The sequence below is a fragment of the Triticum dicoccoides genome, chromosome 3A (assembly GCF_002162155.2).
Source record: "Triticum dicoccoides isolate Atlit2015 ecotype Zavitan chromosome 3A, WEW_v2.0, whole genome shotgun sequence".
NCBI lineage: Eukaryota > Viridiplantae > Streptophyta > Magnoliopsida > Poales > Poaceae > Triticum > Triticum dicoccoides.
Window position 1 is genome coordinate 137,999,306 of NC_041384.1, and position 144,179 is coordinate 138,143,484.

Consider the following 144,179-nt stretch of genomic DNA (forward strand, 5'->3'; position numbering starts at 1 on the left):
GGATAGATTGGTAGGAAAAGACCATCGCTCGTCCCCGACCGCCACTCATAAGGAAGACAATCAATAAATAAATCATGCTCCAACTTCATCACATAACGGTTCACCATACGTGCATGCTACTGGAATCACAAACCTCAACACAAGTATTTCTCAAATTCATAACCACTCAACTAGCATGACTCTAATATCACCATCTCCATATCTCAAAACAATTATCAAGTATCAAACTTCTCATAGTATTCAACACACTCATAAGAGAATTTTATTATTCTTGAATACCTAGTGTATTAGGATTTTAAGATAATTACCATGTTATTTAAGACTCTCAAAATAATATAAGTGAAGAATGAGAGTTCATCTATTTCTTCAAAATAAAACTACCACCATGCTCTAAAATATATAAGTGAAGCACTAGAGCAAACGACAAACTACTCCAAAAGATATAAGTGAAGATCAATGAGTAGTCGAATAATTATGCAACTATGTGAAGACTCTCTAACATTTAGTAATTTCATATCTTGGTATTCTATTCAAACAGCAAGCAAACCAAAATAAAATGACGCTCCAAGCAAAACACATATCATGTGGTGAATAAAAATATAGCTCCAAGTAAAGTTACCGATGGACGAAGACGAAAGAGAGGATGCCTTCCGGGGCATCCCCAAGCTTAGGCTCTTGGTTGTCCTTGAATATTACCTTGGGGTGCCTTGGGCATCCCCAAGCTTAGGCTCTTTCCACTCCTTATTCCGTAGTCCATCGAATCCTTACCCAAAACTTGAAAACTTCACAACACAAAACTTAACAGAAAACTCGTAAGCTCCGTTAGCGAAATAAAACAAAACACCACTTCAAGGTACTGTAATGAACTCATCCTTTATTTATATTGGTGTTAAACCTACTGTATTCCAACTTCTCTATGGTTTATAAACTATTTTACTAGCCATAGATTCATCAAAATAAGAAAACAACACAGTGAAAACAGAATCTGTCAAAAACAGAACAGTCTGTAGTAATATGAATCAAACGTATACTTCTGGAACTCATAAAATTCTCAAATAAATTTCTGGACCTGAGGAATTTATCTATTAATCATCTGCAAAAGGAATTAACTAAATAGCGCTCTCCAAATAAAGATGGCAGCAATTCTCGTGAGCGCTAAAGTTTCTGTTTTTTACAGCATGATCAACAAGACTTTCCCAAAGTCTTCCCAAAGGTTCTACTTGGCACAAACACTACTTAAAAGCATAAAAACACATCTAAACAGAGGCTAGATGAATTATTTATTACTAAACAGGCGCAAAAATCAAGTAACAAAAGTAAAGTTGGGTTGCCTCCCAACAAGCGCTATCGTTTAACGCCCCTAGCTAGGCATGATGATTTCAACGATGCTCACATAAAAGATAAGAATTGAAATATAAAGAGAGCATCATGAAGAATATGACTAGCACATTTAAGTCTAACCCACTTCCTATGCATAGGTATTTTGTGATCAAACAACTTATGGGAACAAGAATCAACTTGCATAGGAAGGTAAAACAAGCATAACTTCAAAATTTTAAGCACATAGAGAGGAAGCTTGATATTATTGCAATTCCTACAAGCATATATTCCTCCCTCATAATAATTTTCAGTAGCATCATGAATGAATTTAACAATATAACCATCACATAAAGCATTCTTTTCATGATCTACGAGCATAGAAAATTTACTACTCTCCACATAGGCCAAATTCTTCTCATTCGGAATAGTGGGAGTATCATAGGAAACTCGAATACTATAAATTGTTTCCACATTAAAAGAGTAATGTTCAGAGAAGGGGTAATCATAATCATGACAAGTTTTATAAATATAATCACTACTTTTTATAGCATAAGTATCATCACAATAATCATCATAAGTAGGAGGCATGCTATCATCATTATAAACTTGCATATCAAAACTTGGGAGACTAAAAATATCATCTTCATTAATCATAGCTTCCCCAAGCTTGGGAAAAACATTAATTGCAGCAAATATATTCTCAAAAACATCATCTTCATCAAACGTTGCATCCCCAAGCTTGGTCCTTTTCATATCATAAGCATAATCACTCTCATCATTAATAGTATGGATAGCACCAATAGTATAGCAATTATTATATTCTTCCAAGCAAGTGCCAAAAAGATTTTCAAGATCATAAGGGGTATCATTATCTTCCCAATCATAATCATCGCAATAAGCAATAGGCATAACGAGATCATCATCAAGTGTATCATTTTCATGAGGCACATCAATAATAGAAGCAACTTTATTTGGGAGAGATACCTTTTTACCTCTCTTCCTTTTTCTTTTCTTCTTCTTCACCACATCATGTGTGGGTTCAATCCTCTTTTTGAAGCTCCTTATTAATGAGATTGGTTGAATAAGAGGCTCCTCCTCGTTACCTGATTCATCATAAGATATAATAGGAGGATATTGGGAAGTCTCTTCCCTTTCATTAGTATTCTCTTCATCCTCTATTTGTTTTCTTTTCTTTATGTAATTGGCAATATAAGGATTTTCAATGCAATTCACCGCACAATACATATAAATATTCTCTAGATCAAAAATAAGAACTCTATCAAGATTAAACTTTGGAATACCCTCAGTTATACATTTCATTTCTTCATAACCCAAAAGAAGGCTAAGATCTTTATGATGCTCAAGGGTAATCAAATTATCACAATGTTTGGACACGACTTGATCATGAAACAAATAGCATTGGAGCTTTAAATGACCGTGTTCATTGCAAAGTTCACAAGGGGTACGAAAAATATTGAATCTTTCAGCACATTCATCTAGCTCTTCTTGCAACAATTTGGTTTCTAAGTACTTATGCCCCTTGCAATATCTATCTTCCCTATTTGGTGTGTTCTTGCAAACATGCACTCCACAAAAATTGAAATGTTTATAGGAGGCATTTTCATCATAACTAGTGCAACCATCATTATCATCATGGGTATTCAAAGAATTCATACTAACAACATTGCAATCATGCTCATCATTCAAAGATTTAGTGCCAAACATTTTATAGATTTCTTCTTCTAGTACTTGAGCACAATTTTCCTTTCCATCATACTCACGAAAGATATTAAAAAGGTGAAGCATATGAGACAAACTCAACTCCATTTTGTTGTAATTTTCTTTTATAAACAAAACTAGTGATAAAACAAGAAACTAAAAGACTCAATTGCAAGATCTAAAGATATACCTTCAAGCACTCACCTCCCCGGCAACGGCGCCAGAAAAGAGCTTGATGTCTACTACACAACCTTCTTGTTGTAGACGTTGTTGGGCCTCCAAGTGCAGAGGTTTGTAGGACAGTAGCAAATTTCCCTCCAGTGGATGACCTAAGGTTTATCAATCCGTAGGAGGCGTAGGATGAAGATGGTCTCTCTCAAGCAACCTTGCAACCAAATAACAAAGAGTCTCTTGTGTCCCCAACACACCCAATACAATGGTAAATTGCATAGGTGCACTAGTTTGGCGAAGAGATGGTGATACAAGTGGTATATGGATAGTAGATAAAGGCTTTTGTAATCTGAAATAATAAAAACAGAAAGGTAGCAAGTGATAAAAGTGAGCGTAAACGGTATTGCAATGCGTTGAAACAAGGCCTAGGGTTCATACTTTCACTAGTGTAAGTTCCCTCAACAATACTAACATAATTGGATCACATAACTATCCCTCAACATGCAACAAAGAGTCACTCCAAAGTCACTAATAGCGGAGAACGAACGAAGAGATTATGGTAGGGTACGAAACCACCTCAAAGTTATTCTTTCCAATCAATACGTTGGGCTATTCCTATAGGTGTCACAAACAGCCCTAGAGTTTGTACTAGAATAACACCTTAAGACACAAATCAACCAAAACCCTAATGTCACCTAGATACTCCAATGTCACCTCAAGTATCCATGGGTATGATTGTACGATATGCGTCACACAATCTCAGATTCATCTATTCAACCAACACAAAGGACCTCAAAGAGTGCCCCAAAGTTTCTATTGGAGAATCACGACAAGAATGTGTGCCAACCCCTATGCATATGTTCCCAATGTCACGAAACCCGCAAGTTGATCACCAAGACATACATCAAGTGTTCTCAATCTTTAAAGACTCAATCCAATAAGATTACTTCAAAGGGGAAACTCAATTCATTACAAGAGAGTAGAGGGGGGAAGAAACATCATAGGATCCAAATATAATAGCAAAGCTCGCGATACATCAAGATTGTATCACCTCAAGAACACGAGAGAGAGAGAGAGATCAAACACATAGCTACTGGTACATACCCTAAGCCCTGAGGGAGAACTACTCCATCCTCGTCATGGAGAGCATCGAGATGATGAAGATGGCCACGGGAGAAGGATTGCCCCCTCCGGCAGGGTGCCGGAACGGGTCTAGATTGGTTTTTGGTGGCTACGGAGGCTTCTGGCGGCGGAACTCCCGATCTAATCTCTGTTCTGGAAGTTTTAGGGTATATGGAGTTATATAGGCAGAAGAAGCACGTCAGGGGAGCCACGGGGGCCCCATGAGGCAGGGGGCGCGCCCTAGTTGGGTGGGCGCGCCCCCCACCCTCATGGGCAGCTCCCGTATCTTCTGACGTGGGGTCCAAGTCCATCAGGTGTGTTTCCTTCCAAAAATAACTTCTCCAGTTGATTTCGTTCCGTTTCGACTCCGTGTGATATTCCTTTTCTTTAAAACACTGAAATAGGCATAAAACAACAAATCTGGGTTGGGCCTCCGGTTAATAGGTTAGTCCCAAAAATAATATAAAAGTGGATAATAAAGCCCAATATTGGCCAAAACAGTAGATAATACAACATGGAGCAATCAAAAATTATAGATACGTTGGAGACATATCAAAGGTATACCAAACAGTTTCTCCGATTTGGGTTCGAGCTTATCAGGTTGAAGCTTTTTCACATAAGTATCGCAGCCCCAAACTTTAAGAAACGACAGCTTAGGTTTCTTGTTAAACCATAGTTCATTTGGTGTCGTCTCAACGGATTTAGATGGTGCCCTATTTAACGTGAATGCATCCGTCTCTAAAGCATAACCCCAAAACGATAGTGGTAAATCGGTAAGAGACATCATAGATCGCACCATATCTAATAAAGTATTGATACATCTCCAACGTTTCTATAATTTTTGATTGCTCCATGCTATTATATTATCTATTTTGGATGTCAATGGGCTTTTTTACACTTTTATATCATTTTTGGGACTAACCTACTAACCGGAGGCCCAGCCCAAATTGCTGTTTTTTGCCTATTTTAGGGTTTCGCCGAAAAGGTATATCAAACGGAGTCCAAACGAAATGAAACCTTCGGGAACGTGATTTTCTCAACAAACGTGATCCAGGAGACTTGGAGTGGGCGTCAAGAAACAACGGAGGAAGCCACGAGGCAGGGGGTTCACCTACCCCCCTAGACGCGCCCTCCACCCTCGTGGGCCCCCCGTTGCTCCACCGACGTACTTTGTCGTCCTATATATATCCATGTACCCCCCAAACATCCAGGAGCACCACGAAAACCTAATTCCACCACCGCAACCTTCTGTACCCGAGAGAACCCATCTCGGGGCCTTTTTCAGAGCTTCGCTGGAGGGGGCATTGATCACGGAGGGCCTTTACATCAACTCCATGGCCTCTCCTGTGTTGTGTGATTAGTTTACTTCAGACCTACGGGTCCATAGTTATTAGCTAGATGGCTTCTTCTCTCTCTTTGGATCTCAATACAAAGTTCTCCTCGATCTTCTTGGAGATCTATTCGACGTAATCTTCTTTTGCGGTGTGTTTCTCGAGATCCGATGAATTGTGGGTTTATGATCATGTTTATCTATGAACAATATTTGAATCTCCTCTGAATTCTTTTATGTATGATTGGTTTATCTTTGCAAGTCTCTTCAAATTATCAGTTTAGTTTGGCCTACTAGATTGATCTTTCTTGCAATGGGAGAAGTGTTTAGCTTTGGGTTCAATCTTGCGGTGCTCGATCCCAGTGACAGAAAGGGAAACAACACGTATTGTATTGTTGCCATCGAGGATAAAAAGATGGGGTTTATATCATATTGCATGAGTTTATCCCTCTACATCATGTCATCTTCCTCAAAGCATTACTCTGTTCTTATGAACTTAATACTCTAGATGCATGCTGGATAGCGGTCCATGTCTGGAGTAATAGTAGTAGATGTAGAATCGTTTCGGTCTACTTGTCGTGGACGTGATGCCTATATACATGATCATACCTAGATATTCTCACAACTATGCTCAATTCTGTCAATTGCTCGATAGTAATTCGTTTACCCACCGTAATACTTATGCTCTTGAGAGAAGCCACTAGTGAAACCTATGGCCCTTGTGTCTATCTTTCATCATATTAATCTTCCAATACTTAGTTATTTCTATTGCTTTTATTTTACTTTGCATATTTATTTCTTTTTATCATAAAAATACCAAAAATATTATCTTATCATATCTATCAGATCTCACTCTCGTAAGTGACCGTGAAGGGATTGACAACCCCTTTATCGCGTTGGTTGCGAGGTTCTTATTTGTTTGTGTAGGTGCGTGGGACTTGAGCGTGATCTCCTACTGGATTGATACCTTGGTTCTCAAAAACTGAGGGAAATACTTATGCTACTTTGCTACATCACCCTTTCCTCTTTAAGGGAAAACCAATGCAGTGCTCAAGAGGTAGCAAGAAGGATTTCTGGCGCCGTTGCCGGGGAGATACGCGCCAAGTCAAGTCAAGATTTGACTCCCAACAATGAGTCATTTCTGGTGCCGTTGCCAAGTCAAGACATACCAAGTACCCATCACAAACTCTTATCACTCGCATTATATTATTGGCCATTTGCCTCTCATTTTCCTCTCGCCCACTTCACCCTTGCCGTTTTATTCGCCCTCTCTCTCCGTTCCCCTTCTCTTTCCCTATTTGCCTTTCTTTTGCCGGTTTCTTGTTTGCTTGTGTGTTGGATTGCTTGCTTGTCATGATGAATCTACCTAGATTTGGTGATCTTCACCTTAAAAGGTTAGAAGAGATCGAAAGCAACATCAGGAGTTTTATGGCTATACAATTTGAGCATAATAATTTCTTTAGGAACGAGCTTAAGGAACAAAAAAGCTTTATGGGTTATTTGAATAAAGAGCTCGATGATATGTCTAAAGAATTTTATGGTTTGAAATCTCAGATTGCTCATCTCGAAAAACTAATTGCCGAAGTTTCGGAAAAGCAGGCCACCTTAGTTAATAATATGGCCGCTAAGCCAGAATTTTTATATGAAAATAAAGATGAAGATCTAAAAGTTATTGATGTGTCTCCTATTAAATCTTTGTTTTGCAATATGAATCTTGATAATGATGGGAGTGAAGACGAGCCACCTTTACCTAGAAGGCGTTCCAAAAATTCAGAGTTTTTAGATCTTGATGCAAAAATTGGTAAAAGTAGGATTGAAGAGGTCAAAACTTTAAATATCAATGAACCCACTATTTTGGATTTCAAGGAATTTAATTATGATAATTTCTCTTTGATAGATTGTATATCCTTGTTGCAATCCGTGCTAAATTCTCCTCGTGCTTATAGTCAAAATAAAGCTTTTACTAAACATATCATTGATGCTTTGATGCAATATTATGAAGAAAAACTTGAGTTGGAATTTTCTATCCCTAGAAAACTTTATGATGAGTGGGAACCTACAATAAAAATTAAAATTAAAGATCATGAGTGCTATGCTTTGTGTGATTTGGGTGCTAGTGTTTCCACGATTCCAAAAACTTTGTGTGATTTGCTAGGTTTCCGTGATTTTGATGATTGTTCTTTAAACTTGCACCTTGCGGATTCCACTATTAAGAAACCTATGGGAAGAATTAATGATGTTCTTATTGTTGCAAATAGGAACTATGTGCCCGTAGATTTCATTGTTCTTGATATAGATTGCAATCCTTCATGTCCTATTATTCTTGGTAGACCGTTCCTTAGAACGATTGGTGCAATTATTGATATGAAGGAAGGGAATATTAAATTCCAATTTACATTAAGGAAGGAAATGGAACACTTTCCTAGAAATAAAATTAAATTACCATACGAATCTATTATGAGAGCCACTTATGGATTGCATACCAAAAATGGCAATACCTAGATCTACCTTCGCTTTTATGCCTAGCTAGGGGCGTTAAACGATAGCGCTTGTTGGGAGGCAACCCAATTTTATTTTTATTCCTTGGTTTTTGATACTGTTTAGTAATAAATGATTTATCTATCCTCTGTTTTGGTTGTTTTTTTTGTGTTTAATTAGTGTTTGTGCCAAGTAGAACTGTTGGGAGGACTTGGGGAAAGTCTTTTGGATCTTGCTGTAAAAAACAGAAACTTTAGCGCTCACGAGAATCGCTGCCATTTTTATTTGGAAGGTGATGTTTAGTTAATTATTTTTGAATATGATTAATAGATAAATTCCTCACGTCCATAAATTTATTTTGGAATCTTTGGGGTTCCAGAAGTTGCGTTAGCTACAGATTACTACAGACTGTTCTGTTTTTGGAAGATTCTGTTTTTGTGTGTTGTTTGCTTATTTTGATGAATCTATGGCTAGTAAAAGAGTTTATAAACCATAGAGAAGTTGGAATACAGTAGGTTTAACACCAATATAAATAAAGAATGAGTTCATTACAATACCTCTAAGTGGTGTTTTCTTTTCTTTCTCTAACGGAGCTCACGAGATTTTCTATTTTGAGTTTTGTGTTGTGAGGTTTTCAAGTTTTGGGTAAAGATTTGCTGGATTATGGAACAAGGAGTGGCAAGAGCCTAAGCTTGGGGATGCCCATGGCACCCCAAGGTAAAATTCAAGGACACCAAAAAGCCTAAGCTTGGGGATGCCCCGGAAGGCATCCCCTCTTTCATATTCATCTATCGGTAACTTTACTTGGGGCTATATTTTTATTCACCACATGATATGTGTTTTACTTGGAGCGTCTTGTATGATTTGAGTCTTTGCTTTTTAGTTTACCACAATAATCCTTGCTGTACACACCTTTTGAGAGAGACTCACATGATTTGAAATTTATTAGAATACTCTATGTGCTTCGCTTATATATTTTGAGCTATATAGTTTTTGCTCTAGTGCTTCACTTATATCTTTTAGAGCACGGTGGTGGATTTGTTTTATAGAAACTATTGTTCTCTCATGCTTCACTTATATTATTTTGAGAGTCCTTTAGAACAACATAGAAATTTTCTATAATATAAAAACTTTCATAGAAGTGCATTGAATATTATGAGAAGTTTGATACTTGATAATTGTTTTGAGATATGGAGATGGTGATATTAGAGTCATGCTAGTTGAGTAGTTGTGAATTTGAGAAATACATGTGTTGAAGTTTTTGATTCCCGTAGCATGCACGTATGGTGAACCGTTATGTGATGAAGTCGGAGCATGATTTATTTATTGATTGTCTTCCTTACAAGTGGCGGTCGGGGACGGGCGATGGTCTTCTCCTACCAATCTATCCCCCTAGGAGCATGCGCGTAATACTTTGTTTCGATAACTAATAGATTTTTGCAATAAGTATGTGAGTTCTTTATGAATAATGTTGAGTCCATGGATTATACGCACTCTCACCCTTCAACCATTGCTAGCCTCTCTCGTATTGCATAACTTTTGCCGGTACTATAAACCCACCATATACCTTCCTCAAAACAGCCAGCATGCCTACCTATTATGGCATTTCCATAGCCATTCCGAGATATATTGCCATGCAACTTTCCACCGTTCCATTATTATGACACACTTCATCATTGTCATATTGCTTGCATGATCATGTAGTTGACATTGTATTTGTGGCAAAGCCACCATTCATAATTCTTCATACATGTCACTCATGCATCATTGCACATCCTGGTACACCGCCGGAGGCATTCACATAAAGTCATATTTTGTTCTAAATATCGAGTTGTAATTCTTGAGTTGTAAGTAAATAAAGTGTGATGATCGTCATTATTAGAGCATTGTCCCAAGTGAGGAAAGGATGACGGAGACTATGATTCCCCCACAAGTCGGGATGAGACTCCGGACGAAAAAAAAGAGGCCAAAAGAAAAAGGAAAAAAAGAAAGAATGCCCAAATAAAAAAATGAGAGAAAAAGAGAGAAGGGACAATGCTACTATCCTTTTTCCACACTTGTGCTTCAAAGTAGCACCATGATCTTCATAATAGAGAGTCTCCTACGATATCACTTTCATATACTAGTGGGAACTTTTCATTATAGAACTTGGCTTGTATATTCCAATGATGGGCTTCCTCAAAATGCCCTAGGTCTTCGTGAGCAAGCAAGTTGGATGCACACCCACTTAGTTTCTTTTGTTGAGCTTTCATATACTTATAGCTCTAGTGCATCCATTGCATGGCAATCCCTACCCACTCACACTGATATCTATTGATGGGAATTTCCATAGCCGTTGATACGCCTAGTTGATGTGAGACTATCTTCTCCTTTTTGTCTTCTCCACAACCACCATTCTATTCCACCATAGTGCTATATCCATGGCTCACGCTCATATATTGCATGAAGATTGAAAAAGTTTGAGAACATAAACAGTATGAAACAATTGCTTGGCTTGTCATCGGGGTTGTGCATGATTTAAATATTTTGTGTGGTGAAGATAGAGCATAGCCAGACTATATGATTTTGTAGGGATAACTTTCTTTGGCCATGTTATTTTGAGAAGACATGATTGCTTAGTTAGTATGCTTGAAGTATTATTATTTTTATGTCAATATTAAACTTTTATCTTGAATCTTCGGATCTGAACATTCATTCCACAATAAAGAAAAATTACGTTGAGAAATATGTTAGAAAGCATTCCACATAAAAAAATTCTTTTATCATTTACCTACTCAAGGACGAGCAGGAATTAAGCTTGGGAATGCTTGATACGTCTCCAACGTATCTATATTTTTTGATTGATCCATGCTATTATATTATCTATTTTGGATGTCAATGGGCTTTATTTTACACTTATATATCATTTTTGGGACTAACCTACTAACTGGAGGCCCAACCCAAATTGCTATTCTTTGCCTATTTTAGGGTTTCGCCGAAAAGGAATATCAAACGGAGTCCAAACGGAATGAAATCTTCGGGAACGTGATTTTCTCAACAAACATGATCCAGGAGACTTGGAGTGGGCGTCAAGAAACAATGGAGGAAGCCACGAGGCAGGGGGGAGCGCCTACCCCCTGGGCGCGCCCTCCACCCTCGTGGGCCCCCCGTTGCTCCACTGGCGTACTTCTTCCTCCTATATATATCCACGTACCCCCAAACATCCAGGAGCACCATGAAAACCTAATTCCACCGCCGCAACCTTTTGTACTCGAGAGATCCCATCTCGGGGCCTTTTCCGGAGCTCCGCCGGAGGGGGCATTGATCATGGAGGGCCTCTACATCAACTCCATGGCCTCTCCGGTGATGTGTGAGTAGTTTACTTCAGACCTACGGGTCCATAGTTATTAGCAAGATCGCTTCTTCTCTCTCTTTGGATCTCAATAAAAAGTTCTCCTCGAACTCCTTGGAGATCTATTCGATGTAATCTTCTTTTGCGGTGTGTTTGTCGAGATCCGATGAATTGTGGATTTATGATCAGGTTTATCTATGAACAATATTTGAATCTCCTCTGAATTCTTTTATGTATGATTGGTTTATCTTTGCAAGTCTCTTCAAATTATTAGTTTAGTTTGGCCTACTAGATTGATCTTTCTTGCAATGGGAGAAGTGTTTAGCTTTGGGTTCAATCTTGCGGTGCTCGATCCCAGTGACAGAAAGGGAAACAACACGTATTGTATTGTTGCCATCGAGGATAAAAAGATGGGGTTTATATCGTATTGCATGAGTTTATCCCTCTACATCATGTCATCTTCCTTAAAGCATTACTCTGTTCTTATGAACTTAATACTCTAGATGCATGCTGGATAGTGGTTGATGTCTGGAGTAATAGTAGTAGATGTAGAATCGTTTCGGTCTACTTGTCGCGGACGTGATGCCTATATACATGATCATACCTAGATATTCTCATAACTATGCTCAATTATGTCAATTGCTCGACAGTAATTCGTTTACCCACTGTAATACTTATGCTCTTGAGAGAAGCCACTAGTGAAACCTATGGCCCCCGGGTCTATCTTTCATCATATTAATCTTCCAATATTTAGTTATTTCTATTGCTTTTATTTTACTTTGCATATTTATTTCTCTTTATCATAAAAATACCAAAAATATTATCTTATCATATCTATCAGATCTCACTCTCGTAAGTGACCGTGAAGGGATTGACAACCCCTTTATCGCGTTGGTTGCGAGGTTCTTATTTGTTTGTGTAGGTGTGTGGGACTTGAGTGTGATCTCCTACTGGATTGATACATTGGTTCTCAAAAACTGATGGAAATACTTACACTACTTTGCTGCATCACCCTTTCGTCTTCAAGGGAAAACCAACGTAGTGCTCAAGAGGTAGCAAGTATGGTTACGACGTTCGGACACACCATTACGCTGTGGTGTCCCAGGTAGCATGAGTTGCGAAACTATTCCACATTGTTTCAAATGAAGACCAAACTCGTAACTCAGATATTCGCCTCTACAATCAGATTGTAAAAACTTTATTTTCTTGTTACGATGGTTTTCCACTTGACTCTGAAATTCTTTGAACTTTTGAAACGTTTCAAACTTATGTTTCATTAAGTAGGTATACCCATATCTTCTCAAATCATCTGTGAAGGTCAGAAAATAACGATACCCGCCGCGAGCCTCAACACTCATCGGAACACATACATCGGTATGTATTATTTCCAATAAGTCAGTGACTCCCTCCATTGTTCCGGAGAATGGAGTCTTAGTCATATTGCACATGAGGCATTTCGCAAGCATCAAGTGGTTCATAATCAAGTGATTCCAAAAGCCCATCAGCATGGAGTTTCTTCATGCGTTTTACACCAATATGACCTAAACGGCAGTGCCACAAATAAGTTGTACTATCATTATAAACTTTGCATCTTTTGGCTTCAATATTATGAGTATGTGTATCACTATGATCGAGATTCAACAAAAATAGACCACTCATTAAGGTGCATGACCATAAAAGATATTACTCGTATAAATAGAACAACACTTATTCTCTGATTTAAATGAATAACTTCCTCGCATCAAACAAGATCCAGATTTAATGTCCATGCTCAAAACTGGCACCAAATAACAATTATTCAGGTCTAAAACTAGTCCCGAAGGTAGATGTCGAGGTAGCGTGCCGACGGCGATCACGTTGACCTCAGAACCATTTCCGACGTGCATCGTCACCTCGTCCTTAGCCAATCTTTGTTTAATCCATAGCCCCTGTTTCGAGTTGCAAATCTGAGCAACAGAACCAGTATCAAATACCCAGACGCTACTACGAGCATTAGTAAGGTACACATCAATAACATGTATATCAAATATACCTTTCACTTTGCCATCCTTCTTATCCGCCAAATACTTGGGACAGTTCCATTTCCAGTGACCAGTCCCTTTGCAATAGAAGCACCCAGTTTCAGGCTTAGGTCCAGACTTGGGATTCTTCCCTTGAGCAGCAACTTGCTTGCTATTCTTCTTGAAGTTCCCCTTCTTCCCTTTGCCCTCTTTCTTGAAACTAGCGGTCTTGTTAACCATCAACACTTGGGATTCTTCCCTTGAGCCTTTAGCATTGCGAAGAGCATTGCAAAGAGCTCGGGAATCGTCTTGTTCATATAGTTCATTACGAAGCCTTTATAGCTTGGTGGCAGTGATTGAAGAACTCTGTCAATGACACTATCACTGCTGCAGGATGCTGCTAACGCGACACTGCGATCAGAGACCCTTCGACAAAAATGTGTGTGATGCAATAATTGCAAACAGTGCTGTGAAAGAACCATCAAAAAAGGTTCAAAACATTTGCGATGGTAGAGCCATCAAACATGGTTCAGATTTTAGTTGCATGTGCGATGCAGGGCATACGGTTCCGTTCAATGAACTATTTGCGATGAGGCGGAACAAAAGCAATGGGCAGCCAGATGAAGGCATGTGCTATATACAGTATATGGTTCACTCGGATGAACTGTTTGTGATGAGGAGAAAAAATAGAAACGGGAAGCTAGATAAAGGTGTGTGCGATTGAGGGCACACGCTTTAGAAGGATTAACTGTTTGTGATTAGGCAACAAAACAGAAACGGGTCAGCCAGATCAAAGTGTCTTCAATTGATGGCATACCCTTCACATGGATGAACTGTTTGCGATTAGCCACAACAAACTGAAACAGTTAGATAGATCACCATGTGTGTGCTAGACGGGCACACACATTCTAATTAAAAGAAGCGTGCGCGATGGTAATATCAAGCGCACACAGTTGTTGGAACAAGACGTGTGCTGCCATTGCCTATTGCGGTGCAGCCTATGGTGTAAACGCCACGTACGCGGCTGAGAAGGCATATGTGCCCATGTTACGCCTTTCGGGAATAGTGCTACACTTATAACCGTCAATAAATTTTGAGCCTGCGTCCCGTCACATTCCAAATTGCAAACCTGTTCACACTGATCAAAACATAAGCGGTTTCCCACTTAGGAGTGTATTAGTACTCGGTTATAAATACTACTACTCCGAGATGACTGCACATTCCTCCTCAACTCCTCATCCCCAAAAACAAACAAGTCATTCATCATCGTTCCCTTCCGTCTGCCATGGACAGCGTGAGTTCTGGGTCAAGAGAAATCCACCAGGAAGAAGCAAGCATGGAAGCGGAAGCATGAGAGATGTCCCGCCTCGCCGCGAACGCAACCGGCATGTCCTGCTACGCGGCCGTAGCAGCACAGAGGTCCCGCCGCACCGTCGATGCAGCAGACTGGTCCGGCCACACCACGGAAGCAGAAGAGATGTCCCGCCGCACCGCGAATGCAGCAAAGATGTCCTCCTGTGCCACGGCGGCCAAGGAAAATGTCTCGCGGGCAGGCGAGGACTCTTACTGGCGCATGCATGCGATCGTCCATAGCTAGATGGATCAGATCTCCGGCTGGGCGAGGTTGCAAGATGACATGAAAGCCTCTTTTGAACAGGCTACCGACATCATCCGACAACTAAATGAGAGCAATTTGAAGCTCCTGGCTAAGCGCGACCTACTGAGGGCAAAGATCGTCGGAAGTGTGGACCAGCAGGAGGAGACCACTGCCTTGTTGAAGAGGACTGAAATCATCGTCGAGAAACTTATGGACGAGAATGCCATCCTGCGCATCGAGCGTAGAAGGCTGGTGGAGGAATCCATGGATACTCTCAAGCAACATCTTGAGGACAAGAAAGAGCTCATTGCCGCTCACTGCGGAGACCAGTTCCCATGGCCTGCACCAACACATCAAGAAATTAGAGATCAGCCAGCCAAATCGTTGTCTTCCTTCTTATTTTGCCCTTGTGTATTTCAGGCGTTTCCGCATGTGACTTTTTTTAATTATGTTCCTAAATATGTAAGACACTTATTATCCACTGTCATCGTCCTAATATTCATCATGCTTGCTATAGGTCGTAGTTGATGCTATATAGGTCCGTCAGATCTTACATCAAGATCCGTGCAAAACTTTCTTTTCAAATTTTCATTTTTCTCTCTTAAATCTCAGTCCAGTGAAACATATAGGCACGCCGTAGAACGGGGGCGCGAGCATCATTAATGGAGACGTTGGGAGGGAGGTGCACGGTGGGTAGAGGTCAAAGCGCTCTCCTCCCGATGAGCATGCGCAGGGGTCTGACGCATGCTTCCCGTACTCAAATAGCTACCCCACACGACACCTCCTAGCCAATAAAAAAGGGGACATGTGGCGACACGTAATTTGTAAGTAGAATGCCCATGGTTTCAATAATACTTGTGTTTCTGATTTGTAACGTGAGAGCACTTGTTCCGAAATGACTTTGTTGAATGTAATGTGTGCATTTTCGCAAATCGGACATACAAATTACAACAACATGTTGGTGCCATGTCATGACACCATGCCAAGTTTCATGATTTTCAGGCGTGTTTTGGATTTACAGGAATTAAAAAACCAAGTTTCTCAATCTTTCCGACCGCGCCACTATGCCCAGATGTTTGAATTTCATTCCCATTTCTTGCATGGGACCTGGAAATTCACCCAAGGACACACATGTGATTTTTCAACCAACTTTGGTGCACTGGTGCATGTGCTTGTAGTTCAAATTTGAATTATGCACATTAAATGCCTAGAAACTCAATTAATGTATAAAAAAGGCCAAACGAACCCGAAATAATTCCAAAATTTAGCATGATACTTCTATTTGGTCTAATCAACCTGTGTAAAAAAATTAAGGTGGGAGAAGGCAGTGTACGTATGTCGTTTCGCACACGGAGGTGACACGTTCCCTCTCGGAACCACGAGCCTTCTTGAGGGAAGCTCCGGTTTGCAAGAAGCTTCCACCAAAGCTTTCCCAATTTGGCCAAAAAATTTACCGTAGCATGTTGGTGCCATGTCCTGACACCGTGCCTAGTTTCAAGATTTTCAGGCGTGTTTTGGATTTACAGGAATTAAAAAACCAAGTTTCTCAATCTTTACGGCCGAGGCACGATGCCCAGATGTTTGAATTTCATTCCTATTTCTTGCATGGGACCTATAACTTCACCCCAAGGACACACATGTGATTTTTTAACCAACTTTGGTGCACTGGAGCATGTCCTTGTAGTTCAAATTTGAATTATGCACATTAAATGCCCAGAAACTCAACTAATGTATAAAAAGGCCAATCGAACCCAGAATAATTCCAAAAATTAGCACGATACTTCTATTTGGTCTAATTTGCCTGTGTAAAAAAATTAAGGCGGGAGAAGGCAGTGTACGTATGTTGTTTGGCACCCGGAGGTGGCACGTTCCCTCTCGGAACCTGATAACCGACAAGTATAAGGGATCGCAACAGTTTTCGAGGGTAGAGTATTCAACCCAAATTTATTGATTCGGCACAAGGGGAGCCAAAGAATATTCTCAAGTATTAAAAGTTGAGTTGTCAATTCAATCGCACCTGAAAGACTTAATATCTGCAGCAAAGTATTTAGTAGCAAAGTAATATGGAACTAAAACGGTGGCAGAAGTAATAGTATTGGTTTTGTAGTGATTGTAAGAGTGGCAACGGAAAAGTAACTAAGCAAAGATCAATATGTGAAAAGCTCGTAGGCAATGGATCAGTGATGGATAATTATGTCGGATGCGATTCCTCATGCGATAGTTATAACATAGGGTGACACAGAACTAGCTCTAGTTCATCAATGTAATGTAGGCATGTATTCCAAATATAGTCATACGTGCTTATGGAAAAGAACTTGCATGACATCTTTTGTCCTACCCTCCCGTGGCAGCGGGGTCCTATTGGAAACTAAGGGATATTAAGGCCTCCTTTTAATAGAGTACCGGACCAAAGCATTAACACTTAGTGAATACATGAACTCCTCAAATTATAGTCATCACTGGGAGTGGTCCCGATTATTGTCACTTCGGGGTTACCGGACCATAACACATAGTAGGTGACTATTGACTTGCATGATAGGATCAAGAACTCACATATATTCATGAAAACTTAATAGGTTCAGATCTGAAATCATGGCACTCGGGCCCTAGTGACAAGCATTAAGCACAGCAAAGTCATAACAACATCAATGTCAGAACATGATGGATACTAGGGATCAAACCCTAGAAAAACTAACTCGATTACATGATAAATCTCATCCAACCAATCACCGTCCAGCAACCTACGATGGAATCACTCATGCATGGTGGTGAGCATCATGAATTGGTGATGGAGTAAGGTTGATGATGATGACGGTGATGGATCCCCCTCTTCGGAGCCCCGAACAGACTCCAGATCATCCGTCCCGAGAGAGATTAGGGCTTGGCGGCGGGTCCTTATCATAAAACGCGACGAATCCTTCTCTCTAAATTTTTTCTCCCCGAACGTCAATATATAGAGTTGGAGTTGAGGTCGGTGGAGCCTCAGGGGGCCCACGAGATAGGGGCGCACCCAAGGGGGTGGGCGCATCCCCACCCTCATGGATAGGGTGTGGGCCCCCTGACATTGATTCTTTTGCCAGTATTTTTTATATATTCCAAAAATATTCTCTGTGAAGTTTCAGGTCATTCCGAGAACTTTTATTTCTACACAAAAATAACACCATGGCAATTCTGCTGAAAACAGCGTGAGTCCGGGTTAGTTCCATTCAAATCATGCAAGTTAGAGTCCAAAACAAGGTCAAAAATGTTTGGAAAAGTAGATACGATGGAGATGTATCAACTCCCTCAAGCTTAAACCTTTGCTTGTCCTCAAGCAGTTCAGTTGACAAACTGAAAGTGATAAAGAAAAACTTTTACAAACTCTGTTTGATCTTGTTGTTGTAAATATGTAGAGCCAGCATTCAAGTTCTCAGCAAAGATTATGAACTAACCATATTCACAATAATATTTAGGTCTCATGTTTATCATATCAATAGCATAATCAACTAGCGAGCAATAATAGTAAATCTCGGATGACACCACTTTCTCAAAACAATCATAATATGATATAACAAGATGGTATCTCGCTAGCCCTTTCTAAGACCACAAAACATAAATGCGGAGCACCTCTAAAGATCAAGGACTGACTAAAAATTGTAATTCATGGTAAAAGAGATCCAGTCACAGTCATACTCAATGTAAACTAATAGTAATGCATACAAATGACAACGTTGCTCTCGAACCGGTGCTTTTCAATAAGAGGGTGATGATTCAACATAAAAGTAAATAGATAGGCCCTTCTCAGAGAGAAGCGGGGATTTGTAGAGGTGCCAGAGCTCGATTTTGAAATAGAGATAAATAATATTTTGAGTGGTATACTTTCATTGTCAACATAACAACCAAGAGATCTCGATATCTTCCATGCTACACACATTATAGGCGGTTCCCAAACAGAATGGTAAATTTTATACTCCCCCTACCACCAACAAACATCAATCCATGGCTAGTCTGAAACAACGGGTGCCTCCAACTAACAACAATCCTGGGGGAGTTTTGTTTGCAATTATTTTAATGTAAGCATGGGACTAGACATCCCGGTTACCAGCCATTTTCTCGTGAGTGAGGAGAGGAGTCCACTCCTCTTGAGAATAACCCGCCTAGCATGGAAGATATAGACAACCCTAGTTGATACATGAGCTATTCGAGCATACAAACCAGAATTTCATTTGAAGGTTTAGAGTTTGGCACATACAAATCTACTTCGAACGGCATGTAGATACCACATATAGGAAGGTATGGTGGACTCATATGGAATAACTTTTGGGTTTATGGAAGTGGATGCACAAGAAGTATTCCCACTTAGTACAAGTGAAGGCTAGAAATAGATTGGGAAGCGACCAGCTAGAGAGTGACAACAGTCATGAACATGCATTAAAATTAATCAACACTGAATGCAAGCATGAGTAGGATATAATTCGCCATGAACATAAATATCGTGGATGCTATGTTGATTTTGTTTCAACTACATGCGTGAACATGTGCCAAGTCAAGCCACTCGAATCGTTCAAAGGAGGATACCACCCTATCATACCACATCACAACCATTTTAATAGCATGTTGGCATGCAAGGTAAACCATTATAAACTCGTAGGTAATTAAGCTTGGCATGAGCAACTATAATCTATAATTTTCATTGCAAACATGTTTCATTCATAATAGGCTGAATCAGGAACGATGAACTAATCATATTTACAAAAACAAGATAGATCGAGTTCATACCAGCTTCTCTAGCTCATCTCAATCAGTACATCATATATCGTCATTATTGCCTTTCACTTGCACGACCTAACGGTGTGGATAATAATAATAGTGCACCTGCATCGGACTAAGCTGGAATCTACAAGCATTCAATACAAGGGAGAAGACAAGGTAATTTGGTCTCTTTGTTAGATCAACAATAATGTATATGAGAGCCACTCAACATTTTCATCAAGGTCTTCTCCTCACGACTCCCAAAGAAAAGAAAAGAAAAGAAACTATTTACACGGGAAAGCTCCCAACAAGCAAAAGAAGAATGAGAAATCTTTTTGGTTTCCTTCTTAATTACTACTACTACAAGCATGGAAGGTAAACTAGCAAAAAAGCTACAACTAATTTGTTTGGTTTTTATTAAGGTTTTACAAACACACAAGAAGAAGCCTTAAAAAGAAAATAAACTAGCATGGATAGTACAATGAAAAAGTGTGAGCACCGACAACTAGAATGAGTGTGTGAACACGAATGTAATGTAGGTGAGAAATACGTACTCCCCCAAGCTTAGGCTTTTGGACTAAGTTGGTCTAGGGCCACGGCTGGCCTGGTGGATATCCAAAGTTGTAACTGGGGTCGTACTAAGATGGATCAGTGTAACACCCACAATGCGGCTATATCTCCCACGTGTCGGGGCACGACTTAGAGGCATAGCCGCATGGTAGGCTTGTCGCATGAGGGGTAATCTTCACACATCTCATGTACTGTATAAGGAAGGGATAAAGAGTTGGCTTACAATTGCCACTTCACATAATACATGAATAATCCATACATCATCCAAAATAAAATCAAAGGTCCGACTACTGAACCAAAATAAAAGAAGACAACCCCAAATTCTAGATCCCCGATCGTCCCAACTAGGCTCCTCTACTGATCATCCGAAAAAGAAACATAGTAATAGCCCAAATCCTCGTCGAACTCCCACTTGAGTTCGGTAGCGTCCCCTGCACTGGCACCATCAGCACCTGCAACTGTTTGGAAGTATTTGTGAGTCACGAGGACTCAGCAATCTCACACCCGCGAGGTCAAGACTATTTAAGCTTGTGGGTAGGAAAGGGTAGTGAGGTGGAGCTGCAGCAAGCACTAGCATATATGGTGGCTAACATATGCAAAAGAGAGCAAGAAGAGAAGCAACGCATAGTCGAGAGCTATAAGTGATCAAGAAGTGATCCTGAAGCTACTTATGTTCAAGCATAACACAAGGTCGTGTTCACTTCCCGGACTCCGCCGAAAAGAGACCATCACGACTACACACGCGGTTGATTCATTTTAATTAAGTTAAGTGTCAAGTTCTCTACAACCGGATATTAACAAATTACCATCTGCCCATAATCACGGGCACGGCTTTCGAAAGTTCAAAACCTTGCAGGGGTGTCCCAACTTAGCCCATCACAAGCTCTCACGGTCAACGAAGGATATTCCTTCTCCCAGGAAGACCCGATCAGACTTGGAATCCTGGTTACAAGACATTTTGACAATGGTAAAACAAGACCAGCAAATCCACCCGAATGTCCCGACAAATCCCGATAGGAGCGGCACATATCTCATTCTCAGGGCACAATGGATAAGCAATCCGTACAACTAAAATCAACCCTCAAGTTTCCCCGAGGTGGCGCTGCAAGGGGATCTAGTTTGAGCCAGCACTCAGAGGAGCACTGACCCGGGGGTTTAAAATAAAGATGACCCTTGAGTCCGCGGAACCCAAGGGAAAAGGCTTAGGTAGCAAATGGTAAAACCAAGGTTGGGCCTTGCTGGAGGAGTTTTATTCAAGGCGAACTGTCAAGGGGTTCCCATAACACCCAACCACGTAAGGCGAACATAACACCGGTATGACGGAAACTAGGGCGGCAAGAGTGGAACAAAACACCAGGCATAAGGCCGAGCCTTCCACCCTTTACCAAGTATATACATGCAATAAAGTAAATAAGAGATAATAATGATATCCCAACAATATCCATGTTCCAACATGGAGCACACTTCAACTTCACCTGCAACTAGCAACGCTATAAGAGGGGCTGAGCAAAGCGGTAACATAGCCAAACAACGGTTTGCTAGGAAAGGTGGGTTAGACGCTTGACATGGCAATATGGGAGGCATGATATAGCAAGTGGTAGGTAGCGCGACATAGCAATAGAGCGAGCAACTAGCAAAGCAAAGATATAAGTGATTTCGAGGGAATGGTCATCTTGCCTGCAAAGTTTTCAGAGTTGACGAAAGCTTGATCCTCGTTAGTGTGCTCAATAGGTTCCTCGATCACGTACTCCTCTCCCAGCTCTACCCAAAGCAAGAACACAAGCAAAGGGCCAACAATCAAATCACCGTGCAATGCACACGCAACATGATGCAATACATGGCATGATATGCAAGACATGATATGCAATGCATATGCATGCTCCTAAAGGGAAAGAATGATCAAGGCATCAACTTGGCAAACCAAGCGTGCCGCTGGAAAGATTAGATGATTTCGGGTGAAATCGATATAAAGATCACCGGAAAAAGATGCACGGTTTGCAAATGGCAAGCAAAACAAGAATGGCACAATTCTGCGGTTAATAGCACGATGTCATCTAGAATGCAACAAGAAACTAAGCTACAGCACTCCAACATAACAACAAAGCATATGGCAGTGATGTACAAGAGATGCTTGACAAAACATTAACACTGAGCTACGGCTAAATCACATAAGAGCAGGTTCAAACAAGCATGGCAAAAGTGCAAAAGATATCAGCATCACAGACTTAGAGAAAAAACTAACATATCAAAAACAACATCAGGAAGCCATGTTTAGAGCAAGCAAACAACATGCTATAGGAACATATCATAGCAAACCAAGGCATGGAATGAATTTACTAAATGCATAGAACAAAAGTCCCTTACTGATCATGAGCCAAAAAGGCAAAGAAGATATGATGGAACCCATGTAAACATAGCATGCTTGGATCACTAGCAACAACCATGACAATATTGATTAACATGTTAACATTCTGCCAGGAATATTTTATAGCAAAAGTAGAGCAAGAACAAGACATTCTAGAGCACTCCATAATTGCAAACAGGGGCATGGATGGATAGAGCATAACCATATGTTCAAAACATCCTTACTAAAGTATCTCAACACAAGCATATATCTCAGTGTAGCATCAAGTTTACATGGCATAAAAATAACAGCAGGAAAAGGACTTAGCAAAATCCTAAGTCCCTGAAAACAGCAATATCACGAAGCCTAGTTTGCATGCTTGTGCTAGTCACCACATTGATCACAAAAATACAAGGCAAACACCTCTCTAAAGATGGCATGTTGTAGATCAAAACACATGTAGATCTCATGCTCATATGATGCACACATCAAATGCAACAAAAATGACAAAACCTCATAATCTGATAAGTACCAGCTCCTAACATTTATAGCACTCTTGGATCAATGAAAATGGCATCAAGACGGACTCAAACAAGCATGGCACAATGGAATGAATTGAAGATAATCACATGATGAATATTTTGATATAACATATGCATGAATCGGAGCATCAAGCACCGAGATGTGGCATCACAAAGGGAGCAATAAAATGTTACAGATTCGGGACTTTGTGAAAATTACCCAGCATGAAAATGGGATCCAGGTTGCTGGAGGAATAAGCAAGCCATGGTAGCGGTAGTTCTGGCGGAATGGGGGCAAGGGGACAGCCTGATCCGGCGGGGCCCGGCTGGATTCCGACGGAGTTGGCCACGACGGATCTATTTTTGGCAGAGAGGAGGCTTGGGGCGGCACGAGCGTGGAGATCCGTGTTTGCCATCATGCTCCTGTGAGGTTCCACTAAGAGAGGTCGTAGGTGAGGGAGAGAGCGAGAAGAATGGGACGAGGAGAGGCGCGAGGGCCTAGCCTGGTGGTCGTGGTGGCCGGCGGCGGCGCCGGTCACCGGTGGGGAGGCGCGCGACGGAGGTCGGGGAGGAGACGAGGCGGCGGCGCTCTCCCGATCTCGAACGGGAACGAGCGAGGGAGGCTCGGGCGTGCTCAGGCGGCGGTGCGCGGGCTGCCTCCAGGCCCAGAACTGACCGGCGCGGGCCATGGGCGGGCTTCGGCGGGCCCGGGTGGCGCACGGTGGAGGGCGACGGCGAGGCGACACGCGGAGGCATGGGATTGGGCGCGGGGCGGCCATTGCTGAGGCAGTGGTACGCGATTGGCCAGGCGACGTGGCCGGCAGACATGTCCGGCATGGACGGATGTGTCCGGCGGCGCAAGGAGGAAGACGCTAGGGTTAGACCGCAAATTCGGATGGGGAGGACTAATTTATAGGTAGAGGGAGCTAGGAGTGTCCAAATGGGGAGCGGTTTTCGCCCACACGATCGTGATCCAAGGCGTAGAACATGGAGATGGTTTAGATGAGTTATTGGGCCGTTTTGGAGGGGTGTTGGGCAGCACCACAAAAGAGTCCTTTGCGGCTACCCAGTTAACCGTTGGAGCATCAAACGGGCTCCAAATGGAACAAAATTTGACAGGCGGTCTACCGGTGGTGTACCAAGGCCACTCGGAAAATATTGGTCCATTCCGAGAACATTTAACACCCGCTCACGAAAAGAGACAAGAGGGGTGTGCCGGTGCATGTGGGAGTGTCGGATTGCGAAACGGACAACGGGGAAAATGCTTGGATGCATGAGACAAATACGTATGCAAATGCAATGCACAAGATGACATGATATGAAATGCATGACATGAACAAAATGCAAAACAAAGACAAAAACCCAACCACGAAGGGAATCTCATAACTTAAAGCCGAAAATGGCAAGAGTCGGAGTTACAAATATGGAAAGTTACATCCGGGACGTTACAAGCAGCTACTGCCCAATGAGCTGCAGCTTGGAGGCGAGCTGCCTCCGTCCTCCTCTCATACGCATTCACCTCCTCCCTGGTTATAACATATCTCCCTTTTTCCTGAAAGTCAAAGAAAGCAGGAGCAGGGAGAGCAATATGGACAGTGCGACGTCTGTCAAAGATTAGTCGGTATTGGAGGAACTATTCATTCCTCTCAACAAACTGATGACGAGCCATAGCATTATAATCTAGAGAAGCAGGGGAAATTCCATATCATTTTCATGTATGGGTATCTCAAGATAATTAGCTACATGAGTTGCATAAATTCCACCAAACAAGTCTCCACTTAAACTATTAAGATGCAACCTTCGTGCAACGATGGCCCCCCAAGTTATATTGTTTATCACCTAGTACCGCACTCTTGAGGACACTAAGATCTGGAACACACATGTGACAAGCCTCATCTTTACCATTAATGCAACTACCAACGAAGAGAGCAAAATAATTTATGGAAGGGAAATGAATGCTTCCTATGGTAGCTTGTGTGATCTCCCTAGATTCCCCCATAGTAATACTAGCAAGAAAGTATTTATATTCAGATTTGCGAGGTTCACTGGCATTGCCCCACTGCGGGAGTTTATAAGCAATATTAAAATCTTATAGGTCCATGGTATATGATTTATCATACAGATCAAATAAAACAATGTGAGTATTGCACGAGGATGTAAATTTAAACCTTCTCACAAATGAATCAGTTAGATAGAGGTATTGCCAGCACTTATCTGACACGAAGCCCTCATGATCCGCGTTACGCACATATGCGTCAAATTCCTCCTTAATGCCTGCTTGGACCATAAAATCTTCTGACGGACATTCACAAGGCCGCACTTGAGCTTCTCTTGGTAGTTCATAGTCCGGCTCACGTATCGCGAGCCTCGGTGCCTGCTTCCTTGAGGAACCGCCTTGGTACATTTTCCTAAACATATTTCTTACTCTAAAAAATTTCTGAAATTTTTAGTAACTCAAAATAAAAGTGAACCGAACTGAACAAGATTGATAGCAACTACCCCCATAAGTGTCTAGAGGCCATATCATGTATTAAAACTACTTTTGACCACATTAATTTGACATGCAAGCTCAAGAACAGGGTCACCTAAGAAACAAAAAATTGCAATAAATAAAGCACTAGAACAAAAACTGATTGGACCATTGGAGGAGTCAGATACCAAAGAGCAATCCCTCAAAGCAGTTTTGTGAATGGAGCTTTGAGCAAGGAGATCAAAAATGGCAGCAAGATGAGCTAGAGCACGGGTTTGAGATGGTGGAGGATTTTTTTGGAGGAAGACGAAGTGTGTGGGTGCAAGAATAAGTGGAGGGGGCCATGTGGGGTCCACGAGGCAGGGGGCGCACCCTGGACCCTCGTGGCCAGGTGGTGAGGGCCCCTTGTGTGTTCTTAGTGCCAATAATTTTTAAATATTCTACAAAAAATCATCTAAAACTTTCACGACATTTGGAGAACTTTTATTTTCGGAGTATTTTTTAATGCAAGGATAATTCAAAAAACAGACAGAAAATACTATTTTTGCTTTAGTTAAACTAAATTATAGAAAGTAAAAAGAGGGTACAGAGAGTTGTGCTTTCTAACTTCATCCATCTCATGCTCATCAAAAGGAATCCACTAACAAGGTTGATCAAGTCTTGTTAACAAACTCTTTTCGAATAACATGAAGACGGAGAATTTTCGAATAACACTAGGTTACCTTAACGGGGATATGCACGTCCCCATCAATAAGAATATCATATTTCTTCCTGATAGTAGGAAGAGGGAATTCAAAACCTCCAATAGTAATTTTTGAAAATTTTCTAATAGAATTGATACTATGGACTTGAGGTTGTTTCCTCGGAAAGTGTACGGTATGCTCATTACCATTAACATGAAAAGTGACATTGCCTTTGTTGCAGTCAATAACAGCCCCTGCTTATTCAAAAAGGGTCTATCAAGAATAATAGACATACTATCGTCCTTAGGAATATAAGGATAACAAAGTCCGTTAAAATAGTAATGTTTGCAACCACAACAGGCATATCCTCACAAATACCGACAGGGATAGCAGTTGATTTATCAGCCATTTGCAAAGATATTTCAGTAGGTGTCAACTTATTGAAATAAAGTTTACCATATAAAGAGAGAGGCATAACACTAACACCGGCTCCAAGATCACATAAAGCAGTTTTAACATAGTTTCTTTTAATGGACCATGGTATAGTTGGTACTCCTGGATCTCCAAGTTTCTTTGGTATTCCACTTTTAAAAGTATAATTAGCAAGCATGGTGGAAATTTCAGCTTCTGGTATTTTTCTTTTATTTGTGACAATATCTTTCATATATTTAGCATAAGGATTCATTTTAAGCATATTAGTCAAACGCATACGCAAAAAGATAGGTCTAATGATTTCTGCAAAGCGCTCAAAATCCTCATCATCCTTTTTCTTGGATGGTTTAGGAGGAAAAGGCATGGGTTTCTGAACCCATGGTTCTCTTTCTTTACCGTGCTTCCTAGCAACGAAGTCATTGTCACTGCTAGGTTGAGCATAAACATCAACATCATCATTAATATTATCACTAGGTTCATGTTCATTACCAGATTGTGTTTCAGCATCAGAAATAGAAATATCATTGGGATTCTCACGTGTGTCAACAACAGGTTGACTAGAAGCATGCAAAGTCCTATCATTTTTCTTTTTCTTCTTCTTAGAAGAACTAGGTGCATCAACATTAGATATCTGAGAATCTTGCTCGATTCTCTTAGGGTGGCCCTCAGGATACAAAGGTTCCTGAGTCATTTTACCCCCTCTGGTCACAACTCTAACAACATTTTCATTTTTCTTATTATTTAATTCATTGAGCAAATCATTCCGAGCTTTAAGCACTTGTTCTACTCGAGTGGTAACTATAGAAGCATGTTTACTAATAAGTTTAAGTTCACCTTTAACTCTATACATATAATCACTCAAGTGTTCAATCATATAGGCATTACATTTCAATTGTCCACCAACATAAGCATTGAAGTCTTCTTGTTTAACCATAAAATTATCAAACTCATCCAAGCATTGGCTAGCAAACTAAGTAGATTGGATTTCACCCTTATCAAATCTATAGAGAGAATTTACCTATACTACCTATGTCAGGTTATCAAGACCATGTATTTCTTCAATAGGTGGTAAACTCTTAACATCTTCAGCTTTAATACCTTTTTCTTTCATAGATTTCTTTGTCTCTTGCATATCTTTAGGATTGAGAAATAGAATACCCATTTTCTTCAGAGTTGGCTTAGGAGTTGGTTCAGGAAGTGTCCAATCATTTTCATTACTCAACATATTATTCAATAGCAATTCAGCTAGATCAACAGTTCTTTCCCTGAAAACACAACCAGTACAACTATCCAGGTGGTCTCTGGAAGCATCGGTTAGTCCATTATAAAAGATATCAAGTATTTCATTTTTCTTGAGAGGATGATTAGGCAAAGCATTAAGCAATCAGAGAAGCCTTCCCCAAGCTTGTGGGAGACTATCTTCTCCAATTTGCACAAGTTATATATTTCCCTTAAGGTAGCTTGTTTCTTATGAGCGGGGAAATATTTATCAGAGAACTAATAAATCATATCCTGGGGACTACGCATACAACCAAGATCAAGAGAATTAAACCATGTTTTAGCATCACCTTTAATGAGAACTGAAATAACTTAAGGATAAAGTAATAGCGAGTTTTCTCATCATTAGTGAACAAGGTGGCTATATCATTTAACTTAGTTAGATGTGCCACAACAGTTTCAAATTCATAGTCATAAAAAGGATCAGACTCAACCAAAGTAACTAACTCAGGATCGACAGAGAAATAATAATCCTTATTAGAGATACAGATAGGTGAAGTACCAAAAGCAAGGTCATATTTCATTCTAGCATTCAAGGATTTTTCTTTCAGCTTAGCTAATAGTTTCTTAGGATCATATCTATAATTGCAAGCTAAAAAGTCTCTAGCATCTTCTTCATTCATAACAAAACCCTCAAGCACAACAGGCAATTCATATTTAGGGGAGAATCTTCATCATCACTTTCATCAATATTATCAGTTTTAATAATTTCATTCTCTCTAACCCTATCAAGTTGTTCATCAAGAAATTCACCTAATGGCACAGTATTATCAAGCATAGAAGTAGTTTCATCATAAGTATCATGCAAAGAAGAAGTGGCATCATCAATAACATGCGACATATCAGAATAAATAGCAGGAGTAGGTGTCGCAAGTTTACTCAAAACAGAAGGTGAATCAAGTGCAGAGCTAGATGGCAGTTCCTTACCTCCCCTTGTAGTTGAGGGATAAATCTTTGTTCTTTCATCTTTCAAGTTCTTCATAGTGATCAACAGATATAAATCCCAAGTGACTCAAAGAATAGAGCTATGCTCCCTAGCAACAGCGCCAGAAAATAGTCTTGATAATCCACAAGTATAGGGGATTGAAACAGTTTTCGAGGGTAGAGTATTCAACCCAAATTTATTGATTCGACACAAGGGGAGCCAAAGAATATTCTCAAGTATTAACAGTTGAGTTGTCAATTCAACCGCACCTGAAAGACTTAATATCTGTAGCAAAGTATTTAGTAGCAAAGTAATATGGAAGTAACGGTAATGGTGGCAAAACTTATAGTATTGGTTTTGTAGTGATTATAAGAGTGGCAACGGAAAAGTAACTAAGAAAAGATCAATATGTGAAAAGCTCATAGGCAATGGATCAGTGATGGATAATTATGTCGAATGCAATTCCTCATGCAATAGTTATAATATAGGGTGACACGAAACTAGCTCTAGTTCATCAATGTAATGTAGGCATGTATTCTGAATATAGTCATACGTGCTTATGGAAAAGAACTTGCATGACATCTTTTGTCCTACCCTCCCGCGGCAGCGGGGTCCTATTGGAAACTAAGGGATATTAGGGCCTCCTTTTAATAGAGTACCGGACCAAAGCATTAACACTTAGTGAATACATGAACTCCTCAAACTATAGTCATCACCCGGAGTGGTCCGATTATTGTCACTTCGGGGTTACGGGATCTTAACACATAGTAGGTGACTATTGACTTGCAACATAGGATCAAGAACTCACATATATTCATGAAAACATAATAGGTTCACATCTGAAATCATGGCACTCGGGCCCTAGTGACAAGCATTAAGCATAGCAAAGTCATAGAAACAACAATCTCAGAACATGATGGATACTAGGGATCAAACCCTAACAAAACTAACTCGATTACATGATAAATCTCATCCAACCCATCACCGTCCAGCAAGCCTATGATGGAATTACTCACGCACAACGATGAGCATCATGAAATTGGTGATGGAGGAAGGTTGATGATGACGATGGCGATGGATTCCCCTCTCCGGAGCCCCGAACGGACTCCAGATCAGCCCTCCCGAGAGAGATTAGGGTTTGGAGGCGGCTCCTTATCGTAAAATGCGACGAATCATTCTCTCTAATTTTTTTCTCCCCGAACGTGAATATATAGAGTTGGAGTTGAGGTCGGTGGAGCCTAAGGGGGCCCACGAGATATAGGGGCGCGCCCCCCACCCTCGTGGACAGGGTGTGGGCCCCCTGACATTGATTCTTTCACTAATATTTTCTATATATTCCAAAAATATTCTCCATGAAGTTTCAGGTCATTCGGAGAACTTTTATTTCTGCATAAAAATAACACCATGGCAATTCTGCTGAAAACATCGTCAGTCCGGGTTAGTTCCATTCAAATCATGCAAGTTAGAGTCAAAAACAAGGTCAAAAGTGTTTGGAAAATTAGATACGATGGAGACGTATCAGAACCACGAGCCTTCTTGAGGGAAGCTCCGGTTTGCAAGAAGCTTACACCAAAGCTTGTCCCAATTCGGCCAAAAACTTTACTGCACCATGTTGGTCCCATGTCATGAGACCATGCCAACTTTCATGATTTCCAGGCATGTTTTGGATTTACAAGAATTAAAAAACCAAGTTTCTCACATTTCTTGCATGGGACCCAGAAATTCACCCAAGGACACACATGTGATTTTTCAACCAACTTTGGTGCACTGGACCATGTGCTTGTAGTTAAAATTTGAATTATGCACATTAAATGCCCCAAAACTCAATTAATGTATAAAAAGGCCAAATGAACCCGAAAAAATTCCAAAATTTAGCACGATACTTCTATTTGGTCTAATCTGCCTGTGTAAAAAATTAAGGTAGGAGAAGGCAGTGTACGTATGTCATTTCACACACAGAGGTTACACATTCCCCTTAGGAACCATGAGCCTTCTTGAGGGAAGCTCCGGTTTGCAAGAAGGTTACACCAAAGCTTGTCCCAATTCAGCCAAAAAAATTACCGCAACATGTTGGTGCCATGTGATACGTCCATTTTGCATCATGCTTTTATATCGATATTAATTGCATTATGGGCTGTTATTACACATTATGTCACAATACTTATGCCTATTCTCTCTTATTTTACAAGGTTTACATGAAGAGGGAGAATGCTGGCAGCTGGGATTCTAGGCTGGAAAAGGAGCAAATATTAGAGACCTATTCTGCACAGCTCCAAAAGTCCTGAAACTTCACGGAAGACGTTTTCAGAATATATAAAAAATACTTAGCAAAAGAGATTCACCACGGGGGCCACACCCTGCCCACGAGGGTGGGGGCGCGCCCCCTACCTCGTGGGCCCCCTGGTGGCCCTCCGGTGGCCATCTTCTGCTATATGAAGTCTTTCGATGGAAAAAAATAAGAAGCCATCCTCTCGGACGAAACTCCGCCGCCACGAGGCGGAACCTTGGCGGAACCAATCTAGGGCTCCGGCGGAGCTGTTCTACTGGGGAAACTTCCCTCCCGGAGGGGGAAATCATCATTGTCGGTGTCAAAATATGTGGATCTCGGGTAGGGGGTCCCAAACTGTGCATCTAGGCCGTATGGTAACACGAGACAAGGGACACGAAGTTTTACCCAGGTTCGGGCCCTCTCGATGGAGGTAAAACCCTATGTCCTGCTTGATTAATACTGATGATATGGGTAGTACAAGAGTAGATCTACCACAAGATCGAGGAGGCGAAACCCTAGAAGCTAGCCTATGGTATGATTGTTGATGTGTATGTTGTCCTGCGGACTAAAACCCTTCGGTTTATGTAGACACCGGATAGGGTTAGGGTTACATAGAGTCGGTTACAATGGTACAAGATCTAAATATCCGTATTGCCAAGCTTGCCTTCCACGCCAAGGAAAGTCCCTTCCGGACACGGGACGAAGTCTTCAATCTTGTATCTTCATAGTCCAGGAGTCCGGCTGAAGGTATAGTCTGGCTATCCGAACACCCCCTAATCCAGGACTCCCTCAGTATCCTCTGAACCAGGCTTCAATGATGACGAGTCCGGCGCACATATTGTCTTCGGCATTGCAAGGCGGGTTCCGCCTCCAAGTACTTCATAGAAGATTTTGAACACGAAGATAGTGTCCGGCTCTGCAAAACAAGTTTCCACATATTGCCATAGAGAGAATAATATTTACACAAATCTAATCTACTGACGTTTTCCGTAGTCTGACACACCACGGCCAAGCCTTTCTCTGAGTCGTTCCATTATCCCACCTCAGCGCGTCATGCGAGGCGGTTTCCTTGGCATGTCTTGTTAAAGCAGAGATCGTGTCCCCTTATTCCGGGATTCTCATCAATACGGGCGTGTGTAACCCAACCGCGCCATTGATTACGACACTTGGGAGATAAGCAAGTTTTACCAGGCTGGTGGGGACACGTAGTTGCGTCCACCTATATAAGGGCATAAGGATCCACCTTTTCACCTACGCCTTCTTCCTCCCTTGCTTATCCATTCTCGCGCACTCGAGCTCCAGCGCCCAAGTCCACACTCCCCACCTCAACCTTCTCCAGCCATGTCCGGAGCGGGAGGCAAGTGGATGGTCTCCTCCGTCACGGAGGGGCACATCAAAAGACTGAGGAAGGCCGGATACTTGTCTAACGACATTGCGCACCGGCTTCCCGAAAAGGGGCAGCTCATCCCCACCCCTAGGCCCCATGAGAGGGTGGTGTTCCTCCCCCATTTCCTCCACGGACTAGGTTTCCCTCTCCATCCATTTGTCCGGGAGCTCATGTTCTACTATGGCCTGGATTTCCATGATCTAGCCCCGAATTTTATCCTCAACATCTCGGTGTTTATCGTCGTGTGCGAGGCTTTCCTCCGCATCCGCCCCCATTTCGGCCTATGGCTCAAGACTTTCAACGTTAAGCCGAAGGTGGTGCGCGGCAACTAGGCGGAGTGCGAAGGCGCCATGGTGGGCAAGATGGCCAACGTCTTATGGATTGAGGGCTCCTTCGTGGAGACCCTGAAGGGGTGGCAATCGGGGTGGTTTTACATCACCGAGCCGCGTGACCCCGAATGGGTCGCAGCCCTCGAGTTTCGGTCCGGACCCCCTACGTGGCTCACCTCCTTGAAGGACACCGGCCTGTCGTGGGGTAAAAAAGGAGAGCTGACCGGACTCCAAACATGTGTCCAAACCCTGGTGGACAAGAAGCTCAAACTTGTCAAAGTAGTCCAGGTTATGCTCATCCGCCGGATCCTCCCGTGTCAACAACGGGCTTTCAACCTGTGGGAGTTCGACCCGGCGCGGCACCAAACTCTGAGCAGGCTCTTTGACACGACGTATGAAGATGCCTGGAAGGTGCTTTTCAAGGGCGCCGAGGCCCCCGCGTCCGCTACCGAGGATCGCGGATTCAGTACACAGCGTCACACTCATGCGGTAAGCTATTTGTTCCTTTTACAGTGTATCGGTTTTTCATAGTTTGACTCCATGCGGGATCTAAACTCCCTTACCTTTGACAGGATTGGTAGGAGACGTCCGGATAGATCAACTGTCCGGCTCCTTTGCCGGAAGGCCCAGCGGACGCTCACTTGACGAAGCTGCTGGTTCTGGCACCCCATGTGGTGCCGGAGAAGAGGGCCAAGAAGAAGGCCACGGGGACTCGAAAGAGTGCCTGGCGCCTGGAGGTGTCGGATTCACCATCCGACGAATCCAGGACGCACTCCTCCCATGAAGACGAGGAGGAGGAAGAAGAGACCCCTCCCCCTCCAGCTGGGGAAGGGAAGAAAAGGAAGGCCGCCCCAACTGGGGAGGCCGAAGGTTCCAAGAAGGGAAAAACCCTTCCTCCGGACTACTCCACCGACACCGATGACGGCGGAGAGGAGTGGCACCCAGGGCCAAGCCCCTGGCCAAATCGTAAGTATCCGGATACCAGAGTAATTCAGAGTATTCGTTTATTGCACAGCTTTCCCTTATGTCGAATATGTTTATGGAGCCCCCCCCAAAGACCAGCTCGACGCGTCGTCGAGCGGCTCACTGGACTCGTCGGAGGTGAACTCGCTTCCGACGGCTTCCTCCCCCGCCCTATGGACGACACCGAAGTGTTGTCCCAACAGGTTCCAATCCAGGAGGAGGTAGTCCTGGAGGCGCCGCGAGGCGACCTCCCGGACTCCAGGAGTAAAGGGGATGAAACCCCCTAGGGCTCCAAGTCCGGCCCTAGGCCGGACACCGCTCCGGAACCTTCAAAGGTTCCAGAGTCCGGCGGGGGACCTCCTTCCAAGGGGAGCAAGCCCACCGTGCCGGTGACCTCCGTCCAACCGGAGGCGCCAGACAATCTGCTGGAGGCGCTCCAAGGCGCCTCCATCGACGAGGGGCACTGCACCATTATGAGTGTGGTGGTCCAGAAGGTTCAGTTCGCCAAGAGCAGACTGACAGAAGCTTGTACTCGCCTTTTAACAGGCTTTGAGGTAAGTAAAGAATGTGTAAATAATATTACCGCATAGAAAGTAGCCCCTGATGCTCTGTTTGGCGTTCGGGAAGAAAAGCCAAACAATATGCGTGTGCAGGCTTCCCTGCTGGCGCCCGCAGCACTGACTGTGGAAGTGGACACGCTAAAGCAGAACCTCAAGCGGTCCGAGCAAGATCTCGGGCATGCCAAGAAGCAGCTCGGGGACAATGAAGGTAAGAAATACCTTGTTTAAATATATATAAAAAGGTGCAATTGCCAAAAAATGACAGGATTATCGTGGCTATTGTAGGGGCTACGTCTGAGGTGGCGACCCTTAAGCAAGCGCTGCTCGAGGCCGAGAAGACGGCGGCCACGGAGCGCACCGAGCGGGAGAAGTATGAGGCCAAGGTTGGCAAGGTACGGCAAGAGCTCCAGGCTCTCATGGAAAACATGAGAATTTGGAGCTTGACTCAAAGACGCGAGCATCCGAGCTCGCGGTGGCTATTGAAAATGCCAAGTCTGCCAAGGCCGAATCCTAGAAGACAATCCAGGAGTTGGATGAGGTGAAGAAGATAGCGGCGGGTAAGGCATTCTTTATGCAAAGCAAACACATAAACGTGAGTTACTTGTTACTTACCCGAATCCGGAGCTCTCCAGGAGCGTTCGCAGATCTTCCCTGGAGTGTGTCTGATGCCGCCGCATTCTATTGAGCCGAGGAGGGCAGCTCGACAGAGAAGGTGTTCTGGTCTCTGTATGCTGAGGCCGGACACCCCGTGCGCCTGAGCGACCAGCTGAAGCAACTGGTCGAGCTCCACAAGGCGGCCGAACAGGCCATGAGGGGCCTCATAGTTCGGCTGTGGCCTGGAGAGGCTCTGCCTGGGAGCTATTTTGGGCTGGTGCGGCAGCTGGTGGAGGCCTCTCCAAGGCTCAAAGTCATCAAGTGCTCCTTCTGCATTGAAGGTGCCCATAGGGCCCTTGCGCGTGCTAAGGTGCACTGGGGCAAGCTGGATGCTGAGAAGCTTGTGAAGGACGGGACACCGCCGGGGAAAGAGCATCGCAAGCCCGTGAATTATTATAAGGATGTTCTGAAGGGTGCCCGCCTTGTGGCGGATGAATGTACTATGGATGTAATTTTTTAGTAAAACTCGCTCGTTTTGTCCTGTGCGCTGAAAACTTGTTCATATGCGCTAAGCAATGCTGTTTGAATTTAAAATATTACCTTTTGTGCGACTGTTTATCAATTCTGAGAGATGGTGAGTTGTCGCTTCTGCCCCCGTGCCGCTAGTGCTGGGGTGTTCGGGGATAAACCTGAGCGCTCCTTTTCCCATGTTTGGGTCCTTCGAGGGAGGCGCTCAGCCCAATGAACAAGGCAATCAGACTATAATGCGTGAACACTCTCACTTAGCCATAGAATTCTATAATTTTAAATTTCGGCGAAGCCCCTGGTATTCGGAAGACCGAGTTCGGGGCACTATCCACGCCTTGGCCGGACAGAGCCGGCTCCTCGCCCTAAGCGGCATAAGTCTTTAAGGACTCGAAAAAACCTCTTGAACAGCAACCAGATCTCGCTTCATCATGACGGTGAGTTTTAGCTTTCTCCACTGAGGTGCTCGACCCAGCTCAATTGGGGCACAATCGCAGTGGTTCTCCTAGTGCTACCTTAGCCGATATAGCGGAATGTAAGGCACCAAAACATAGGAGCCGGGCAAACCCAACTATTGACCCAAGACATGATTCGGAGCCGATGCATATAATGCTATAAGTTCGGGGTGCCGCACTTGTTAAAGTGTTCGGACTTCTCACACCATGTTGAGGGGTACTGAAGCCCGTGGCGTATTTTGGCCGTACCAAAGTGTACGGGTGCAACATGTCGTTAAGGAACATATAAATGAAAGAGTAATGCAAAAATAGATAAAAGCTATGCATTGTTTATTAAAAAGGGGTGCGATCAAGGCAGAATGATACAAGTAATGCGATAAGTGGAAGGTTGGACTAGTTAACATGTCCGCTCTAGGGGCAACCTGCGGAATAATATGCGAAACACGTATACTGCTCGTGATAGAGACCACCTGAGAGTTCCGTAATACGGCGTGGCTTGTCTGCTTCCCTGGTTCTTGCATTGTTTGTGCGGCAATTGAACTACCGAACATGCCTTCCAAAGAGTGGAATCCTAAAAGTAAGAGAAGATTAAAAAATCGGCAGCCCCTGGTGCGATTGAAGCTGTGTTTCGGGCGTGCCGTGATAGTGCCCCTCCCCTATACCCATGGTATCTCTAGAGCAAAGTTATGTACGCGAAGTACTAGCGTCGCCTTTTTGCGAGGGTTGGGGTTGGGGCTGCCTTGCTACGCCTTCTCGGATCGTGCCACGCGGTCTTGTTGTAGGTTGCTCCGGGCGCGCTTGACGGTGTCCGGTCGTTTAGTGGCCGGACTGGAGAACTGCCTGGAGAGGCTGCTTTGTACTTCTGCTGCAAGGGCCGCCGTGTGCTCCTCTGTTCGGAGGGAGCGTTCGGTGTTTCCATTGACCGTAATTACTCCTCGAGAGCCTGGCATCTTGAGCTTAAGGTATGCGTAATGCGGTACCGCATTGAACTTAGCAAATGTGGTTCGCCCGAGCAGTGCGTGATAACCACTGCGAAACAGGACTATGTCGAAGATTAACTCCTCGCTTCGGAAATTATCCGGAGATCCGAAGACCACTTCAAGTGTGACTGAGCCTGTACAGTTGGCCTCTACACCTGGTATTACGCCTTTAAAGGTCGTTTTGGTGGGCTTAATCCTCGACGGATCTATGCCCATTTTCCGCACTGTATCCTGGTAAAGCAGGTTCAGGCTGCTGCCGCCGTCCATAAGGACTCTAGTGAGATGAAATCCGTCAATAATTGGGTCTATAACCAATGCGGCGAATCCGCCATGACGGATGCTAGTGGGATGGTCCCTTCGATCAAAGGTGATCGGGCAGGAGGACCATGGGTTGAACTTTGGGGCGACTGGCTCTACCACGTATACGTCCCTTAACGCGCGCTTCCGCTCCCTTTTGGGGACATGGGTTGCGTATATCATGTTCACCGTCCGCACTTGCGGGGGAAAATCCTTCTGTCCACTATTGTTCGGCGACCGGGGCTCCTCGTCGTCATTGCTATGCAGCCCCTTGTCTTCATTTTCGGTGTTTAACTTGCCTGCCTGCTTGAACACCCAACAATCCCTGTTGGTGTGATTGGCCGGCTTCTCGGTGGTGCCATGTATCTGGCACGAGCGGTCGAGTATTCGGTCCAAACTGGATGGGCCCCTAGGATTCCTTTTGAATGGCTTTTTCCGCTGACCGGATTTAGAGCCTCTGAATCCGGCATTAACTACCGTATCCTCTGCATTGTCGTCGTTAATGCGGCGCTTCTGCTTGTTGCGACGCGACTTGCCACTACTGTCCCTGGTGTCCGAATTACCAGGGTTCTTGGTCATATTGTTGCTACGAGAAAGCCAGTTGTCTTCTCCCGCGCAAAAGTGGGTCATGAGTGTCGTGAGTGCTGCCATAGATTTCGGCTTTTCCTGTCCAAGGTGCCGAGCCAGCCACTCATCACGGATATTGTGCTTGAAGGCTTCTAGGGCCTCAGCGTACGGACAATCGACTATTTGATTTTTCTTTGTTAGGAACCGTGTCCAGAATTGCCTGGCCGATTCCTCTGGCTGCTGGATTACGTGACTTAGGTCATCGGCCTCTGGGGGTCGCACATAAGTGCCCTGGAAATTGTCGAGGAATGCGGCTTCCAGGTCCTCCCAACAACTGATTGATCCTGTTGGCAAGCTGTTAAGCCAATGCCGAGCTGGTCCTTTAAGCTTGAGTGGTAGGTATTTGATGGCGTGGAAATCATCGCCGCGGGCCATGTGGATATGAAGGAGATAATCCTCGATCCATACCACAGGATCTGTTGTGCCATCATATGATTCGATGTTTACAGGTTTGAACCCCTCAGGGATTTGATGATCCATTATTTCGTCTGTAAAGCAGAGTGGGTGTGCGGCGCCTCTGTACTTGGCGATATCATGACGTAGCTCCAATGAGCTTTGTCTACTGTGTTCGGCCCTGCCGAATTTGTGGCCGGCGTGACGGTTACCGTCTTGAGCCGTGGGGCGCCCACGTGATTCGTAGATCGATCTTGTTTGCCTTGCCTTATCCTCCAACATATCTCGTAAGTCCGGCGCATATTCCCGTGCCTTGGTACGGGGTGAGGCTTGAGTGGAGGGTCGAAAGGCCTCTCTGTCGTGGCCACGAGGTGGCTGGTCGGCCGCATCAAGTGCTTCTTCCTCTAATTGTGGTAGCAACCTGCGCTTTGGGTAGCTCTTGGAGGGGCGTTCGAGTTTATGCTCTTCGGCCGCAAGGACGTCAGTCCATCTGTCAACTAGCAAATCTTGATCAGCTTTAAGTTGTTGCTGTTTTTTCTTGAGGCTTCTTGCCGTGGCCATAAGCCTGCGTTGAAAACGCTCTTGCTCGACGGGATCCTCTGGCACGACGAATTCGTCGTCGTCGAGGCTTGCCTCGTCTTGGGAGGGAGGCATATAATTATCGGCCTCGACCTCTCTGTCTGCCGCTCTCTCATGAGGGCTGGTTTTCTTCGGTGCTTTTCGGAGTATTATTATCTCCCGTGCTGGAATCACCGTGTTTGTTTTGGCGGGATTTTGAGCGGCGCCACTGACGCCGACGCTTAGGCTGTTTCTTGGAGGGGTCATCCTCCGCTGTTCCATTGCCATCTCCCTCTTTTGGGATGTCCACCATGTATATGTCATACGACGAGGTGGCTTTCCAGGGCCTAGTAGGCGCTGGTTCTTCATCATCTCCTTCATCGGCGTCCATACCATTGATGTCTTCGGAGTCGAAGTGAAGCATGTCGGTTAAGTCGTCGACAGTGGCTACAAAGTGGGTGGTGGGTGGGCTTTGAATTTCTTCATCGTCCGTACCCCAACCTTGCTGGCCGTAGTCCGTCCAGGGCTCTCCTGATAAAGAGAGAGACTTCAGTGACTTCAGGATATTGCCGAGAGGCGAGTGCTGAAAGATTTTCGCGGCAGTGAACTGCATGATCGGTGCCCAATCGGATTCGATCGGCAGGGGCGCGGAGGGTTCGGAGTCTGGAGAGGAGTCCGGCTCCTTGGAGTCACGAGTCTCGCAGAGTACGGGGCTGGTGTTCGGCTCAATCGCTGTTGGGGTCGTAGCCCCCAAGGTGGCATCCAACCGCCCATCCTCGATCGGCGCAGTTGGCTCCGAATTAAGGGTCGGAGCTGACGCGGCTGCGGCCTCCAGGGCACTGTTTGGTGGCAGAGATAAATCATGCTCGTCGTGACAGTGCGGCGCGCTCGGCAGTGGCTCGAATCCGTCGAAGATCAAGTCCCCGCGGATGTCAGCCGTGTAGCTTAAACTTCCAAATCTGACCTGACGGCCGGGGGCGTAGCTTTCGATCTGCTCCAGACGGCCAAGCGAATTAGCCCGCAGTGCGAAGCCGCCGAAGACGAAGATCTGTCCGAGGAGGAAGGTCTCACCCTAGACTGTATCGCTATTGATGATCGTAGGAGCCATCGAGCCTGATGGCGACGACACAGAGGAACTCTCAATGAAAGCACCAATGTCGGTGTCTAAACCGGCGGATCTCGGGTAGGGGGTCCCGAACTGTGCGTCTAGGCCGGATGGTAACAGGAGACAAGGGACACAAAGTTTTACCCAGGTTCAGGCCCTCTCGATGGAGGTAAAACCCTACGTCCTTCTTGATTAATATTGATGATATGGGTAGTACAAGAGTATATCTACCAAGAGATCGAGGAGGCTAAACCCTAGAAGCTAGCCTATGGTATGATTGTTGATGTGTATGTTGTCCTACGGACTAAAACCCTCCGGTTTATATAGACACCGGATAGGGTTAGGGTTACATAGAGTCAGTTACAATGGTAGGAGATCTAAATATCCGTATTGCCAAGCTTGCCTTCCACGCCAAGGAAAGTCCCTTCCGGACACGGGACGAAGTCTTCAATCTTGTATCTTCATAGTCTAGGAGTCCGGCTAAAGGTATAGTCCGGCTATCCGAACACCCCCTAATCCAGGACTCCCTCAATCGCCATCGTCATCACCAACGCTCCTCTCATCGGCAGAGGGAAATCTCCATCAACATCTTCATCAACACCATCTCCTCTCAAAACCATAGTTTATCTCTTCTATCCAATTCTTGTCTCCAAGTCCGGGATTGGTGCTAGTAGGTTGCTAGTAGTGTTAATTACTCCTTGTAGTTGATGCTAGTTGGTTTATTTGGTGGAAGATCATATGTTCAGATCCTATATGCATATTGAAAGATTGTGGATGTCGCCTAGAGGGGGGGAATAGGCGTTTTAAAATAATTACGATTTCGGCTTGAACAAATGCGGAATAAACCTAGCGGTTAATTTGTCAAGCACAAAACCTAAAACAACTAGTCTCACCTATGTGCACCAACAACTTGTGCTAATCAAGATAAGAAACTATGTGATAGCAAGATATATGACAAGAAACAATATGTCTATCACAAAGTAAAGTGCATAAGTAAAGAGCTCGGGTAAGAGATAACCGAGGCACACGGAGACGATGATGTATCCCGAAGTTCACACCATTGCGGATGCTAATCTCCGTTTGGAGCGACGTGGAGGCACAATGCTCCCCAAGAAGCCACTAGGGCCACAGTAATCTCCTCACGCCCTCGCACAATACAAGATGCCGTGATTCCACTAAGGGACCCTTGAGGGCGGTCACCGAACCCGTACAAATGCCACCCCTTGGGGGCGGTCACCGAACCCGTACACTTTGGCAACCCTTGGGGGCGGTCACCGGTACCCGTCAAATTGCTCGAGGCGATCTCCATAACCTAATTGGAGACCCCGACGCTTGCCCGGAGCTTTACACCACAATGATTGAGCTCTGAACAACACCAACCGTCTAGGGCGCCAAGGCACCTAAGAGGAACAAGCTCTAGGGTGCCCAAACACCCAAGAGTAATAAGCTTCTCAAACTTCACTTCCATGTATCACCGTGGAGAACTCAAACCGATGCACCGAATGCAATGCCAAGGGCACACGGAGTGCCCAAGTCCTTCTCTCTCAAATCCCACCGGAGCAACTAATGCTAGGGAGGAAAATGAGAGGAAGAACAAGAAGGAGAACACCAAGAACTCCAAGATCTAGATCCAAGGGGTTCCCCTCACATAGAGGAGAAAGTGATTGGTGGAAATGTGGATCTAGATCTCCTCTCTCTTTTCCCTCAAAAACTAGCAAGAATCCATGGAGGGATTGAGAGTTAGCAAGCTCAAAGAAGCTCAACAATGGGGGCAAAAACGAGCTCAAGAGATAGAGAACCATTGGGGAAGAAAACCCCCTTAAATAGGTCCCCACGAATCTACCCGTTATGTACAGAACAACATAGGAGCGGTACAACCTCTATGAGCACCAGTACAACCGGTAACAGACAATAAGCGGTACAACCGGCCCACAACCGCCCAACAACCGCACTACAACAGAGACCAGTCCGGTGGTAGAGCGGTACATGACCGGTACAACCTCCGGACCAATTCTGGAGCGGTACAACCGCTATCGGTCAAGGGGTACAACCTCCGGACCAATTCTGGAGCGGTACAACCGCTACCGGTCAAGCGGTACAACCTCTCCACGGGGCGGTACAACCTCTCTGTGTAAAACAAGTAATATCAAAACAGCCACAACTTTCGCATACGAGCTCCGAATTCAACGAAACCAAGTTTGTTGGAAAGCTAACGACAAGGGCTAAGACAATCTTGAGAGAAATATCAACAAGAAGAAAATGAGAAAATGACCATGATAAAATGGTGAGAACTCTTCCTCGGATAAGACCGGTAAAACCTCCAACACCGAAAACATCATAGAAGATGCATGCAAACTCCGTTTTCGATGAACTCAAGCTTGTCATCAAGATGCCATAAGCTCTAAGACACACAAATGGAACCAAACAAGAACCAAAAAAGATGATGCAAGGATGCAATGGTTTGAGCTTTCGACGAATGATACGATCAAGCTACTCCCTAGAGAGCCCCCCTTGATAGTACGGCAATCGATCCTACAGCCCGGTCTCCCAACTACCACTATGAGACCGATAAAATAGAAAACCTATCAAGGGCAACCCTTTGCCTTGCACATAGTCCACTTGAGCTAGATGATGATGATCTTGACTTCCTCAAGTTGGACCACCTTTCTTGATTGTGTTCGCTCGATGAAGACTAGTTGATTGCTCCCCCATACTCCACTATGGGTGAGCCACTCTTTGGCACATCTTCACAATTCCATTGACACCACAATGGACGGAAAGCTTCAAGCTTGATTGCTCCCCTATACTCCATTATGGGTGAGCCACTCTTCGAGTTGCTCCACTTGAACTTGCACACTGCAAACTTGATGACGATCACCACTTGATGTCATCCTTCATGGGTTGTATGTGATCTTCCTCTTGACGCAAGACCATGGAAACATACCTAACCCCACAAAGAACTCTCACGTAGACCATGGGTTAGTACACAAAGCGTAATGGACAATGCTTACCATACCATGGGATCACTTGATCCCTCTCGGTACTTCTTCTACGCTTTGTGAGTTGATCAACTTGATTCACTCTTGACTTAGTCTTGATCAACATTGAATATTTACAACCCTCTTCATTTGGATGATGTCTTGAAGGTAAACATGAATGATCACACAATCTTCTTCTTCAAGACATGCTTGCAATAAGCTCAACTCACACATGACCAATCTTTGGATAATTCCTTGAAAAGCACTTTGGCCATCTCAACTCACACATGACCAATCTTTGGATAATTCCTTGAAAAGCACTTTGGCCATCTCATAAACTCCTTGAAACCAACACATGGCCTTCAAGACGATCCTATGGACAAATCCTTCAAATATAACTCAAGGCAACCGTTAGTCCATAGAGATTGTCATCAATTACCAAAACCACACATGGGGGCACCGCATGTCCTTTCAATCTCCCCATTTTGGTAATTGACGACAATCACTTTCAAGAGAGTTTATATAAGGAATTATTTATCACCATGCAATGCAACAACCAATAATGCATGTGTATGAGATGCAAATTCTTAGGTACAAAACCAAAGCAAGAAGAAAAAAACTCTCTAAACTTATCCACAAAACTCTCTAAAACTTCTCCCCCATTGGCATCGATTGCCAAAATGGGAGAAAAGCTTAGAAGGCCAATAAAAATTGTGTTCCTCCATAAGTTGTGTATTTTTCAACAAGAGAGTGGAATGCAATAGACATATCCAACGGTAATACTTGGAGGAATACAAACTATATTGAGGCACCAAGATTGCTAAAGGAATGATATGCCACAAGGACATAACAAAGAGAGACACAAGCAATCAAGCAATCAAAAGGTACCAATTGAAGCAAGCAATCAACGGGTATCAATTGAACCAACTAGACCAAAGATCCTACGAGCTACATGAATAAATGATATTATGATATGAGCAAGGGAGTGTTCTAAAGAAACTAGAGAATCTCCCCATGATTTGTGCACACATAAGAATTTTTGTATTTGGATACAAAGTGCATAAAATAGGATCACAGCTCCCCCGAAATAAATAGAAACTTACAACAAGTGCAAGTGAGCATATAGGAAACAAAACCTAGTACTTGCAACAAACACATGGTTGAGCAACAAGTAAAAGAGGAAACTTAAGAAAGGGCTCAACCAAAATGATGTGTGTGAGTCAAGGCAAAACACTTGAGAAGACTAAAGTACGTATGAGCATTAAGCATCAATAAAGTCTTGAAAGAATGAGGCACATGGTGCAAGGCCTATCATTCCCACACACAACTACCAAATGGGTTCACAAGCTTACTAAAAAGCATATAAAGAACATATGCTTGTGACAACCCGTGGTGAAGACAGAGGATGAAAGCCTCATCAAGACGAGGGATACCAACTAAGATGGCAAAAGCCTCATAAATATAAGCATGATGAATATAATCTTCACCACACAAGAGTACATCAAGATGCAACGGTATAAGACACACACTCAAGGCAAAAGCTTTCACGGAGCCACCAAAGAAATAACAAGAGAAAGACAAGGTGGACGTGAAAGAAAGGATATCAACTAGATATGCAACTTCTCTCAAGTGTATAAGATTCTAGATAGAAGAAATCGTGATGATATATATCTACAAAGAAGGATGTACACCCGAAATAGTTACAACACGAGGAACAAGATATCCAAAGGGAGGTCATACATATACCAATAAGATATTTGCTTGGGAGCATAGCACATGGCTAGATATGGTCTTATTGTATATAAATGAAGTCCACACACGAACAACAAAGACATCACAACTAGCAACAAGAGATCATTGTTGGGATGCTTTGAGAAAGGAAACAAGTATCACAAGAATGAATGAATAACATGCCATGATACAACCTACACAAGGTTGATGCAAGAAATGTGTGCATGGAGAATATGAAGACACTTGTTACCGAGTTAACATTGGAAGGATGTAGTAGATACCAATTGAAGGTAGATAGTAGTTCATTGATCATCCTAGCTCGACTCCAATAAGCACATGATGACAACACCTTCCTTGTGAGTGAGCCGAGCATCCAATGTATCTCCAATTGTTCCTAGAACAACAACACACAAAAATGGTACCCAAACTCATTGGGACCAAAGAGTTAGAAACACCAACAATACATAGGACAAACTCCACATAAATATGTGCATAAAGAAAAGGATAAGAAATTCATGCACATCTCATCCAATTTGAGACTTGGTGGAGTTTCCCCTATATATTGGGTCGAAGAAAGAAAGCATGCCAAAGATACTACATGAAGTTAATATGCATGCTCAAGACTTTCAAGAACCGATATCAAATGACAAAGAAAAACCAAGTGAAGAAAAGATACCAAATGAATAAAACATCACTTGGAGGATATCCATAAAAGATACATCAAGGAATGAGATATCCATTGATACACTCAAAAAAAGGTATCAAACTCCCAAAAGAGAGGATGGTTCCAAACAAACCAAGCTCTCTACAAAGTTCCATGATGGCACAAAGTACCAAAATGAAAACGTCTTGCCTTCCACCAACACACACTTGATAAGGATCGCAGGACGAGTGTTTTATAGAAAATAGGATAGCTCCCTCAAGACTAGTGCATTGAGAGAATTTGCATTTGAATACAAAATGCACAAGGTGGGATCACCACTTTCACTATATCTAGAAAACACTAAACAAGATCAAGAAATAAACAAGATCCACAAGTGGTATGGTAGACAAAGGGAGATGATACAATCCTTGGCAAGAGAAAAGGCAAATAAAAAACAAAAGCCAATGTAAAGATGATCAATAAATTCTACCACAAAAGTGAGTACCAATTGTCAAAAGATAAGAAGTAAATGGAAATAATTCCCGGTGGTAGATAGCAAGGATATCCGACATCATCTTCACACCAAACAAAAATCAAATTGCAACTTGTAGAGCTAACATGCCACCTAGGAACAAGATAATTTACAATATCAACTCTAGGTGACAATATCTCAAATGTACACATTTTGTAGGCTAGTCATATACACATAGCATATTACTCCCCCATAATGTGATACCAATAAGGATAAACAAGAGGCAAATAAAAGGATCCAACAAGAGATAATTAATGGACTATTTAGAATTTGAATTTCTCATGAGAAGACATACCACATAGCGACTAGATAATCTTGAAATATCAAAACTAGATGGTATTACTCATGTACACACATTTATAGGATTGTGAGGTGCACAAAGCACATCACTCCCCCATAATGGGATATTTCATTAATCTCTCACAAGAGCCAACTAAGAAATAAACAAGATGCAAAAGGCTCAACGCATGACACACACATACATGATGTGCAAACCAACACACACATACTTGATTGCTCAAGATAATCAAGTTGGAAGCACAACATATACAAACACATGCAAGGAACGAAACCAAACATGCAAAGGGGAAAGTAACTATCAATGTAAACACTTTAAGCACGAGTTACCGCAAGGAGGAACATTGGATATAAGATAGAAACTTGACAATCCGAATGACTTGGCTTGAGACAATAAGAATGATGAAGTCCCCTTAATTCTTCATAATGTAGCCAAGTCTCCAATGACCTCCATCAACACCTATTGATCAAGTATGAGCTAGTTGGTCCCCAACCAAGTTGGGTCCTAAGAGGTTAGTCACAATAGGCTTGGCTACCCAAATGGTTCTTTTCTTGACACCACTTTGAGTACCAACAAATTTGGCAAACACATTGCCGACCTTATCCTTCCCAAGAGAATAGATATCATCAATTAGAACAGGGTTGGATAAGGTACCATTCGTGCATGAAGAAGCGACATGACCTTTTTCACGACATAGGTAGCAACGTCTACTCTTCACTTTCTTCTCACTTGATTTCTCAACTTGAGAAGCATTAGCTCGAGTCTTCTTGGGAAGAGGCCTTTCTTCAACTTGAGGTTGAGCATGAGAATGCACTTGTAGCCGCTTCCCTTGTTGCTTGTCACTAATGGCCTTCTTCTTCAATGGGCAAGATCTAACATGGTGCCCTTCAATTTTGCACTTGAAGCAAATAATCTTGGCCAAATTCTTGACGTGTTCTTGGCCCTTCTTCTTGTTCATCTTGGACTTCTTCTTCTTGTTGGAGTTGAATCCAAGTCCACCTTTGTCATTGGGGGATTTTTGCACACTCAAGATATTGTTGAGTGTGGATTTCCCTTCATGACACTTTTCCAAGTCTTTCTTCAAAGAAGTGACTTGGGCCTTGAGCTCTTTGATTTCCTCTACATGGTTAGTCTCAACACAAGTACTAGAGGAAGTATAAGCTTAATCATTGGAGCAACAAGGCAAGGAAAGCAATTCATCACAAGATGTACCAATGTTATGCATAGACGAATTACGAGGACTAGCACAAGGCAATATAGCATTTTGACTAAAAGTAGTGCTAATGTCCACATGAGGCTCACTAGATGTTACCTTAGCAATCATAGCCTCATGAGCTATTTTTAGCACATTATGGGATACAAGAAGATCATCCTGAGACCTAGAAAGCTTTTCATGACTTTCTTCCAATTTCCCATAATTGCTAGATATCAACTCAAGTTGAGCCCTTAGCTCAACATTCTCCTTTAAAATGGATGCTTCACAAGAAATAGAGTTAGTAGCACAAGCATCATCATTAACAACAAGAGGAGACGGAAACTTGGCAAGATCTCTTAAATAAGAAGCTTCAAGTTGAGCATGAGACTCAGTGAGTTTGATGAGCTCACCCTTGATGACCCTTGAGCCATTTTCGAGGTGCTCAAAATCCTCAAGGAGTCCAGCATGAGCAACTTCAAGCTTAGCATTTTTAGTTTGAAAAACATTGGCCACCTCAAGAGCTCTATCATGAGATTCCTTCACTCTAGATAACTCTAGAGCAAAAGTCTCCTCAAGAGATTCCTTGGTGGTTTGTTCAAGTTCAAGAGCTTGAGAGAGGTCCGCAATCTCATTAGCGTAATCACGCTCATGACCTTCCATTTTATCAATGGTGACCTCATGCTCCTCAAGACGAGATTCCAACTCATCAATATATTTCTTGCCCTCAATAGCAATAGACATGATTTCCATGAAGTTGGAACGAGCAATTTTATTCTTAAGAAGAGCTTTAAAAATTATTTCCCCCTTAACTTTTAAGGAGGCAACATCATCGTTGTCTTTATCATAATCGACATCATCATCACTCTTGCCATCATCAATATTATCACAAGATATATTGGGATTCAAAGTGGGAGATACCTTTGAAGCCTTGGCCATAAGGCAAAAAGCAATCGATGATGATGTAGGATCCCTTGAAGCACCGTTCAAGACCACATCTTGTTCCATGGAGTGTTGGGTTTCCTCTACATTGTTAGCAAAACAACTCGAGGAAATAGATACATTTTTATCATGGCAACAAGACGTAGCAAGCATATCATCATGAGATTTGAGCAAGAAATTTCTACAAGATATGCAAGAACTTTTAACACAAGCATGTGGAACATTTAGAGTGCTCGAAGTGTTAAAGTCCAAAGGTGAAGCATTGCAATAATAAAGTGATGAAGGATCATCAATAATAAGCTCACTATAATCATTGCAATGAACACCACTACTCACCATATCATTACCTTGTGGCAAACCACATGTAGGTGAAGTAGAAGAAGTTGAGAAAACTATACGACCAGAGGTGGAAGGAGGACAATCATCTCCACAAATCTCGGACACACCATATTTGTCTTGAAGCTTTGTCCACAAGTCATGAGCATCCCGAAACGACATGAGTTGAAATATAACTACATTGCTCAAAGCATCAAAAAGCACATTAGAAGCTTGAGCATTGAGATAAGAGTTTTTCTCATCCTCTAAAGATAATCTTTGTGGATCCTTTGGAGGAGAAAAACCCATATCTACAATTTGCTCTAAATTTGGGTCCATGACCCTAAAGAGATTAAGCATGCGAATTACCCAAACATCAAAATTTGTGCCATCGAAACTAAGAGTGTCAGAGAATCCTAAACCCCTAGTTGACATCCTTACTCTCTAGGCGGTTAAGCCCTATAAAGAGAGACGAGGCTCTGATACCAACTGAAAGATCGTGGATGTCGCCTAGAGGGGGATAGGCGTTTTAAAATAATTACGATTTCGGCTTGGACAAATGCAGAATAAACCTAGCGGTTAATTTGTCAAGCACAAAACCTAAAACAACTAGGCTCACCTATGTGCACCAACAACTTGTGCTAATCAAGATAAGCAACTATGTGATAGCAAGATATATGACAAGAAACAATATGGCTATCACAAAGTAAAGTGCATAAGTGAAGAGCTCGGGTAAGAGATAACCGAGGCACGCGGAGACGATGATGTATCCCGAAGTTCACACCCTTGCGGATGCTAATCTCCGTTTGGAGCGGCGTGGAGGCACAATGCTCCCCAAGAAGCCACTAGGGCCACCGTAATCTCCTCATGCCCTCGCACAATGCAAGATGCCGTGATTCCACTAAGGGACCCTTGAGGGCGGTCACCGAACCCGTACAAATGGCAACCCTTGGGGCGGTCACCGAACCCGTACACTTTGGCAACCCTTGGGGGCGGTCACCGGTACCCGTCAAATTGCTCGGGGCGATCTCCACAACCTAATTGGAGACCCCGACGCTTGCCCGGAGCTTTACAACACAATGATTGAGCTCCGAACAACACCAACCGTCTAGGGCGCCAAGGCACCCAAGAGGAACAAGCTCTAGGGTGCCCAAACACCCAAGAGTAATAAGCTTCTCAAACTTCACTTCCACGTATCACCATGGAGAACTCAAACCGATGCACCGAATGCAATGCCAAGGGCACACGGAGTGCCCAAGTCCTTCTCTCTCAAATCCCACCGGAGCAACTAATGCTAGGGAGGAAAATGAGAGGAAGAACAAGAAGGAGAACACCAAGAACTCCAAGATCTAGATCCAAGGGGTTCCCCTCACATAGAGGAGGAAGTGATTGGTGGAAATGTGGATCTAGATCTCCTCTCTCTTTTCCCTCAAAAACTAGCAAGAATCCATGGAGGGATTGAGAGTTAGCAAGCTCAAAGAAGGTCAACGATGGGGGCAAAAACGAGCTCAAGAGATAGAGAACCATTGGGGAAGAAGACCCCCTTAAATAGGTCCCCACGAATCTGCCCATTATGTACAGAACAACATAGGAGCGGTACAACCTCTATGAGCACCGGTACAACCGGTAACAGGCAATAAGCGGTACAACCGGCCCACAACCACCCAACAACCGCACCACAACAGAGACCAGTCCGGTGGTAGAGCGTACATGACCGGTACAACCTCCGGACCAATTCTGGAGCGGTACAACCGCTCCAAACACCGGTTGTACCGGTCAAGCAGTACGACCTCTCGATGGGGCGGTACAACCTCTCTGTGTAAAACAGGTAATATCAAAACAGCCACAACTTTCGCATACGAGCTCCGAATTCAACGAAACCAAGTTTGTTGGAAAGCTAACGACAAGGGCTAAGACAATCTTGAGAGAAATATCAATAATAAGAAAATGAGAAAATTACCATAATAAAATGGTGAGAACTCTTCCTCGGATAAGACCGGTAAAACTTCCAACACCGAAAACATCATAGAAGATGCATGCGAACTCCGTTTTCGATGAACTCAAGCTTGTCATCAAGATGACCATAATATATAAGAATCACAAATGGAACCAAACAAGAACCAAGAAAGATGATGCAAGGATGCAATGGTTTTAGCTCTCGATGAGTGATACGATCAAGCTACTCCCTAGAGAGCCCCCCTTGATAGTACGGCAATCGATCCTATAACCCGGTCTCCCAACTACCACTATGAGACCGGTAAAATACAAAACCTATCAAGGGCAAACCTTTGCCTTGCATATAGTCCACTTGAGCTAGATGATGACGATCTTGACTTCCTCAAGTTGGACCACCTTTCTTGATTGTGTTGGCTCGATGAAGACTAGTTGATTGCTCCCCCATACTCCACTATGGGTGAGCCACTCTTTGGCACATCTTCACAATTCCATTGACACCACAATGGACGGAAATCTTCAAGCTTGATTGCTCCCCTATACTCCATTATGGGTGAGCCACTCTTCGAGTTGCTCCACTTGAACTTGCACACTGCAAACTTGATGACGATCACCACTTGATGTCATCCTTCATGGGTTGTATGAGATCTTCCTCTTAACGCAAGACCATGGAAACATACCTAACCCTACAAAGAACTCTCACGTAGACCATGGGTTAGTACACAAAGCGTAATGGACAATGCTTACCATACCATGGGATCACTTGATCCCTCTTGGCACTTCTTCTATGCTTTGTGAGTTGATTAACTTGATTCACTCTTGACATAGTCTTGATCAACACTGAATCTTTACAACTCTCTTCATTTGGATGATGTCTTGAAGGTAAACATGAATGATCACACAATCTTCTTCTTCAAGACATGCTTGCAAATAAGCTCAACTCACACATGACCAATCTTTGGATAATTCCTCGAAAAGCACTTTGGCCATCTCAACTCACACATGAACAATCTTTGGATAATTCCTTGAAAAGCACTTTGGCCATCTCATAAACTCCTTGAAACCAACACATGGCCTTCAAGACAATCCTATGGACAAATCCTTCAAATATAACTCAAGGCAACCGTTAGTCCATAGAGATTGTCATCAATTACCAAAACCACACATGGGGGCACCGCATGTCCTTTCACATATTAATACCCCTCTGATTATGAACATGTTTATGCTTTGTGAGTAGTTACGTTTGTTCCTGAGGACATGGGAGAAGTCTTGCTATTAGTAGTCATGTGAATTTGGTGTTCGTTCGATATTTTGATGAGATGTATGTTGTCATCCCTCTAGTGGTGTCATGTGAACGTCGACTACATGACACTTCACCATTATTTGGGCCTAGAGGAAGGCATTGGGAAGCAATAAGTAGATGATGGGTTGCTAGTGTGACAGAAGCTTAAACCCTAGTTTATGCGTTGCTTCGTAAGGGGCTGATTTGGATCCATATGTTTCATGCTATGGTTAGGTTTACCTTAATACTTTTGTTGTAGTTGCGGATGCTTCCAATAGAGGTTAACCATAAGTGGGATGCTTGTCCAAGTAAGGACAGTACCCAAGCACCGGTCCACCCACATACCAAATTATCAAAGTACCGAACGTGAATCATATGAGCGTCATGAAAACTAGCTTATGATATTCCCATGTGTCCTTGGGAGCGCTTTTCTCTATATAAGAGTTTGTCCAGGCTTGTCCTTTGATACGAAAAGGATTGGGTCACCTTGCTGCACCTTATTTACTTTTGTTACTTTTTGCTCGTTACAAATTATTCTATCACAAAACTATTTGTTACCACTTGTTTCAGTACTTGCAGAGAATACCTTGCTGGAAACCTCTTATCATTTCCTTCTATTCCTCGTTGGGTTCGACACTCTTACTTATCAAAAGGACTACGATAGATCCCCTATACTTGTGGGTCATCACCATGTCATGACACCGTGCCAAGTTCATGACTTTCAGGCGTGTTTTGGATTTACATGAAGTAAAAAACCAAGTTTATCAATCTTTCTGGCCGAGCCACGGCGCCCAGATGTTTGAACTTTATTCCCATTTCTTTTCTTGCATGGGACCTAGAACTTCACCAAAGGACACACATGTGATTATTCAACCTACTTTCGTGCACTGGAGCATGTGCTTGTAGTTCAAATTTGAATTATGCATATTAAATGCCTAGAAACTCAATTAATGTATAAAAAAGGCCAAACGAACCCGGAATAATTCCAAAATTTAGCATGATACTTCTATTTGGTCTAATCTGCATGTGTAAAAAATTAAGGCAGGGGAAGGGAGTGTACGTATGTCGTTTCACACACGGAGGCTACACATTCCCTTTAGGAACCATGAGCCTTCTTGAGGGAAGCTCCGGTTTGCTAGAAGGTTACACCAAAGCTTGTCCCAATTCGGCCAAAAAAATTACCATAGCATGTTGGTGCCATGTCATGACACCGTGCCAAGTTTATGACTTTCAGGCGTGTTTTGGATTTACTGGAATTAAAAACCAAGATTCTCAATCTTTCCGGCCGAGCCATGACGCCCAGATGTTTGAATTTCATTCACATTTCTTGCATGGGACCTAGAAATTCACCCAAGGACACACATGTGATTTTTCAACTAACTTTGGTGCACTGGACCATGTGCTTGTAGTTCAAATTTTAATTATGCACATTAAATACCCAGAAACTCAATTAATGTATAAAAATGCCAAACGAACCCAGAATAATTCCAAAATTTAGGATGATACTTCTATTTGGTCTAATCTACATGTGTAAAACATTAAGGCAGGAGATGGCAGTGTACGTATGTCGTTTCACACATGGAGGTTACAAATTCCCTTTAGGAACCATCAGCCTTCTTGAGGGAAGCTCCGGTTTGCAAGAAGGTTACACCAACTCTTGTACCAATTCGGCCAAAAAATTACCGCAACATGTTGGTGCCATGTCATGACACCGTGCCAAGCTCATGACTTTCATGCGTGTTTTGGATTTACAGGAATTAAAAAACCACGTTTCTCAATCTTTTCGGCCAAGCCACGATGCCCAGATGTTTGAATTTCATTCCTATTTCTTGCATGGGACCTAGAAATTCACCCAAGGACACAAATGTGATTTTTCAACCAACTTTGGTGCACTGGAGCATGTGCTTGTAGTTCAAATTTGAATTATGCACATTAAATGCCCAAAAACTCAATTAATGTATAAAAAGGCCAATCGAACCCGGAATAATTCCAAAATTTAGCACGATACTTCTATTTGGTCTAATTTGCCTGTGTAAAAAAATTAAGGTGGGAGAAGGCAGTGTACGTATGTCGTTTCGCACACGGAGGTGACACGTTCCCTTTCGGAACCACGAGCCTTCTTGAGGGAAGCTTCGGTTTTCAAGAAGATTACACCAAAGCTTGTCCCAATTCAGGAAAAAAAGTTCCGTAGCATGTTGGTGCCATGTCATGACACCATGCCAAGTTTCATGATTTTCAGGCGTGTTTTGGATTTACAGAAATTAAAAAACCAAGTTTCTCAATCTTTCCGACCGAGCCACGACACCCAGATATTTGAATTTCATTCCCATTTCTTGCATGGGACCTATAAATTCACCCAAACACACACATGTGATTTTTCAACAAACTTTGATGCACTAGAGCATGTGCTTGTAGTTCAAATTTGAATTATGCACATTAAATGCCCAGAAACTCAATTAATGCATAAAAATGTAAACGAACCCGGAATAATTCCAAATTTAAACACGACACTCATGTACTAGTTGCATGTTCACTGTACGTAAATGTTCTAGAAATTCAAACACCATCCTTTCCCTCCGTAACACCATTTTGTCTTTCAAAACATAATGAAAAAATCAGGTATACCACAAATAGTTTCCTAGAAAGAATCGTGTGGGATGTGATATAAAATATCTTAGCGCACCGTCTTGTCTGGCTTATGCAGGAAGCTTCTTCGTCTACAGTCTACCACCCCTGCTTGAACCACACTTGCGTGCCAGTTTCTCGCGCCACTGAGCGAAAAAAATTTGCCACCGCAGAAATATCTATCTCCCTGCCCCCTTCCTCCCACCAAAAGCCACATTTCCACTGTTCCTCCTTGGTTTCCAAGTTCAAACCTTCACTGCTACTTACTGGCAGCTCCGCCTCCTCGCCGGCAGCTAGAATTATGGGCTGTTATTACACATTATGTCACAATACTTATGCCTATTCTCTCTTATTTTACAAGGTTTACATGAAGAGGGAGAATGTCGGCAGCTGGGATTCTGGGCTAGAAAAGGAGCAAATATTAGAGACCTATTCTACACAGCTCCAAAAGTCATGAAACTTCACGGAAGATGTTTTCAGAATATATTAAAAAAACTCAGCGGAAGAGATTCACCAGGGGGCCACACCCTGCCCATGAGGGTGGGGGCGCGCCCTACCCCCTGGGCGCGCCCCCCTACCTCGTGGGCCCCCTGGTGGCCCTTCGGTGGCCATCTTCTGCTATATGAATTCTTTCGATGGAAAAAAATAAGAAGCCATCTTCTCGGACGAAACTCCGCCACCACGAGGCGGAACCTTGGCGTAACCAATCTAGGGCTCCGGCAAAGCTGTTCTGCCGGGGAAACTTCCCTCCCGGAGGGGGAAATCATCGCCATCGTCATCACCAACGCTCCTCTCATCGGGAGAGGGAAATCTCCATCAACATCTTCATCAGCACCATCTCCTCTCAAAACCCTAGTTTATCTCTTGTATCCAATTCTTGTCTCCAAGTCCGGGATTGGTGCTAGTAGGTTGCTAGTAGTGTTAATTACTCCTTGTAGTTGATGCTAGTTGGTTTATTTGGTGGAAGATCATATGTTCAGATCCTATATGCATATCAATACCCCTCTGATTATGAACATGTTTATGCTTTGTGAGTAGTTACGTTTGTTCCTGAGGACATGGGAGAAGTCTTGCTATTAGTAGTCATGTGAATTTGGTATTCGTTCGATATTTTGAAGAGATGTATGTTGTCATCCCTCTAGTGGTGTCATGTGAACGTCTACTACATGACACTTCACCATTATTTGGGCCTAGAGGAAGGCATTGGGAAGCAATAAGTAGATGATGGGTTGCTAGAGTGACAGAAGCTTAAACCCTAGTTTATGCGTTGCTTCATAAGGGGCTCATTTGGATCCATATGTTTCATGCTATGGTTAGGTTTACCTTAATACTTTTGTTGTAGTTGTAGATGCTTGCAATAGAGGTTAATCATAAGTGGGATGCTTGTCCAAGTAAGGACAGTACCCAAGCACCGGTCCACCCACATACCAAATTATCAAAGTACCGAACGCGAATCATATGAGCGTGATGAAAACTAGCTTGATGATATTCCCATGTGTCCTCGGGAGCGCTTTTCTCTATATAAGAGTTTGTCCAAGCTTGTCCTTTGCTACCAAAAGGATTGGGCCACCTTGCTGCACCTTATTTACTTTTGTTACTTGTTGCTCGTTACAAATTATTCTATCACAAAACTATCTGTTACCACTTGTTTCAGTACTTGTAGAGAATACCTTGCAGGAAACCGCTTATCATTTCCTTCTACTCCTCGTTGGGTTCGACACTCTTACTCGATCCCCTATACTTGTGGGTCATCAAGACTCTTTTCTAGCGCCGTTGCCGGGGAGTGAAGCGCCTTTCGTAGGTGGAATTTGGTACGGAAAAATTTATATAGTGTGCTGAAATTTACTGTCACTTGTTACTATGGAAAGTAATCCTCTGAGGGGCTTGTTCGGGGTATCTTCACCCCGACCAGTAGAGCAAAGAGTTGCTCCTCAACCTACTGAACCTACTGAAAATGAAAATGTCTGCTTTGAAATTCCTTCGGGTATGATAGAAAAACTGCTTGCTAATCCCTTTTTCGGAGATGGAACAAGACATCGTGATGAGCATCTAATATATGTGGATGAAGTTTGTGGATTATTTAAGCTTGCAGGTGTACCCGGAGATGTTGTTAAGAAGAAGGTCTTCCCTTTATCTTTGAAGGGATATGCATCGACATGGTATAGACTATGTGATGATATGCGGTCTTGGAATTACAAACAATTGAAATTGGAATTTCATCAGAAGTTATATCCTATGCATCTTGTTCATCGTGATCGCAATTATATATATAATTTTTGGCCTCGCGAAGGAGAAATCATCGCTCAAGCTTGGGGGAGGCTTAAATCAATGTTATATTCATGCCCCAACCATGAGCTTTCAAGAGAAATGATTATTCAAAAATTTTATGCTTGGCTTTCTGATAGCAACCGCACCATGCTTGATACTTCTTGTGATGGCTCTTTTATGATGAAGACTATTGAATTCAAATGGGATTTATTGGAAAGAATTAAATGCAACTCTGAAGATTGGGACCTCGATAAAGGTAAGGAGTCAGGTATGACACCTAGGTTTGATTGTGTTAAATCTTTTATGGATACCGATGTTTTCCGTAAATTTAGCACTAAATATGGACTTGACTCTAAGATAGTAGCTTCTTTCTGTGAATCTTTTGCTACTTATGTTGATCTCCCCAAGGAGAAGTGGTTTAAATATCATCCTCCCATAGAAGTAAAAGTAGTTGCACCTATTAAAGTTGTAGAAAAGATTGTCACTTATAATGATCCTATTGTTCCTACTTCTTATGTTGAGAAACCACCTTTTCCTGTTAGGATAAAGGATCATGCTAAAGCTTCAACTGTGGTTCATAAAAGCAATATTAAAAATTATACACCTCATGAGAAAATTAAAGTTGAACCTGATATTGCTATTGTTAAAGATCTCTTGTCTGGTAATATTGATGGGCATGTTATTTATTTCTGTGATGAAACTGCTAGAATTGCTAAAGCTTGTGCTAAAGATAAACCTAGACCTGTGGTAGGAATGCTTGTTATTTCTGTTAAAATAGGAGATCACTGTTATCATGGCTTATGTGATATGGGTGCCAGTGCTAGTGCAATACTAATTAGCCTATATAGAGAAATTATGCATGATATTGCACCTGTTGAATTAGAAGATATTGATGTCACAATTAAACTTTCCAATAGAGATACTATTTCACCAATGGGAATTGTTAGAGATATTTTCTTGTTCTTGGTTCCCCACAAGATAGCTTTTGTCCCATTATATTTGGTAGACCCTTCTTAAACACTGTTAATGCTACCATAGATTGCAAAAGGGATGTTGTTACTATCGGTTTAGATGATATGAATCATGAATTTAATTTCTCTAAATTTAGTAGACAACACCGTGAAGAAGAATTACCTAGTAAGGATGAAATTATTGGTCTTGCTTCTATTGCCGTACGTCCTAGTGATCCTTTAGAACAATATTTGCTAGACCATTAAAATGACAAGTTTATGAATGAAAGAAGGGAAATAGATGAAGTATTCTTTAAACAGGAACCTATTCTGAAACACAATTTGCCTGTTGAAATCCTAGGGGATCCTCCTCCACCCAAGGGTGATCCCGTGTTTGAGCTTAAACCGTTACCTGATACTCTTAAATATGCTTATCTTGATGAGAAAAAGATATATCATGTTATTATTAGTGCTAACCTTTCAGAGCATGAGGAGGAGAGATTATTGAAAACTCTGAAGAAGCACCGTGCTGCTATTGGGTATACTCTTGATGATCTTAAGGGCATTAGTCCCACTCTATGTCAACATAGAATTAATTTGGAAGCAGATGCTAAACCAGTTCGTGATCATCAATGATGGCTGAATCCTAAAATGAAAGAAGTGGTAAGAAAGGAAATACAAAAGCTCCTTGAGGCAGGTATAATCTATCCCGTTGCTGACAGTCAGTGGGTAAGTCATGTCCATTGTGTCCCTAAGAAGGGAGGTATTACTGTCGTTCCTAATGATAAAGATGAATTGATTCCTCAAAGAATTATTACAGGTTATAGGATGGTAATTGATTTCCGCAAACTAAATAAGGCAACTAAAAAGGATCATTACCCCTTACCTTTTATCGATCAAATGCTAGAAAAACTATCCAAACATACACATTTTTGCTTTCTAGATGGTTATTTTGGTTTCCCTCAAATACCTGTGTCAGCCAAAGATCAATCAAAGACTACTTTTACTTGCCCTTTTGGTACTTTTGCTTATAGATGTATGCCTTTTGGTCTATGTAATGCACCTGCTACCTTTCAAAGATGCATGATGGCTATATTCTCTGACTTTTGTGAAAAGATTTGTAAGGTTTTCATGGACGATTTCTCCGTCTATGGATCTTCTTTTGATGATTGCTTGAGCAACCTTGATCGAGTTTTGCAGAGATGTGAAGAAACTAATCTTGTCTTGAATTGGGAAAGTGCCACTTTATGGTTAATCAAGGTATTGTCTTGGGGCACAAAGTTTCTGAAAGAGTTATTGAGGTTGATAAAGCCATGGTTGATGCTATTGAGAAGATGCCATGTCCCAAGGACATCAAAGGTATAAGAAGTTTCCTTGGTCATGCCAGATTTTATAGGAGGTTCATTAAGGACTTCTCAAAAATTTCTCGGCCTCTAACTAATTTATTACAATAAGATATACCATTTGTTTTTGATGATGATTGTGTAGAAGCATTTGAAATACGTAAGAAAGCATTTATCTCTGCACCTATTGTTCAGCCACCTAATTGGAACTTACCCTTTGAAATTATGTGTGATGCTAGTGATTATGCTGTAGGTGCTGTTCTAGGGCAAAGAGTTGATAAGAAATTAAACGTTATTCAATATGCTAGTAAAACCCTAGACAATGGTCAAAGAAATTATGCTACTACTGAAAAAGAATTCTTAGCAGTTCTATTTGCTTGTGATAAGTTCAGACCTTATATTGTTGATTCTAAAGTAACTATTCACACTGATCATGCTGCTATTAAATATCTTATGGAAAACAAAGATGCTAAACCTAGACTTATTAGATGGGTTCTCTTGCTACAAGAATTTGACTTACATGTTGTTGATAGAAAGGGAGCTGAGAACCCCGTTGCAGACAACTTGTCTAGGTTAGAAAATGTGCTTGATGACCCACTTCCTATTGATGATAGCTTTCCTGATGAGCAATAAAATGTCATAAATGCTTCTCATACTGCTCCATGGTATGCTAATTATGCTAATTACATTGTTGCTAAGTTTATACCACCTAGTTTCACATACCAGCAAAAGAAAAAGTTAAAAGCTGGCATGATAAAAGGATACAAAAGCATGAGCTTAATGTAGGTGATTATGTATTGCTATACAACTCTCGTTTAAGATTTTTTGCAGGAAAACTTCTCTCTAAGTGGGAAGGTCCTTACGTTATTGAGGAAGTCTATCATTTCGGTGCCATAAAAATCAACAACTTCGAAGGCGCAAATCCGAAGGTGGTGAACGATCAAAGAATCAAACATTATATCTCAGGTAATCCCATAAATGTCGAAACCAATGTTATTGAAACCGTAACCCCGGAGGAATACATAAGGGACACTTTCCGGAACATTTCAGACTCTGAAAAGGAATAGGTATGTGGTACGGTAAGTAAACCGACTCCAAAACAGTTTTTAAGGCAATATTTCTCCGTTTTGGAATATTTAGAAAAATAGAAAAATAAGTAGCAGTCCGGGAAGGACACAAGGCCTCCACGAGGGTGGAGGGCGCGCCCTACCCCCTGGGCGCGCCCCCTACCTCCTGGGCACCTCGTGTGCTCTCCGGACTCTGTTTTCTTACACGATACGTATTTTGGTCGGTAAAAGTTCATTATATAATCTCCCAGAGGTTTTGACTCCCGTATCACGCAAAAATCTCATGTCCTTGTTTCGAGCTGTTTTCTGTCAGGGTTGTCAAGGCCAGGCACTATGTCATCTCCCTCCTCCTCCAACCATGAGGGCAATGATGCTTGGCTAATGAAGATAGAGCTGAAGATAGAAGAACCCATGGATATCAACAAGGATGAAGGGATCAAGAAGGCCATGGAGGACCAAGTTCCGGCAACAGAAGACACCCTTCAACTTGATCACAATCTTCTTACCCCAACAGAGATCGAAGCTTTCAAGATGATTGATTTAGCTCGTATATAAAATAAGTATCTCACACGTGAAAATATTTTGCTGAAGGAGCATACACTCAAGGGCATTATCCGCAAGTTAGAAGACCTCCTACGCTCGATGTGCGACTATCCATCATCAACAACTCCACCTTCTTCACCAACAAAGGAGACATAATCACATGGGTATGACCACTCCCCTTGGCAAACTGCCAAGCTTGGGGGAGTGCCCCGGTATCGTATCACCATCACTTTTATCTTTACCGTTTTTCTTAGTTCGATCCTTTTGGTAATATCTTGATCTATTAGAATAAAAGTTCTTAGTATGATCTAGTTGTGAGTTTTGCTTTATAATTCTTCTATGTAATCGAGTCCGTGAGCTATATAATAAAGATTAGTGTTGAGTCAAGGGCTTGATTATTTTGCCATGATCCTAAGGGAATAAAAGAAAAGAGAAAGAAATAAAAAGAAACAAAGAGATCATGTGAGTCTTATGGAGAGTAATGAGCTCACATAGAAAAAAGTATGATGAATAAAAGTTGTTGAGGGTTGACAAGCATAGTTTTTGGTCATCATTGCAATTAATAGGAAGTAATAAAGAAAGAGAGGTCTTCACATATATATATACTATCTTGGACATCTTTTATGATTGTGAGCACTCATTAAAATATGAAATGCTAAAGAGTTGACGTTGGACAAGGAAGACAACCTAATGGGTTATGTTTTCTTACATCTGAGATAAATTATATTGCCATGGATCATCCAACATGGGTGAGCTTGCCTTTCCCCTCATGCTAGCCAAATTCATCGCACCAAGTAGAGATACTACTTGTGCTTCCAAATACCCTTAAACCAGTTTTGCCATGAGAGTCCACCATACCTACCTATGGATTGAGTAAGATCCTCCAACTAAGTTGTCATCGGTGCAAGCAATAAAAATTGCCCTCTAAATATGTATGACTTATTAGTGTGGGAGAAAATAAGCTTTATACGATCATGTGATACAGAAGAAATGAAAGTGACAGACTGCATAATAAAGGTCCATATCAGAAGTGGCAATATAAAGTGATGTTCTTTCGCATTAAGATTTTGTGCATCCAACCATAAAAGCACATGAAAACCTCTGCTTCCCTCTGCGAAGGGCCTATCTTTTACTTTTATCTCCTACCTTACATAAGAGTCGTGGTGGTCTGCACCCTTCCTTTTTACATTTTATCGTTTGGCAAGCATAGTATGTTGGAAAGATCCTGGTATATATGGCTAATTGGATGTGAGTTTTCATGACCTATTATTGTTGACATTTCCCTTGAGGTAAAACGTTGGGAGGCAAAACTATAAGCCCCTCTCTTTCTTTGTGTCCGATTAAAACTCCATACCCATAAGTATTGCATGAGTGTCAGCAATTGTGAAAGATTATATGATAGTTGAGTATGTGGACTTGCTAAAAAGCTCTTATACATTGACTCTTTCCTATGTTATGATAAATTGCAATTGCTCCAATGACTGAGATTATAGTTTGTTAGTTTTCAATGAAGTTTACGATTCATACTTGAAATTGTGATTGAATTATTACTCTAGCATAAGAAATCATATGACAAGAATTATATAAGTTGTTGTTCTAAGAACGATCATGATGCCCTCATGTCCGTATTTTATTTTTATCAACACCTATATCTCTAAACATGTGGACATATTTTTCAATTTTGGCTTTTTGCTTGAGGACAAGCGAGGTCTAAGCTTGGCGGGAGTTGATGCGTCCATTTTGCATCATGCTTTTATATCGATATTTATTGCATTATGGGATGTTATTACACATTATGTCACAATACTTATGCCTATTCTCTCTTATTTTACAAGGTTTACATGAAGAGGGAGAATGCCAGCAGCTAGGATTCTGGGCAGGAAAAGGAGCAAATATTAGAGACCTATTCTGCACAGCTCCAAAAGTCCTGAAACTTCACGGAAGACGTTTTCAGAATATATAAAAAATACTCAACAGAAGAGATTCACCAGGGGGGCCACACCCTGCCCACGAGGGTGGGGGCGCGCCCCCTACCTCGTGGGCCCCTTGGTGGCCCTCCGGTGGCCATATTCTGCTATATGAAATCTTGCGATGGGAAAAAAATAAGAAGACATCCTCTCGGACGAAACTCCACCGCCACGAGGCGGAACCTTGGCGGAACCAATCTAGGGCTCCGGCAGAGCTGTTCTGCCGGGGAAACTTCCCTCCCGGAGGGAGAAATCATCGCCATCGTCATCACCAACGCTCCTCTCATTGGGAGAGGGCAATCTCCATCAACATCTTCATTAGCACCATCTCCTCTCAAAACCCTAGTTTATCTCTTGTATCCAATTCTTGTCTCCAAGTCTAGGATTGGTGCTAGTAGGTTGCTAGTAGTGTTAATTACTCCTTGTAGTTGATGCTAGTTGGTTTATTTGGTGGAAGATCATATGTTCAGATACTATATGCATATTAATACCCCTCTGATTATGAACATGTTTATGCTTTGTGAGTAGTTACGTTTGTTCCTGAGGACATGGGAGAAGTTTTGCTATTAGTAGTCATGTGAATTTGGTATTGGTTTGATATTTTGATGAGATGTATGTTGTCATCCCTCTAGTGGTGTCATGTGAACGCCGACTACATGACACTTCACCATTATTTGGGCCTAGAGGAAGGCATTGGGAAGCAATAAGTAGATGATGGGTTGCTAGAGTGACAGAAGCTTAAACCCTAGTTTATGCGTTGCTTCGTAAGGGGCTGATTTGGATCCATATGTTTCATGCTATGGTTAGGTTTACCTTAATGCTTTTGTTGTATTTGCGCATGCTTGCAATAGAGGTTAATCATAAGTGGATGCTTGTCCAAGTAAGGACAGTACCCAAGCACCAGTCCACCCACATACCAAATTATCAAAGTACCGAACGCGAATCATATGAGCGTGATGAAAACTAGCTTGATGATATTCCCATGTGTCCTCGGGAGCGCTTTTCTCTATATAAGAGTTTGTCCAGGCTTGTCCTTTGGTACAAAAAGGATTGGGCCACCTTGCTGCACCTTATTTACTTTTGTTACTTGTTGCTCGTTACAAATTATTCTATCACAAAACTATCTGTTACCACTTGTTTCAGTACTTGCAGAGAATACCTTGCTGGAAACCGCTTATCATTTCCTTCTACTCCTCGTTGGGTTCGACACTCTTACTTATCAAAAGTACTACGATATATCCCCTATACTTGTGGGTCATCACCATGTCATGACACCGTGCCAAGTTCTTGACTTTCAAGCGTCTTTTAGATTTATAGGAATTAAAAAACCAAGTTTCTCAATCTTTTCGGCCGAGCCACGACGCCCAGATGTTTGAATTTTATTCCCATTTCTTGCATGGGACCTAGAAATTCACCCAAGGACACACATGTGATTATTCAACCAACTTTCGTGCACTGGAGCATGTGCTTGTAGTTCAAATTTGAATTATGCATATTAAATGCCCAAAAACTCAATTAATGTATAAAAAAGGCCAAACGAACCCGGAATAATTTCAAAATTTAGCATGATACTTCTATTTGGTCTAATCTGCCTGTGTAAAAAATTAAGGCAGGGGAAGGCAGTGTACGTATGTCGTTTCACACAAGGAGGTTACACATTCCCTTTAGGAACCATGAGCCTTCTTGAGGGAAGCTCCGGTTTGCTAGAAGGTTACACTAAAGCTTGTCCCAATTCAGCCAAAAAAATTACCACAGCATGTTGGTGCCATGTCATGACACCGTGCCAAGTTCATGACTTTCACGCGTGTTTTGGATTTATAATAATTAAAAAACAAAGTTGCTCAATCTTTCCGGCCGAGCCATGACGCCTAGATGTTTGAATTTCTTTCACATTTCTTGCATGGGACCTAGAAATTCACCCAAGGACACACATGTGATTTTTGAACCAACTTTGGTGCACTGGACCATGTGATTGTAGTTCAAATTGTAATTATGCACATTAAATAACCAGAAACTCAATTAATGTATAAAAAGTGCCAAACGAACCCAGAATAATTCCAAAGTTTAGCATGATACTTCTATTTGGTCTAATCTGCATGTGTAAAACATTAAGGCATGAGATGGTAGTGTACGTATGTCGTTTCACACATGGAGGTTACACATTCCCTTTAGGAACCATTAGCCTTCTTGAGGGAAGCTTCAGTTTGCAAGAAGGTTACACCAAAGCTTGTACCAATTCGGCCAAAAAATTACCGCAGCATGTTGGTGCCATGTCATGACACCGTGCCAAGTTCATCACTTTCAGGCGTCTTTTGGATTTACAGGAATTAAAAAACCATGTTTCTCAATCTTTCCGGCCGAGCCACGATGCCTAGATGTTTGAATTTCATTCCTATTTCTTGCATGGGACCTAGAAATTCACCCAAGGACACACATGTGATTTTTGAACCAACTTTAGTGCACTGGAGCATGTGCTTGTAGTTCAAATTTGAATTATGCACATTAAATGCCCAGAACCTCAATTAATGTATAAAAAAGTCCAAACGAACTCGGAATAATTCCAAAATTTAGCACGATGCTTCTATTTGGTCTAATCTGCCTGTGTAAAAAAATTAAGGCGGGAGAAGGCAGTGTACGTATGTCGTTTCGCACACGGAGGTGACACGTTCCCTTTCGGAACCACGAGCCTTCTTGAGGGAAGCTCCGGTTTGCAAGAAGCTTACACCAAAGCTTGTCCCAATTTGGCCAAAAAAATTCCATAGCATGGTGGTGCCATGTCATGACACCATGCCAAGTTTCATGATTTTCAGGCGTGTTTTGGATTTACAGGAATTAAAAACCAAATTTCTCAATCTTTTCGGCCGAGCCACGACACCCAGATATTTGAATTTCATTCCCATTTCTTGCATGGGACCTATAAATTCCCCCAAAGACACACATGTGATTTTTCAACAAACTTTGATGCACTAGAGCATGTGCTTGTAGTTCAAATTTGAATTATGCACATTAAATGCCGAGAAACTCAATTAATGCATAAAAATGTAAAGAACCAGGAATAATTCCAAATTTAAACACGACACTCATGTACTAGTTGCATGTTCACTGTACGTAAATGATCTAGAAATTCAAACACCATCCTTTCCCTCCGTAACACCATTTTGTCTTTCAAAACATAATGAAAAAATCCGGTATACCAGAAACAGTTTACTAGAAAGAATTGTGTGGAATGTGATATAAAATATCTTAGCGCACCGTCTTGTCTGGCTTACGCAGGAAGCTTCTTCGTCTACAGTCCACCGCCCCCGCTTGAACCACACTTGCGCGCCAGTTTCTCACGGCACCGAGCGGAAAAAATTTGCCACTGCGGAAATATCTATCTCCCTGCCCCCTTCCTCCCACAAAAAGCCACATTTCCACTGTTCCTCCTTTCTTTCCAAGTTCAAACCTTCACTGCTACTTACTGGCAGCTCCGCCTCCTCGCCGGCGACCCTTCTTCTTGCAGCGCCACCTCCTCGTCGGCTACACATCTTCATGCAGCTTCGCCTCCTCGCCGGCGACCCTTCTTCTTGCAGCGCCACCTCCTCGCCGGTGACATTTCTTCTTGTGCGCGGCCTCCTCGCCGCCGACCCTTCTTCTTGCTGCGCGGCCTCGTCGATATGGTCAGGTAATCCACACCCCACCCACACCATCCTCCTCCTTTCCCGCACCACATGCCCCGACAGAGGACGCTACACCTTCCGCCTAAATCACTGCCCCCTCCTCCAATTAAGTGTCGCCCACAGCCATTTTGCACGCAGTATAACGTGGAGCTCAGTAGCATGCGTCTGCACGCGCGCACCAGGTCGCTATGGCTGCCATGCGTGCCGACCGCCAGATCTTGGAGGAGCACCTCGTCTTCGAGGCCACCGTCGATGATACGCCTCCAACGTATCTATAATTTTTCTATTGTCCCATGCTATTATATTATCTGTTTTGGATGTTTAATGGGCTTTATTATGCACTTTTATATTATTTTTGGGACTAACCAATTAACCGAAGGCCTAGTGCAATTGCTGTTTTTTTCCTATTTCAGTGTTTAGTAGAAAAGAAATATCAAATGGAATCCAAACGGAATGAAACCTTCGCGAGGATCTTTTTTGGAACGAACGAAATCCAGGAGACTTGGAGTGGAGGTCAAGGAAGCAACGAGGCGGCCACGAGGTAGGGCGGCGCGCCCCCACCCTCGTGGGCCTCTCGTAGTTCCACCGACCTACTTCTTTCGCCTATATATACTCTTATACCCTGAAAACATCCAGGGGAGCCACGCAACCACTTTTCCACTGCCGCAACCTTCTGTACCCGTGAGATCCCATCTGGGGACCTTTTCCGGTGATCTACCGGAGGGGGATTCAATCACGGAGGGCTTCTACATCAACACCATATATAGCCTCTCCGATGATGTGTGAGTAGTTTACCATAGACCTTCGGGTCCATAGTTATTAGCTAGATGGCTTCTTCTCTCTCTTTGTATCTCAATACAAAGTTCTCCTCAATGTTCTTGGATATCTATTCGATGTAATTCTTTTTGCGACGTGTTTGTCGAGATCCGATGAATTGTGGGTTTATAATCAAGTTTATCTATGAACAATATTTGATTCTTCTCTGAATTCTTATATGCATGATCTGATATCTTTTCAAGTCTCTTCGAATTATCAGTTTGGTTTGGCCTACTAGATTGATTTTTCTTGCAATGGGAGAAGTGCTTAGCTTTGGGTTCAATCTTGTGGTGTCCTTTCTCACTAACAGTACGGGCAACAAGGCATGTATTGTATTGTTGCCATCGTGGATAAAAAGATGGGGTTTATATCATATTGTTTGAGTTTATCCCTCTACATCATGTCATCTTGCCTAATGCGTTACTCTATTCTTATGAACTTAATACTGTAGATGCATGCTGGATAGCGGTCGATGTTGGGGAACGCAGTAATTTCAAAAAAATTCCTACGCACACGCAAGATCATGGTGATGCATAGCAACGAGAGGGGAGAGTATCGTCTACGTACCCTTGTAGACCATAAGCGGAAGCGTTATGAGAATGCAGTTGATGTACTCGTACGTCTTCACGATCCGACCGATCCACGTACCGAATGTACGACACCTCGGAGTTCAGCACACGTTCCGCTCGGTGACGTCCTGATAACCCACAAGTATAGGGGATCCCAACAACTTTCGAGGGTAGAGTATTCAACCCAAATTTATTGATTCGACACAAGGGGAGCCAAAGAATATTCTCATGTATTAGCAGCTGAGTTGTTAATTCAACCACACCTGGAAACTTAGTATCTGCAGCAAAGTGTTTATAAGCAAAGTAATATGATAGTGGTGATAACGGTAGCAAAAGGTAACAGTAGTAAAAAGCAATGTTTTTCGTATTTTGTAGTGATGATAGCAATAGCAACGGAAAAGTAAATAAGAGAAGCACAATATATGGAAAGCTCGTAGGCAATGGATCAATGATGGATAATTATGTTGGATGTGGTTCATCATGTAACAGTCATAACATAGGGTGACACAGAACTAGCTCCAGTTCATCAATGTAATGTAGGCATGTATTCCGAATATAGTCATACGTGCTTATGGAAAAGAACTTGCATGACATCTTTTGTCTGACCCTGCCGTGGCAGCGGGGTCCTAATGGAAACTAAGGGATATTAAGGCCTCCTTTTAATAGAGAACCGGAACAAAGCATTAGCACATAGTGAATACATGAACTCCTCAAACTACGGTCATCACCGGTAAGTATCCCGATTATTGTCACTTCGGGGTTAACGAATCATAACACATAATAGGTGACCATAGACTTGCAAGATAGGATCAAGAACACTCATATATTGATGAAAACATAATAGGTTCAGATCTAAAATCATGGCACTCGGGCCCTAGTGACAAGCATTAAGCATAGCAAAGTCATAGCAACATCAATCTCAGAACATAGTGGATACTAGGGATCAAACCCTAACAAAACTAACTCGATTACATGATAAATCTCATCCAACCCATCACCGTCCAGCAAGCCTACGATGGAATTACTCACGCACGGTGGTGAGCATCATGAAATTGGTGATGGAGGATGGTTGATGATGACGACGGAGACGAATCCCCCTCTCCGGAGCCCCGAACGGACTCCAGATCAGCCCTCCAGAGAGGTTTTAGGGCTTGGCGGCGGCTCCATATCGTAAAACGTGATGATTTCTTCTCTCCTATTTTTTCTCCCCGAAACTCAATATATGGAGGTGGAGTTGGAGTCGGAGACGCAACAGGGGGGCCACGAGGTAGGGGGCATGCCCTAGGGGGGCGCGCCCCCCACCCTCGTGAGAAGGGTGTGGTCCCCCTGGTCTTCATCTCTGGCGACGATTTTTTATTATTTATTGTAAGGTATTCCGTGGAGTGTCAGGTCATTCCGAGAACTTTTGTTTTCTGCACGTAAAACAACATCATGGCAATTCTGCTGAAAACAGCGTCAGTCCGGGTTAGTTCCATTCAAATCATACAAGTTAGAGTCCAAAACAAGGGCAAAAGTGTTTGGAAAAGTAGATACGACGGAGACGTATCACGTCCCACGAACTCCAATCCAGCAGGGCTTTGAGGGAGAGTTCCGCCAGCATGATAGCAAGATGACGGTGATGATGATGCTACCAATGCAGGGCTTTGCCTAAGCACCGCTATGATACGACCGAGGTGGATTATGGTGGAGGGGGGCACCGCACATGGCTAAAAGATCAACTGATCAACTTGTGTGTCCATGGGGTGCCCCTCCCTCGTATATAAAGGAGTGGAGGAGGGGGAGGGCCGGCCCTCTACTATGGCGTGCCCTGGGGAGTCCTACTCCCACCAGGAGTAGGATTCCCCCGTTCCATGTAGTAGGAGTAGGAGAGAAGGAAAGGGAAAAGAGAAGAGAAGGAAGGAGGGGCACAACCCCTCCCCCTAGTCCAATTCGGACTAGGCCTTGGGGGGGCGCAGCCTCCTCTCTCTCTTTCCCCTAAAGCCCAATAAGGCCCATATAATCCCCGGCGAATTCCCGTAACCCTCCGGTACTATGATAAATACTCGAACCACTCAGAACCTTTCCGGCAATATATCGATGTTTACATCTCGAACATTTAGAGACTCCTCGTCATGTCCCTGATCTCATCTGGGACTCCGAACAACCTTCGGTACATCAATACACATAAACTCATAATACTGATCGTCATCGAACTTTAAGCACGCGGACCCTACGGGTTCAAGAACTATGTAGACATGACCGAGACTCATCTCTGGTCAATAACCAATAGAGGAACTTGGATTCTCATATTGGCTCCTACATATTCTACGAAGATCTTTATCGGTCAAACCGCATAACAACATAAATACGTTGTTCCCTTTGTCATCGGTATGTTACTTTCCCGAGATTCGATCGTCGGTATCTCAATACCTAGTTCAATCTCGTTGCCGTCAAGTCTCTTTACTCGTTCCGTAATGCATCATCCTGCAACTAACTCATTAGTCACATTGCTTGCAAGGCTTATAGTGACGTGCATTACCGAGAGGGCCCAGAGATACCTCTCCGACAATTGGAGTGACAAATCCTAATCTCGATCTATGCCAACTCAACAAGTACCATCGGAGACACCTATAGAGCACCTTTATAATCACCCAGTTACGTTGTGACCTTTGGTAGCACACAAAGTGTTCCTCCGGTATTCGGGAGTTGCATAATCTCGTAGTCACAGGAACATGTATAAGTCATGAAGAAAGCAGTAGTAACAAACTAAAGGATCATCATGCTAAGCTAACGGAATGGGTCAAGTGAATCACATCATTCTCTAATGATGTGTTCCCGTTAATCAAATGACAACTCATGTCTATGGCTAGGAAACTTAACCATCTTTGATTCAATGAGCTAGTCAAGTAGAGGCATACTAGTGACACTCTGTTTGTCTATATATTCACACATGTACTAAGTTTCCGGTTAATACAATTCTAGCATAAATAATAAACATTTATCATGATATAAGGAAATAAATAATAACTTTATTATTGCCTCTAGGGCATATTTCCTTCAGTCTCCCACTTGCACTAGAGTCAATAATCTAGTTCACATCTTTATGTGATTAGTTCACATCTCCATGTGACTAATACCCGAAGGTTTTACTAGAGTCAATAATCTAGTTCACATCGCTATGTGATTAACACCCAAAGAGTGATCATGTTTTGCTTGTGAAAGAAGTTTAGCCTACGGGTCTACTACATTCAGATCCGTATGTATTTCGCAAATTTCTATGTCTACAATGCTCTGCATGAAGCTACTCTAGCTAATTGCTCCCACTTTCAATATGTATCCAGATTGAGACTTAGAGTCATCTAGATCGATCTAAAAAGCTTTCATCGACATAACTCTTTACGACGAACTCTTTTATCACCTACATAACCGAGAAATATTTCCTTAGTCCTCTAAGGATAATTTTGACCGTTGTCTAGTGATCTACTCCTAGATCACTATTGCACTCCTTTGCCAGAATGATGCTAAGGTATACAATAGGACTAGTAAACAACATAGAATACTTTATAGAACATATGACTAAGGCATAGGGAATGACTTTTCATTCTCTTTCTATTTTCTGTTGTGGTCGGGTTTGGATTCTTTACTCAACTTCACACCTTGCATCACAGACTAGAACTCCTTCTTCGACTGTTCCATTTTGAACTACTTCAAAATCTTGTCAAGGTATGTACTCATTGAAAAAATTTATCAAGCGTCTTGATCTATCTCTATATATCTTGATGCTTAATGTGTAAGCAGCTTCATCGAGGTCTTTCTTTGAAAAACTCTTTTCAAACACTCCTTTATGCTTTCCAGAAAATTCTACATTATTTCCGATCAATAATATGTCATTCACATATACTTATCAGAAATGATGTAGTTCTCCCACTCACTTTCTTGTAAATACAGGCTTCACCGCAAGTTTGTATAAAACCATATGCTTTGATCACTTTATCAAAGCATATATTCCAACTCCGAGATGCTTGCACCAGTCCATAGATGGATCACTGGATCTTGCTCACTTTGTTAGCTCCTTTAGGATTGACAAAATCTTCTGGTTGCATCATATATAGCTCTTCTTTAAGAAATCCATGAAGGAATACAGTTTTTGACATCCATTTGCCAGATTTCATAAAATGCGGCAACTGCTAACATGATCCGGACAGACTTTTAAGCATCGATACAAGTGAGAAAATCTCATCGTAGTGAACACGTTGAACTTGTCAAAAACATTTTGCGACAATTCGAGCTTTGTAGATAGTAACACTACTATCAGCGTCCGTCTTCCTCTTGAAGATCCATTTATTCTTAATGGCTCACCGATCATCGGGCAAGTCAATCAAAGTCCATACTTTGTTCTCATACATGGATCCCATCTCAGATTTCATGGCCTCAAGCCATTTCGCGGAATCTGGGCTCATCATCGCTTCCTCTTAATTCGTAGGTTCATCATGGTCAAGTAACATGACATCCAGAACAGGATTACCGTACCACTCTGGTGCGGATCTCACTCTGATCAACCTATGAGGTTCGGTAGTAACTTGATCTGAAGTTACATGATCATCATCATCATCATTAGCTTCCTCACTAATTGGTGTAGGAGTCACAGGAACAGATTTCTGTGATGAACTACTTTCCAATAAGGGAGAAAGTACAGTTACCTCATCAAGTTCTACTTTCCTCCCACTCACTTCTTTTGAGAGAAACTCCTTCTCTAGAAAGGATCCATTCTTAGCAACGAATGTCTTGCCTTCGGATCTGTGATAGAAGGTGTACCCAACTGTCTCCTTTGGGTATCCTATGAAGACAGATTTCTCCGATTTGGGTTTGAGCTTATCAGGATGAAAACTTTTCACATAAGCATCGCAACCCCAAACTTTAAGAAACGACAACTTTGGTTTCTTGCCAAATCACAGTTCATATGGCGTCGTCTCAGCGGGTTTAGATGGTGCCCAATTTAACGTGAATGCAGCTGTCACTAATGCATAACCCTGAAATGATAGTGGTAAATCGGTAACAGACATCATAGATTGCACCATATCTAATAAAGTACGGTTACGATGTTCGAACACACCATTACGCTGTGATGTTCTAGGTGGCGTGAGTTGCGAAACTATGCCGCATTGTTTCAAATGAAGACCAAACTTGTAACTCAAATATTCTCCTCCACGATCAGATCATAGAAACTTTATTTTCTTGTTACGATGCACTTCACTCTGAAATTATTTGAACTTTTCAAATGTTTCAGATTTATATTTCATCAAGAAGATATACCCATATCTTACTCAAATCATCTGTGAAGGTCAGAAAATAATGATACCTGCCGTGAGCCTCAACACTCATCGGACTGCATACATCAGTATGTATTATTTCCAACAAGTCTGTTGCTCGCCCTATTGTTCCGGAGAACGTACTTTTGTCATCTTGCCCATGAGGCATGGTTCGCAAGCATCAACTGATTCATAATCAAGTGATTACAAAAGCCCATTAGCACGGATTTTCTTCATGCGCTTTACACCAATATGACCTAAACGGCAGTGCCACAAATAAGTTGCACTATCATTATTAACTTTGCATATTTTGGCTTCAATATTATGAATATGTGTATCACTACGATCGAGATTCAATAAACCATTCACCTTGGGTGTATGACCATTGAAGGTTTTATTCATGTAAATAGAACAACAATTATTCTCAGACTTTAAATGAATAACCGTATTGCGATAAACATGATCAAATCATATTGATGCTTTACATAAACACCAAATAACATTTATTTAGGTTCAACACTAATCTCGAAAGCATAGGGAGTGTGCGATGATGATCATATCAATCTTGGAACCACTTCCAACACACATCGTCACTTCACCCTTAACTAGTCTCTGTTCATTCTGCAACTCCCGTTTCGAGTTACTAATCTCAGCAACTGAACTAGTATCAAATACTGAGGGGTTGCTATAAACACTAGTAAAGTACACATCAATAACATGTATATCAAATATACCTTTGTTCACTTTGCCATCCTTCTTATCCGCCAAATACTTGGGGCAGTTCTACTTTCAGTGACCAGTCCCTTTGCAGTAGAAGCACTTAGTGAAAGGATCGATATGGTTGACTAGAGGGGGGTGAATAGGTAACTAACAATTTTTAGCTTTCCTTTAACAATTTAAACTTTGCATCAAAGTAGATTGTCTAGATATGCAACTAGGTGAGCAACCTATATGATGCAACAAGGATAGGAACACAAACAAGCAAGTGATATGAAACAAATAAGCTTGCACAAGTAAAGGCACGAGATAACCAAGAGTGGAGACGGTGGAGACGAGGATGTGTTACCGAAGTTCCTTCCCTTTGAGAGGAAGTACGTCTTTGTTGGAGCGGTGTGGAGGCACAATGCTCCCCAAGAAGCCACTAGGGCCACCGTATTCTCCTCACGCCCTCACACAATGCGAGATGCCGTGATTCCACTATTGGTGCACTTGAAGGCGGCGACCGAACCTTTACAAACAAGGTTGGGGCTCTCTCCACAACTTAATTGGAGGCTCCCAACGAAACCACGAAGCTTCACCACAATGGAATATGGCTCCGAGGTGACCTCAACCGTCTAGGGTGCTCAAACACCCACGAGTAACAAAATCCACACAAGAAAGTATGGGGGAAGAAAATATCCTTTGGTGGAAGTGTAGATCTAGGTCTCCTCCTTCAATCCCTAGCAAATCCACAAGTTTGAGTGGCTAGAGAGAGAGATCGGGCAAGAGAGCTTGAAGTGCATTAATGGTGGAGTGAGAGAGGTCAAAGGTGAGAGTGGTAGGTGGGAGAAGCGCACTTATATAGTAACCCTCGATTCCAACCGTTACTGCGTTTTTTGCACTACAGCGGTACAACCGGTCCTCGTCCCGGTACAACCGGGACTCACGGTGTATCTACAGAACCCTACCAAGCGGTACAACCGGACAGGCGGGCGGTAGTACCGGCTGAAGGAAATATGCCCTAGAGGCAATAATAAAGTAATTATTTATTTCCTTATAATTATGATAAATGTTTATTATTCATGCTAGAATTGTATTAACCGGAAACATAATACATGTGTGAATAAATAGACAAACAAAGTGTCACTAGTATGCCTCTACTTGACTAGCTCGTTAATCAAAGATGGTTATGTTTCCTAACCATGAACAATGAGTTGTTATTTGATTAACAAGGTCACATCATTAGTTGAATGATCTGATTGACATGACCCATTCCATTAGCTTATCACCCGATCGTTTAGTATGTTGCTATTGCTTTCTTCATGACTTATACATGTTCCTATAACTATGAGATTATGCAACTCCCGTTTACCGGAGGAACACTTTGGGTACTACCAAACGTCACAACGTAACTGGGTGATTATAAAGGAGTACTACAGGTGTCTCCAATGGTACATGTTGGGTTGGCGTATTTCGAGATTAGGTTTTGTCACTCCGATTGTCGGGGAGGTATCTCTGGGCCCTCTCGGTAATGCACATCACATAAGCCTTGCAAGCATTACAACTAATATGTTAGTTGTGAGATGATGTATTACAGAACGAGTAAAGAGACTTGCCGGTAACGAGATTGAACTAGGTATTGGATACCGACGATCGAATCTCGGGCAAGTAACATACCGATGACAAAAGGAACAACGTATGTTGTTATGCGGTCTGACCGATAAAGATCTTTGTAGAATATGTAGGAGCCAATATGGGCATCCAGGTCCCGCTATTGGTTATTGACCGGAGACGTGTCTCGGTCATGTCTACATTGTTCTCGAACCGTAGGGTCCGCACGCTTAACGTTATGATGACAGTTATTATGAGTTTATGCATTTTGATGTACCGAAGGTTGTTCGGAGTCCCGGATATGATCACGGACATGACGAGGAGTCTCGGAATGGTCGAGACATAAAGATTGATATATTGGATGACTATATTCGGACACCGGAAAGGTTTCAGAGAAGTTTTGGATAAAACCGGAGTACCGGAGGGGTTACCGGAACCCCTCGGGGGTTAATGGGCCTTATGGGCCTAATGTGGAGAAGAGGAAGGGGGCTGCCAGGGCAGGCCGCGTGCCCCCCTCTCTCCCTAGTCCGAATTGGACAAGGAGGGAGGGGCGGCGCCCCCCCTTTCCTATTCTCCCTCCACCTCTCCTAGTTGGACAAGGAACGGGGAGGGGAGTCCTACTCCCGGTAGGAGTAGGACTCCTCCTGCGCCCTCCTCTAGGCCGGCGCACCACCCCCCCTTGGATCCTTTATATATGGAGGCAGGGGGGCACCCTAGGACACACAAGTTGATCATTGAGATCGTTCCTTAGCCGTGTGCGGTGCCCCCTTCCACCATATTCCACCTCGATCATATCGTTGTAGTGCTTAGGCGAAGCCCTGCGTCGGTAGAACATCAAGATCGTCACCACGCCATCGTGCTGACGGAACTCCTCCCCGAAGCTTTGCTGGATCGGAGCCCGGGGATCGTCATCGAGCTGTACGTGTGCTAAGAACTCGGAGGTGCCGGAGTAACGGTGCTTGGATCGGTTGGATCGGGAAGAAGACGTACGACTACTTCCTCTATATTGTGTCAATGCTTCTGTTGCGATCTACAAGGGTACGTAGATAACACTCTCCCCTCTCGTTGCTATGCATCACCATGATCTTGCGTGTGCGTAGGAAAATTTTGAAATTACTACGTTCCCCAACAGTGGTATCAGAGCCTAGGTTTTATGGTTTGATGTTATTTGCACGAGTAGAACACAAGTGAGTTGTGGACGATACAAGTCATACTGCCTACCAGCATGTCATACTTTGGTTCGGCGGTATTGTTGGACGAGACGACCCGAACCAACCTTACGCGTACGCTTACGAGAGACCGGTTCCCTCGACGTGCTTTCCACATAGATGGCTTGCGGGTGACTGTCTCTCCAACTTTAGTTGAACCGAGTGTGGCTACGCCCGGTCCTTGCGAAGGTTAAAACGGAGTCTATTTGACAAACTATCATTGTGGTTTTGATGCGTAGGTGAGATTGGTTCTTGCTTAAAGCCCGTAGCAGCCACGTAAAACTTGCAACAACAAAGTAGAGGACGTCTAACTTGTTTTTGCGGGGCATGTTGTGATGTGATATGGTCAAGGCATGATGCTAAATTTTATTGTATGAGATGATCATGTTTTGTAACCGAGTTATCGGCAACCGGCAGGAGCCATATGGTTGTCGCTTTATTGTATGCAATGCAATCGCGATGTAATGCTTTACTTTATCACTAAACGGTAGCGATAGTCGTGGAAGCATAAGATTGGCAAGACGACAACGATGCTACGATGGAGATCAAGGTGTCGCGCCGGTGACGATGGTGATCATGACGGTGCTTCGGAGATGGAGATCACAGGCACAAGATGATGATGGCCATATCATATCACTTATATTGATTGCATGTGATGCTTATCTTTTTATGCATCTTATCTTGCCTTGATTGACGGTAGCATTATAAGATGATCCCTCACTAAATTATCAAGAAGTGTTCTCCCTGAGTATGCACCGTTGCGAAAGTTCTTCGTGCTGAGACACCACGTGATGATCGGGTGTGATAGGCTCTACGTTCAAATACAATGGGTGCAAAATAGTTGCACACGCGGAATACTCAGGTTATACTTGACGAGCCAAGCATATACAGATATGGCCTGGGAACACGGAGACCGAAAGGTCGAGCATGAATCATATAGTAGATATGATCAACATAATGATGTTCACCGATGAAACTACTCCATCTCACGTGATGATCGGACATGGTTTAGTTGATTTGGATCACGTGATCACTTAGAGGATTAGAGGGATGTCTATCTAAGTGGGAGTTCTTAAGTAATATGATTAATTGAACTTAAATTTATCATGAACTTAGTACCTGATAGTATCTTGCTTGTTTATGTTGAATGTAGATAGATGGCTCGTGTTGTTGTTCCGTTGAATTTTAATGCGTTCCTTGAGAAAGCAAAGTTGAAAGATGATGGTAGCAATTACACGGACTGGGTCCGTAACTTGAGGATTATCCTCATTGCTGCACAGAAGAATTACGTCCTGGAAGCACCGCTGGGTGCCAGGCCTGCTGCTGGAGCAACACCAGATGTTATGAACGTCTGGCAGAGCAAAGCTGATGACTACTCGATAGTTTAGTGTGCCATGCTTTACGGCTTAGAATCGGGACTTCAACGACGTTTTGAACGTCATGGAGCATATGAGATGTTTCAGGAGTTGAAGTTAATATTTCAAGCAAATGCCCGGATTGAGAGATATGAAGTCTCCAATAAGTTCTATAGCTGCAAGATGGAAGAGAATAGTTCTGTCAGTGAGCATATACTCAAAATGTCTGGGTATAATAATCACTTGATTCAATTGGGAGTTAATCTTCCAGATGATTGTGTCATTGACAGAATTCTCCAATCACTGACACCAAGCTACAAGAGCTTCGTGATGAACTATAATATGCAAGGGATGAACAAGACTATTCCCGAGCTCTTTGCAATGCTGAAAGCTGCGGAGGTAGTAATCAAAAAGGAGCATCAAGTGTTGATGGTTAACAAAACCACTAGTTTCAAGAAAAAGGGCAAAGGGAAGAAGAAGGGGAACTTCAAGAAGAACGGCAAGCAAGTTGCTGCTCAAGAGAAGAAACCCAGGTCTGGACCTAAGCCTGAAACTGAGTGCTTCTACTGCAAGCAGACTGGTCACTGGAAGCGGAACTGCCCAAAGTATTTGGCGGATAAGAAGGATGGCAAGGTGAACAAAGGTATATATGATATACATGTTATTGATGTGTACCTTACTAATGCTCGTAGTAGCACCTGGGTATTTGATACTGGTTCTGTTGCTAATATTTGCAACTCGAAACAGGGGCTACGGATTAAGCGAAGATTGGCTAAGGACGAGGTGACGATGCGCGTGGGAAACGGTTCCAAAGTCGATGTGATCGCGGTCGGCACGCTACCTCTACATCTACCTTCGGGATTAGTATTAGACCTAAATAATTGTTATTTAGTGCCAGTGTTGAGCATGAACATTATATCTGGATCTTGTTTGATGCGAGACGGTTATTCATTTAAATAAGAGAATAATGGTTGTTCCATTTATATGAGTAATATCTTTTATGGTCACGCACCCTTGAAGAGTGGTCTATTCTTATTGAATCTCGAGAGTAGTGATACACATATTCATAATGTTGAAACCAAAAGATGCAGAGTTGATAATGATGGTGCAACTTATTTGTGGCACTGCCGTTTAGGTCATATTGGTGTAAAGCGCATGAAGAAACTCCATAGTGATGGACTTTTGGAACCACTTGATTATGAATCACTTGGTACTTGCGAACCGTGCCTCATGGGCAAGATGACTAAAACACCGTTCTCCGGTACTATGGAGAGAGCAACAGATTTGTTGGAAATCATACATACAGATGTATGTGGTCCAATGAATATTGAAGCTCGTGGCAGATATCGTTATTTTCTCACCTTCACAGATGATTTAAGCAGATACGGGTATATCTACTTAATGAAACATAAGTCTGAAACATTTGAAAAGTTCAAAGAATTTCAGAGTGAAGTGGAAAATCATTGTAACAAGAAAATAAAGTTTCTACGATCTGATCGTGGAGGAGAATATTTGAGTTATGAGTTTGGTGTACATTTGAAAAATTGTGGAATAGTTTCGCAACTCACGCCACCCGGAACACCACAGCGTAATGGTGTGTCCGAACGTCGTAATTGTACTTTACTAGATATGGTGCGATCTATGATGTCTCTTACTGATTTACCGCTATCATTTTGGGGATACGCTCTAGAGACGGCCGCATTCACGTTAAACAGGGCACCATCAAAATCCGTTGAGACGACGCCTTATGAACTATGGTTTGGCAAGAAACCAAAGTTGTCGTTTCTGAAAGTTTGGGGCTGCGATGCTTATGTGAAAAAGCTTCAACTTGATAAGCTCGAACCCAAATCGGAGAAATGTGTCTTCATAGGATATCCAAAGGAAACTATTGGATACACCTTCTATCACAGATCCGAAGGCAAGACTTTTGTTGCTAAATTCGGAAACTTTCTTGAGAAGGAATTTCTCTCGAAAGAAGTGAGTGGGAGGAAAGTAGAACTTGACGAGGTAACTGTACCTGCTCCCTTGTTGGAAAGTAGTACATCACAGAAAACTGTTTCTGCGACACCTACACCAATAAGTGAGGAAGTTAATGATAATGATCATGAAACTTCAGAACAAGATACTACTGAACCTCATAGATCAACCAGAGTAAGATCCGCACCAGAGTGGTACGGTAATCCAGTTCTGGAAGTCATGCTACTAGATCATGATGAACCTATGAACTATGAAGAAGCGATGGTGAGCCCAGATTCCGCAAAGTGGCTTGAAGCCATGAAATCTTAGATGGGATCCATGTATGAGAACAAAGTATGGACTTTGGTTGACTTGCCCGATGATCGGCAAGCAATTGAGAATAAATGGATCTTCAAGAAAAAGACTGACGCTGACGGTAATGTTACTGTCTATAAAGCTCGACTTGTCGCAAAAGGTTTTCGACAAGTTCAAGGGGTTGACTACGATGAGACCTTTTCACCCGTAGCGATGCTTAAGTCGGTCCGAATCATGTTAGCAATTGCCGCATTTTATAATTATGAAATTTGGCAAATGGATGTCAAAACTGCATTCCTGAATGGATTTCTGGAAGAAGAGTTGTATATGATGCAACCAGAAGGTTTTGTTGATCCAAAGGGAGCTAACAAAGTGTGCAAGCTCCAGCGATCCATTTATGGACTGGTGCAAGCCTCTCGGAGTTGGAATAAACGCTTTGATAGTGTGATTAAAGCATTTGGGTTTATACAGACTTTCGGAGAAGCCTGTATTTACAAGAAAGTGAGTGGGAGCTCTGTAGCATTTCTGATATTATATGTTGATGACATATTATTGATTGGAAATGATATAGAATTTCTGGATAGCATAAAGGGATACTTGAATAAGAGTTTTTCAATGAAAGACCTCGGTGAAGCTGCTTACATATTAGGCATAAAGATCTATAGAGATAGATCAAGACGCTTAATTGGACTTTCACAAAGCACATACCTTGACAAGATTTTGAAAAAGTTCAAAATGGATCAAGCAAAGAAAGGGTTCTTGCCTATGTTACAAGGTGTGAAGTTGAGTCAGACTCAATGCCCGACCACTGCAGAAGATAGAGAGAAAATGAAAGATGTTCCCTATGCTTCAGCCATAGGCTCTATCATGTATGCAATGCTGTGTACCAGACCTCATGTGTGCCTTGCTATAAGTTTAGCAGGGAGGTACCAAAGTAATCCAGGAGTGGATCACTGGGACAGCGGTCAAGAACATCCTGAAATACCTGAAAAGGACTAAGGATATGTTTCTCATATATGGAGGTGACAAAGAGCTCACCGTAAAAGGTTACGTTGATGCAAGCTTTGACACTGATCCGGACGATTCTAAATCTCAAACCGGATACGTGTTTACATTAAATGGTGGAGCTGTCAGTTGGTGCAGTTCTAAACAAAGCGTCGTAGCGGGATCTACATGTGAAGCGGAGTACATAGCTGCTTCGGAAGCAGCAAACGAAGGAGTCTGGATGAAGGAGTTCATATCCGATCTAGGTGTCATACCTAGTGCATCGGGTCCAATGAAAATCTTTTGTGACAATACTGGTGCAATTTCCTTGGCAAAGGAATCCAGATTTCACAAAAGGACCAAGCACATCAAGAGACGCTTCAACTCCATCCGGGATCTAGTCCAGGTGGGAGACATAGAGATTTGCAAGATACATACGGATCTGAATGTTGCAGACCCATTGACTAAGCCTCTTCCACGAGCAAATCATGATGAGCACCAAGGCTCCATGGGTGTTAGAATCATTACAGTGTAATCTAGATTATTGACTCTAGTGCAAGTGGGAGACTGAAGGAAATATGCCCTAGAGGCAATAATAAAGTTATTATTTATTTCCTTATAATCATGATAAATGTTTATTATTCATGCTAGAATTGTAGTAACCGGAAACATAATACATGTGTGAATAAATAGACAAACAAAGTGTCACTAGTATGCCTCTACTTGACTAGCTCGTTAATCAAAGATGGTTATGTTTCCTAACCATGAACAATGAGTTGTTATTTGATTAACAAGGTCACATCATTAGTTGAATGATCTGATTGACATGACCCATTCCATTAGCTTAGCACCCGATCGTTTAGTATGTTGCTATTGCTTTCTTCATGACTTATACATGTTCCTATAACTATGAGATTATGCAACTCCCGTTTATCGGAGGAACACTTTGGGTACTACCAAACGTCACAACGTAACTGGGTGATTATAAAGGAGTACTACAGGTGTCTCCAATGGTACATGTTGGGTTGGCGTATTTCGAGATTAGGTTTTGTCACTCTGATTGTCGGAGAGGTATCTCTGGGCCCTCTCGGTAATGCACATCACATAAGCCTTGCAAGCATTACAACTAATATGTTAGTTGTGAGACGATGTATTACAGAACGAGTAAAGAGACTTGCCGGTAACGAGATTGAACTAGGTATTGGATACTGACGATCGAATCTCGGGCAAGTAACATACCGATGACAAAAGGAACAACGCATGTTGTTATGCGGTCTGACCGATAAAGATCTTCGTAGAATATGTAGGAGCCAATATGGGCATCCAGGTCCCGCTATTGGTTATTGACCGGAGACGTGTCTCGGTCATGTCTACATTGTTCTCGAACCGTAGGGTCCGCACGCTTAACGTTACAATGACAGTTATTATGAGTTTATGCATTTTGATGTACCGAAGGTTGTTCGGAGTCCCGGATATGATCACGGACATGACGAGGAGTCTCGGAATGGTCGAGACATAAAGATTGATATATTGTATGACTATATTCGAACACCAGAAAGGTTCCGGAGAAGTTTCGGATAAAACCGGAGTACCGGAGGGGTTACCGGAACCCCTCGGGGGTTAATGGGCCTTATGGGCCTAATGTGGAGAAGAGGAAGGGGGCTGCCAGGGCAGGCCGCGCGCCCCCCTCTCTCCCTAGTCCGAATTGGACAAGGAGGGAGGGGCGGCGCCCCCCCCCCTTTCCAATTCTCCCTCCACCTCTCCTAGTTGGACAAGGAACGGGGAGGGGAGTCCTACTCCCGGTAGGAGTAGGACTCCTCCTGCGCCCTCCTCTAAGCCGGCGCACCCCCCCCCTTGGATCCTTTATATACGGAGGCAGGGGGGCACCCTAGGACACACAAGTTGATCATTGAGATCGTTCCTTAGCCGTGTGCGGTGCCCCCTGCCACCATATTCCACCTCGATCATATCGTTATAGTGCTTAGGCGAAGCCCTGCGTCGGTAGAACATCAAGATCGTCACCACGCCGTCGTGCTGACGGAACTCCTCCCCGAAGCTTTTCTGGATCGGAGCCCGGGGATCGTCATCGAGCTGTACGTGTGCTAAGAACTCGGACGTGCCGGAGTAACGGTGCTTGGATCGGTTGGATCGGGAAGAAGACGTACGACTACTTCCTCTACGTTGTGTCAACGCTTCCATTGCGATCTACAAGGGTACGTAGATAACACTCTCCCCTCTCATTGCTATGCATCACCATGATCTTGCGTGTGCGTAGGAAAGTTTTGAAATTACTACGTTCCCCAACACCGGCTAAGAAAAATAACCGGACTAACCGCCTGGTCACCGCACAACCACCGCATCAAAACAGGAGCTTGACTGGTACTTGGGCGGTGCCTGGCCGGAACAACCGCATGGCCTTGAACTCTTGGGTGGCTAAGTTCTGAGCGGAAGAACCGCTCGGACCACCGGTGGTACCGGTCATCGTGGAACGACCGGACCAACCGGGCCACTACCGCCCAAGAACCGCATCAAAACAGAAGCGTGAGCGGTACTTGAGCGGTGCATGGACGGAACCACCGCCCCAGCATTTGCAGAGCATGGTGGTAGTACCACCGCCCGGAGGCAGCGGTACAACCGCTCAAGCAAAGCTGGTGAGCGACAAGACCCAGCGGTACAACCGCTCCAGAGAGCGGTACAACCGCTGGGCAGAAACAGTGAGCAGGAAGGATAGGGGAAGAGACAAGGAAAAACTCTCTCTCACACACACCTGAGGAAGACAAAGGAGGGGTGATGAACCTGTATGTTAAAAGATTCCCCCAGTGCTTTCTAATGAGGATTCCCTCTTGATAGTACGGGTTCCCTATGACCAAAGGAAATAAAAGCGTAGAGGACACGTCTTCGATCTTTTCCTACGAGAGGCAATAGCAATCCGATGTAGACCTAAGCATCGAGAACCTGAAACATATAGCACACGATTAGACCAACAAAGGGTTGTCATCATCATCCAAAACATAAAGTAGGGAAATGCCCTTTCAATCTCCCCCTTTTTTGGTGGATGATGACAACAACACGATTTGCAAGAGATAAGTCAATGAAATCTAGACGGAACTCCCCCTGAATATGTGCCCCAAAAGGAACTAGCTGTTAGAAAGCATGGGCACACTTTCAAGACTAGACTCCCCCTAGATTCTATAGACTCACCACTCTGACAATATAAGCTTAGAGTGCAATAATAACGATAATGACCATTGAACGGAAATGTAATAGGAGTAACAAGTCTCACAAACAGCAAGGAACGAAACAAGTCCACGAACAAAGACCAACACCAGAAAATGAGAAAAAGAAAAACCCATGCAAATCCCCGAGACTTAGAACCCTCTCCCCCTTTGGCATCAAGACACCAAAAAGGAAAAGAGCGAAGCTAGCGTCCCAAAGCTCAAGCGTCCTCCTCTGACTCCTCGGTCGCATCTGGATCCTCATCATCAGAGTCGTCATCGTCGTCGTGATCAGATTCTTCCATGGCATTGTCAGCTGCTGCAAACGAGGAGGATAGCTGGGGAGGGGCTTCATCATCAATCCAAGTGCTATGTGTAGATATCCAACGCTCCTCCAGGGTGATGCTCTTCTTAGAGCCACTCTGAACCGGCATGTTGAGATGCTTCATCATTGCAATTTGGCGACGTCGTGCAAGCTTCTCATTGACATGTGCCTCATACATCCTCTTCTGGATGTCAGCCTAGAGACAAAAGGTCTTCTTCACCTTGGCAGTGAGTTTGGCCACCCACGAAGGCTTGGCCCCTGGCTCCAGCTCAAAGTCCTCATCGTCAGACATAGCATAGACATCCTCGGGAGCATTGGCAGGGAAGCGAGGCTCGGCATGCTTCTTCTTCTTAAGGAGCTTGACCTCATGAATAGTGAGGTTGTCTGGAGAAGTGAGGAGCTCTCCAGGACGACGAACAGCCCACACAGAGTTCAGAAAGCACATGACAAACGGAGCATAGATTGGGACTTTATGGTAGATGACCATGTTGTACATCTCATGCCACATCCAATTGGACACATCAAACATTGCCCCTGTCCCCACCATGGTCTTCATAGCAACCATCAAATCAACCAGATAACCATGAATCTCATCTTGATTGCCCACCTTGGGCAAGAGCACATTGCGGAACACTCGGTGCATGATGTCATAGACCTTCTCCAAATCCTTGGATTCTCCAATAATCCCACGGCCCCGAATGTACAGAGGGGCAAGCTTCTCCTTAAGCATGGACTCAGGAAAGTCATGAGGACGAATGCCACCCCTTCCTTCCAGACCGGTATCCTCGTACCCAATAGCATTGCAGAATGCCCTCCAGGGAACATGAAACAATTCATCACGACACATGAAGGTGAGAGTGCGCGCATCATCTTCCCCAAAATGAACCGTGGCATAGAACTGATGGACGAGTTGAACATCAAAGTCAGAGTTGACTGACATGAGCTTGACAAGATCAAACTCCTCGCAGAGAGCCAGCGTCTCACCAAAATACTCCATGTTGTTCCTCCAATGGTCAAGATCAATTGTCCATTGCTTGGCATATCTGTTCTTGTTGTGCTCAAAGAGTTCATGAACAATTCGCACTTGCATCTCATTCCGGAACTGAACGGTGGTCCAACGAGGAGCAATGGGAACCTCATACGAATTCTTTGATCGGAAGGCTTTCCAATGATGCAACGGCATAACCACATGTTGCTTAGCAGCTGCAGACTTTTCACGGTGAGTGGACTTGGTGGGAATCACAACTTCTTCTTCATCATCAGACACAACCGGGCATAAGGTCCTTCGTGCCCTCTTCTTCATCTTGGGAGGAGCAGAGCGAGAACTAGAGCCCCCTGAACACACACACGAAAAAGCACACAAAAGCCAGCAAGGATGAGAGGATTGCACACACAAGCAGAAAAGGAACATGTTGCGGCAACAGAGAAGATAGAACAGTGCTGGGTGGTTGATATACTCCGGTTGTACCGGTTCCTCTGCCGGTAGTACCGCTCCAGCGGTTGTACCGCCCGTAGGGGTGGTAGAACCGCTGACGGTGGCACTACCAGGGGAGATTGGTCGAACCGAGGCATACTAATCACACAAGTAATATTCCAAATTATAAGTGCTGCAAACAAGATAGGAGGCAAACAAAGATCTCTTCTACTCCATAGATCAAACACTAATCGCAGATAAGTAATGCCCTAGACAAAGGAAGAACCCTAGAAAGATCTAGGAGCAAAGAACACGAGGCATTACCACAATCCATGGGAAGAGATCGGGAGGCTTCCACGGAGAGAGTCCACGGAGAGCCCAAGGATCCGAAGTGCGAGATGCACTCCGGGGCAGGGGCAAAGAGGGCCGGCAGCTAGGGCACAGAGAAGAGGAATGAGGGCGAAGGGAAAAAGAAAACCCTTCAGCCCCGTTGAGTATATATAGGCCCGTAGACACGCCCTGGTAGAACCGCTCCGGGGAGCGGTTGTACCGCTCGTCTGGTATAGACCGGTGGTTGGAGACAATACTTCCGGTGCTTGGAAGGCAGCGGTAGTACCGCCCAGAGTCCACCGGTAGTACCGGACGTAGGTTACCATGGGTTTGAGCGGTGGAACCGCCCAAACACCGAACGGAGACCCATTGGGACGGCACAACCAGGTACCAGCGGTGGAACCGCCCGTGATCCCGGTTTTACCGCCCGACCACCTATGCCCAAGCCATGATCAAATGAGTGCAATCCGAAGGGGGGAAGAAAGAGCACGAAACAGGAGAGAAGCAACACCTTAGGAGAACCCAACGCAAAGAGCAAAGAAAGAACGAGAGAAAACAACATGAGAACAAAAGGCTAACTCCAACCTCCCCAAGAGAGGACGATGGCCGAGACCACCTATGTTTGAGTCAATTGGTATGGCACCGCGAAGAATTATCCTTGGGTCCATGACCAAAACTCGTCTTTGAAGCACAAGTACCATCAAACATGGCTAATGTGAAAGACTTGATCAATTTATGCATAATGGGGGGAGGGAGAGTTCATTGAGAGAACATCACTCCCCCTATGTCCATGCCTACATCTAAACAAGAGAACATGTTGAGTACGGTGGGGTGTGCAAGGGTTCAAGCAACATTGCCCAAATCAATGATATTTAGCTCATGCCTTAACTCGCGAAATCTTGCTTCATCCAAGGGCTTCGTGAAGATATCTGCAAGGTTATCATGAGTGTTGACATAGTTGAGCTCGATCTCTCCTCGCCTAATGTGATCCGGGATGAAGTGATACCGGATCTCAATATGCTTCGTCTTGAAGTGTTGCACCAGGTTGAGAGAGATCTTGATGGCACTTTCATTGTCACACCAAAGAGGCACTTTGTCACAAATGACACCATAATCTGTTAAAGTTTGCCTCATCCATAAGAGTTGTGCACAACAACTCCCGGCTGCAACATACTATGCCTCGGTGGACGAGAGAGACACACAACTTTGCTTTTTGGAAGACCAACTTACCAAAGAGCAACCAAGGAATTGGCACCCTCCGGAAGTGGACTTCCTATCCACTTTGTCTCCCACCAATCGGAATCCGAGTACCCTACAAGCTTGAAGTTCGATCCTCTTGGATACCATAAGCCAAAGTTTGGGGTATGAGCCAAATATCGAAAGATTCGTTTGACCGCCACATAGTGACATTCCTTAGGTGCGGCTTGAAACCGTGCACACATTCCCACACTCAACATGATATCCGGTCTAGATGCACAAAGGTAAAGCAAGGATCCAATCATGGAGCGATATACCTTTTGATCCACCACTTTACCATTTGGATCTAAGTCAAGTTGGCACTTGGTGGGCATTGGAGTGGAAGCCGGCTTCACGTCACTTAGTTTGAATCTCTTGAGCATGTCTTGAGTGTATTTGGATTGATTGATGAAGATTCCTTCTCTTCTTTGCTTCACCTCTAACCCTAGAAAGAACTTCAACTCTCCCATGGAGGACATCTCGAACTTTGAGGTCATGAGAGCGGCAAATTCCTCATTGAAAGCTTTGTTAGGTGAACCAAAGATAATATCATCAACATATAATTAGCACACAAACAACTCCCCTTTGACCTTCTTAGTAAAAAGAGTGGGGTCGATTATCCCAACTTCAAAACCACGGTCTTGTAACAACTCGGCAAGGTGGTCATACCACGCACGTGGGGCTTGTTTAAGGAAGGCCATAGAGTGCCTTATCGAGTTGATACACATGATCGGGAAGGTAGGGATCCTCGAACCCAGGGGGTTGCTTGACGTAAACCAATTCATTAATAGGACCATTAAGGAAAGCACTCTTCACATCCATTTGCTGTAATTTAAAGTTATGATGAGAAGCATATGCAATCAACATGCGAATGGATTCAAGACGAGGAACGGGAGCAAAGGTTTCACCGTAGTCGATACCCTCGACTTGGGAGTAGCCTTGTGCTACCAAACGAGCCTTGTTGCGAATGATAATCCCATGGGCATCTTGCTTGTTCTTAAATATCCACTTGGTTCCTATGACATTGTGATTCCCGGTCGGTCTTGGCACCAATCTCCACACTTTGTTGCACTCGAAGTTGTTGAGTTCTTCATGCATGGCATTGAGCCAATCTACATCTTCTAGCGCCTCATAGACCTTGTGGGGTTCCACACAAGAGACAAACGCGTGATGCTCACAATAATTTGCTAATTGTCTACGAGTGCTTACCCCCTTTCTTAAGCTTCCAAGCACATTCGTCATGAGATGATCCTTGGTAGAGAGCTTGGAAGCAACCTTGGCGGCACGACGCTCTAATTCCTCCTCGAGGGTGAGGCGAGAAGTGGTCACTTGATTATGTTGAGCGTCGTCTTGGGCTTGTTCTTGTTCTTGAACTTGCTTGGAGGAAAGAACTTGACCCTGGGCATCACTTGATGGGTCAACACCGTCTTGAGCGTGATCTTGCCCTTGGTCATGTTCTTGAGGATGAGGGCCTTCATGTTGTTCTTCGGAAGCGTGTGGGCCTTGGGTTGGTGATGGCTCCACTTGAGTGGAGCTTTGTCCTTCTCCTTCGGCCACAAGGGGTTCCTCAATGGGTAGGATAAAGCCAACACCCATTCTTCTTATGGCTTGGGGAGGAATTTCATCACCTACATCACAAGTGCCACTTTGCTCCACTTGGGAGCCGTTATTCTCATCAAACTCCACGTTACACGTCTCCTCAATAAGTCCCGTGGATTTATTGAGGACACGGTAAGCATGAGAGTTTGTAGCACAACCAACAAATATGCCCTCATAAGCTCTAGCCTCAAATTTAGACAACCGAACACCTTTCTGGAGAATGAAGCACTTACACCCGAATACCCGGAAGTACTTGAGGTTGGCTTGTTACCGGTGAGTATCTCATATGGAGTCTTGTTCAAGCCCTTGCGGAGGTAGAGCCGATTGGATGCATGACAAGCGGTGTTGATGGCTTCAGCCCAAAAGTTATACGGAGACTTGAACTCCGCCATCATGGTCCTTGCTGCATCCATCAACATCCGGTTGTTCCTCTCCGCAACACCGTTTTGTTGAGGGGTGTAGGGTGCGGAATATTGATGATTGATTCCCTCATCACTAAGAAACTCATCCAAGGTGTAGTTCTTGAACTCGGTGCCATTGTCACTTCTTATTGTCAAGGTCTTTGCATTGTGTTGACGTTGTGCTTCATTTGCAAAGTCAATGACAGTTTGTTGGGTCTCGCTCTTCCTCTTGAAGAAATACACCAATGTGTACCTTGAGTAGTCATCCACAATCACCAAGCAATACTTCCTACCTCCAAGACTATCGAAGGATGGAGGCCCAAATAGATCCATGTGAAGGAGCTCCAAAGGCCTCTTTGAATAAATGATAGTCGTGGGAGGGTGAGCCTTCTCATGTAGCTTTCCTTTGATACAAGCACTACAAGCATGATCTTTAGCAAAACTAACATTCGTTAGTCCACGGACATGGTCCCCCTTGAGGAGACTTTGCAAAGATCTCATATTGACATGGGCTAAACAACGATGCCAAAGCCATCCCACATCAACTTTCGCCATTAGGCACGGCGCGGTCTTAGTGGGTCGCTCCGAAAAGTTAATCACATATAGACCGTTCTCGACATGCCCAACAAAGGCTACTTTAAGAGTCTTGCTCCACAAGAGGGCCACGGTATCGATATCAAAGAAAGTGGCAAAGCCCATGATTGCAAGTTGACGAACGGAAAGTAAATTGTATGCAAGGGACTCAACAAGCATGACCTTCTCGATCGTGAGATCATGAGAGATGACCACCTTGCCAAGTCCCAATACCTTAGAAGATGAGGCGTCACCCCACTCGACATTGGTGGGCATAGATGGAATGTTGTGCACGTCCACCACCAAGTCCTTGCTTCCGGTCATATGATTTGTAGCTCAGCTATCGAGCAACCATGATCCCCCATCGGAAGCAAACACCTGCAAGAGATCAATGCTTGGTTTTAGGTACCCATTTTGTAATGGGTCCTTTGATGTTAGTGACAAGGGTCTTTGGAACCCAAATAGACCATTCAATGTATTCATGAAGAGAACCAACAAATTTGGCATAAACATGCCCATCACTCGCACGACATAACACATAAGAAGGATTAAAATCGCCGGCTTTGTTGGGAGGGGTGGCATTGCCCTTCTTGACATTGCCACCCTTTGCATTGTTCTTCTTCTTATCCTCGGAAGCACTCTCTCCCTCCTTCACAAAGGTTTGCATGAGAGGAGGAGGTCGTTTGGTCTTGTCATTCTTCTTCTTGTTCTTGGAGTCGAGCACGTACCCAACCCCTTCCTTGGCCACAACCCCCTTTTGGTTGATCAAGAGATCGTTGAGGTTCTTCTTGCCTTGTATGCAAGTCGCAAGACCTCTCTCAAGTTGCCCCTTTAGCTTAGCGTTCTCCTCAACGAGATGCACGTGCTCACAACACGGGTTAGTAGCATTTGCATTATCAATTAACATCATACAAGGGAAAGTGGCCTTTTCCTTGGTTAGCTTTACTTGAAGTTGATCATGAGACTCTTTGAGGATAGCATGAGTACCCTTCAAGACCTTGTGAGCCTTTTCAAGTAGATCAAACTCCTCTTTGAGTCTAGCAAGATCAACCTCAAGTTCGGCCTTCTCGGAGTTTAGCACATGAGAAACAATGAGGACATGATCATAATCTTTCTTTAACTTAGCATGATCAACGTTGTGTGACTCCTCAAGAGCCAAACGAAGACCACGCTCTTCCTCAAGAGCATTGGAAAGATCTGAAATCTCATCGGCATAGTCACGACTATGCCCTTCCATCTTAGTGATGGTGTCTTCGTGAGCCTCGATCATGTCATTGGCTTCACCAAGTTGTTCCAAGAGAGCAACAAAGTGCCTCTTGGATTTTCCCTTGAGTTTGCCCATAAAGGCCTCAAACTCATTAGCCTCCACATTCACTTCCTCAAGTTCATTAATGCTATCCGTCGGAGAAGGATGATTAATGATGGTAGTTTTGATGTTGGAGGTTACCTTGTTGGTGGCTTTAGCCATGAGGCACTTGGCGGTGATACTCTCATTGGGTGAGTCGAAGAGAGACACCCGTGGAGTCGTCGCAATGGCAACAAAGGCCATGGCAACCGACTCATCACTTTCATCATCGTCATCATCCTCATTGTACTCTTCTTGTACCACCAATGCCTTGTGAGGAGTCTTCTTGATGAAGTTGCTCTTGTTGGGGAACGACTTGGCCTTGTCCTTTCGGATGAGCTTGCTACCATTGTCTTCCCTCTTCTCATACGGACACTCCGCAACAAAATGACTCACGTTGCCACAATTGTAGCAAGTCCTTACACGTTGTCTGCTCTTCGTGCCACTTGAGTTGTTTTTGCTAAAGTTTGGCCTTGAGTTTTTCTTGCTCCAAAATTGCCTTGAAGCAAGTGCCATGTGTTCATGATACGCATACTTCATATCTTCGGGGTTGTTCTCCTCTTCTTCCTCTTCTTCCTCTTCAATGGTGAGCTTGGCCTTCAATGCAAGGTTAGGCTTCTTTGCCCTTTGAGAACGAAGCACCGCATTGTCGGTGGTCTTGTCTAAAATGTTCATGGCCACAAACTCATCCAGCACTTCACTTGAGGTTAAAGTGTGGAAGTCCGGTCTTTGACGAATGATGGAGGACCTGGCCTTGTGATAGGGCATCATTGCCTTGAGGAATTTGCGCTTGATCCAATTGTCGTCTGTGTCCTTACTCCCGTGATCTCGTAGTGAGACCGCGAGTTTGGTTACTCTCCGATAAAGCTCACGAGGTTCTTCATCTTCTTTCATTGCAGACTCATCGGCCTCATCTTGCACCACTTCATAGTTGGAGCGTTGGATGCTTGCGCTTCCCCGGTAGAGTGAGACAACACAATGCCATGCATCTTTGGCCAAGGCGAAGGGACGAAGATGAGGTAGGTCTTCAGGTGGAATTGCATCTTGAATGATGAAGAGAGCATTCTCATTGAATTGATTATCCGCGGCTTCTCGAGGAGTGAAGTTGCTTGGATCATGCGGATAGAAACATTCTTCAATGATTCTCCAAAGGTTAGTGTTCACATGATTTAAATGACGTTTAAAGCGGTAAACCCAAGAATCAATGTCCTCATTTTTCACAATCTTAGGGGGAGGACCGGCATGATTCAAATGAGTAGACGGAACCGGTCCACCATAAACAAGTGGTGGTTCCACATGAGCAAAGATGTCGGTGCCATTTTTACCACTAGAAGAAGGAGCCTTTTCACTACTAGCTTCCCCCTTGTCGGGGATAGCATCCGTCACCTTGTCGGTGGGGTCACCCACTTTCAACGGTGCGGTGGAAAGTTTAAGCCCCTCAAGAAATTTAGTAAACATGCTTTCAACCTCGGTCGTCATGGAGGTCTTCAATGTCTCTAAGGCCACATTGAACTCCTCACGAGAGACCGAGGTTCCCCCATCGCCCGTAGACGAGATCGGATTCACACCGGTGTGTTCCTCCACACCGTCTACGGTATCAACCATACTCTTTGGACGGTAAAGTCCTTAATAAAGAGACGAGGCTCTGATACCAATTGAAAGGATCTATATGGTTGACTAGAGGGGAGTGAATAGGCAACTAACAATTTTTAGCTTTTCTTTAACAATTTAAACTTTGCATCAAAGTAGGTTGTCTAGATATGCAACTAGGTGAGCAACCTATATGATGCAACAAGGATAGGGACACAAACAAGCAAGTGATATGAAACAAATAAGCTTGCACAAGTAAAAGGCGCGAGATAACCAAGAGTGGAGATGGTGGAGACGAGGATGTGTTGCCGAAGTTCCTTCCCTTCGAGAGGAAGTACGTCTCCGTTGGAGCGGTGTGGAGGCACAATGCTCCCCAAGAAGCCACTAGGGCCACCTGTGCGGACCCCGACTCATAAGTCGTGATCACCGAATGCACGTGTACAGTGATCCCAGAGATCAATGCTCACTGAACACACAGAAGCTGAATAACAAGAGTCTTACATCCATACATACCATCTTACACAAATTATGACCATTATGGTCAAGTCTTACATTGATAAAGCCTTAAGGGCTGAACATCAAATGAAACACAAGCAGCGGAAATCTTCGTCGATGAGTAGAGCCCATGCCATCTGCCTTAACCCTACAGGCATTCTGACTGGGAAACGTCCTAGTTCGCATGTTCGTCTCCAAAGGACTCTTCTTTGAACTCCGGTTCTTCCATGCCTGGCCAATTAAATAACCAGTGGCAAGCCAATGAGTACTTTGAATGTACTCGCAAGCAACCCATGTTTTGGCTCAAGATACAACAATGCATGACATAGGTAAATTTTTGCAGAAAGCTGATTTTGTCGTGTTATGACATGTTCAATAACTGGTAAACCATGCATCGCATGGATTCAAGTAACCATAGGGGCTGGTTACAGATATCAACATAAAGGGAGAGGGCTCCAACCCAACTCATTCATGTCAAGTCCTTTGACTTGACCCAAGAAGTATTTCCCACACACACTGGTTTGTAAACAAGTGGACATAGCCCAAGAGAAGTTACCCAACTTTCCTTGACCGTGGACACGGCTATTCGAATAGTTTTACACTCTGCAGAGGTTGCACACTTTACCCACAAGATCCGGGGAACTTCCGTGTCATCCACGACCCGCGGTACCTCAAGTACCCGGGGTAAGCACCCGATCACTATCTTTCCCTAGACGACACTAAAAAGGAGTCCACTCGTTGTTCCGTATCCTCATGATGTACATCATACGAGACTCACTCGAGATCGTAAAATCCGAGAGGGGACACAATGGTGTATCCGGTGCCCTGTGAAAACAGTCATGGCCGCCCTACCTGGCACGACCCCGTCCCGAGAGAGCGCACCAACAACTCTCCGGTCACTAGTAATGCGGGCTCCAAGCTAGTATCGGCCTAGGTAATCAATAATGCCCTTTCCCATACAAGGGTAGAGTGGTTGCGCATGTAAGGTTGGAATAACGGTCGCAACTTAAACCAATCCGTTTTGAAAAACAACACACACACTTGCCTCGGTACACCACTTCGTCATCAAGTGGTTACCCAACTCATCATCTCCCCCGGGCATAAGTGGCACCCGATGGGGGTTTTCGAAAAGTCTTTTGAAAATACTTTGTCTCCATCACCGTGCATATCCCCGTCCCTTTTTGCGTAGCAACTACTTTAGCATCCTATCTACTCCCACCGGCATAACCCTCATAAGAAGGTAGGGTCATGCACAATGCAAGTATCAACAAGGAGGAAATGAAGGCAACCCACCAAAGTGGCTACCATCTCATCATGATTCCGATGCAACAATAATAAAGTGCTATATGAAATGCGTAAAAAGGGTTTCATAGACATGGTCAAAGGGCTGCTTGCCTGGCTCAACAAAGTCTTCTGGGTCTTCAAAGTATTCTGGTCCAACTCCTTCGTCAGCAACACAATCTATCGTCGCAAAATAATAACGAGAAAATAAGGCAATAATAAAACAGAAAAACCAAAGTGCTCAGAAAAATGTCAACTCATTTTTGTTAAATACTAGGTTGAAAACTAAGAAGGGGAAAATTCCTAGTTTTGGTTTTGGAGTAGCAGAATAGAAGAAATGGATTTTTAGAGGGGTTTAAATATATTCAAATTTGAATTTGAATATGAACAATACATAAAAGTTGTTTGGACATGAGTGAAAATTATACCATTAAATAGGTGGGATTTTTAGAAAAATATGGGAGTTGGAATCATTTCATTTGGATGAATATTTAATCTAGTGGAATTTTTGGAAAAGTTACAGAAAAAGAAAAGGAAAAAGGCCACTGTGCAACTGGGCCTATTCGACCACAGTGCAGCAGGCCCAGGGGGAATCCAACCTGCGCAAGGCTGCCACGTTGAAGGCGTATTTAGGAAATACGCCTCCAGCCGACGCAGCAAACCGTACGCGCGCGTGTGTGTTTTAAACCTAACATGTGGGACCCACACGTCAGGACGTGAGGCTGACGGACGGGCCCCACGTTCGTCGTCGTCAACCTTGGGTCAGAGAGGGCGGCGAGCTCACCGGCGCCGCTGTGGTCGACGGCGAGGCGATCTGAGGGCACTGGCGTGCTCAGGGCGTAGTCGTCGTTCGGGTGGAGGTGGAGGTGGTCGCCGGGGTGCAGGGGTTCACCGGCGACAAGGAAGCCGGCGGCAGAGCTTCGGGAGGTGCTTGCCCTGGTCGATTCCGGCCGCAAAAGAGAGGGGAAACAAAGGAGGAATGGTCAGGAAGGTGTGGCGGGTCCAGATCGACAGAGAGAAGGGGCGGAGAGAGCTCGTACCCCGAGATCGACGACGACCCGAGGCGGCGGAGCTCGAGCTCGATCTCGAGCTCGGGTGCTCCTGGAGGAGAGTGGAGGGCACAGGGGCCTATTTGGAGTAGGTAGGAGCGAGTGGTGGTGAGTGAGAGGCTCGGCAAGGCCTTTAAGTAGGCGAGCCACGGCTCACCGTAGACCCGTGCGTCGGCGAGGTTGTTGCCGTTGCTGTGGGTCACGGGGGCGCGCGTGGTCGTGTCTGGGGTGCTCGTGGGTTTGGTCCAGAGCGAGGGAAAGAAGAGAGAGAGGGAGCAGGGGGCCAGAGGCACCGCGCGTGTGAGCACGCTCACTGGTGCGCTCGGGCGGTCATCGCGCATGCGAGCTGGGGCGAGAGGAGGGAGTAGGAGGAGGGGGCCGACCAGCTGCCGTGTTGCGGACGTCGAGGCATCTCGTCGGGCACGCTGGGGAGGCCCGAGGTGGCCGGGGGCGGTTGGAAGGGGGCGGCTACAGTGCGGGAACGCACTGTAGAGCGCTCCAGAGCGCCCAAATGGCCGACATGGCCATTTTCTATGCAGTGTGGGCACGGCCAAAGGTGTCTGGTGGCTCTAGGGAGGAGTAAAGAAGTAGGAGATGGCCTTGGATGCCCTGGGTGGCCAGTAGGAGAGGAGAGAGGTAGAAGAAGAGGGATAAATGGGTTGTCCAGAGAGAGAAAGTGGGGTTTTACCCATCCAATAATTGAACTGTGGATTTGCCATTGTTACTGGAGGTGAAAGGGGACTAGGAGGGGTTGTGGTAAAGAGTGGAGCTCATGGAGATTAGTGGAAGAGCCCCAAACAAGGTTTTTAGTTAACATGCAGAAGGTGTTTGATATGGTTTTGGGGTACTTGCATTAATTTACTTCTTGTTGCACTTGGCAGGGGTGTTTGTCATGACAAAATGACAAGGAAAAAGGAAGATGAGCTCATTTGGAAGAGTTTTCTAATGAAGCTTTGGCAAACCCTAGAAATTAGCAGAAATGAACTTGTGTAGATCTAGTTGAGCAAATCACTTCTCCTTGATGCACAACTTGATGTAGTGGCCTCATTTGGTCATATTAACATGCCCACAAAAGTTGGGGTCAAGGAGAGAAAGTTGGTAGTAAAAACTTGTTCAAATTTGATTATCCTCACAGAGGGTTTTGGGGCTTTTTGGTGAACCAAAATGACCTTGATTGACATGAGGCTTCGCAAGGTGATCAAAACATGCATTTGTGACTTGCTGGATTTTCCTTGGATTTTTATGAAAATATTTCCTGTAGAAATATTTCAAATCCTTGAAATGGGCAGAAATGGTTTTGGGAGGTTTTGTCCAATATTTTGATCATGACCATATGTTGAAACTCTTATATATGGGAAATATATGCCCACTGAGTTTCCCTGATTTTTGTCAAATATTTTTAAAATAATAAAATATTTTTTCCCTATTAAAGACCATTTCTGGCCTTAAGAAAAAGCTTTTAAATAAAATAGGAAAATAACTTTTAAAATTATCTTTTTGTGGTTTATGGGAATCCTATATCTAATAGGTTTCAAATATACTCTTTGAAATATTTTTCATACCCGAAATCAGGTACTTGCAGTGCAAACCTCAATCCAGGGGTTTTTGGAAAACTAATTTTTGAAAATACTATTTGGCCAAATTATTTTTGTAAGAAAATACTATATTGCACTATACACATGGCATGATCGTTAGGCAGAAGTTTGGGGCAAGGAGATGAAGTACAGAAGGTGGAGTAGTTGACTTTAAAGAGCACTTGAAAAAACACACAGAGAAATCCAACCCCAAAATAAAAGCCAAATAATGCAAAAGTTTTTGTTGGTCCAAATTTTCATGCTTTATTAATGCAAATGACATGTTACAAAATGCAGGGTGTGACAGACCTACCCCCCTTACAAGAATCACGTCCCCGAGATTCCTAAACTAGGCTTTAAAGAGATACGGAAACTCGGATCTAAGGTAGTCTTCACGTTCCCAGGTTGCTTCTGCTTCAGTGTGGTTGCTCCACTGGACCTTGAAGTACTTGATGGTGCGGCTTCGAGTGCGTCGTTCAGCCTTGTCCAAAATGCAGATGGGTCTCTCGCGGTAGGTCAAATCGGGTTGAAGGTCAATGGCTTTGTGATCGACGTCCTTGTAAAGATCAGGTTTGTCTGGAACTTGGAGACACTTCCGGAGTTGTGACACGTGGAATACATTGTGCACATCAGATAGTTCAGGTGGCAGTTCCAACTGGTAAGCCACTTCTCCTCGCCGTTCAGTGATCTCGAAGGGGCCGATGTATCTTGGTGCAAGTTTTCCTTTGACATGGAAGCGCTGGGTTCCCTTGAGAGGTGTGACCCGAAGATAGACATGGTCTCCAACTCGGAAGGTCATGTCTCTCTGACGTGAGTCAGTGTAGCTCTTCTGCCTTGACTTGGCAGTCTTCAAACGCTCTCTGACAAGCTGGACTTGCTCTTCTGCTTCACGGAGGATATCGGGCCCAAGGACTAGTCCTTCTTCGGTCTCTGACCAATTGAGGGGTGTGCGACACTTGCGTCCGTATAACACCTCAAATGGTGCCATCTGGAGGCTTGACTGATAATTGTTGTTGTAGGAGAACTCGGCAAAAGGGAGGTAATCTTCCCACCTAGCTCCATATGCTGAGACACAGGCTCGGAGCATGTCTTCGAGTATCTGATTTACTCGTTCTGTCTAACCTCCGGTCTGTGGGTGGAAAGCAGTGCTGAAGGATAACTTGGTCCCCATGGCCTCTTGGAACTTCTCCCAGAATCTTGAGGTAAACTGGGTTCCTCGGTCTGACACAATCTCCTTGGGAACACCATGAAGGCTTACGATGTTGTTGATGTAGAGGCTGGCTAGCTGGTTTCCCGTGTAAGTCGTTTTGACAGGAATGAAATGGGTACTTTGGTCAAATGGTCGACTATGACCCAGATGGAGTCATGTCCCTTATTTTACCTGGGTAATCCAGTGATGAAGTCCATTCCGACTTTATCCCATTTCCATTCAGGCATCTTGAGAGGCTGTAACAATCCACCGGGTCGCTGATGTTCAGCTTTGACCCTTTGGCATATGTCACACTTAGCGACGAAAGTGGCTATCTCTCTCTCTTCATGCCATGCCACCAGAATCTTTCCTTTAGGTCTTGATACATCTTGGTTCCTCCGGGGTGGATGGAATACGGGGTGTCATGAGCTTCTTGCAAGATAAAATTCTTGAGCTCAATCTTGTTGGGTACGCAAATGCGATTCCCAAACCACACAATTCCTTGCTCATCCTCTGAGAATCCTGGGGCCTTGCCTGCCTTGATCTTCCTCTTGATGCCTTCAATACTTTCGTGTCCCTTCTGAGCTTCCTTAACATCATCTATCAAGGTAGGCCTAACTTCGAGGTTGGCCAAGAATCCTGGTGCAACCAGTTCCAACCCGAAGCTTTCAAGTTGTTCATACAAGGCGGGTAGCCTGTCCTTAAGCATAGCATTCAAGGAACAAGCCTTTCTGCTTAATGCATCTGCTACCACATTAGCCTTTCCAGGGTGGTATTGAACACTAAGGTCATAATCCTTGATCAACTCTAGCCATCTTCTTTGCCTCATGTTCAATTCCTTCTGAGTGAAAATATACTTTAGACTTTTGTGATCCGTGTATATCTCACACCGCTTCCCTAGGAGGTAATGTCGCCATGTCTTCAGGGCATGAACTACAGCTGCCAACTCGAGGTCATGAGTAGCATAGTTTTCTTCATGAGGCCGTAGTTGCCTCGAAAGGTAAGCCATGACTCTGCCCTCTTGCATCAGAACACCTCCCAGTCCGGTTCTCGATGCATCACAATATATCACAAATTCCTTGTGTATATCTGGTGTGGCCAAAACTGGGGTGGTGGTCAATCTCTTCTTCAGCTCCTGGAAGCTTTCTTCGCACTTCGGCGTCCATTCAAACTTCTTGTCCTTCTTCAAGAGCTGAGTCATGGGTCGTGCAATGCTTGAGAATCCTTCAACGAACTTGCGGTAATATCCCGCGAGTCCGAGGAAGCTTCTGACTTCCTTCACATTGCTTGGGGATTGCCATTCAGTCACGGCTTCAATCTTAGTGGGATCGACCGACAATCCTTCTTCGGTCAAAACATGACCCAAGAATCCAACCTCATGCAGCCAAAATTCGCACTTGCTGAACTTGGCATACAGTTGGTGCTCTCGAAGCTTGTCTAGGACCATCCTCAAGTGTTGCTCGTGCTCTTCTTCCGTCTTCGAGAAGACAAGAATGTCATCAATGAAGACAACGACAAACTTGCCCAAATATTCCATGAAGACCTTATTCATGAGATACATGAAGTAAGCTGGGGCATTGGTCAATCCAAAGGACATGACCGTGCACTCATACAGGCCATATCTGGTTACAAATGTCGTCTTCAGAATATCTTGGGGTCTGATTTTCAGCTGGTAGTACCCAGATCTGAGGTCGATCTTGGAGAACACCTTGGCCCCATTGGGTTGATCAAACAGATCTTCAATCTTGGTAAGTGGATACTTGTTCTTGATCGTAACTTCATTGAGGGAGCGGTAGTCAATGCACAAGCGGATGGTACCGTCCTTCTTTGCCACAAACAGAACAGGTGATCCCCAAGGGGAGGCACTAGGGCGGATAAATCCTTTCCTCAACTGCTCTTCCAGTTGCTTCTTCAACTCTGCTAACTCTTCTGATCCCATTCTATAAGGCTTCTTATAGATGGGTCCTGCTCCTGGCATGAGCTCGATGATGAACTCAATGTCTCGGTCTGGAGGCATTCCTGGTAGCTCATCAGGAAAGACATCAGGGTATTCGCATACCATCGGCACTTGCTCCAATCCAACTTCAGTCAGACAGTTGACTTGGTTGACTTGAGCAGAGGAGGGGTTGGAGGCAAATTTAACTTCGAGTCCTTGGTCATTGGTCATAGTGACTGACCGGTTGGCACAGTCTAACAAGCCTTGGTGCTTGATGAGCCAATCCATTCCTAAGATCACATCCAAGCCTTGCGATCTTAAGATGATAAGGTCTGCTAGGAAGTCTACCCCATTAATGACAATCCCGACACCTTTACATCCTATCTTGGCTCTCATCTCTGCTCCGGGGGTTTGTACCACCATAGGGTTATTCAGGGGTGTAGGGGTCATGCCACTCTTTAATGCAAACTCATGGGTGAAAAATGAATGCGTGGCTCCAGAATCAAACAAGACTGTTGCAGGTGCTGAGTTAACAAGGAACGTACCCAACACGACGTCCGGGTCTTCCTGGGCTTCTTCAGCAGTGACATGATTCACACGACCCTTGCCGTTGTTGGGTGGGTTGCGTGGAGATTGGTTCCTTGGTGGCATTCCACGGCCTTGCCCTGGGTTCTGCGCATTGGGGCGCGGGGCATCAGGCTTCTTGTTGGGGCAATACTTGGAGTACTGTCCTGCCTGACCACATCCGAAGCAAGTGACTTGATTGGGGTTGCTGCTCTTGCTGGCATTGTTATTGGGGTTGTTGAAAGCTGGCCTGGGGTTGGCATACTGTTGAGGCTGATAGTTGGTGCGAGGTACAGGGGCTCTTGGCTGCTGATAGGTTGGCTTGACCGAGGCTGGCTGCCACGGGCGAGGCCTCTGGTTGCTGGTGCTACCCTTGCTGATCATCTTGCGCTTACGGATATCGTCCAAAGCACGTCGCTTGTCAGCAAGCATGAGTGCCTTGTTCACCAGATCAGGAAAGGTTGGGCAGTCACACACAACAAGCGAGTACTGCAGAGTCTGGTTAAGGCCTTCCATGAAGCGCACCCTTTTGGCGGCATCAGTGCTGACATCCTCAGGAGCATACCTTGAGAGAACAATGAACTTATGCATGTACTCCTTGACAGTGCTACTTCCTTGCTTCAGGGCTCGGAATTCACGCTTCTTGATGGCCATGATTCCAGAAGGAATGTGGGCCTTGCAGAATTCTGCCTTGAAGTCATTCCAAGTGATGTTTTGCTCAGCATACATGGCCTTGAATCCATCCCCCCAAGCTCTGGAAGTTCCCCCGAGACAGTGAGCAGCATATGCCACCTTCTCACGGTCCTCAGTGCATCCGACTAGTTCCAGCAGATCCTCAATGGTGTGGACCCAGTCGTCTACATCCAGGGGTTCAGCAGTCTCGATGAAGGTGGGTGGTGCATGCTTCTTGAACTCCACCAATGTGGAACGTCCATTGCCGTTTCCCGCTGGCTGGCGGTTGACAGCTTGAGCAATCATCGAGAGGGCTGCAGTGTTGGCTTGGTGTTCCTCTCGGAAGGCTTGGAGAAGCTGAGCTATGTCCATGTTTGGAGGTGGTGGCGGTGGTGGAGCTTGTCCTTGGGTTTGGTCCTGACTGGCTTCTGCTCCGGCTCCTTGCTGCTGGGTAGAGGTACCAGTACGAGTTACAACAGGCATCCTGTTGGAGCGTTCAAGGTCTCATGATTGGGAAAGATGGGGAAAGCAATATAGATGGGATGCCTAGTAAGGGGGTTGGTATGACACTAATTGTTTTCATGCAAGGGCCAAAAGGCCAAACACATTCATTAAAATCCAAATGGGTGATGTAGTTGCTTACAGGTTCCCGTACGAAAGCACGACGTCCATCAAACACATCAAAAGCAAACACTACATGGTTTCATATGAACCATTACAAGGACTCGACTTCGCATAGGGGTACACGACCTATCCACCCGTAGGGGTTATTAGCGGGCATATCTGGGTTGCGAATGATGCCTAAGTGGTGGAATGCTCGGTCGTGTAGTCTGGCTCTTCTGGGTCTTCCTCCTCGTCATCGGTGGCCTGACTTCCTTCATTGCTCGAAGGGGTGGGGGAGTGGAGGAGCTCAACACGGTGTTGCTTTGCCGGTGGTGTGAAGAGCTTGCGGTAATCCCTTGCGCTAATGCGGTGCTGATGTGGTGGTTCCCCATCTTTTGGGGGTCTTCCACCTCGGTATGCGATTGCGGGCTGACCAGGGGGAGCACCTTCCTTCTTGATCCTATCCGTCTTCCCTTGTGCTTGGCGAAGAAGTGCCTTGGTCTCATGAAGTTCCTTTCGGAGCTCCATTGATTCCGAGGCCAAGTGTTGTGCCAAACTATCGGCACAAAGGCTGAAGTAGGTCTGGAATCGGAGTGGAAGTCCTTCTAATGGTGGAGCTGGTGCACTGCTCTCATCCTCACCTTCCTTCCGATAAGGCAAGAAGCGGGTTGCCAACTCGTCTGCCATCTCTGGAACAAGGTCTCAGAGGCGGGTGAGTGCCTTGAGGGTTGTCGTCTCGACGGCAAGAACTAGTGTTTCCATCTGGGGTCCCTCGAAGAACCAACTTGTTGGAGAGTCATTAGCCTTCACGATCACTTCCACATGATACTCCGTCTCGGTGTCATTGATCCAATGCTCATGGTAGGTGAAAATGGGGGCTCGATGGAACTGGCACTTCTTGAGGCTATCCTCGAGAAGCACGGGAAATCCGGTGGTCAGGAAGTCTTCGGGTACGGCAGCCATCTACAAAGGTTGAATGGGAGAGGTCAATAAGGGAAATATATCTTGGGTGGGGTAAGCTTTAGAAAAGAAGAGAAGTTTAGATGGTCTCAAGCTAACTAACGTCCATGCTAACTAAGGCTTCCTACAGTCAGGATGGCTCTAATACCAGCTCTGTGGGGACCCCGACTCATAAGTCGTGATCACCGAATGCATGTGTATAGTGATCCCAGAGATCAATGCTCACTGAACACACAGAAGCTGAATAACAAGAGTCTTACATCCGTACATACCGTCTTACAAAAATTATGACCATTATGGTCAAGTCTTACATTGATAAAGCCTTAAGGGCTGAACATCAAATGAAACAGAAGCAGCGCAAATCTTCATCGATGAGTAGAGCCCATGCCATCTGCCTTAACCCTACAGGCATTCTGACTGGGAAATGTCCTAGTTCGCATGTTCGTCTCCAAAGGACTCTTCTTCGAACTCCGGTTCTTCCATGCCTGGCCAATTAAATAACCAGTGGCAAGCCAATGAGTACTTTTAATGTACTCGCAAGCAACCCATGTTTTGGCTCAAGATACAACAATGCATGACATAGGTAAATTTTTGCAGAAAGCTGATTTTGTCGTGTTATGACATGTTCAATAACTGGTAAACCATGCATCACATGGATTCAAGTAACCATAGGGGCTGGTTACAGATATCAACATAAAGGGAGAGGGCTCCAACCCAACTCATTCATGTCAAGTCCTTTGACTTGACCCAAGAAGTACTTCCCACACACACTGGTTTGTAAACAAGTGGACGTAGCCCAAGAGCGGTTACCCAACTGTCCTTGACCATGGACACGGCTATTCGAATAGTTTTACACTCTGTAGAGGTTGCACACTTTACCCACAAGATCCGGGGAACTGCCGTGTCCTCCACGACCCGCGGTACCTCAAGTATCCGGGGTAAGCACCCGATCACTATCTTTCCCTAGACGACACTGACAAGGAGTCCACTCGTTGTTCCATATCCTCACGATGTACATCATACGAAACTCACTCGAGATCATAACATCCGAGAGGGGACACAACGGTGTATCCGGTGCCCTGTGAAAACAGTCATGGCCGCCCTACCTGGCACGACCCCGTCCCGAGAGAGCGCACCAACAACTCTCCCGTCACTAGTAATGCGGGCTCCAAGCTAGTATTGGCCTAGGTAATCAATAATGCCCTTTCCCATACAAGGGTAGAGTGGTTGCGCATGTAAGGTTGGAATAACGGTCGCAACTTAAACCAATCCATTTTGAAAAACAACACACACACTTGCCTCGGTACACCACTTCATCATCAAGTGGTTACCCAACTCATCATCTCTCCCGGGCATAAGTGGCACCCGATGGGGGTTTTCGAAAAGTCTTTTGAAAATAATTTGTCTCCATCACCATGCATATTCTCGTCCCTTTTTGCGTAGCAACTACTTTAGCATCCTATCTACTCCCACCGGCATAACCCTCATAAGAAGGTAGGGTCATGCACGATGCAAGTATCAACAAGGAGGAAATGAAGGAAACCCACCAAAGTGGCTACCATCTCATCATGATTCCGATGCAACAATAATAAAGTGCTATATGAAATGCATAAAAAGGGTTTCATAGACATGGTCAAAGGGCTGCTTGCCTGGCTCAACAAAGTCTTCTGGTCTTCAAAGTCTTCTGGTCCAACTCCTTCGTCAGCAACGCAATCTATCGTCGCAAAATAATAACGAGAAAATAAGGCAATAATAAAACAGAAAAACCAAAGTGCTCAGAAAAATGTCAACTCATTTTTGTTAAATACTAGGTTAAAAACTAAGAAGGGGAAAATTCCTAGTTTTGGTTTTGGAGTAGCAGAATAGAAGAAATGGATTTTTTGAGGGGTTTAAATATATTCAAATTTGAATTTGAATATGAACAATACATAAAAGTTGTTTGGACATGAGTGAAAATTATACCATTAAATTGGTGGGATTTTTAGAAAAATATGGGAGTTGGAATTATTTCATTTGGATGAATATTTAATCCAGTGGAATTTTTGGAAAAGTTACAGAAAAAGAAAAGGAAAAGGGCCATTGTGCAACTGGGCCTATTCGGCCACAGTGCAGAAGGCCCAGGGGGAATCCAGCCCACGCAAGGCTGCCACATCGAAGGTGTATTTGGGAAATACGCCTCCAGCTGAAGCAGCGAACCGGTACGCGCGCGCGTGTGTTTTAAGCCTGACATGTGGGACCCACACGTCAGGACGTGAGGCTGGCGGACGGGACCCATGGCCGTCGTCGTCAACCTTGGGTCAGAGAGGGCGGCGAGCTCACAGGCGCCGCTGTGGTCGATGGCGAGGCGATCTGAGGGCACTGGCGTGCTCAGGGTAGAGTCGCCGTTCGGGTGGAGGTGGAGGTGGTCGCCGGGGTGCAGGGGTTCGCCGGCGATGAGGAAGCCGGCGGCAGAGCTTCGGGAGGTTCTTGCCCCGGTCGATTCCGGCTGCAAAAGAGAGGGGAAACAGAGGGGGAATGGTCAGGGAGGTGTGGCGGGTCTAGATCGAGAGAGAGAAGGGGCGGAAAGAGCCCGTACCCCGAGATCGACGACGACCCGAGGCGGCGGAGCTCGAGCTCAATCTCGAGCTCGAGTGCTCCTAGAGGAGAGTGGAGGGCACAGGGGGCCTATTTGGAGTAGGTACGAGCGAGTGGTGGTGAGTGAGAGGCTCGGCGAGGCCTTTAAGTAGGCGAGCCACGGCTCACCGTAGACCCGTGCACCGGTGAGGTTGTTGCCGTTGCTGTGGGTCACGGGGGCACGCGTGGGCGTGTCTGGGGTGCTCGTGGGTTTGGTCCAGAGCGAGGGAATGAAGAGAGAGAGAGGGAGCAGGGGGCCAGAGGCACCGCGCGTGTGAGCACGCTCACTGGTGCGCTCGAGCGGTCGTCGCGCGTGCGAGCTAGGGCGAGAGAAGGGAGGAGGAGGAGGGGGCCGACCAGCTGCCGTGTTGCGGACGTCGAGGCATCTCGTCGGGCATGCTGGGGAGGCCCGAGGTGGCCAGGGGCGGTTGGAAGGGGGCGACTACAGTGCGGGAGCACACTGTAGCATGCTCTAGAGCGCCCAAATGGCCGGCATGGCCATTTTCTATGCAGTGTGGGCACGGCCAAAGGTGTCTGGTGGCTCTAGGGAGGAGTAAAGAAGTAGGAGATGGCCTTGGATGCCCTGGGTGGCCAGTAGCAGAGGAGAGAGGTAGAAGAAGAGGGAGAAATGGGTTGTCCAGAGAGAGAAAGTGGGGTTTTACCCATCCAATAATTGAACTGTGGATTTGCCATTGTTACTGGAGGTGAAAGGGGACTAGGAGGGGTTGTGGTAAAGAGTGGAGCTCCTGGAGATTAGTGGAAGAGCCCCAAACAGGGTTTTTAGTTAACATGCAGAAGGTGTTTGATATGGTTTTGGGGTACTTGCATTAATTTACTTCTTGTGGCACTTGGCAGGGGTGTTTGTCATGACAAAATGACAGGGAAAAAGGAAGATGAGCTCATTTGGAAGAGCTTGCTAATGAAGCTTTGGCAAACCCTAGAAATTAGCAGAAATGAACTTGTGTATATCTAGTTGAGCAAATCACTTCTCCTTGATGCACCACTTGGTGTAGTGGCCTCATTTGGTCATATGAACATGCCCACAAAAGTTGGGGTCAAGGAGAGAAAGTTGGTAGTACAATCTTGTTCAAATTTGATTCTGGTCACAGAGGGTTTTGGGGCTTTTTGGTGAACCAAAATGACCTTGATTGACATGAGGCTTTGCAAGGTGATCACAACATGCATTTGTGACTTGCTGGATTTTCCTTGGATTTTATGAAAATATTTCTTGTAGAAATATTTCAAATCCTTGAAATGGGCAGAAATGGTGTTGGGAGGTTTTGTCCAATATTTTGATCATGACCATATGTTGAAACTCTTATATATGGGAAATATATGCCCACTGAGTTTCCCTGATTTTTGTCAAATATTTTTAAAATAATAAAATAATTTTTCCCTATTAAAGACCATTTCTGGCCTTAAGAAAAAGCTTTTAAATAAAATAGGAAAATAACTTTTAAAATTATCTTTTTGTGGTTTATGGGAATCATATATCTAATAGGTTTCAAATATACTCTTTGAAATATTTTTCTTACCCCAAATCAGGTACTTGAAGTGCAAACCTCAATCCAGGGGTTTTTTGAAAACTAATTTTTGAAAATACTATTTGGCCAATGTCGGATTTCGGGTTCCGGCAGACCCTTAAGGTTCGAACACTGGGGTGCGCACGGAGATTACGCCTTCTACCTCTCCGTCTCGCAAAGATCTAGACTACTGAAAGAACTGCACAAGAGACGCAAGGTTTATACTGGTTCGGGCCATCGTTGTGGTGTAATACCCTACTCCAGTGTGTGGTGGGTGGATTGCTTCTTGGGGCTGATGATGATGAACAATACAAGGAAGAACAGCCTCGCAAGCGTCTGTTCTTGGCTGGGACGATGAACTGCTGGGAGGAGTTCAGCCACCTTTCTCTTTCTCTCTCTCTCTCTCTCTCTCTCTCTCTAGCTGCCTTACTCTTACTCGCTGGCCAACCCCTTGCTCTGTGGGTGGCTGGTCCTATTTATAGAGGCCCTGGTCCTCTTCCCAAATATCGAGCGGGAAGGGAGCCAACATTGGCGGGCTAATTTAAAGGGGGACAGCAAGTATCAACTATCCTGACAAAAGCAGTCTTCGCCTGCGCAAAGCTCTGGTGATGACGGCGTCTTGGGCTCCACGGTGACCTCCGTCTCGTAGTCCTCCTGGTCTTGGTCTCGTTGCACCGAAATGGCAACCTTTGCCTGATGCCTCGGTACTCCGTGGCTGCGCTTGCCCCCTTTGCACCAAAGAGGAAAGGAGGACGCAGCGCGGGCTGGCACCCGCCTGGCACCCTGAGTCGTCATGGCTTGCGTCACGGGCACCTCGCGAGGTACCCCGCCTTGATCTCTCCGCCTCCTCGTGAACCAGCCTGACGAGGCCGTGCCTGAGGAAGCTCCGTGTCGCCCGCCCCGCGAGGCTTGGCCCCTCGCGAGGGTCTTGAGTCTTGTGTTGATGAAGATGGGCCGCGCTGGGCCCCCTTTGAGCCACGCCGCAGGCCGCAGGCAGGCAAGTCTAGGGACCCCCATTCCCATAACACCGACAGTAGCCCCCGGGCCCAAGGCGCGCCCGGACTTGGCCGTGCCGAGAGGCGAAAGGGCAAGGGCGAAGCGCCGCGGGCCCTAACAGCCAGCGGCCTTGGGTGCCGCGTGGCGGTTGATGGGACGTGGGCGTCTCCGCTTCCCTATGACGCCTCGGTGATCGTGCGAGTTGGACAAGTCCCTGCATGCAAATTGTGTCATGATTACCTGTGATCGTGGAGGCCAGCGGTTGGCCTTCGCCGGCTATAAGTATGGAACTGCGCGTGCCCTTCCAGTCCATTCCTCCTTGCTTCTCCTTCTTCTTCATGGCCCCGTCGAGGAGTTTCTCGGCCGCCGAGAAGGGGAAGGCTTGCCGGGTTGAGCCCACCTCTCCCCCACCCAAGCGCGGCAGAGGGCGCCCTCGCAAGCATCCTGTGGCCACCACGGTGGCTCCCCGCGGCCGTGGAGGTGATCTTTAGCACGGCGACGGGCAGGTTGCTGCAGCCGGGGGGCGCGCTCCGGCTGCGCGTCCCCCCAGGCCGCGCGTTCGTGCTGCTGAAGTGCTGCCGGAGTTCATCGTGTGGTCGGCGGAGCCGGCTAGCACCCGGCTCCCGCTTCCTCGCTTCCTCCTTGGCGAGCTCCCGGCCGGCGCCCCGGGCGGCCTCTGGCTCCAGGCTGACGGCTGCTGCAGCCGGGCCTCGTGGGTCTCCCTGGAGGTCTTCACGGCCGGGAACCTGTCCCTGGCCCGCGGTTGGCAGATGTTTGCCCGTGCGCGTGGCCTGGGCCGCCGGTGCACCCTACACTTCAAGTTCGATGGCGACGCCACCCTCTATGTGAGGGTGTTTGGGGAAGATGGTCGCCGCGCGGGGTGTTGCCTCGAGGGTGACGGCCGCGGCTGGGAACCCAGCTCCGGTGATGATGGAGGGAGCAGCGCCCGCGCGGCTGGCGGCACTCGGAGTTCCTCAAGCTTCTCTGGTTCTTCTTCAGGCAGCGACTCCTCCAGCGGCGGCCGCGATCAGCCTCCACGCCGCCGCGCCCTGGTGAGGCGCGAGAGGGAGTCCGCCTGAGCCCCGGAGGCAGCTCGGGCCTTCCCCGTGAGCCGGTGTGAGGCGAGCCGCGCCGGATTTGTTCTTCCTTTTCCCTTTTTCCTGCGTAACAAAGACAATAGTGCGGAGCCCCACGGGGGCGTGTTTGGGTTATTGTTGTTAATCATCGTTTCTCTTTCGTTACCGTTCCTTCCGGCTATGTGCCCGAGCGTGGATAGTTCCCGACACCGGCCGTGGGGGGGCGACCGACCCAGGCCCTTTGTTTGTGTCGCGATGCCCGTGGGGCACGGACTGGAGGGGTGCTCCTGTAAGGGGCCCAGGTCGCGAACTCTTTGAATGACTAGGATAGGAACGCTGCCGAGGGCACTCAGCTGCCCCCCTCGCGAGGCCTTGCACAAGAGAAATCGAGGCAGGAGAGTGAAAAGCCGAAGAACCGCAAGCCAAAGACGGCAACAACTTCAATAAAACTTCAAATGAGAAAGAACAAGCCAACTGCGGAAAGCAAATGAAAAGCCGCGTCCGGCACCTAATCTAGTCTTCGACGTCTTCTCACCAGCGCGGAGCTAAGTGCTGCCACTGGGCGTGGAAGGGAGCCCCAGGGCTTGAGGCCGGCGCTCCTGAGACTCCGGGGCGTGTACAACCCCAACTCATTATTACGTGAGAGTGTCACGGACGGCGAGCTTCACAGGCATTGGCCTTCTTCACAGGCTCCGGGCCTTTTCCAAAACGTGATAGCTTCACAGGCACTCGCCTTGCTTCACAGGCTCTGGGCCTTTTCCAAAACGCGATAGCTTCACAGGCACTCGCCTTGCTTCACAGGCTCTAGGCCTTTTCCACGCGATAGCTTCACAGGCACTCGCCTTGCTTCATAGGCTCTGGGCCTTTTCCAAAACGTGATAGCTTCATAGGCACTCGCCTTGCTTCATAGGCTCTGGGCCTTTTCCAAAACGCGATAGCTTCACAGGCACTCACCTTGCTTCACAGGCTCTAGGCCTTTTCAGGGGTAGAACCTCTGGAGGTGCTGGATGTTCCATGCATTCTGGACCGGCACTCCCTCCTGGGTCTCCAAGCGCGCGGAGCCGGGCCTGGAAACATGAACAACCTTGAACGGGCCCTCCCACATGGGAGAGAGCTTGTGCAGTCCCTCCCTGGAGAGAACCCGCCTGAGCACGAGGTCTCCTACCTCAAGGGTCCTGGGGTGGACGTTGCGGCAGTGATATCGCTGCAGCGCTTGCTGGTACCTCGCCGCTCGCAGCGCGGCTTCTCGGTGACGTTCCTCCCCCAGCACGAGGTCCATCCCCCGCATGGCATCCTGATGCGCCTCGTCGAACACCAGGACCCGCGCGGAGCGATGTCTGACCTCATGAGGGAGGACCGCTTCCGCTCCATAGACCAGGAAGAACGGGGTCTCTCCAATCGGTTTGGTCCTGGTGGTGCGGATGGACCACAGCACGGACTGAAGCTCGTCGTACCAACACCTGCCACAGGCCTCCAGCTTCTTCTTGAATGTCCTGGTCTTGAGGCCCCTCAGGACCTTCGCGTTGGCTCGCTCGGCCTGGCCGTTGCTTCGGGGGTGCGCCACTGAGGCATAGCATATCTGCGTTCCAAGGTTAGCACAGTATGTTTTGAAGAGGTTACTGGTGAACTACGAACCGTTGTCTGTGATGATGCGATTTGGCACCCCGAACCGGCTTACGATGCCCTTGATGAACTTGACCGCAGAACCCGCGGGAATGGTGCGGACAGCCTCTACTTCAGCCCACTTGGTGAATTTGTCCATGGCAACGTAGAGGTAGCGGTAGCCCCCTGGCGCCCGAGGGAACGGGCCCAAGATGTCCAGCCCCCAGACTGCGAATGGCCACGAAAGGGGGATAGTGCGCAAGCCTCCTGCTGGCTAATGGATCTGCTTGGCGGGGAACTGGCAGGCTTCACAAGCTTTCACTAGTTCCACGGCGTCATTGAGCGCGGTGGGCCAATAAAACCCATTGCGGTACGCCTTGCCGACGAAGGTCCGCGATGATGAATGATGTCCGCAGTCTCCGCCATGTATATCTTCCAGTAGTTCCTTCCCTTGCTCCCTGGAGATGCAGCACAGGGATACATCGTTTGGTCGCTTCCGGTAGAGCTCTCCGTCTCTGATGCAGTATGTCGTGGCCTGGCGTGCCACTCACTCTGCTTCCTCCTCCTTCTCCGGCAAGGTCCCTTGCGCTAAGTAGCTCCGGAGCTCGGTGATCCAACATCCCTCCTGAGGTTCCATCGTCAGGAGCAGGCGCGCTCCTGAGGCCAGGCCACAGGTCGGAGCTCCTGAGGCAGGTGGCTGGGGGAGCTCCTCCAAGGGCTGAGCCGTGTTTGATAATGACGGAAGAGCTGAGGGCTTGAAGAGCCGCTCCTCGAAAACGCCAGGCTCCTGGGGTAACCGTCTGGACGCGCGTTTGGCGATATCGTTGGCCTCCTGATTGGTGCCACGGGGCACATGCTGCAACTCCAACCCCCAGATTGCTTCTCCATCCTGCGGACTTCCGCAAGGTAGGCTTCCATGTGCTCATCCTTTGGCTCGTACACCTTGTTGGAGAAATTGACAAGGAGCTGCGAATCGCCCTTGATGGTGAGGCGTTTCACTCCCAGGGCGGCCGCGGCCTTCAAGCCCGCTATTAAACCTTCATACTCCGCTATGTTGTTGGAGACCTTTTCGCCTTGCTGGAAATAGAGTTGCACGGCGTAATAGAGCTTGTCCTGTGTGGGCCATATAAGCACCGTCCCAGCTCCAGCGCCATGCCTGGAGAACGCCCCATCGAAGTACATGACCCAGCTTTCTGGCACCTCGCTTCCCGGGGATAGGGACCGATCCTCATCGGCCTTGAGGCCTGGCACCTCCGTCCACTCTGCCACAAAATCTGCCAACGCTGCTCCCTTGATGACCCTGGTCGTGCTGAATTCGAGCTGAAACGCTTGCAGTTCTATGTTCCACTCAGCGACCCTTCCAGCTGAATTAGGGCTCCTGAGCACTCTCTCCAGGGGGTATGACGAGACGACCTTGATGGGGTGACCCTGAAAATAGTGTCGCAGCTTGCGCGAAGCCACCAGTAGCACGAGGAGGAGTTTCTGAGGCATGGGGTACCGCGCTCTTGCATCCCGCAGCACTGTGCTGACGAAGTACACTGGGTGCTCAACGAGGCGGAGTGCGTCAGTGCTGGTGGCTCCTTCCGGAGACCGTGGCGCCTCTTGAGGCAATGAGGCCTCCTGAGACTGGCCATCTGGAAGAGGGGCCTCTTCCGCCTCTGGTGCGCCCCTCTGCGGCGGCTGATCCTCCTCAGCCGCGGTGGTGGTTTCTGTAGGCCCTCCTTGTCCCTGTTCTGCCTTGTCCCGGGCTGCTGCCGTGGTTTTGGTTCGGTGCTCCTCTCTGACTGCCACCAAGGCTGCGCTGGCGGAGTATGGAGTGGCGGCGAGGTAAAGCACCAGGGGCTGCTGAGGGCGCGGTGCCACCATGACCGGTGGGCTGGTCAGGTATCTCTTGAGATCCTGGAAGGCCTTGTCGGCCTCTTCAGTCCACTCGAAGGGCCCCTTTTTCTTCATTAGCTGGAAGAAGGGCAGGGCTCATTCTCCCAACTTGGAGATGAAGCGCCCTAGCGCGGTTACGCGCCCCGTGAGCTTCTGCACTTCTCTGAGGGTCTTTGGCGGGCTCATGTCTTCCACTGCCTTGACCTTCTCTGGGTTAGCCTCGATGCCTCGGTGGGACACGAGGAAACCCAAGAGCTTGCCCGAGGGGACTCCGAACACACACTTCCCTGGGTTGAGTTGTAGGTTCACTGCGTTGAGGCTCGCGAAGGTTTCCTCCAAGTCCTGTATCAAGGTCCTGGCCTCCCGAGACTTTACCACAATGTCATCGACGTAAGCTTCAACATTCTTCCCGAGCTGCGGGCCCAAGGTGATGTGCATCAGCCACTGAGAGGTCACCCCTGCGTTACGCAGCCCGAATGGCATGCACGTGTAGCAGTATACCCCACACGGGGTTAGGAAGGCTGTCTTCTCGACGTCTTCTGCCGCCATCTTGATCTGGTGATACCCAGAGAAGGCATCCAGGAAGCATAACAGGTCGCATTCCGCGGTGGAATCGACAATCTGGTCGATGCGGGGGAGCAGGAACGGATCTTGCGGGCATGCTTTGTTGAGGTTGGTGAAGTCGACACACATACGCTCCTTCCCTCCCTTCTTTGGCACAACGACAGGGTTGGCCAACCAATCTGGGTATCGGACCTCGCGGATGACCCCAGCGGCCTCTAATTTGCGGGTCTCCTGGACGATGAAGGCCTGCTTTTCTGTGGACTGCCGCCTGGCCTTCTGCTTCATAGGGGGCACGTTGGGGCACACGTTGAGGTGATGCTCGATTACACTCCTGGGGATCCCTGCCAACTGGTCCGGCTCCCAAGCGAATACCTTCTTGTTTGCGCACAGGAACCCGACCAGGGCCTCCTCCTGCTCGGGTTTGAGGTGGGCGCCTATGGTGAAAGTGGCGTTGGTGGACCCGTTCTCATCGACGGGTATCCGCTTGGTTTCTGCCTTGTCTTGGGTGAACAACTGCTTCTTCTTGGCGGGTGCAGCCCCCTTGGGCCCGGGGGTCTCCAAGTCGGCGGGCTGTGCCGACGCCGCCATCTTGAAGGCGAGCTTGAGCGCCCGCAGCGCTTCCCCGGTGTCCCCGTGCACAGTGAGGACACCGCTGCTCCCGGGCATCTTCATGAGGTTGTACGCCGGGTGCGTCGCGGCCATGAATTGGGATAGCGCTCGGTAGCTGAGGATGGCGTTGTAGGGGAGGCCAATGGGGGCGATGTCGAAGTCAACCAGCTCCGTCCGGAAGTTGTCGTAGGTGCCGAAGGTCACTGGGAGCCGGATCTGCCCCAAGGAACTGGATGACTTGCCCCCTGACGCCTGAGAAGGGCCGGCTGGGTTGCAGCCATTCCAGGGGTATGCGAAGGAGGTTGAAGGCCTCGACCAAGAGCACGCTGAGGCCTGCGCCGCCATCAACAAGGGTTTTGGTGACGGCCACCTGGCAGATGGTGGGGGTGCACAACATGGGGAGCGCGCCCGAGCAGGCCGAGTTGGAGGGGTGGTCCTCTAAACTGAAGGTCAGGCCGGTCTCGCGCGCCGTCCGAGCCGGGGGAGCCACCTGCCGCGTGGAAGCGGCGCTGACCCGGCGGATGAACGGCTTGATGTGGTGACTTGTGGGCGGCGCCTGCGAGCCGCCCAGGAGGGCCGCGACGACCGGGGGTGTTGGTGTAGCGCGATGGGACGGTGCAGGAGAGCCCCCAGCGGCACGGACGAGCTCCACGACGCGGTCGAGCCATTCCCCGTAGACGTCGTCGGCGGGGCGACAGCGCAGGAGCTCGTTTGCCGCGAGGAGCGCAGCTCGAGCCTCCAAGGGGGCGCGGAGCGCGCGGGACGAAGAACCAGCTGGTGCGAGCAATGGAGTAGCGCTGCGGCCGTCTTGCCGCATGGGTGGATGTTGAGACGACGCTTGCTGCTCACCCCCGCCGGGCCGGTGGCGGCATTGACGGCAGGTGATGGGGAACGGCGAGGACGTCCGCCGACGGGCACCGTCTAGGCGACGCGGGAAGCGATGGCGGCACGGCGCTCGGCGCGGGCCCGATGAGCATCGAACATGGATGCGACGGTCGGAGGAGAACGGGGCGGTGGACGACGAATTCCAGCGCACCCCTACCTGGCACGCCAAATGTCGGATTTCGGGTTCCGGCAGACCCTTAAGGTTCGAACACTAGGGTGCGCGCGGAGATTACGCCTTCTACCTCTCCGTCTCGCAAAGATCTAGACTACTGAAAGAACTGCACAAGAGACGCAAGGTTTATACTGGTTCGGGCCACCGTTGTGGTGCAATACCCTACTCCAGTGTGTGGTGGGTGGATTGCCTCTTGGGGCTGATGATGATGAACAGTACAAGGAAGAACAGCCTCGCGAGGGTCTGTTCTTGGCTGGGGCGATGAACTGCTGGGAGGAGTTCAGCCACCTTTCTCTTTCTCTCTCTCTCTCTCTAGCTGCCTTACTCTTACTCGCTGGCCAACCCCTTGCTCTGTGGGCGGCTGGTCCTATTTATAGAGGCCCTGGTCCTCTTCCCAAATATCGAGCGGGAAGGGAGCCAACATTAGCGGGCTAATTTAAAGGGGGACAGCAAGTATCAACTATCCTGACAAAAGCAGTCTTCGCCTGCGCAAAGCTCTAGTGATGACGCCGTCTTGGGCTCCACGGTGACCTCCATCTCATAGTCCTCCTGGTCTTGGTCTCGTTGCACCAAAATGGCAACCTTTTCCTGATGCCTCGGTACTCCGTGGCTGCGCTGGCCCCCTTTGCACCAAAGAGGAAAGGAGGACGCAGCGCGGGCTGGCACCCGCCTGGCTTGCGTCACGGGCACCTCGCGAGGTACCCCGCCTTGATCTCTCCGCCTCCTCGCGAGCCAGCCTGACGAGGCCGTGCCTGAGGAAGCTCCGTGTCGCCCGCCCCGCAAGGCTTGGCCCCTCGCGAGGGTCTTGAGTCTTGTGTTGATGAAGATGGGCCGCGCTGGGCCCCCTTTGAGCCACGCCGCAGGCCGCAGGCAGGCAAGTCTGGGGACCCCCGTTCCCAGAACGCCGACAGCTAAATTATTTTTGTAAGAAAATACTATATTGCACTATACACATGGCATGATCATTGGGCAAAAGTTTGGGGCAAGGAGATGAAGTACAAAAGGTGGAGTAGTTGACTTTAAAGAGCACTTGAAAAACCACACAGAGAAATCCAACCCCAAAATAAAAGCCAAATAATGCAAAAGTTTTTGTTGGTCCAAATTTTCATGCTTTATTAATGCAAATGACATGTTACAAAATGCAGGGTGTGACACCACCGTATTCTCCTCACGCCCTCACACAATGCGAGATGTCGTGATTCCACTATTGGTGCCCTTGAAGGCGGCAACCGAACCTTTACAAACAAGGTTGGGGCTCTCTCCACAACTTAATTGGAGGCTCCCAACGAAACCACGAAGCTTCACCACAATGGAATATGGCTCCGAGGTGACCTCAACGTCTAGGGTGCTCAAACACCCAAGAGTAACAAAATCCACACAAGAAAGTATGGGGGAAGCAAATATCCTTTGGTGGAAGTGTAGATCTAGGTCTCCTCCTTCAATCCCTAGCAAATCCACAAGTTTGAGTGGCTAGAGAGAGAGATCGGGCAAGAGAGCTTGAAGTGCATTAATGGTGGAGTGAGAGAGGTCAAAGGTGAGAGAGGTAGGTGGGAGAAGCGCACTTATATAGTAACCCTCAATTCCAATAGTTACTGCATTTTTTGCACTGCAGCGTACAACCGGTCCTCGTCCCGGTACAACCGGGACTCACGGTGTATCTGCAGAACCCTACCAAGCGGTACAACCGGACAGGCGGGCGGTAGTACCGGCTAAGAAAAATAACCGCACTAACCGCCTGGTCACCGCACAACCACCGCATCAAAACAAGAGCTTGACCGGTACTTGGGTGGTGCCTGGCCGGAACAACCGCATGGCCTTGAACTCTTGGGTGGCTAAGTTTTGAGCGGAAGAACCGCTCGGACCACCGGTGGTACCGGTCATCGTGGAATGACTGGACCAATCGGGCCACTACCACCCAAGAACCGCATCAAAATAGAAGCGTGAGCGGTACTTGAGCGGTGCATGGACGGAACCACCGCCCCAGCATTTGCAGAGCATGGTGGCGGTATCACCGCCCGGAGGCAGCGGTACAACCGCTCGAGCAAAGCTGGTGAGCGGCAAGACCCAGCGGTACAACCGCTCCAGAGAGCGGTACAATCGTTGGGCAGAAACAGTGAGCAGGAAGGATAGGGGTAGAGACAAGGTAAAACTCTCTCTCTCTCTCTCTCTCTCACACCTGAGGAAGACAAAGGAGGGGTGATGAACATGTATGTGAAAAGATTTCCCTAGTGCTTTCTAAAGAGGATTCCCTCTTGATAGTACGGGTTCCCTACGACCAAAGAAAATAAAAGCGTAGAGGACATCTCTTCGATCTTTTCCTACGAGAGGCAATAGCAATCCGATGTAAACCTAAGCATCGAGAACCTAAAACATATAGCACACGATTAGACCAACAAATGGTTGTCATCATCATCCAAAACATAAAGTAGGGAAATGCCCTTTCACTTAGTCTCAGCCTTAGGTCTAGACTTGGGCTTCTTCACTTGAGCAGCAACTTGCTTGCCGTTCTTATTGAAGTTCCCCTTCTTCCCTTTGCCCTTTTCTTGAAACTAGTGGTCTTGTCAACAATCAACACTTGATGGTTTACTTGATTTCTACCTTTTTCGATTTCAGCATCACGAAGAGCTTGGGAATCGTTTCCGTTATCCCTTGCATATTATAGTTCATCACGAAGTTCCAGTAACTTGGTGATAGTGACTAGAGAACTCTGTCAATCACTATCTTATCTGGAAGATTAACTCCCACTTGATTCAAGTGATTGTAGTACTCAGACATTCCGAGCACATGCTCACTAGCTGAGCTATTCTCCTACATCTTGTAGGCAAAGTTCTTGTCAAAGGTCTCGTACCTTTCGACATGGGCATGAGTCTGAAATACTAATTTCAACTCTTGGAACATCTATATGCTCCGTGGCGTTCAAAACGTCTTTGAAGCCCCGATTCTAAGCCGTAAAGCATGGTGCACTAAACTATCAAGTAGTCATCATATTGAGCTCGCCAAACGTTCATAATGTCTGCATCTGCTCCTGCAATCGGTCTGTCACCTAGCGGTGCATCAAGGACATAATTCTTCTATGCAACAAATGAGGATAATCCTCATATCACGGATCCAATCCGCATTATTGCTACTAACATCTTTCAACTTAGTTTTTCTCTAGGAACATATCAAAAAATAAATGGGGAGCTACATCGCGAGCTATTGATCTACAACATAGTTATGCAAATATTATCAGGACTAAGTTCATGATAAATTAAAGTTCAATTAATCATATTACTTAAGAACTCCCACTTAGATAGACATCCCTCTAGTCATCTAAATGATCACGTGATCCAAATCAACTAAACCATGTCCGATCATCACGTGAGATGGAGTAGTTTTCAATGGTGAACATCACTATGTTGACCATATCTACTATATGATTCATGCTCGACCTTTCGGTCTCTAGTGTTCCGAGGCCATATCTTCATATGCTAGGCTTGTCAAGTTTAACCCGAGTATTATACGTGTGCAAAACTGGCTTGCACCCATTGTATGTGGACGTAGAGCTTATCACACTCGATCATAACGTGGTGTCTCGGCACGACGAACTTTCGCAACAGTGCATACTCAGGTAGAACACTTATACCTTGAAATTTAGTGAGAGATCATCTTATAATGCTACCGTCGATCTAAGCAAAATAAGATGCATAAAAGATAAACATCACATGCAATCAATATAAGTGATATGATATGGCCATCATCATCTTGTGCCTGTGATCTCCATCTCCAAAGCACCATCATGATCACCATCGTCACCGGCTTGACACCTTGATCTCCATTGAAGCATTGTTGTCGTCACGCCAACTATTGCCTCCATGACTATCGCTACCGTTTAGTGATAAAGAAAAGCAATTACATGGCGATTGCATTTCATACAATAAAGCGACAACCATATGGCTCCTGCCAGTTGCCGATAACTGTGTTACAAAACATGATCATCTCATACAATAAAATTTAGCATCATGTCTTGACCATATCACATCACAACATGCCCTGCAAAAACAAGTTAGATGTCCTCTACTTTGTTGTTGCAAGTTTTACCTAGCTACTACGGGCTGAGCAAGAACCGTTCTTACCTAGGCATCAAAAACCACAACGCGGTATAGTGATTGTTTTTTGATCTTCAGAAAGAACCATGTTCATTGAATCCGATTCAACTAAAGCTGGAGAAACAGACACCCACTAGCCACATGTGTGCGAAGCACGTCGGTAGAACAGTCTCGCGTAAGCGTACGCGTAATATCGGTCTGGGCCGCTTCATCCAACAATGTCGTTGAATCAAGAATCAACTAGTGATGGCAAGCAATATGTATATACCCACGCCCACAACTCCTTTGTGTTCAACTCGTGCATATAACATATACGCATAAACCTGGCTCGGATGCCACTATTGGGGAACGCAGTAATTTCAAAAAAAATCCTATGCACATGCAAGATCATGGTCATGCATAGCAACGAGAGGGGAGAGTATCGTCTGTGTACGCTCGTAGAGCGTAAGCGGAAGCGTTATGAGAACATGGTTGATGTAGTCGTACGTCTTCACGATCCGACCGATCCAAGTACCGAACGTACGACACCTCCAAGTTCAGCACACGTTCAGCTCGGTGACGTCCCACGAACTCCGATCCAGTAGAGCTTCGAGGGAGAGTTCCGTCAGCACGACAGCGTGATGACGGTGATGATGATGCTACCGACGCAGGGCTTCGCCTAAGCACCTCTACGATATGACCGAGGTGGATTATGGTGGAGGGGACACCGCACACGGCTAAAAGATCAACTGATCAACTTGTGTGTCCATGGGGTGCCCCCTCCCCCGTATATAAAGGAGTGGAGGAGGGGAGGGCCAACCCTCTACTATGGCGCGCCCTGGGGAGTCCTACTCCCACCGGGAGTAGGATTCCCCCCTTCCATGTAGTAGGAGTAGGAGAGAAGGAAAGGGAAAGAGAAGAGAAGGAAGGAGGGGGCGCCGCCCCTGCCCCTAGTCCAATTCGTACTAGGCCTTGGGGAGTGCAGCCTACTCTCTCTCTTTTCCCTAAAGCCCAATAAGGCCCATATACTCCCCAGCGAATTCCCGTAACTCTCCGGTACTCCGATAAATACCTGAACCACTCAGAACCTTTCCGATGTCCGAATATAGCCTTCCAATATATCGATCTTTATGTCTCGAACATTTCGAGACTCCTTGTCATGTCCCTGATCTCATCTGGGACTCCAAAGAACCTTCGGTACATCAAAACACATAAACTCATAATACCGATCGTCACCGAACGTTAAGCGTGCGGACCCTACGAGTTCGAGAACTATGTAGACATGACCGAGACTCATCTCCAGTCAATAACCAATAGAGGAACTTGGATGCTCATATTGGCTCCTACATATTCTACAAAGATCTTTATCGGTCAAACCGCACAACAACATACGTTGTTCCCTTTGTCATCGGTATGTTACTTTCCCGAGATTCGATCGTCGGTATCTCAATACCTAGTCCAATCTCCTTACCAGCAAGTCTCTTTACTCGTTCCGTAATGCATCATCCTGCAACTAACTCATTAGTCACATTGCTTGCAAGGCTTATAGTGATGTGCATTACCGAGAGGGCCCAGAGATACCTCTCCGACAATCGGAGTGACAAATCCTAATCTTGATCTATGCCAACTCAACAATTACCATCGAAGACACCTGTAGAGCACCTTTATAATCACCTAGTTACGTTGTGACCTTTGGTAGCACACAAAGTGTTCCTTTGGTATTCGGGAGTTGCATAATCTCATAGTTAGAGGAACATGTATAAGTCATGAAGAAAGCAGTAGCAACAAACTAAACGATCATCGTGCTAAACTAACGGAATGGGTCAAGTCAATCACATCATTCTCTAATGATGTGATCCCGTTAATCAAGTGACAACTCATGTCTATGGCTAGGAAACTTAACCATCTTTGATTCAACGAGCTAGTCAAGTAGAGGCATACTAGTGACACTCTGTTTGTCTATATATTCACACATGTACTAAGTTTCCGGTTAATACAATTCTAGCATGAATAATAAACATTCATCATGATATAAGGAAATAAATAATAACATTATTATTGCCTCTAGGGCATATTTCCTTCAGTTGATGTGTGGTGTAATAGTAGTAGATGCAGAATCGTTTCGGTCTACTTGACATGGACGTGATGCCTATGTTCATGATCATGCCTAGATGTTCTCATAACTATGCGCTTTTCTATCAATTGCTCAGCTGTAATTTGTTCACGCACCATAAAATATGCTATCTTGAGAGAAGCCACTAGTGAAACCTATGGCCCCGGGGTCTACTTTACATCATATTAGTTTTCTGTCAACTAGCTATTTCTGTCGCCGTTTATTTTGCAATCCTTATTTTCCAATCTATACAACAAAAATACAAAAAATAGTTATCTTATTATCTTTATTAGATCTCACTTTTGCAGGTGACCATGAAGGGATTGACAACCCCTTTATCGTGTTGGCTGCAAGGTTCTTATTTGTTTGTGCAGGTACTAGGCGACTTGCGTGTAGTCTCCTACTGGATTGATACCTTGGTTCTCAAAAACGGAGGGAAATACTTACGCTACTTTGCTGAATCACCCTTTCCTCTTCAAGGGAAAACCAACGCATGCTCAAGAGGTAGCAAGAAGGATTTCTGGCACCGTTGTCAGGGAAATCTACGCTCAAGTCAAGACATACCAAGTACCCATCACAAACTCTTATCCCTCGCATTACATTGTTTGCCATTTGCCTCTCATTTTCCTCTACCCCACTTCACCCTTGCCATTTTATTCGCCTCTTTTCCGCTCACCTTCTTTCGCTTGCTTCTTGTGTGTCCATGTGTTAGATCGTTTATTTGCCCTCATGGCTAGCTCCCCTATCATTGTTAACACTCCCGATAATGAGGTTCTTAATTTTAAACAAAGGGAGGGAGAAAACCTAAAAGATGCTTGGTATAGAATTTGCAATGCTCAGGATAGATCTATCAAAAAGCAATCTACTTTCGTTCTTCTTCGCAATTTTTACGTAGGCATCACTCCTTGGTATAGATATGTTCTTGACACCATCATCGGAGGGAATTTCTTGGGAAGTCATACTTTTGATTCTTATAATGCTATGATAGATTTGTTAGGCCCACCACCTCTTTTGGTCAATGGAACTATTTTAACTTTGGAACATATGATGCAAAGGCTTGATATTATTGAAAATAAAATTGCCACTGTAGAGTTAATTGAAAATTTGGATAAAAAGATCCACAACCAACTTATTCAATATGGATCTAAGGTGGGAGTTACTCTAAAAATCTTAAGGAAAAGGAACCCATAGTCAATGAAAAGATAGATCAAGATTCCACTAGAATTGATAAACTCGAAGAAACTATTACCAACTTGGGGTCCGCTTTTTCTGCCGTTAAAAACACCTCAAATCCTCCTCCTGCCAAAGTTACCAAATTTATCTATGTTCCTACAAATAAGGGTGAATCTTCTAGTAAGAAAAATGAAGATCTCAAATCAATAAGTGTTCGCCCCAACTTTTTAGATATCATTAAGGAACCTTTTGCTACAAATGAATTTCTTGATTTCCTTCCAAGGAGTTTGATCATTTGCAAAAATAAAGAACCTCCTAAGGGTTATAAGTGTTCAATTGAAGAATTTCCTGCCAAAGATGACAATACCTAGATCTATTCTTGTTTTTATGCCTAGCTAGGGGCGTTCAACGATAGCGGTTGTTGGGAGGCAACCCAATTTTATTTTTGTTCCTTGCATTTTGTTCCTGTTTAGTAATAAATAAATCATCTATCCTATGTTATGATTGTGTTTTTATGTTTTAATTCGTGTTTGTGCCAAGTAAATCCTTTAGGATCTTCTTGGGTGATTGTTATTTGATCTTGCTGACAAAAACAGAAAGTATGCACTCACGATAATAATTTTCATTTTTTTACAAAAGAGCGATAAAATACTGATTCCAACTGTAGTATATCAATATACAAATTATTTAGGACTTCCTAATTTCTCAGGATTTTTGGAGTTACAGAAGTATTCGAAACTTCCAGATTGCTACAGACTGTTCTGTTTTTGACAGATTCTGTTTTCGTGTGTTGTTTGCTTATTTTGATGAATCTATGGCTAGTATCGGGGGGTATGAACCATAGAGAAGTTGGAATACAGTAGGTTTAACACCAATATAAATAAAGAATGAGTTCATTATAGTACATTAAAGTGGTGGTTCATTTTCTTGTACTAACGAAGCTCATGAGATTTTCTGTTGAGTTTTGTGTTGTGAAGTTTTCGAGTTTTTGGATAAAGATTTGATGGATTTTGGAACAAGGAGTGGCAAGAGCCTAAGCTTAGGGATGCCCAAGGAACCCCAAGGTAAAATTCAAGGACAACCAAAAGCCTATGCTTGGGGATGCCCCGGAAGGCATCCCCTCTTTCGTCTTCATCTATCAGTAACTTTACTTGAGGCTATATTTTTATTCACCACATGATATGTGTTTTGCTTGGAGCGTCTTGTATGATTTGAGTCTTGGCTTTTTAGTTTACCACAATCATCCTAGCTGCACACACCTTTTGGGAGAGACACACATGAATCCAAATTTAGTAGAATAATCTATGTGCTTCACTTATATCTTTTGAGATAGATAAATTTTGCTCTAGTGCTTCACTTATACCTTTTTAGAGCACGATGGTGGTTTTATTTTATAGAAATTATTGATCTCTCATGATTCACTTATATTATTTTGAGAGTCTTTTAGAACAGCATGGTAATTTGCTTTGGCTATAAAGTTAGTCCTAATATGATAGGCATCCAGGACGGGTATATAAAAACTTTCATATAGAGTGCATTAAATACTATGAGAAGTTTGAGACTTGATAATTGTTTTGAGTCATGCTAGTAGCGTAATTGTGGAATTGAGAAATACGTGTGTTGAAGTTGGCAAGTCCCGTAGCATGCACATATGGTAAACGTTGTGTGACAAATTTGAAGCATGAGGCATTCTTTAATTGCTTTCCTTTTGACTGTCGGTCGAGGCGAGTGATGGTCTTTTCCTACCAATCTATACCCCTAGGAGCATGCGCGTAGTGCTTGGTTTTGATGACTTGTAGATTTTTCCAATAGGTATGTGAGTTCTTTATGACTAATGTTGAGTCCATGGATTATACGCACTCTCACCCTTCCATCATTGCTAGCCTCTTCGTTACTTTGCATTGCCCTTTCTCACCTTGAGAGTTGGTGCAAACTTTGCCGGTGCATCCAAACCCCGTGATACGATATGCTCTATAACACATAAGCCTCCTTATATCTTCCTCAAAACAGCCACCATACCTACCTATTATGGCATTTCCATAGCCATTCCGAGATATATTGCCATGAAACTTTCCACCATTCCATTTATTATGACATGCTCCATCATTGTCATATTGCTTTGCATGATCATGTAGTTGGCATCGTATTTGTGGCAAAGCCACCTTCATAATTCTTTCATACATGTCACTCTTGATTCATTGCATATCTCGGTACACCGCAGGAGGCATTCACATGGAGTCATATTTGTTCTAAGTATCGAGTTGTAATTCTTGAGTTGTAAGTAAATAAAAGTGTGATGATTTTCATTATTAGAGCATTGTCCCATGTGAGAAAAGGATGATGGAGACTATGATTCCCCCACAAGTCGGGATGAGATTCCGGACGAAAAAAAGAGGCCATAAAAAAGAGAAAAAAGGCCCAAATAAAAAATGAGAGAAAAAGAGAGAAGGGGCAATGTTACTATCCTTTTCCACACTTGTGCTTCAAAGTAGCACCATGATCTTCATGATAGAGAGTCTCCTATTTTGTCACTTTCATATATGAGTGGGAATTTTTCATTATAGAACTTGGCTTGTATATTCCACTGATGGGCTTCCTTAAAATGCCCTAGGTCTTCGTGAGCAAGCAAGTTGGATGCACACCCACTTAGTTTATTTTGTTGAGCTTTCATATATTTATAGCTCTAGTGCATCTGTTGCATGGCAATCCCTACTCCTTGCATTGCCATCAATTGATGGCATCTCCATAGTCCGTTGATTAGCCGCGTCAATGTGAGACTTTCTCCCTTTTGTCTTCTCACACAACCTCCATCATCATATTCTATTCCACCCATAGTGCTATGTCCATGGCTCGCGCTCATATATTGCGTGAAAAATTGAAAGAGTTTGAAAAGGCTAAGTATGAAACAATTGCTTGGCTTGTCATCGGGGTTGTGCATGATGGGAGCATTTTGTGTGACGAAAATGAAGCATGGCCAAACTATATGATTTTGTAGGGATAAGCTTTCTTTGGGTATGTTATTTTGATAAGACATAAGTGCTTGATTACCATGCTTGAAGTATTATTATTTTTATGTCAATATTAAACTTTTGTCTAGTATCTTTTGGATCTAAACATTCATTCCAAAATAACGAAAATTACATTGAAAATTATGTTATGTAGCATTCCACATCAAAAATTCTGTTTTTATCATTTACCTACTTGAGGACGAGCAGGAATTAAGCTTGGGGATGCTTGATACGTCTCCAACGTATCTATAATTTTTGATTGTTCCATGCTATTATATTATATATTTTGGATGTTTAATGGGCTTTATTATGCACTTTTATATTATTTTTGGAACTAACCTATTAACCGAAGGCCCAGTGCAAATTGCTGTTTTTTTGCCTATTTCAGTGTTTCGCAGAAAAGGAATATCAAATAGAATCCAAACGGAATGAAACCTTCGTGAGGATCTTTTTTGGAATGAACGCAATCCAGGAGACATGGAGGTGGAGGTCAAGGAAGCAATGAGGCGGCCACGAGGTAGGGCGTGCTGCCCCCACCCTCGTGGGCCCCTCGCAGCTCCATCGACCTACTTCTTTCACCTATGTATACTCTTATACACTGAAAACATCCAGGGGGCCACGAAACCACTTTTCCACCGCTGCAACCTTCTGTACCCGTGAGATCCCATCTGGGGACCTTTTTCGGTGATCTGTCAGAGGGGGATTCGATCATGGAGGGATTCGACATCAACACCATAGCCTCTCCGATGATGTGTGAGTAGTTTACCATAGACCTTCAGGTCCATAGTTATTATCTAGATGGATTCTTCTCTCTCTTTGGATCTCAGTACAAAGTTCACCTCGATGTTCTTGGAGATCTATTCGATGTAATTCTTTTTGCGGTGTGTTTGTCGAGATCCGATAAATTGTGGGTTTATGATCAAGTTTATCTATGAACAATATTTGAATCTTCTCTGAATTCTTATATGCATGATTTGATATATTTGCAAGTCTCTTGGAATTATCAGTTTGGTTTGGCCTACTAGATTGATTTTTTTTTTGCAATGGGAGAAGTTCTTAGCATTGGGTTCAATCTTGCGGTGTCCTTTCCCAGTGACAGTAGGGGCAGCAAGGCACATATTGTATTGTTGCCATCGAGGATAAAAAGATGTCTTTTATATCATATTGTTTGAGTTTATCCCTCTACATCATGTCATCTTGCCTAATGCGTTACTCTGTTCTTATGAACTTAATACTCTAGATGCATGCTGGATAGCGGTCGATGTGTGGAGTCATAGTAGTAGATGCAGAATCATTTTGGTCCACTTGACACGGACGTGATGCCTATGTTCATGATCATGCCTAGATATTCTCATAACTATGCGCTTTTCTATCAATTGCTCGGCAGTAATTTGTTCACCCACCGTAAAATATGCTATCTTGAGAGAAGCCACTAGTGAAACCTATGGCCACCAGGTCTACTTTACATCATATTAGTTTTCCATCAACTAGCTATTTCTGTCGCAATTTATTTTGCAATCTTTATTTTCCAATCTATACAACAAAAATACCAAAAATATTTATCTTATTATCTTTATCAGATCTCACTTGTGCAAGTGTCCGTGAAGGGATTGACAACCCCTTTATCGCGTTGGTTGCAAGGTTCTTATTTGTTTGTGCAGGTACTAGGCGACTTGCATGCAGTCTCCTACTGGATTGATACATTGGGTCTCAAAAACTGAGGGAAATACTTATGCTACTTTGCTACATCACCCTTTCCTCTTCAAGGGAAAACCAACGCATGCTCAAGAGGTAGCAGTCGACACCGCCACGCGGTTGTCTACTTTAAAATATAGTTCGTGTTGTTTTTGCGAGGCCACCGCCAGTGCCTTCTAGTGATTTGTCCTCTGTAATGTTAATATGCAATCTGATGTTTAGTTAACAGTTTGGTCCTCTGAAATGTAATGTTTAGTTAACACTTTGGTCCAACAATTGCTACATTTCGTAGTACTGTTCTCAAGCATTCTTTGTTTTCTTAACTGTCTTATCTTCTAGTACATGTTTCTATTCTGCAATGTCGTGCTCAGTTAACTATTTTGGTTCATTTGGTCTGCTATCCATTTAACTATTTTGTTCAGTTCTACAATTTGATTTTCACTTGCTGCGGGTACAATTTTTTATTGGTATGCATGTGACACCAATCGAATTTGGCTGTACTCAATACATATTCTACTGATAGTATGGAAACTCTCAGTTAACTTGATCAAGATCTTCCTTATGTGTGTTGTAGGGAAATAATGGGAGAAAATGTGGTTTACCATCGAGGTTTGTTCAAGCATGGTCCTTTGGCTAATAGCACATTATTGTGCAGTTGCACGAATCATTCTAATATTTCGGTTTCTTACAATTTGGTCTTGCACATGTAGGTCCTGCTGTCAGAGGCTTGAACCCACTGTTTGACCCATTTTGCATACGGGGAAATGAGGTGTCCATGAATATAAGTCAAGTCAAGAAACTCAGAAAGATTGTTAGGATGAAGAAACTTGCGACGAATAATAGCAAGATCTTTGTTTGCACAATGAAGAAGACATCAGTCAACTATAGGATGGTACTAACTCTTTTACCTTGTTTTTACCCCTTGCGCCATTTCAGAATTGATAACAGCGATTTATGCATATCTTTATTTTCAGTACTTTTCAAAGCAGTTCACCGATGATTGCCTCTCAAACCACCTGCATGGTCAAGAGGTGAGAAAGGTATTCATTCAACACGCACGATACAATATTGAAGTCTTGCTAAAGAGGATGAAGGTTGGGCGGGCAATTATCCATAGCCACTGGCCTAAAGTTGCAAGGACATTCAACATCACTCAAGGCTCAATATTTGCCATCCGCTTCCGCAGTTTCCCAAATGAGATGCTATTTTCCAAAGGTTTTTGATGTTGCATGTGAAACTTGGTGCTGTTGTGTAATGGCGTAACTGAGTGTCGGAGCTAGCTGATGTAATTCGATTATGAAATCCTAGTTGCTGTTATACGGATATGAAATATCTGGTGTGTTTTATGAGAAATATCAATTTGATTAGTACATGGATTATCAATAATAGGCTAATTACCCTGCTTATTGGGGTTTTCTGTTGCAAACGATTACTCGGTCAGCACCGTTGGCGATGAACTCAAACAACCTGCATGGTTTCTAGAAAGTAGGCGTGTTCAATCAACTAACAATCACACATGGCTTCTGGCAGCGAACTGTTTGTGTTAGGCCACCTTGCACAAACGTTTCCACACAAAGAACTATGTGTGATATACATACGAATGGAAATGATTTTCTAGGATTCACCGTGTGGGATGTACATACGAACGGAAACAATTGGGTTTCGATGCCCTGCCAGATCGCACACGAGCTCATTTTGGGTGCCAGTAGGGCCTATCCTCGACGGTTTCTGGGTCGTGTGGGAAGGACCCCCTATTTCCCACACTCACTTGGCGACAGTTCCAAATGTCATCACGGAAAGGGGTTAAAACCCGCTTGTATAGCATGTCGCTGTACCAGTGTATCATCAGGAAGATTAACTCCCAGCTGAGTCAAGTGGTTTTGGTACCCAGACATTCTGACTATGTGTTCACTGACAGAACTATTCTCCTCCATTTTGTAGTTATAGAACTTGTTGAAGACTTCATATCTCTCAACTTGGGCATTTGCTTGAAATATTAACTTCAACTCTTGGAACATCTCATATGCTCCATGACGTTCAAAACGTCTTTGAATTCCCGATTCTAAGCCGTAAAGCATGGAAGACTGAACTATCGAGTAGTCATCAGCTTTAGTCTGCCAGACGTTCATAACGTCCGGAGTTGCTCCTGTAACGGGTCTTGCACCTAGCGGTGCTTCCAGGACGTAATTTTTTTGTGCAACAATGAGGATAATCCTCAAGTTACGGACCCAGTCCGTGTAGTTGCTACCATCATCTTTCAACTTAGCTTTCTCTAGGAACACATTAAAATCAAGGGAACGGTAGCAGGGGCCATTGATCTACAACAACATAGATATGCAAAAAAAACTATCAGGACTAAGTTCATGATAAATTTAAGTTTAATAATCATATTACCTAAGAAATCCCACTTAGATAGACATCCCTCTAGTCATCTAAATGATCACGTGATCCATATCAACAAAACCATGTCCGATCATCACGTGAGATGGAGTTGTTTTCAATGCTGAACATCTCCATGTTGATCATATCTACTATATGATTTATGTTTGACCTTTCGGTCTCCGTGTTCCGAGGCCATATCTGCATATGCTAGGCTCGTCAAGTTTAACCCAAGTATTCTGCACATGCAAAACTGTCTTACACCCGTTGTATGTGAATGTAGAGCTTATCACACCCGATCATCATGTGGTGTCTTGGCACGACGAACTGTAGCAACGATGCATACTCAGGGAGAACACTTATACCTTAAAATTTAGTGAGGGATCATCTTACAATGCTACCGCCGTACTAAGCAAGAACCGTTCTTACCTATGCATCAAAACCACAATGATTTTTTGTCAAGTGCGCTGTTTTAACCTTCAACAAGGACCGGCCGTAGTCAAATTTGATTCAACTAAAGTTGGAGAAACAAACACCCGCCAGCCACCTTTATGCAAAACAAGTGCATGTTTGTCGGTGGAACCGGTCTCATGAACGTGGTCATGTAAGGTTGGTCCGGGCCGCTTCATCCAACAATACCACCGAATCAAAATAATATGTTGGTGATAAGCAGTATGACTATTATCACCCACAACTCTTTGTGTTCTACTCATGCATATCATCTACGCATAGACCTAGCTCTGATACCACTGTTGGGGAACATAGCAAGCAATTTAAAAAAATCCTACGATCACGCAAGATCTATCTAGGAGATGCATAGCGACGAGAGGGGGAGAGTGTGTCCACGTACCCTCATAGACTGAAAGCGGAAGCGTTAGGTTAACGCGGTTGATGTAGTCGAACGTCTTCACAATCCAACCGATCTAGTACCGAACGTACGTCACCTCTGAGTTTAGCACATATTCAGCTCGATAACGTCCCTCGAACTCTTGATACATTAGAGGGTCGAGGGAGAGTTTCGTCAGCACGACGGCATGGTGATGGTGATGCTGATGTGATCCGCGCAGCGCTTCGCCTAAGCACTACGCCGCTATGACCGGAGGAGTAAACTGTGGAGGGGGCACCGCACACGGCTAAGAGAACAATTGATGTGCTATGGGGTGCCCCTGCACCCATATATAAAGGAGGGGAGGAGGAGGCCGGCCACCAAGGGGGCGCGCCAAGGAGGGGGGGTCCTACTAAGACTCCACTCCTAGTAGGATTTCCCCCCCCCCCTTTTTCCTTTCTCGTCGGAGGGGAAAAGTAAGGAGAGGGAGAGGGAGAGGGAAAGGGGGGCGCCTCCCCCTCCCCTAGTCCAATTCGGACTCCCATGGGTGGTGTTGACACCTGATTTTGGTAAGATACGGATTGCAATGAAGATGGTCTCGAGTGAACGGGTTTTTTCAGCATGAAAATATTCACGTCACCGAGTGGAACAACTTTGATGTTTCGGTTATATTCATTCGACCTTATCTTACGGACCGAAACTATACTCCAAGTGGCATAATTCAATGTTTCGAGTTGTTTTTGGCCAATCACGTCTTCAAGATGACCTTGGATGAAGGAGCACTCTTAAGAAATTGTCTTCTTCTCGTCGAGGCAATCGATTTTGATATATAAATCATCTCAATCTGAGTTCATATGCAAAAGTTACAGTTAATACGGTCTGGACAAGCCAGAGACCAAAATATTATGCTTGACACCAGACACATGTTGATGAGTGTCTGATGCAATGCGTGACCAATTAGGCCCTCAATACGTCCTTGAATTGAAAAACCTTCAACACGGAAAAGTTAATTCTCGTTGAGCCGATCGATTTTCATATATAATTTGTCTCAATCCGAGGTCGTATGCAACCTAGAGAGGCAAATCAAGATCAGGCTGTGTTTTCAGTCGGGAAATCCGAGTGAAAAGTTTACCATCCGAGTGAAAACCTACCGATCGAGTAAAAGGTCGAGTGAAAACTTATCGATTGAGTAAAAGATTGGCTTCCGAGTGAAAATATAGTAATCCGAGTGAAATTATCATCCGAGTGAAGTTATTCCGAGTGAAAAGATTACCGTCGGAATGAAAACTTGACGTTCGAGTAAGATATTGCCTTCCGAGTGAAATATAGTCATCCGAGTGAAAGATTGTCTTCCGAGTGAAATTATACTCATCCGAGTGAAAGATTGTCTTCCGAGTGAAAGACTCTAACATCCGAGTGAAAAGGTCCAGTCGGACGAAAAACTCTAATATCCGAGTGGATGAGCTCGGATCCGAGTGAAACTGAAGATGTGCCTGAAAGGTAATCCAGATGACCTCGGATGAAAAAGTGATCAACACGGAAGTTGTGTGCATCGTCAAAACGGTGAACTTTGGTTTTGGATTCATCATGATCTAAGATAGTATACGGCCTGTAAGTTCACTACGAGACTCGGACAATCCAGTCTGTTATATGACCGAGTCCGACTGGATATTAAAAATGGCTTCGTAGAATATTCAAGATTGTCTTATTTGGAAAAGTGTTCAACATAAGAACTGTTTGTCTCGTCGAGGCACACAAGTTTCATATTTGTGCCGTCTTGATTGGAGGTCATATGCAAGCTCGGCGGCCCGCGCAAGGAGGAAGACAGAAGTTGGGCCAGATTCAGACTGAATCCGAGTTGGAATAGAACTAGGACTCTAGGACGTGAATTGATATAATTTTTTGTAACGAAAGCCTAGATGAATCCTTTGCTTGTAGGGGAAGTCCAGCCGCCTCTTATATATGTTGGGGGTGATGGCCGATTGAACAACACCAATCGAACCAATCAATCTATTACACTTTTGTGTTCATCCATCTTTATTCCCTACCCTTGTATCTTTCTTTCTCGTTCTTCGTTCGTTCTTCGCGTTGGAGGGCAGCGATCCACGAGGCTCTAGGGGCGAGAGAATCGACCTAGGGCAGCCCATAGCCGCCGCACTCCCTGACGGGGTCCCTCCCGGGCGTGTGGGGTTTCGGGTCTTCAAAAGTGCCCGTCGACTGTCTTGTGTATCGCGATGTCGGTCGGGTCTCCTTCGACGTGAGCTGCGGTGCATCACCCCCGGCATCGAGGGTACACGGTGACGTGTTCGTGCGTCAACAGGTGGGGCACGCGGCCACCCCTTGTGGGCTCCCCTATCTTTCCCCTAAGGCCCATGTAGGCCCAATACTTCCCCGGGGGGTTTCGGTAACCCCTCGGTACTCCGAAATATACCCGCACCTTTCCGAAACCATTCCAGTGTCCGAATATAATCGTCCAATATATCGATCTTTACTTCTCGACCATTTTGAGACTCCTCGTCATGTCCGTGATCTCATCCAGGACTCCGAGCAAACTTCGGTCACCAAAAGACATAACTCATAATACAAATCGTCATCGAACGTTAAGCGTGCGGACCCTACGGGTTCGAGAACTATGTAGATATGACCGAGACACATCTCCGTACAATAACCAATAGCAGAACCTGGATGCCCATATAGGTTCCTACATATTCTACAAAGATCTTTGTCGGTCAAACCGCAATAACAATATACATTATTCCCCTTGTCATCGGTATGTTACTTGCCCGAGATTCGATCGTCGGTATCCTCATAACTAGTTCAATCTCGTTACCGGCAAGTCTCTTTACTCGTTCCATAATGGATCAACCCGTAAATAATTCATTAGTCACATTGCTTGCAAGTCTTATAGTGATGTGCATTAGTGAGAGGGCCCAGAGATAGCTCTCCAATACTCGGAATGACAAATCTTAATCTTGATCTACCAACCCAACAAATACCTTCGGAGACACCTGTAGAGTATCTTTATAATCACCAAGTTACATTGTGACATTTGATAGCACACAAGGTGTTCCTTCGGTATTCGGGAGTTGCATAATCTCATAGTCACAGGAATATGTATAAGTCATGAAGAAAGCAATAGCAATAAAACTTAATGATCATTATGCTAAGCTAATGGATGGGTCATGTCCACCACATCATTCTCTAATGATGTGATCCCGTTCATCAAATGACAACACATGTCTATGGTTAGGAAACTTAACCATCTTTGATTAACGAGCTAGTCAAGTAGAGGCATACTAGGGACACTCTGTTTTGTCTGTGTATTCACACATGTACTAAGTTTCTGGTTAATACAGTTCTAGCATGAATAATAAACATTTATCATGATATAAGGAAATATAAATAACAACTTATTATTGCCTCTAGGGCATATTTCCTTCACCCATATGGCCTTGCGTGATGATGAAATTCTTCCCTCGGAGGTGATCTTGAGTGCTTCAAATTTGATGACCGGTTGGAGCTAGAACCGGCCGCTTGACCGGCATATTTGGACAACAACATAACAAAAGTTGGCTTGATTCTCTTGTGTTGTAATTTAGCTTCATTAGTCTTCCACTTTCCAACCTCTGGACTCTTGGGCTTAACAAATTTGACATGAGTGTTCTCTTGCACGTGTGGTTGCCCCCAGGGTGTAGGATTCTTGATGGTGATCTTGATTATCTCCTTGCCACCGAGTTGCTTGTCAAGCACAACTTGTCTCCCCAAGACCTTGCCGCTCTCCTTATTTTTCCAGGGCTCACCAATGACAATATTATTCTTATTAGCTGATTCGGCTATGCTGGGCCGAATTAACATCTTCTACCCCTCCAAGTCCATGGTGTTCATTGGGAAAGGCTGCTTATCAACTTGCATCTCGGAAAAATTCAATCATCCGTCATTAATGGCCAATTGTATCCGTCGTCGAAAAACATTACAATCATTAGTAGCATGAGAAAAAGAATTATGATACTTGCAATAAGCATGCCATTTCAGCTCTTCGAACGGTGGTAAAGTATGAGATATTCTAATAATATTCACTTACAACAAAGCATCAAATATTCTATCATACTTAGCAATGTTGAAAGTAAATTTCATCTCTTCATAACTATTCTTATGAATCAGCTTTAAATCATTGCAAGTAAATGGTTTCCCTTAGATGGCCAAACAAATTCAGTAGCATAAATATCACCCTCATCATCTGAGTGCTCACTATCATACTCAACAATATTCATCTTAGGACGATCAGTTTTATACCTATGCACCTCTTGAGGATCTTTACTTCGGCTTTCTTGAGCCAAAGCCCTTTGTAAGACTTGGATGATATTTAAAAACTCATAGCCTTCTAGCCTTTCTCTAATGTGAGTTCTCAAACCACTAAGCACCAGATCAGCCAAATCTCTCTCAGTTATCACCAAACTATAGCACCGGTTTTTTGTATCTCTAAATCTCTTGACGTAATCGGAGACCGATTCATCATGCTTTTGTCTAACCGATGTAAGATGTGACAACTTAAGCTCATTATAGCCACTATAAAAATGATCATGAAATTTTTGTTATAGTTGCGACCACAAACGAATAGAACCATGTGGTAAAGCAGCAAACCATGAAAATGTGGTACCCATTAAAGATAAAGTAAATAAACGCACTTTCAATTCATTTAGTGAGCCTGCTTCACCCAATTGTGCCAAGTATTGACTAACATGCTCCCATGTGGTTTTGTGCCCTCTCCATTAAACTTAACAAAATCTGGAATTTTATATCCCGGAGGGCATTAAATTGCATCAAAGTATTCTGGATATGGCTTTTGGTAAATACGGTTCCTTGGTAACTCAACTCCCAAATTCTCTCGGAGCATCTTAGCCATCTCCTCTCTAATATTAGCTAGACCATCATCCGTAGTGGCGATGAAGCTTGTGGCATTGGTATAGGAGGAGTAGGCTTAGTAGCTACAGGTTTGAACTATGGCAAGTATGCCGAATTGTAATTCGGCAATGATCTAACAGCATTTGCACTTGTAGGTAGGGTTTGGTTCGGTGTCAACACCGAACTTGGAATACTCATGATGGGATTAATGGGTGCAGCAACAATCTAATTTGTTGGGCTAGGATAATAATTCATCGGCACGGGAGGCGCCGATGAAATAGGTAAAGTTGGATTAGGGATTTCTGCAGTAACAGGCATACCAACATTACCACAAGATGATTGAGGCACACTATTTTTAGCATTACTATTTTCCAAGAAAAATTAGTATAAAAGATTATTGCTATCAGTAATGCGACTACAAATTTCATCCCATAGCTCAGGAGAGAAGGTATTACTTACAGAGGGTTTAACCTGTTCATCATGAAGAGGAGGAAACTTGATTTCTCCAACCGGAGTGATATTGCCTTGAGGATCCTTCTTGAACTTAGCAAGGAACTCCTGCATCTCCTTCACTTCACGTGCCTTCTTGCACTCCTCATAAGCTTGGAAATTTTCCTCCGATAACTCCTCAAAATTGGGCTTGATTATGTTATCGGTGTTGATCTCCGAGGGCTTGGGAATCTTGTTGTTGCTAGACATGATGGATGATGATGATGATTGATCTAAATCCCCTGCGGAGTCGCCAAAAAGTGTGTTCACACAAGAACACGTCACGTGTACCCTCAACGCCGGTTGTGATGCACCGCAGCTCACTGTTGGGAAACGTAGCATGCAATTTCAAAAAAATTCCTACGCTCATGCAAGATATATCTAGGAGATGCATAACAACGAGAGGGGGAGAGTGTCTCCATGTACCCTTGTAGACCGAAAGCGGAAGCATTTGACAACGCGGTTGATGTAGTCGAACTTCTTCTAGCTCTGACCGATCAAGCACCAAACGTACGACACCTCCGAGTTCTGCACACGTTCAGCGCAATGACGTCCCTCGCCTTCTTGATCCAGCAAGGTTTCGAGGAACTAGATGAGTTCCATTAGCACGATGGCGTGGTAACGGTGATGGTGAAGTGATCCGCGTAGGGCTTCACCTAAGCACTACGAAGATATGACCGGAGGCGTAAACTGTGGAGGGGGGCGCAGCACACGGCTAACAATTGTTGGTGTGTGTTCTAGCGGTGCCGCCACACACACACACACACACACACACACATATATATATATATATATATAGGTTGGAGGGGAGGAGAGGCAGCCAAGGGGCGCCCCAAGTAGGAGGAATCCTACTTGGGGTCCTCCCAATTCGGCCTCCCCCTTTCCTTGTATGCATGAATGGGGAGGAAAGAGGGGGGTGAGGGAAGGGAGTGGGAATCCTAATGCAGACTTTCCTTGCCCTTCCCCCTTTCCTTCTCCTCCTCCTATAGCCTTATAGGGTGCACCAACCCCTTGTGGGCTGGTGTGTTCCTTCACAAGGCCCATATGGCCCATAGGATTGCCGGGGGTACCCGAAACACCTTCCGGTGACCCGATAAGTACCAGATACCATCCAGAACACTTCCGGTGTCCGAATACCATCGTCCTATATATCAATCTTTACCTCTCGACCATTTTGAGACTCCTTGTCATGTCCGTGATCTCATACGGGACTCTGAACAACATTCGGTCACCAAATCACATAACTCATATAATACAAAATCGTCATCAAATGTTAAGCGTGCGGACCCTATGGGTTCGAGAACTATGTAGACGTAGCAGCCTGGATTTTTGCCCTTTTCTTTTTCCTTTGATTTTCTTGGATTTCCTGTTTTGTTTTGCTTTTCCGTGGCTATGTGGTTCTGAAACTTGGGAAGATCATGTCTTCCTAGGTTTTATAGTGGCTTGTCACCCTCTTCATCATCCCAAGATCATGTCATTTCCATCCTTGACCCAACCTAGAATTCTTTTGTTAGGAATATTCTTTTTCTGATAAAGGAACAACCCTTGAAACCCTAGTTTGTGAAGCAACCTATATTTCTGTCACTCCTAAAATTCCCGAACAATTCTCATGATTTTTTTGGGTAATATCTTCCTCAAATATGGCAAGATATATCATTGGCCATGTTTCCCATCATGCTCAATAAATTCATTCCTATTCTGTCCTAAATGGCACATTGTGAAGCAAGTGCTATTTATCTTTGCCTATTTGAACCCAAAATTCTTGGAAATCTTTTCCTGTCCAAATAATTGACCTGTGCCAAAATTCAACTCAATTTGCCTAGTAAATATTCCTGAGGAATTTTTCAAAGTTCCTGTCTGAGGGAGGTGATTGTGAAGGAAGTACAAGCTAGGCATATCCAAATGAGTTAAAATTTCGCAAGGTCCTTTATATGATCATATCATGACTCTCCACCAAATATGAGATCATGTAACTCATCTATGTGAGCCCAGCTCCAAATCTTAGTTTCTGGTCAGATTTTCAGTTTGTGAAGCAACTATATTTTATATTGCTTCATTTAAGCTGAAACTTTTCTAGGGAATTCTTCAATCGACAAAAACTCCCTCCACCATGTTTTAGCTCAATTAGTTAATCCAATTTCCCTGTGCAATTTTTCCAAGTTTCTGTCGAGAATGAAGCTTTGTGAAGCAAGTGCCACTTTGGTATTTCCAAATGGCATGAAATATTTACAGCAGATTCATACCATCATACAACCCCTGTCTGCCAAATTTCAGCTCATGACAATCAAGTATGTGAGTGTATCATCCAAATCCCTAATTCTGGCCAGTTTTGCACTTTCTACAGCAACCCTCATCCAAACTCCTCCTCTTAGTCTGATTTTTGGTGATCAAAATCACCTTAGTGTGAGATCATCGCCAGACAAACTCTTTACCACGTTACCTAGCTGGTTTAACCACAGAGAGTTTTACAAGCACCTTCCTCTTGATTTACTTTGGATCTAACTGAGGATCTCTTCTTTGCCCCTGGACCGATTTATTTCCTCATTTTGACTAAGAGCATGACGGTCTATCTACTGGACATGGTTGGCCCGGCCAGAACGCGCCGTTTGCACCAGTTATCGTGGTGATCACGCTGGCGTCACACACAGTGCAAGCTCTGGCTCGGTCCGACCACTGTGCTCGTCTCCTCCCTCCTCGTCTCGACGTCCATTCATGTCCTGGAGCTTGCTCGTGCTCTACTTCGTCGCCCGGCATCGGTGCCTCGTCGTGGTTCGCCATAAATGAGCCGCTAGCTCCATGCTCGTGCGATGCCCAGCCACTGACCTCCATTAGAGCACTGCTCAAGCTCGCTTGTGAGCTCCAGAGCCTTCTCCGGGCCTATATATAGGACCCTCGACCCCTCCCGCAGATCATTCACTCCTCCCTCTCCTCTCTAGTCCACCGGAGTCCTCGCCCCCCTCCTCTTTTTGCCAGAGTTCGCCTCGACCATCGCCGGTCTTCTCGTTTCCGGCGAGCCTAGTCCTCCTCTCCACCTCCTGACCCCTCCAGCGTGTTCCCCTCCTCCCAGAGAGCCTCCCCGCCCCACCAGTTCGTCGCTGGAGTTCCTCTAGCCGCGCCTCCCGGAGCTTGGCTGTCGCCGTTGTTCTCGGCCACCACCCCGACCGAGCCCATCCAGTGCTCCTCTCTTCCTCCCGACTCCACCACCGCCTTCCCCACGTCCCGGCCAACCTCTCTACCCCCTCATCTCTCGTCGGAGCGCCCTGCATCACCGGAGATCATCACCATCGCCGCCTCTCTGTCCGCCTCTGTCGCCGCGGCCTCCCCTCCTCTCCAATCCTCCCCGGTGTCCGTTTCCCCCCTGAGAGGGTGCGGCGCGCCACCCTGAAGCCGCCAGTGCACTCGCCTTGGCCTGGAGCGGCCGGAGTCGGCGGGACCAGCACCGGCAGCGCCCCTGTCCTCCTCCTCTGCTTTCTGTCGTGGCCAGGCATGGGAGGAAGAAGAAGACAGGGGGAGGAGAGAGAAGGATAAGGTGGGCCCCGCATGTCATCCTCTACCCATCGACCCCGCCACTGCCACGTCACGTAAGTGGAAACGTGTTTCCGTCGAGTACGTTTTCATTTGACGAAAGCGTATTCTTTCCCTTCGTTCTCGAAAGTGCGTTTTCCCCTCTAGAAAACGTATTTCCTTATACCGCGGTCAGGAATGCACTTTCTCGCCTCAGAAAGCGTATTTTCTAATATGCGCCTCTGCCTTATCCACTCGGGGACCCTTTGGTGATGAAAATATTCATAGATTGGTCCTTCTTCTTCCACACCTAACTCCGCAGCCGTAGCTCCGATTAAGGTGAAACCAACGATCACTTCTTCGTCTCGTCGAGATCTATCTTTTGGTAACATTTCACTAGGTGTTCTCATAGTGAAAATGACCATTTTGCCCTTGCCTCTAATCAGCTCCCTCCGAGAGAAAATCGTCTGGTGTTTTGTTCCGCGGCTTCACCGCACTTCTTCCTGGAGTCTCTGTCACCCCAGGCAAGCCACAATACCCACTTGCATGATAGTCATGCAGTAGCCATGGATTTCAACTTGAATATTTATTAACTGTTTCTTGTTTAAAATATGGTTATCATTGTTCGGTAATGATTCTTGGTTAGTGCTTACTTTCTTGCCATGTCGTTATGCACCTCATTAGCGTGCACTGCTAGTTGCTAGTATTCCTTTCATATGCTTATGCTTGCTAGTAGTGTATGTTGATGTTGGTGATGGTCTTCGGTGCATGATGGCCATCTGTCCCGAGTACCATTGTTATGCATGTTCCATTGCATCCAATTGGTTAAATGCTTGCATGATAGCATTGTTGATATGTTCTTGCATGATATTTATTTTTGATGCTAGTGGTCATGCTATGTTTCGAGAAGTATGTACTTATGATGTTCATGCTAGTCAGTATGCCATGCTTAGTTGGATATGATTCATTGTTGATATTGTGGATAGTTATGTGGTTCTCTCATGATTATGTTGATATCATGCTCGTGCGTTGTAATTGCATAATGTATTTTATCATGGCTCGGCATATTTGCATTCAAGTTTAACCGGATTAAATTGAACTTGAACAACTATTGGCTGAGTCATGGTGCCACCATATCGAAATGACCGGTGCAACCATGCTTACCTTTATGGGAAGGTCCTAACTGGGTCTATTGTCGTGTCTCTCGATGATGCCTCCAACGAGGGAAGGTTATGGGCGTGCGGTACCCTGGCCCGGTAAGCAGACATAACCTTGTGTGCTCGTTGTTGTTGTTATGGATCCGGGTCCCCATTTGGGACTATTTATGTTTGGCCACGATGGTGGTCGTTGGTGTCTTTGGTAGACACGGGGCCACCCAGGACTAGCCCAGTGGGGAGTGAGTCGGAGTGGCCGGGAGAGAGTCATGGCAGTTGATCGGTTTTTTCGGAACGCCGTTGGTCCACCCGAATGGGAGTGCGAGGCCATGGGTTCCGTAGTGTGGGTATAGTGTACTAACCTCTGCAGAGTGTATATTAAATCTATCGATAGCCGCGCCCGCAGATAAGGGCCCAGTTTATAATTGGTCACACTATGAGTCAACAGTAATGATAATAATAATAATAATAATAATGTGCTTAATAACAACCACGGTTCGATGAGGAGATAAGTTGGTTGTGATCGCCGGAGGGATCACCGTTTGAGGCCAGGTATTGGTCATGGTTGTGATCGCCGGAAGGATCACTGTTTGAGACAAGGTGTTGGTCATGGTTGTGATCGCTGGAAGGATCACCGTTTGGTTGCAAGGTAACCCGAGCAGAATAAATGGTGCATATAGTGTCATCATGTTGCATGCTAGTATCATCAGATTTATATGTTCATGTCATGATCATATTGTTGTATCAGTATTATGTTCATGTTATTCATGCCATGTTTTTCTGATGATCTCATGATAATTCTTGCTTAACCTGTAATTGCCATGCTATTGTTTGTCTTGAATGCTTCTGGTTATTGTGAGCTTACAAGTACATTCAATGTACTGACCTGGCGTGTCATGCCAGTTTGCAGGTCGTCCTTGGATTGCTTGCTTGTTTGGTGTGGTTCCTGTGTGCATGAGCTAGGATAAATGTTCCAGCCAGAGTCCCTGCGGATTGGAGTCCATCATCATCGTTCGTTGTTCCGCTGCTAGTAGTTGTTCCGCTGCTTCGAGTTGTTATGCTGCTTGTATAGAGCAACCGTGGTTGGCGTAGTGTCGTCGTACCGATGTTATTCATTGTAATATCGGAACCCTTGTATTCATATTCGTGTTGTAATAGAGAGCTGGTTTGTTCTATACTAAGCAGTGCCGTATTCCAGAAGACTTCACCTCGATCTCTGGGCTGGAATACGGGGCGTTCCGGTTTTCTCTGAGCCGGGGTGCCACAGTAGACATGACCGAGACACCTCTCCAGTCAATAACAAATAGTGGAACCTGGATGCTCATATTGGCTCCTACATATTCTACGAAGATCTTTATCGGTCGAACCATTATGACAACATACGTTATTCCCTTTGTCATCGGTATGTTACTTGACTGAGATTCGATCGTCAGTATCTTTATACCTAGTTCAATATCATCACCAGCAAGTCTCTTTACTCGTTTCGTAATACATCATCCTATAACTAACTCATTAGTCACTTTGCTTGCAAGGCTTCTTATGATGTGCATTACCGAGAGGGCCCAGAGATACCTCTCCGATACTCAGAGTGACAAATCCTAATCTCGATCTATGCCAACCCAACAAACACCTTCGGAGATACCTATAAAGCATCTGATGCGGAGCATCCCAAGGTCATCCCCATGGACCTACCATCGCCTCACCAAGTACCTAGAGGACCCATGACACGAGCACGCACAAGAGCTCTCGAAACCGAGGTGACATCACTCCTCTCATGTTTCCACTTCGATGCACATGAGACATGGCTACTACCTCATATGGACACATTGTACATACTCAGGTACCATGGAGAAGCTAAGGAGCAAGGAGAAGAAGAAGAGGAAGATGGACATGAAGACGGAGAAGAAGAAGTGATGAAGAAGAAGCTACTGGCTCCGGACGACCGGGCAGGACCGGACGTCCGACGACCTCCAGGCTCCGGACGTCCGACCCAGACCGAACTTCCGACACTTCCACACCCGAGCCAAAACTACGGACTTTCGACGCTCCACGGATGACCGACGCTCCTCCAACGATCGACCCCAACCGGACGTCCGACCGAAGACCACCCGAGCCGAATCTACGGACGTCCGACAGGAACCGGACGTCCGAACCCTCGCGAACCTCCGGACGACCGGTGACTCCCGGACGTCTGACGCCTGTGTGCTGTTTTGTGTTGGGCCGCAGCCCATGTACCCCTTTGCCCCCATCTTTTGCACTAAGACTATATATAGACCTCCTATTCCTTCTAACTAGGGTTAGCATTGGTTTAGCTCATTTGAGAGATAGAGCATTGCTCATCCACATCGGATCTACTCCTCGAGAGAGACCACGGCCTCTTCAGAGAAGATCCCTTTGGATTCAAGACCTCCTCGCGGAGAAGAACATCAAGACCTCCTCATGGAGAAGACCGGCTACCATTGTATCGACCCTAGTTGATCGTGTACCGTGTGAACTCTTATGTATCCGAGGATCTAGCACATGTGTGACTATCTTGTGTTGGTTTAGTGATTCTCCCTTGTTCTCCCTTGTGTTTCCCCCCGTTTCCCCCCTTGTGTTCTTCGTGTTCATCGCGGGATCCGCTCCTTTCATGAAAAATCGGGCGATTAGGGTTCTACCCTACATCATCTTGGTATCAGAGCCACGTTGATCACGATTTCGGAGCCTCCCCGTTGTGTTTCTAGCCTAGTTTTTGTTGTTTTTCGTCCTAATTCAAAAATTCCCCACAAAAATAGCCCCAATTTTTTTTTGTGATTTGTTAGTGTGTTTAGATTTTGTTGGTTTGGATCCATGGATTTGTTTTGTTTTGAGTGGATCTAGCTTTTCCCCCTTTTCCCCACCCTTCCCAGCCACAAAATCCTCCGGATTTGACCATTTTCATCATCCCCATCACGAACACGTGAAGTTCATCCCGTGCCCGAAATTCGCCCAGGCACCGGACGTCCGGCCCAGCCCGGACGACCGACCCAGCCCAGACGTCCGACGAACCCTGATGAAACTGAATTTTTTTCAAGTTTGCACTACCACCACCCCACATTTCCGCATACGCACTCCTACCACCTATACACCATCACCACTTCCGCATACCACCACCATTGCTTACCCGTTTCGCACTCCGACACATGTTGCCACTTCGAGCTTTGAGAATTTGAGTTGTGGTTCTGTATCCTTTTGTGTTTCGGCTATCTAGGTACGGTTCGACAACGACATCACTGCCGCTCATCTTCGCCACGGACGCATCATCAACAACGACCACCTCGACTACATCTTGGTATTCGGTCCAACATTTTGACACCATACCATAAGCAAGAACGGTAACCTCGTCTTGGTATCGTGACATATCATTCTTGCCATTACATTGATAGCCATCATAGCCTTACTCCTTCGCGTTTCTTACCCATTGAGACT